This window comes from Castor canadensis, chromosome 8, assembly GCF_047511655.1.
Source record: "Castor canadensis chromosome 8, mCasCan1.hap1v2, whole genome shotgun sequence".
In the NCBI taxonomy this organism is placed as follows: domain Eukaryota; kingdom Metazoa; phylum Chordata; class Mammalia; order Rodentia; family Castoridae; genus Castor; species Castor canadensis.
The window spans coordinates 86,733,833-86,860,197 of NC_133393.1; the positions used below are offsets into that span (position 1 = coordinate 86,733,833).

The 126,365-nt window shown below is 45.2% G+C and overlaps 5 protein-coding genes across 15 annotated transcripts; 4 read left to right on the plus strand and 1 right to left on the minus strand.

Moving 5' to 3' along the window:
* Window positions 1-6,706: 6,706 nt before the first annotated feature.
* Racgap1 (Rac GTPase activating protein 1) lies at window positions 6,707-34,628 on the minus strand. 8 transcript variants are annotated; one of them, XM_074083342.1, is made up of 18 exons: window positions 34,482-34,628; window positions 25,860-25,948; window positions 19,646-19,848; window positions 18,389-18,525; window positions 17,408-17,477; window positions 15,756-15,809; window positions 14,785-14,865; window positions 14,249-14,375; window positions 13,680-13,810; window positions 13,220-13,384; window positions 12,553-12,648; window positions 12,268-12,466; window positions 10,288-10,393; window positions 9,985-10,117; window positions 9,724-9,859; window positions 8,896-8,976; window positions 8,274-8,382; window positions 6,707-7,862 (listed from the first exon to the last, which is right to left on the minus strand). In XM_074083342.1, the coding sequence occupies exons 2-18, from the start codon at window positions 25,942-25,944 to the stop codon at window positions 7,787-7,789; spliced, it is 1,989 nt and encodes a 662-aa protein (XP_073939443.1). In that variant the 5' UTR covers window positions 25,945-25,948; window positions 34,482-34,628; the 3' UTR covers window positions 6,707-7,786. The 8 variants fall into 8 exon arrangements, with proteins under 8 accessions (XP_073939443.1, XP_073939442.1, XP_073939444.1 ...); XM_074083341.1 differs by having other exon boundaries at window positions 25,860-25,944; window positions 34,449-34,617; XM_074083343.1 differs by having other exon boundaries at window positions 34,403-34,617.
* Window positions 34,629-55,279: 20,651 nt separating this feature from the next.
* Asic1 (acid sensing ion channel subunit 1) lies at window positions 55,280-79,844 on the plus strand. 2 transcript variants are annotated; one of them, XM_074083347.1, is made up of 12 exons: window positions 55,280-55,960; window positions 56,783-57,160; window positions 57,763-57,958; window positions 74,964-75,114; window positions 75,742-75,869; window positions 76,146-76,296; window positions 76,583-76,639; window positions 77,084-77,237; window positions 77,699-77,790; window positions 78,270-78,349; window positions 78,424-78,528; window positions 78,674-79,844. In XM_074083347.1, the coding sequence occupies exons 2-12, from the start codon at window positions 56,799-56,801 to the stop codon at window positions 78,776-78,778; spliced, it is 1,581 nt and encodes a 526-aa protein (XP_073939448.1). In that variant the 5' UTR covers window positions 55,280-55,960; window positions 56,783-56,798; the 3' UTR covers window positions 78,779-79,844. The 2 variants fall into 2 exon arrangements, with proteins under 2 accessions (XP_073939448.1, XP_073939449.1); XM_074083348.1 differs by lacking the exons at window positions 55,280-55,960; window positions 56,783-57,160; window positions 57,763-57,958 and adding an exon at window positions 71,541-72,356.
* Window positions 79,845-81,434: 1,590 nt separating this feature from the next.
* Window positions 81,435-93,425, plus strand: Smarcd1 (SWI/SNF related BAF chromatin remodeling complex subunit D1). 2 transcript variants are annotated; one of them, XM_020177951.2, is made up of 13 exons: window positions 81,435-81,830; window positions 82,426-82,613; window positions 82,947-82,989; window positions 83,084-83,206; window positions 83,675-83,797; window positions 84,878-84,994; window positions 86,226-86,327; window positions 86,599-86,760; window positions 86,850-86,947; window positions 88,277-88,412; window positions 90,144-90,266; window positions 91,486-91,587; window positions 91,698-93,425. In XM_020177951.2, exons 1-13 carry the CDS (start codon window positions 81,654-81,656, stop codon window positions 91,749-91,751), a joined length of 1,548 nt encoding a protein of 515 aa, XP_020033540.1. In that variant the 5' UTR covers window positions 81,435-81,653; the 3' UTR covers window positions 91,752-93,425. The 2 variants fall into 2 exon arrangements, with proteins under 2 accessions (XP_020033540.1, XP_073939450.1); XM_074083349.1 differs by lacking the exon at window positions 81,435-81,830 and adding an exon at window positions 81,937-82,099.
* Window positions 93,426-97,974: 4,549 nt separating this feature from the next.
* On the plus strand, window positions 97,975-106,230 carry Gpd1 (glycerol-3-phosphate dehydrogenase 1). 2 transcript variants are annotated; one of them, XM_020177950.2, is made up of 8 exons: window positions 97,975-98,132; window positions 98,641-98,818; window positions 99,663-99,803; window positions 100,481-100,619; window positions 100,980-101,092; window positions 101,722-101,955; window positions 102,937-103,043; window positions 104,457-106,230. In XM_020177950.2, exons 1-8 carry the CDS (start codon window positions 98,092-98,094, stop codon window positions 104,551-104,553), a joined length of 1,050 nt encoding a protein of 349 aa, XP_020033539.1. In that variant the 5' UTR covers window positions 97,975-98,091; the 3' UTR covers window positions 104,554-106,230. The 2 variants fall into 2 exon arrangements, with proteins under 2 accessions (XP_020033539.1, XP_073939452.1); XM_074083351.1 differs by lacking the exon at window positions 98,641-98,818 and having other exon boundaries at window positions 98,022-98,132.
* A 788-nt stretch (window positions 106,231-107,018) lies between these two features.
* Cox14 (cytochrome c oxidase assembly factor COX14) lies at window positions 107,019-112,906 on the plus strand. The gene is made up of 2 exons (XM_020177949.2): window positions 107,019-107,283; window positions 112,507-112,906. The coding sequence occupies exon 2, from the start codon at window positions 112,515-112,517 to the stop codon at window positions 112,686-112,688; it is 174 nt and encodes a 57-aa protein (XP_020033538.1). The 5' UTR covers window positions 107,019-107,283; window positions 112,507-112,514; the 3' UTR covers window positions 112,689-112,906.
* Window positions 112,907-126,365: the final 13,459 nt, after the last annotated feature.

Sequence of the window (126,365 nt, forward strand, 5' to 3'; positions counted from 1 at the left end):
CCACTCCGCCAGCCCTTTTTTGTGATGGGATTCTTTGAGATAGGGTCTCAAAAACTATTTGCCTGGAATGTCTTTGAACTGCAATCCTCCTGATCTCTGCCTCCTGAGTAGCTAGGATAGTAGGCACAAGCCATCGGTGCCCAGCAACAATATATTTTTAAAGCACACTGTATAACCAATGAAATGATCACACTCCTTTAAATTTTAGCTCTTTAACTCAGGACCTAATAAGAGGAATGAAAGGCCTCAAGTCATCTCCTTCCTCTCAGAGGGATGGCTACCAGTGCCCTCTTATGCTCTCAACTCAATCCTTTGCTATACCAGCTTTTAGGTATCCAGGCTATCCTCACAGGGAACACCCCTTCTCCCTCAGTGCCAGGGAGCACTGAGGAACCCCACTGAAGAGAACCCCACTTTTTTCAGAGGCAAAACAAAACATAAACCATATGAAGCTGAGACAATTTTAAGGAGATAATAGTCTGACACTCCAACACCATTATCCAACCACTTCCCACCCCACTGGGTTATCTTCCCCAAAGCCTCCAGAGCAGTGTCACGAGAAGATGCAGAGATTAGTCATTTCCTCCTAATCGAGCTAAGACAGCTCCGTTAAGCTGCCGACTGCAGGCAGTTCCTGTTAAAGCAAAGCAGCTGGAAAGGGCTTAGCCCTTTAATGCCAGCAGCTGTATCTCCACAGTGTGGTTGCTCTACTGACAGGCTGGACACTGTCCAGAAGCATCAGGCATTTAGCCCCAGTCAATGTATATTAACCCAGGAGAACAGAGCCGCCAGCTCCCTGGGAGGAGGGGAGGTGGTTCATTTAAGCACCTTCACCCCAGGCTTTGGCTCCCAACCAGGAGAAAAAAATCCCAGTCTCTTTGCAACTCTCCAGCTACTAAAATCTGGACACACTGTATCACCTCACAGGCAGAAAGTTTTCCCTGTGATAGGTGCAACTCTATTTTAAAAGCTTACCTAAGGCCAGAGCCAACTGTTAGTTTTGACAACAAAAAGACTTTGGGCCATTAAACTACCCAGACTCATTCTCCTTTAAGCTGATTTAACCTTTGAGGTCAAAAGTATTTTTCTGATCCCAGATATGCATACATGTGGACACACCAGACTACCTCTTCTTGGAGAACACTGGGCCCCAGGGTTGATGAGGGAGAAAGCTGAACAACCCTCAGAAAGCCCTGGCACAGAGCAGGCTGCTGAAGAGCGATCACTTGAAGGCTTCTTACTCAAAGCCAGATGGTGAACATGAGACAGGGTGAGAGCTAATGCCACTCAGGGGGAAAGCCAATAAACTAATCCGCTGACACATTCCTCAAAGCAGGCTGATGACTTGGCTCAGAGACTTGTCTGTCCTTGGCTTTGAGCTTCATAGCACACAGGCCACTCATGGGTGACCTGAGAACAGGCTACCACCAGGAGCAACTTCAAGTGTTCACACCAGCTCATCCTCCTTCCACACAGGTTCTCCATTCTGCCAAGCAATATCCCCAACCACCAGGAAACTGTCCCAAATTCGTCCCCAACAGTCTAGGCTTCCCTGCTCTGTCTCCTTGTTCTTCTACTAAGAGCATGATTCTACAACCACATACAGTTCTCAGTGGAATCTTGGCTCTAGCTTAGGTGTGACTTACAAAAGTTTCTTACAAAAATGATACAGTAGCACAAATCTATAATCTCAGCACTGTAGAGTCTGAGGTGAGAGGATCAAGAGTTCAAGACCAGCCTGGGCAATACAGTGAGACCCTGTCTTTAAAAAAAAAAAAGAAAATTCACAATAATGGGGAGAACTCCTAAAATGTAAATGATCATCTCTTTCTTCAGCTTTGCTCATTTTATATTTATTCACTTTGCAGAACAAGACTCTGCCTTGCATGGGATACAAATAACAATGGACATAAGAAATGGCCACCTGATAACACTGAATACCTTATAATACATTATTAACAGGTCCCACAATGCTGAAGAAGTCTGAAACAGCAAGCACCATGGCTGACCTCCAGACTAAGAGTTGCAATCTCAGATAAAGTATATATTAGTTTGTGGAGTTTGGGCCAAATCACCTCTCTGGATTTGCCAACTAGGACAGTATTACCTGTCTTGCCAATCTCATAGGAACGTGGTAAAATTAAGTAGGTGATAGATAGCACTCTGAAAATGATAGTATTACATTTCCTAGAGATTTTAAGAAGAATCTTACTTTTATCTTCAGTGATGACTGGAGAAAACAGTAACTAGCAAGTGCCTTATTAGAAGTCCAAATATTCATTTATATGTATCTGAGCCTAACATACAGATAGAGCCCAAATATGTGAGATATGAGAGTAAGACTGTATAAAAATCAATGAAGCATGGAAGAGGTATGGAGGAGAAGGTAAATAAAAGGAAAAAGTCCTGCTTCCAACTATGAGTCTACCAAAAGCAGCCTCCTTTTCCTGTCCCACATGACTGCAGAGGACAAAGCTCTCACACACTACAAGGTTATTTCTGGTGACGTCAAGCTGTTTTCCACCTGACTACGTGAACAGAAACCATCAACAAATACAGTTCTGAGAACCAGTGTCTAATAAATTACACAAATTAGGGAGTTCCTGGCCTGGCGCCTTCATTTATTTACAAAACATGCCAGCTACAGGAAGCACATTAAAAAAAATTACTAAGTTCTTGGGTTAAGTGGCCATTCTCCAAATTCTGTTTACATTAAAAGCACAATGCTAATATGCCCCAACTTTGCATGCTTTAAAGTTTTTCCACACCAGTGGTTGAAACCTGAGTCATCACCAAGACCCTATCAAATATCAAAGCACATCTATTAAAAACCTACTGTGTGAGCTGTGCTGACTTGAACACTGAACTCTATGCTACCCTCATTTCTCAAAACTGGACTTCTACAAGAGCTCTTTCCTGTTCATATTGAGAGGCCATGGAAAGGTAATGCACATTTAAGAAAACCACTCAGCATACCAAGAAGAGCAGTGCATCCCCTAGATGTTTTCCAATGGGAAGTCATATGCCGTTTTGCATATCATAATTTGTTGGATATAGGTACAGTGAAACCTGTGGTTTCACTTTCTGCAATTTTAGTTACCTATAGTCAGCTAGGATCCAAAAGTATCAAATGGAATAGTCCACAAATAAGCAATTCTTTTTTTTTTCTTTTATTATTCATATGTGCATACAAGGCTTGGGTCATTTCTCCCCCCTGCCCCCACCCCCTCCCTTACCACCCACTCCGCCCCCTCCCTCTCCCCCCCACCCCCTCAATACCCAGCAGAAACTATTTTGCCCTTATTTCTAATTTTGTTGTAGAGAGAGTATAAGCAATAATAGGAAGGAACAAGGGTTTTTGCTGGTTGAGATAAGGATAGCTATACAGGGAATTGACTCACATTGATTTCCTGTGCATGTGTTACCTTCTAGGTTAATTCTTTTTGATCTAACCTTTTCTCTAGTTCCTGGTCCCCTTTTCCTATTGGCCTCAGTTGCTTTTAAGGTATCTTAAGCAATTCTTAAGATTTAAGTTGTGTACTACTCTTAGTAAGTGTGGTGACTTCTTATGGCATTCTGCTGTCCTCCTGGGACGTGAAACATTACTTTGCCCAGTATATTCATCACACTGTATATGCTGCCCTCAGTTGTTAGAATGACTATCAGGGCATCACAATGCTCGTGTTCAAGTGACCCTCATTTTACTGAATAATGGTCACTATATGCAAAAGTAGTGATGTTGGTGATTTGGATCTGTCAAAGCCATAAAGTGCATCAAGTGAAAAGGTAAAAGTTCTTGACTTAATAAGGAAAAAACTGTATGATGAGGCTAAGACCTACAGTAAGAACAAATGTTTATCTATGAAATTGTGAAGGAAAAAAAAATCAAGCTAGTTTTACATCACACCTCAAATTGCAAAAGTGTTTAGTTAGAAGGCATTCAACTTATGGGCAGAAGATGTGAATAGAAAAACATGTTCTGACTGACAGCAATGGGTTGTACCAGAAGCACCGAGCCTATATGAAAACTTCACCAGGGTTCACCTGAAACCTTGGCGCCAAGTCCTTTACTGTAAGGAGGGGACGGTCACACAGATTGAGGAACAGGTTTGGACTGAAAAGTATAAAAATTATACCGTGTCTGCTGCTGAAGAAGCTGCTGCCACATTTCTGGTAGAGTTGACATTGACTAAGGAGAAAGGACACCATAGGAGAAAGGGCACCATCCACAGCAAACCTTCAATTTTGATGAAACCAAGCTTTTGTAGAAGATGCCCAATAGAACCTACACCAAGCCAGGTGCAGTGGCTCGCTCCTGTAAATCTAGCTACTAGAGATCATGGGCCAATTCTAGACCTTATCTGAAAAAGAACAACAGCAAAATGAGCTGGAGGTGTGGCTCAAATGGTTAAGAGTTCCAGCATAGTAAGGGTGAGGCCCTGAGTTCAAACCCCAGTACTGAATAAAAAAAAAAAAGGAACCTATACCAATAAAAATGTAAAGGACTCACCAGGGCATAAAATGTGGAAGAACAGATTAACTCTGTGACTATGTGGCAATGCTGCAGGCCACATGATAAAGTCACAAGTACTATATAGAATCCACACACTCTCACAAACAAACTCTATTTTGAGAGACTTCATTCATGTAACTTTTACTACAGTATATTGTCCTAATTATTATCTTATTATTGCCAATCCCCAATTACTATGCCTAATTTATAAATTAAAATTTAACATACACATAGAAAAAACATGGTGCACTGATAGTATATATAGGGCTCAGTACTATCTATGGTTTCAGGCACTACTGGGGGTCTTGAACGTATCCTTTGACAACAAAAAGGACTACTGTATATGTATCTATCATTTGAAGCTTGAGATGGGCAGATAGGCCTTACCATAACAAAACAAAAAGCAGCAAGTTTTTCTCTGCTACCTGTACTCAGCTTTCCATGTCATTTTGTGCTACCCAATAATTTAAGCATGAATTTAAGAATGCAAGACCCTTTTCATTGCCAAAAATGACAATTTCTTCTTTAATAAGTAAACTGCATACTCTAAAGTTTTCTGATTGAAACTCAGATGTCTTCTTGCCTTCTGTCTCTACAAGCAACAAATTTGCCATCTTAAGGAGAAATTGTTAAGCATACAGTCACAAGTGCAAATTGTTGCTGCTGAATCAAACCATGTAAAGCTTGTCGAGTTTAAAAAACAAAAATATTTAATTCAGAGCAGGATGCAGAGGTATATGCCTATAATCCCAGCACTCAGGAGACTAGGCAGGACATCATGAGTTTGAGGACTACACAGCAAGTTCCAGGCCAGCCTGAGCTACACAGTGAGACCTTATCTTTCTTTTGAGAGATAAACAAAAACAAAACAAACCCATCAAACTCAGGATCCTTACACAGATTAAGAATAGACGTAAATACCATGATTTAAAGATTCCCATTAGGGCTGGCTCGAGGCTCAAGTGGTATAGTGCCTGCCTATCCAGCACAAGGCTGAGTTCAAACCTAACCTCAATGCAGGGGAAAAAAAAATTAAAAAATAAAGATTCCCATTAGCAAGTGAAATAATAAAATTAAACTGCATCAAAGATGAAGAGGCAGCATCAAAAAGCGTTAAGAGCAAGAAACAGAAGGCCAGCCACTCCAAAGCACTGGACCCTTTCTACGGATCTCACAACAAGGAAACATAATTTAATTAGGAATCCCTCAATAGCCAAGCTGTTCCACATGAAGTACTGTTAAGTTGAAAGTGGGTATATATTCCCCTTTGCTAATATCAGAAATATTTTCATGGCTAAAGGGTTCCTGGTTTAGTCTAAAAACCTGGCTGCCGACATCTGACACATAGGACCATTTCCTTTTTCGTTTATGGACCATCAATTCCTGCATAGGGTAGTCTTGCCTTCACTAATGTTACACAATCCATTTACTTCCTCTACATTAGTGACTTCAAATGCACTTTGGGGAGATGCTACAGTACAGCAAATATGGAGCCAGGCCAACTCAAGGTTTGCAAAGACACAAGGAAAGAAGTAACATCTAGGATAAAGTTAAAAAAAAAAAAAAAAAGCTTAGCAGTCATGTGTGTGAATGGGGGAGGGTTGGGGAGATGGGACCCATCCTCTGTCAATTTGCTGAGGCAGATGGGTCCTGCTGAGAGAGCTGCCCCCTCCTGGGAAAAAAAGCCAGTCGATTGCCTCCTCTCTCCACAGTTACATATTAAGCCTGCAACTGTTTACGTTCAATCTCAAATACATTCTGCTCACCAGCTTCAGAGTTCCAAGTGCAGGTGCCCTCAGTTAATCATCCCAGCTCACTCCGGAGTCACTTCCAGCAGTTAAGGATGTTCCAGGCAGCCAGCCAGTGGTCATTTTTTTTTTTTTTTTTTTTTTGATCTGTACCATTCTGGTCCCTAGAGGCTAGTTTTAAAAGTTTGATTTTTGCTGAAAGTACTTTCTTCAAACAAGACAATTAACAGTTATAGGACAAATCTAGGACTTCAGTTTGAACCAAAAAAAAGAGAGAGAGACTGAATGAAAAACGAGGAGACTCAAACTCCTGAGGGTGGCAAGGTTGAGGTGAGTCCAGAATGCAAAATGGAAATGAAAACAGATTCAAAACATTGTGAGGAAAGATATTTTCTATAAAGTGTTAAAATTATTGTCCAGAACAACAAAAAAAATCAACTGCACATTTTGAAAAAGCTATTTACTTTTTTCCAAATAGTATGCCAAATATGTGTCTTACAGACAAGGGTTAATATGAGTCAGAAACATTCTATAGAAGAAAATCATTTTTGTAGACATTGGAAATAGTTCTAATAAGAGAAAAAGCTCACATTTATCTAGATGTGGCTATGTTTCATGGGAAAATTCAGGATCCAAAGTGCAAAGACAAAACTAACTGTGGCTTTTCTTCCCACATGAAATATTGACAATCTTCCCTTACAGCCTACTCTTAATTGTTAGCTGGGATGCCAAATAGACAGCAAACTGATCTTTAAAAATAGGACTCCAACGGACAAGGGGTGAGAGGGTCAGCCATCAGAATGAATTCAACTTTAGAAGAACAAACTGGCTTTGACCCTGATCACCCAAAGATCAGACAGTATGATAGATAAGTACAAGTTGAAGTATCACATTTACAAGGTTGTGGCACTTTATACTATTAAAACCTAATCAAGCCAAATTAAAGCGAACCATATTCCCATCACTAGTTCTGTCCACTAGTTCTATCCCATTTTAATGCAGGCTCCACATTACAGATCAATTCATCGAGGGGAAGGGGCACTGTAAGTTCTGAGAAGGAGCCATCCTAACATCCTCTGACCAATCCTTTCTTTACTCTGTCCTCCCACTCCACCAAGACAAGTTCTTACCAAAGACGTAATGTTTTATCACTGTCTCATGGAAATTAGTTCTAAGCAACACCAGAGAAAAGTCATTCCATGAGTATCATTTGGCTTTAGGCCAAAGGGATGCCCCTTGCCCCAAAGAGAATCACAACAAATTCTATATTATTCCTTTTACCCCTGTAAAGACCTCCCATCTAAAAACTCCCAACAGCAACTAGCACAAAGTGCTGATATTATATTACCAGAGGAGAAAAGGAGATATATATAGTTTTAATAAAACCCTCATGCACAATTAAACGTGATTAAAAGCCTAGAGAATGCTAAAAGTAGTAATGAGTACAGGAGGCTGCAGAGCAGAGAGTACAGGTGTGCTTTTCTTGCAGTCAGTAAATGCCGGGAAGTAACAGGCAGATGTGACTTCATTTGAGGATTGGAGAAGCAAAAAAGTTGCCTTGTCGTCCTAGGTTGGTGGCAGACTTGCTTTTGCTCCCAAATCTGTAAGAAAAAAAAAAAGAGAGAGAGAGAGAGAGAGAGAGAAATAAACAACTATAATATTATCTGGTATTATCAACAAAAAATAGAAAACCTAGGCAACTATTTTATAAGGTATTCTTGGCCACCCAAAATCAAAGACAGAAATAATAAAGAACTTCAGGCCCTGGCTGCTATGTACCCCAGGCTGGCCTACAACTCGTGATTCTCTTGTCTCAGGCTCCCAACTGCTGGGATTATAGCTGTGAACTACTACACCCAGCCAGATCCTTCTTAAGAAGGGGTCTTACAGCTCCAAGTTTCCTTTAAAGTCTAGTTTCTAGTTTAAAATCTACTTCAATTTTTCTTTCAGTAAGTTTCAATATGCTAGAAAAGGAGTCATTTTTCTTTACTGAGAGGGTCAATTCTACACACCTGGGAGTGTTCTTGGTGAGGGTAGAGCGGACTCTCTGCGACAGGGAGCTTGATGAAGGAGTCTTGAGAAGCTGGTGCTCAGGAGTGGTCACAGGCCCCAGTAAACTCACTTCAAAGTTCAGACATATTTTTAAAAGGGGGTGGGGGGGGAAGAAAGCATCTTTGAAGATGGCCAGTTTTAAGCTGACTACCTTCTGAAGTACGTAAGAATTAAGGTTAGACACTTGGCAAAATCTCACAGATCATTTTTGTCATCATTTCATAACATACTGATGTACCTTTTGAACAATGCAGGCCAACTACTTGATGAATAGCTGACATCCACTTCCGCATTTAGACCATTCTCAAACTCTAAACTTCATATACCTAACATCTGAACATTTTATCTTTATGTATACTAGAAAAAAACAAAATTCTTCCTTAAAAAGAAATTTCTACCATATTTATACAAAACTGTTGGTGGCAACATAACTAGGCAAAAAACTTTAAGAGATCAAATTGGCACTGTCATCCCAGCTACTTGGGAGGCAGAAATCTGGGGCCTCAAGGTTCAAGGCCAGCCCAGGTAAAAAGATAGTGAGACTCCTATCTCAACAAATAAGCAAGGCATGGTGGTGCATACCTATGGTCCCAGCTAGGTGGGAGGCTGCAGATGAGGGGAACAAGGTCCAGGCTGGCCCAGGGCAAAAACTGGAGACCCTATCTAAAAAGAAAAAAAAACAAAAACAAAAAAACCTAAAAAGCAAAAAGGGATAGAGGTGTGGCTCAAGTGATAAGAGCCTACCTAGCAAGCACAAGGCCTGAGCTCAAACCCCAGCTCTGCCAAAAAAGAAAAAAAAAAAATCAAGTTAGTAAAACATACCAAGAAACATGTACAGCTTTAATAAAACCCTCATGATTGAGTTCTTTAATTCCTACTCAAGAATTTATCATTGGCGTATATACATATAGTGGTAGCTGTAGCATATTTGTAACCATAAAATATTGAAAAATAATGCCAATACCTAACAGAACATTTACATAAATTATCACTTACAACCTTAAAAATGATAAGGTTATATAGAAACAAAAAAATTGTCACAATATGCTAAGTGAAATAAGAACATATTATATCTAAACCATTATTTTCATCAACATTAAAAATATGCATCTATATAGGAAGAAAAAGCAATATGTGATTGAGACTCAAGTGATAAAGAGCTTGCCTAGCAAGCAGAATCCCTTTAGCTTGTTTCAGTTATTCCCCTCTCCAAAATAAAATACATGGAAAAGTGAAAAAAAATTAGAATGGTAGGACTGTACAAATTTTCCTTTAATGTTAGAATTTTCAAGATTAAATTTTTTATCAAAGAATATGAATTTCAAACAGCTATAGCAAAAACAGGGAAGAGGGCACATGACCAAAACTGAAGAGAATCAAGTCCCTGAAGGAGCACAACTTAGGCCTGACCTTTAATATCTGGTGTCTGTGGTGTTGAAAAGACATTTGAGTTTTCAATGACACGCAGGGGATCAATATTCTCTTGCTCCACCATCATGAACTGACTCCAGTATTCCAGGGGCAATGAAAGCAGGCGCTCTACCACCTAAAAGGCACCAAACATGTCTGCAAGCTTCCAAAATTCACGGCTGATTTCTCATCATTTTCTCATGTTGTTACACTGCACAAGTTCACATATTTTATATATATAAAACACACACACATGCCTACCTTGGGTTGACGCTTGATGTCCTGTAACATTGTCACTGGGTCTGGATTGGGCACAGCATGGGCAACTATTGTAGGACCAAAGACTTTAGCCAGATTGGCAACATCCATTTTAGTGTTTGGACTCTGAGCCACTCTGAGCAAAAGAGTACTAAATTAGAAGACTTGCTCCTCTGCTTAAATGCAGACTAAAATAGAAATTCTACAAGAAAATAATTCACCTCTCATACTTCCTAACACCCAGCCCACATTATCTTCTCCTTGGAAAATTCCCTAACTCCCAGAACAAGTTTCTGCTGTACTCACCTCTGTAAGTGAATCATGAGGAAGGCTAATGTGTCCCTGTTGGCCTGGGGCAGTTCACTAACAGCCTGGTACATGGCAGCTATACTATTGTCTTCATCTGTGATTTCTGTAAATGAAAAGAAAGTACCAAGAGGCCTAGCCTTCTTTCCCTTGACAGCAGGCTTCCAAGTTATTGACCACAAAGTCTCATCTATACAGTAAGCTTCTGAAACTTCTGATTAAGATCATGACTTCATCAGACTCCAGTTTCATTAACAAGCAGGACACTGGCCAACAGCTCAATATTAAAGTCAGAACTTCTTAAAAATCACCTTTGCAGTTAGGGAAAGCATGGGGCAACCCATTTGCTAGGAAGACAGACATACAACTGCAGTAAAGACAATTATCAAGAAGGTACTTATTCATAAGATATGCTTAAGGGCCTACTATGTACCAGTTTTAAGTGTTGAAGATAAAGCAGATAAAAAAAGGTCCTTGCCTTAATCAAAAAGCAAATAAATATTAGGCATATATATATATATATATATATATATATATATATATATATATAGTTTGCTTGTTTTTTAAAGAAAATACAACAGCAAGAAGCTAGAAAGTAAAGGGAGCTGTTATTTTAGCCAAAGTGGTCAGGAAAGATATTCCTGAGAACAAGATAGCTGAAGAGCAACCTGAAAGAAATAAAGGAGCAAACCATATAGGAAGAGCAGTGGAGGCTGAGATAACAGTAGATGACAACGTGAGGAGTAAACTTGGTACATTCTAAGAAATACAAGAATTCCAGGATAATGAGAGCAAAAAGAGCAGGGAAGAGTGGTGAGCAAAATGGTGTTGGAGATGTAACAGGACCCAAATCACACAGGATCTCTTGAGCCATTTTAAAGACTGTAGATGTCATTCTGAAAGTGACATCTGGCACTGGAAGATAGACAAAAGGGACATCATCTAACTTAAAATTTTAAAAGGACCATTCTATAACCAGGTGCCAATGGCTCACACCTGTAATCCTAGCTACTTGGGAGGCTGAGATCGATAGGACTGCAGTTTAAGGCCAGCCTGCACAAACAGTTCTCAAGACCTTGTCTCCAAAATAACCAGAGCAAAATGGACTGGATGCATGGCTCAAGTGACAGAGTGTCTGCTTTACAAGCATGAATCCCTGAATTCAAACCCCAGTCCCATCAAAAAAAAAAAAAAAAAAGGATCACTCTAGCTCCTGTATCAAGATCATACTGCATACTTAGAGGGCGTAAATACAAACAGGACAAGCTTATCATGTTCCAGGGGGAAGAGTATGTCATGAAAGGTAATAGTACTTTTACTACTTGACAAGTATAAAATTTAAGATATATTTTATAAGACTGATGACAAGACTTAGGGTGGAAGAAAAATGAACCAAAGATACTTCTAATTTTGAAAGGACAACCTAAGGCTTAAGCCTGTAATCCTAGCTACTTGGTAGGTGGAGATCAGAAGGATTGCAGTTCAAGGCCAGCCCAGGCAAAAATTTCAAGAGACCTCAATTGCTAGGTGTGGTGGTATGTACCTGTCATCCCCAGCTATGTGAAGAAGCATAAATAGGAGAACTGAGGTCCAGGAAGCCCAGGCATAACACAAGATCCTAACCAAAATTAATCAACATAGTAAGGGCTAGAAGTGTGGTTCAAGTGGTAGAAGCGCCTCCTAGCAAGTGCAAGGCCCTGAGTTCAACCCTCAGTACTGCCCAGAAAAAAAAAAAAAAAAAAAACCCTACAACTTGACCAAAAAACAAGAGCAACAATAACAAATCCTGTTAATATCCTATACAGTTTAAAAAGGAAAAGAACAGACATGGGAGACACAGATGCAGCTATTCAACCAACAAACTAGTTGAGCATCTACTGTTTGAGGCATTATAATAGGCAAGGGATAAAACAGTAAAAAGTGTGAAAAAAATTCCAGTCCTGTTAGAACTCACATTCAAGTATTAAAATCTGCTCTTACCTGCTGCTTCCATAAAGGCTTTGTTTAGCCGAAAAGTCAGAAGGGGTTCTTTGAGGTTTCGGAGGAAATCTTTTAGAAGGCTACAGATGGCATGGATATCATCCACTTTGCTGAGCAGGGGTACAGTTTTCACTCTGAGGAATTTCTCTTTCAATTCTTTTACTGTCCGGTCACAGCCTGAGATCCTATATAAGCCTGTCTATTTTCAAAATGACACTTTTATTTAAGAACCTCCTGATTACTAACACAAATAACAGATTCACCCTGTCCTAGGTTGATTCTTACCTCAGTCAGTCCTCTCTGCTCAATTTCATTCACACAGTGGACAATAATGGAGGGGATCATTGGAGAAGTCTGGGACACAAAATCAGCCAGCATTCCCTGAAAAAGAGGGCTTTAAATTATTATTCATACCACTTAAGACTCACAGGAAGACTATGTGTAAAGAACCACTTCCAGAGTAACACACATGCTGGGACATGATGTCAACTTTTAAATTCCTATTCTCGGCTGGGCACCAGTAGCTCAGGCAGACTGAGATTGGGAAGTCTTGGGTTCAAGTCCCAGTATCAAAAAAAAAAGAATAGATGTGAATTAGTAATCATGGAAGTTAAGCAACAGGAACCAGATTAACTATACTAATCTGTCTGCCTGTGTAAATGTCTGAAATTTTCCAAAATAGGACAGGATGGGACCAGAGGAGAAAATGAAGAAGGAAGGGGAGAGAACAAGGGAAGTGAAGTAAAGAGAGGGGAGGGAAGAGGAGCTTGGTTTAGAAAGGTTATTGAATAGACACACCCCAACAAAACTCTGCTACAAGTTAATACTTAACTATTTCTATTCATTTTTAATGGAAGAAAATATATTTGGCATCAACAATTTTAGAATAAAACTGACATTAAGCCTATGAAAGGCTAAAAAGTCATACAATGATGGTTCCCATGAGTCATACCTCTCCAATCTTGACGGGTGTTCCTATCAGGGTAGGAATGCAGGGAAGGGGACAGCGGTCACGACATTCTGGATGAGAGACCACCCGACAATCTCGACACTTCAGAGACAGCTTGCCAAATTTTATCCGTTTCCCACATGGAACACAGGATTCGGGTTTAATAACCTGAGGATGAAACAGGACAGAAGAAACACAGTGATATGAATTATAAAAATATTATCAATCAACATAAATTGAGCACTTGGTATTGACAAACAACTTTTTAAGCCTTTTACATCTTTTTAAAATGTAATTCTCACAAAAATTCTATGAAGTGGATTTTATTCTCTTCATTTTAGGATAAGGAATGGTGGCTCAAGCCATGAGTTTGAGGACAGCCTGGGCAACATAGTGAGATCTGTCTCACAATAAATTAAACAAACAAATAAATGCATAAAGGAAACAGAGCCATCAGATTTACCGTCTTAGAGACAAAGTCATGCAGCCGCATCCCTCCGTTAGTCTGTGGAGTGCCTGAACTGTCTGTCTCAGTTCTTGCCTCCATTGGCCTGTTGCTCAAGGTAGAGTCACTGTTCCAAGGTTGTAAAGTACCTTAAAAACAACCAAATTCAAGATTTGTCTTAAGTATTTTGTTCCTTCTAAGTTTTAGTCCCATTTTTTAAAAAATATAACTGATAGATAAGCAATAATCTATAACCATAACCAACAGTGGCACAAACCAGACAAGTTATCCAAAGGTAAAACAAACATCTCTGTTCTTTGGTAGATAACAGTAAGAAACTATCCACTACAATACATTCCTGGTTTGAACTCAGGGCCTGATGCTTGCTAGGCAGCCACTCTACCTAGCTGCCACACTCCTAGTGCAACTAAATATATTGAATTTTACCAGTGGTTTTACACAGGCTAATTATTCTACAAGAGATAGGGCTTCGTTATGTGGCCCAGGCTGTCCTTGAACTCACAATCCTCCTGCTTTAGCTTCCCAATAACTGGGAATTACAGCTACCACACCCAACACTATACAACCTAACAGACCAGTTTTCCTTCGGCTCCTGGTCCAATATGGCACTGTCTCAATAGTAGACACAGCTTCAATGGGCCCACCATCATTGGGAACAGTCACTGTAGTTTTTGCAACTATGGATTCATTCCCCTGCAACAGAAAGAAGGATGAACATAAAGTGTCTTAAGTTTCTCTCCACTATGGGGTATTTTGGAGAGAGTGAAAAATTCTTGAGTCTTGATGACGACTTATGGCTCTAGCCCAAAATATTCTTAAGTTGAAATTTCATACTTAAAATATAAATATATATATACACATACATATATATAAAACAAGAGTACACATACAAGCAAAAAACAATCAAACCTACAGCTGAGAGTTGTTTACTTAACCATACTAATTCCATTCATATGGATAATAAGGATCGTATTACACAGAAAAATTCCCACCAAACATCTCTCAAAGTAACACTGCCATGTTGACTCAGGCATTTTACTGCGTAAGGCCACTAATCTCTGGTGCATTCAAGACCCCAGTTTCTCCTGGCCTGACTTAGTACCTGGTCTACTGTGGAGCCAATGGAACGAGTTTTCTTTATAGGCCCAGGGGGTCCATCAACGAACTGTCGGCTACTGGAGCGCTAGAAAGGAGGCAGAGACCAAAAACTTTAGTACCACATAGATCTGAAGCACAGAAGATAAAATTATTCCATCAGAAAACTGGATGCAAGTCCTAAGAACCAGAGCTACAGTAAATAACAATGTAGTTTTGCTTATTGCCTGTTTCCACATGAAAAATAAGTTGTACAAACACAAAAATGCCCGCTGTACTGTGGAAAAAGAGGACTGAGCTTTGGAGAAATTTAGATGACAGCACCAGAAAAAGTAGAACTGTAATCCTATCTGAGGACATGAAGTCTTTGGAAACACATCAAATATCCTAAACAAGAACACACAAATAGATCTCTATATCCTATTATACACACATTTCATCTGAAGCTTGTATTAGAGCACAGAAGTCCTGCATAAAAATTCATATGACAACTCACAATAAACTCAAGTATATCCTTTTCTACTCTATGAATGGAGATGTAGTCCAAACTAATGAAATAGAACAGAATTCTGTCTTGACTCACTACTTCAAGGATTATCAATATTGCCCTACAGCATGAATTTTCTTGTAATATGTGTTTAGCAATGGCTATATCAACATGTTGGGAATGCAGCATCAGGGCAAAATTTCCAAAGAAAACTTTTTGGGCTGGGGGCATGGCTAAGCAGTAGAAGGGAGGGAAAGGGAAGGGAGGAAAGAAAAAGAAAATTTTCTTATTTTTTGGTTATTTAAGATAGGGTCTTACTATGTTGCCTGAGCTACATAATAAGAGCTTGGTCTTAAACTTGCTATGTAGCCCAGGCTGGCTCCAAATTCATGATCATGGCCACCTGAGTGCTAGGACTATAGCTGTGAGTCACCATGCTAGGCAAGAAAACTCTTGTTACTTTATAGAGAAGCAAAATAAACCATACATACCCTCTTTTCTCTCTTCTTCAATCTGAAATTCTTCACCAAAGAAGAATCCCAGTCCTGTTGACAATTACACTACATTAATTTATTTCTTTCATTAGGTCTCCTGTAAACCCCATAGCAAATAAATTTATAGCAAACTTGCAAGCCTTCTTGAGTCAGACTATCTAACTTACAATTTGACTGGGAAGGTCTCCAGTGCTGTAGCTACAGAGATATAGTAAGTTAGTGGGCTTTCTTTAAAAAATTGAAGCTATTATAATAGAATCAGGAATCAATACTATAGAGACAAGAAAAGGTTAAAGAATCAACTTCTGTCATGATTATTTCCTGTGCCTGGTTCTTTATTTCTGATTATTGTTGTAATTAGTTTTAGAAGTTACAAAATGTTAGGTAATATACCAATCATGTTAGATGTGATTCTTGCCCTTAAGGGATTCCTACTGTCTAATCAGATGTTCTGTACCACACTGCCACTTAAAAAGTTCAAGATTAGGTTTTGTCTCTCAATCATCCCTCTTCCTTCAGCACTAAAAGAGGTTCATCAGTGACGAATTATTTGTCTTTTACTGTGGTCTAGTTTCAATTCATTTATTTTAATTATTTATATTCATTTTAGTATCTCTAACCCTGAAAACGCAGTATCTTGAAACAGTTGCATATAGAAAATTTAGCTCACCTAAATGAATTTAACTTTCCCAATTTATGGTGCTTTAGTTACAAAAGGTATTATAGCATAGGCCTGGCTCACAAATCAGCTAATAAGTTCTTGTTTTATTATATATCCCAGACCTACTCTATATCATTCCTTATTTAAAAAGGAGTTGCCTAATATTTATGTCATAAAATGGTCATTTTTTTCCCCTAGTCAAACATTGAATTTGCCAGAAAATTTTTAGCCATGTAATAAGTAATTGTAATTTGTTTTGCTATGTTAGAAAATCAACCACCAATAACTTCTTCTGACTTATTGTTTTGTTTGCTAGGAACAGCCAGCCAACAGAAAAGACAAATAAATCAATGAACTGCTAGTCTCCTGAATACCAAAGACTGAAATATCAGGACATGACTTTTTATGCAGAAACACCATCATGAGGTAAGAGAGGGTGCTGCCCCTATAAAAGTAAGGTAACAAAGAGGCTAGACATGTTAATCAAAGCATTATATACTGCCCAGAAATTCTCATCACATTCTTCTGGCTGAAGTCCCAGGACCTTCGTTTCCTTCTAATTGTGAGATATGGCTAAGCATTCCTCAAGAACCAAACTAATTCAGAAATGAGGCACAAATCTATTCACCCCAAAAGAAACAAATAAACCTTGCTTGAATATAGTCTTGGCTTTTTTTTTTTTAATTGCTAGCTGGGGCTTTAATAAGTCAAGATATACAATTAGTACATGCAGCTCACAGAGATCCTTAAAATAAACTCAACCTCATGCCAAATTCCAAATTCCATATTCTCACTTCCAGAAACTAAATAAACATATAAGTCAGTCTCTTATAGCTTGTGTAGATTTATATTTTAAATTGCTAGCTCAGAATCTATGTCAACTAATAAAACAGTAATAAAGGGTGGCCAGAGGAGTGAACAGAAGAGATACTCTTAAGGGAGCAGGGTTAAGAAAAGTAGAAAATTCTAGCAATCAAATGTTTATTACCAGAGATTCATCAGTCTTGTCAAAGCTGATATCTGATAAAATGGAACCAGATTCATCAATGGTTGACAATCTAAATGAACAAAATACAGTGTTAGACAGAGAAGACTGTGTTATGTAAAATCCCACTGGTCACGTAACATGAGCAAAATCATAGCATTATCTTCTCTATGGAGACAATTAAAGCTTATACCTTAGCTGTGGTGGGCTGTCTTTTATGGTTTTCTTGGGGAGTATGGATAAGAGCACAAGTGCAGCACAGTTGCTTTCCAGCAAAGGGCTTGTAACAGCACATGAAAGCTAACCAGGGCTGTGGGTGCTACTCCCTGCTGAGTTTGTACTACAGGCTACTAAAAATTCACAAGGCAGAGAAGTGAAGTTTAATTTGATCCCAATTGTGGCTGCTTTCTACAAAAGAGTATTAACCTAGCATTGGCTTTTAAGAAATTAAGCCCGTACATCTTCTTAGTTATAAAGATTCCCCATGAAACAACCAGGCAACAAAATAAATAGCTCTAAGAGTGCTGACCTTTCCCTACTTATTGTATTGGGGGTGTTAAATTCAAAGCCTAGCTGAGACTATTTTAAATAGCGATACTATGGAACCAAAATTATTGTCTGGTCTTGGCTCACAGCAGCCCTTCAAAGTTATGATAGGTCTCTAGAGAGTAAACAATGAAAGTATTGCTGAACTGCCACTTTCACCTTTAGGTTTCTTAGCAATGTGCAGGATTAGTTATTGATGTGCAATTTAGTACCAACATCAAAATTTTATCCATGGTAAAACAAAATCCTAAGCAGAGATAAAAAAGAAAAAGAAATAGGGAGGTCCCTTTGCCTTTATTCCTCACCACCCTTCCCCCAAAGTCGTTTTCTGCTTTCTTCAGCACACACTCCAGAAGCAGTATATCTAAGAGTTTAGATAACAGGAACTTCTGACAGCTGTGTTGCTCATGATCAGAACAACAGATGCAGTTCCCCCACCTTTTGTTCCCAGCATTGCCACTGGATGGTTGGCCTCTATTGAGAAAAGCCAGAGCTGATTTTTGTTCCTCACTTAGTTGAATGCTGCCAGATGTGTCACACATGAGCATCTCTCGAATCAGCTGAATCTGTCGTTCCTACAGACCAAAGCAGAGTAAAACATCATAACTAGCCAGAGGAGAAAGCTTCACCTCAAATTTATGGGACAAGCAAAAGACATTAAAATACAGCATTATGTAAATGGGCCTTCAGGAAGGCAGCTACACCAATAGCATATTAATTCACATCAAGCCCAGATTGTAGCTCTGATTTCTGACTAGTAAAATGAACTCTATCTAGAACAGAGTGGTGTTTCTGCTGTAAGACTTTTAGATCAAACTGCTAAACCTCTGAGAGGAGGTTAATGCAAAAGGAGAGTCCCAAAATAGATTTCACATAGCAAAAATACTTTACTGTCATTTTTATCAAGACAATTATTGGCTCCTTCTATGGATCAAAGCAGGTACCAACCTTTCTAAATGGTGGAGCAAAATGCTTTAAAATGGATACAAAGCTGTAACACACTGGAACCAGACAATTTGAGCTTACTGGGTCATCTAACACTGAACCAAGATGGGTTAGTCCCTCCTAGTAAAGGCTTTCCTTTGCACCATAACCAACCCTGGCACATCAAAATGACAGTGCTATATGTCAGTCACACTGCTCCACTGGTTCAATACATCTAGCCTTTACCCTGAATTAGCAGTGATGAAGGGAAGAGTTTGACTTGCCTTGCCTGTATCAATGACAAGGGAACAACTACCTATATAAGGACAAAGATATTCTGAGTAGCATTTATAATAAACAATGTGGGATGGACACTACAATGTCCCTGTCTTTCTTCCTTGTTTTAATTGGGTTTGAGTTTATGTTTATTTGTTTTTGTTTTGCAGTGCTTGGGACTGAACACCCAGGACCTTGCACATGCTAGGCAGGTACTCTACCACTGAACTACACCCCTAGCCCTTTCATTTTAATTATTTAAATTCTCATTTGAAATTGCCTATTAATAGTTTCAAGTCTAAAGGAGAAAATAAGTTTTAATTTCAAACTATGACAAGTAGGAAGTCAAAAGCTGCAATTTTGGCTCCAATCATGGGCAAGATGTCAAAGAACAGGTTGCTTTCAGTTCTTTGATTGAGGAAGAAGAAACTGGGTAAATTTGGCAAGTGGAAACATCAACTGATGCTTCCCTTCCCCCTACAAAAGAATACATACCAGCTTTTCACAGTCAGCCTCAGCTCGCTGTCTCCGTTTGATCTCTACATCCACTTGATTACGTGCATGCTTCAGCTTAACATCCAGAGCACTACGCTCAGTCTCTGCTTTCATCAAAAGATCCTTGTATTTCCCCAGTTCATGGTCTGTTCTCTGCCACTTCTTACGGAAATCCTCAAAGTCCTTCGCCAACTGGATGAATTCTGAGGAAAGGTGAAGATTTTAATTATTCAAGTATCAAACAGAGTATAAGTGCTCAAATAAATGAGCCCTATGGTTAGCTTTACTCCAAATACATAATTAAGGAACCAGATAAATTATGGGCAAATCCAGCTGAAAATAACTGGGAGCAGATCCTGGATACATCTGTCACTCTAGATGAGAGCTTTATGGAGAGCAATTCCTGATTCAACAGGCCAGGTACTTTTGGCTTACCAGTGGCATCTGCTATGGAATATGTAGCTCATTAGTCACCTGGCTCCAGATGTAACACCAACACTGAAAGCTCCTGAACAGAAGGCAATCAAAGGGGGATACCTCTGGGGCAGCTGTCATGCACCAGGACAGTTACAGCTATAAAACAAAAACAGCCTCCCTTATAGTCACACATTGCTGCACCATAGACATTGAACAGCAAATTCAAAGGTAACTGCTGTAATATGCTCCAGTAGATGTAGATTAATATTATAGATGTCTAAGCCTGCAATTCCATCCAGCTATATAATTATACAAATATTGATTTGAAAATAAAGAGCCAATTTGCTTTTGCTGTTTAACATTGCCCTGAAGGGTATGTAAACATTTCAGTTGGAAAAACAGGAGAGATCACACTAGCTCTTAGAAAGTCACTGATAACAGAATGGACTCTTCAAACATCTGCAAACACAGCATCACATTCGAGGCAGCACCTCAGAGCAAGATAACCCTGGTGGCACTCATTCTTACCATCTGCTATTGGTGAATACTGTTCTTTTACAAAGCATTTGCGAAAGTGTCTTACAATTTTCTAGTTAACCTCAATCTATCTCTAAGCCTCACTCTCCACCAACATCATGGAGGAATGTTCCCAGGTGTATATCTGCTGCTGGTCAAACTAACCCAGTTTACAGCTGAAAGTAGGCCACATTTACACAAAAGTAGGAGAGTCTCAAGTAGTAAGGACATTTTTCCTATTTGAATTTAACCTGAGTACAGAAACAATGTATGTCCTTTTAAGGCAATTTTAATGACTAAATTCCAAACTTATAAATTAGGTATCAATTCATTCTAAGGAAATAAGTCATGGGCTGGAGGCATGGCTGAAACAGAGAACAAAACCCTAGCAAGCACAAAACCCTGAATTCAAACTCCAGTATCACAAAAAAAAAAAAAAGGAAGAAACAAATAAATCAAGTCATAAGGACACTTTAGTTTTTTAGAAAATAAATTGTATCAAAATAGGACATTATGACATAGCTATTTTGGACAATGAAAATATCAAGGATCAAAAAATAAAGTATTATCACGCAAGGAATTTTAAACAATATACTGGCCTAGTTAAAAGTCTGGAATATATTACTTTTTTTTTCATTTAAAGAAAAAAAACAACATATTTTACAGATTTATTACTTCAATATTATAGATTCACAAGAAAAAATCTTAAACAGGAGTTTCTTACTTGGCCATATTCACTTGGGACAATTCATTAAGCAATTCACTTATGACTTGTAGCCTTTTGTAATGTATGATTTCAAAAAATAACAGGAAACACTTTTCAACTACACAGTCTAAATATTTTCTAGCTCCACAGTAGTCAATTACATGGCATTTCTAAACATATTTTTACATATACAACTGAGTATTTACTGAACTGAAAGCAAGTTGAGAATGGAAAAGATTTCCATTCAACCTGATTTTGCTTGTTTCTTTGTTCTTTAGGTATTTCTTTGTGAAATCTTACTAATTCTTCAATTCTTATTCATTGTTTTGTTTTGTTTTTCTTTTATTTATATGTGCATACAATGTTTGGATCATTTATCCCAATTCTTATTCACTGTTAACTGGCATACATTGTAGGTTTAACTGAACTAGATGAAGACAGAAACCAAACCAAACAAAATATGAGTTCGTTTCAAGAAAGGAATTCTCATTCTAATAATACAAAACATTAAATAACTGGTTCAGCTTTGTTTAAGTTAAACCCAAACCAGTACACCTGCACTGGTGAAGATATTGCTTTTATGTACAATTCTGCTATGAACAAAATTTGCTAAGACTGGATTAAAAGGTACTTTGGGGTTGTGGGGCATGGGTCAAGTGGTACAGCACCTGCCTGACAAGTACAAGACCCTGAGTTCAAATCCTAATACCATCCCAATTGCCCCCAGAAAAGTATCTGTGGTACTTTGGACTACAGGTAGGAAAAAAAGTTGATGCTAGAGATCATGGTATTTTTTGAACTGGTCGTAGTGGCACACGCCTGCAATCTAGTACTTTAAAGGCTGAAGCAGGAGGATTACAAGTTCAAGACTAGCCCAGGCTGGGCTACACAGCAAGACCCTGTCTCAAAACAAAAACATGTTTGTTTATTTGTTTTGTGGGGGAGGGTCCATTTGTGAATCACAATTCAGCTTGTTACCAGTCCTGCTCATGAAATACATTAAAAAGATTCATTAAATTACTTGCTTTAAAGAGCTATGTATATACTAAACTATGAAGTTTACCAAACAGAAGAAATTTCATTAAAATGAATTGAGGATATCGTTGATTCTTTAAAAAAAAAAAACAACAAGATTTGGTTTATAGCCAGCAAACTGATTTAAATGGTTCCAGAAAAATTCTGATCTTTTTTTTTCAATTCACCACCCTCTGGTGAACTGAAGGCCCCTATGGGGCCTTTGGAGAGGTTCTTCCCTATGTCTTTCTCATTACCCTCTGAGCTTCTTAGGGGCAAGAACCTGTATCTCCCTTTGCTCTTTTATCTCCAGTGTCTCGCACCCTTCCTAGTACATAGTAGGCACTTGAATATTTGTTAAGTGAATGAAGAGTTGCTGTTCAGATCAAAATTAAACTCCAGGTATCCAAGCCCACCTTACCAATCTAATCAAACACCATTCCCACCACCACACAAGAAAGAAGTTGCACCTTCTCTGGTTAAACCAGTCTGTCCCTGTTCCCACAACAGACCCATACTTATTTCTGCCTTCTCATTTGTGACCAAGCTAGCCACTGCAAGTGGAATGCCCTACCTATTCTTTTCATACCCATTTTTCAAGTCCCATGAGCTCTATGAATACTTTCCTAATCAGTTTGCTCCACATTAAATCCTTCTAGACATTCTAAATATTTATTTTGATTTGTGTACTACTGTTTGTATCACAAGAAAAAAAATCTTGTCTCTGAAACTAACACACCATAATCTTCTTGATAGCAAGTACCATGACACTTATGCTTTATAACTGATATCCAGTTATACACAGTGTAGCACAAATCTAGTATGCCATTAACACACAATAGGTACCTGCTAAATATTAGGTTACACCTATTCCTAATTTAAATACCAATATCAAAAACGTTCAGGCAGCTTATAACAAAATAAAAATAGAAGATAAAAGCCACATAAACTGGAGAAAACAAAGAAAACAAAATATTTAGGCTATTAGTCATTTTATTTGAATACTAGCTTTCATTCTCATCTTTATTAACCTTGGACTTAGCGTTTACAAAAACTAAACAAAAAGAGAGAGAGGAATGAAGTTGTGATGAAAGGCAAAATGAAAGGTAAGAATAAGGAGTCAAGGACTATGTGGACAAAAGGCAGGAGGGATGTTCCTAGGATCTAAGAAGATAGACACTAGGTAGTAATACAAAGGAGATTTTAGAGTTTAGAAAACACTGAGTAACTTTACTGTTTTCTAGGACAGAGACTGGGACAATGTTCTGGGACTGGGACACAACTCATGTGGTAGAGCACTTGCATAGAAAATAAGAGGCCCTGAGTTCAAACCCTAGTACTGCCAAAATAACAAAACAAAAACAAAAACAAAAACCACCAATGTTCTAAGTCAGAAATTTGGAAAGGGGGGACAATCCACCTCTATTATAAAATAGAAATCAATGGGAAGCTACAGATTTGGTTATACAACAAAGGATCTGTAAAAACAAATGTCCTGTTTGAGGGGCCGTTCTTTGTTTTTTGTTTTTGACAGCACTGGAGTTTGAACTCAGGGCCTCAGGCTTGCTAGGCAGGCACTCTACCACTTGAGCCACTCCACTAGCCCTGTTTTTTGTGTTGGGTATTTTCGAGATAGAGTCTTGCAAACTATTTCCCTGTGTTGGCGTTGAACCTCAATCCTCCTGATCTCTGCCTCCCAAGTAGCTAGGATTATAGGTATGAGCCACAGGTGCCCAGCTTTGGGAAAATGCTTCCCAAATCATTTTCACAGCTAGTATTTCCATGTATCCCCAAATCTTCACAGCAGTCCCACAAAGAAGATAAACATTTAAATTCCTATTTTAAAGATGAAGAAACAGAGAAACAAGTTAAAAACCAACACTAGTTACTGTGACTCTAAACCTCAGACTCTTCCCTTGGCCCCTACATCCTATCACTGTCTCCTCCTAGAGGTCTTATCGTTGCAATCTCTTCTACCCATTTTCCTTTGTTTCCATCGCACAAGCACCATTCCAGTTAAGAACGGAATCCCTCTTATTGCCTCTTTCCTAAACTATAGCAACCATTTCCTTCCTAGTCAGACCCCAGCCTCCCCTCTAATGCCATCTGCACCTCTGCCAGAGTAATCTTCTCAAAGCACAGTGCTGATTATGTCATTCCCCATTACTCTGATTCCCCTCAAACCCTCTTGCCTCCACTCAAGTTGTTGCCTGACCTAAAACACATTTCATCTCTGCCTGTTGGGATCCAACCCTACATCTAAGACTCAACTCAAACCCTACTTTCTTTCAAAAAGTCATGTAGTTGTGCCTTTCCCTCAAGCCAACATGCACTAGAGGCTTTGATAGGTCCTCATGAAATATTTGCTGAACGAACCTAAGTTTTAAAATCACTTATTCTGAGGGGACAGGGGAGGGGATGTGGGGGAAAAAATGGCCCAAACAATGTATGCACATATGAATAAAAATAAATAAATAAATAAATAAAATCACTTATTCTGGTAGCTACTCAGGAGGCAGAGATCAGAAGGATCATGGTTTGAAGCCAGCCAGGGAAATAGTTCTTGAGACCCTATCTCAAAGAAACCTTTCCCAAAAAAGGGCTAGTGCAGTGGCTCAAGTAGCCCTGAGTTCAAGCCCCAGTACTGCCTCCCCCCAAAAAAAGATCACTTATTCTACATCTTCCCCACTAAACTCCATAGTAATCCATCTTCTGAGATGATGTGACCTCAAAGAGAAGCCTGATTAGTATGCCATTGTGGTTACTGAGCTAGTACCAGATGACAGGGTCATGCAACAGCTATTAGAGAGAGAAAATAGAATACTGTTCTGAAAGGCCTGTAAGTGGGTAAGTGCTATTAAAAGCATCAATCAATTTTAAAAAATATTGAATGGCATAAGCAAGATGCCGTACTAGATACTATGGAAATAAAGAAAAGTTCAAGACACAGTTCTTGCATTACTTCTATGCAAGTGAGGCTGACTTGAGAGCAATACTTACTAAATTGATTATTACTGAAAAAGTCTGAAGTAGGAGAGGGATCCCTTGCTACCAGCCCCACTTCCCTTTCTTGCTAATTACTTCACAGATTGTACCCTTCTATCAGCAACTCCTTTTCTTCCCCAACTTTCCACCCTACCTAAATCCCTTATTACTATGTATAAAGTAGGTAAAAGTAGATGCGTAGTCCCGCCTTCAAAAAGAAATGCTTTATAGAACACAAAAAAGGCCAGAATAATGAAAAAGGCAACATCCTTAGAAATTCAAAATTTTCTAGTTCATGGTACAAACATGAAATTGGTAACCAGTGCCAACTATTCAATGGAAGAGAACCTTAACAATGAAAACAATTGGTAAAATCCATTTAAGAGCAGCTATAGAAAGAAATTTAGTGCCCTTTTAGAATGAGCGCCCACGAAGCTTTGACCATGTGTGAACATCACCTGCTTTTTAGGTGAAAGAAAAGCAACTTTTAAGATTGCTATGCACTTCAGTTTTGTAGAAAACTCAAATCTGAAATCTGTTTTTACTTTTTGCACAGACCAGCTCAGAATGACTTACGGAGTTCATTTCCTTCACTGAGAATCTCCACCCGGCGCACAAGCTGCTCAAACAGATTCCGCAAATTCAGCATTGTAGTATCCATCTTTCTGCCAAGAAACCAAATACACATTAGGGGTCCTGCCTTCTTCTGGTGACAAAAGATTCAGTAGCAATCCACTATAATCATCAGTGACCAACACCTGGGCTCTTTCACTTGTAAGTACCATTATAAGGCTCTCAAGTCAACAGATGATATTTCTTTTGTGTGATCCTTATTATAAAAACAAAGTTGGAATGTTTTAGACTCACTTGAAAACCAGAAAACCATTTCAGACCTCTGAAGATAAATCCCCTTCCCTGCCTTCTTCCTCTTACTCCCACCCAACTATCAGTCTGGTGCTGAGAAGAGGGCAATTAGTAATGAGCATGTCAGTTGATTACAAGGTAACCAACTACAAAACATGGTTTCTTCAAGTTAAACCTATTAATACAACACTTTTGCTACTTCAATCCTTCTGAACTTTGAAGACCTACAATGTAACTTAAAAGGTTTATCTTTAGTTTCATTTTTAGCTAATGTCCTGTTGCAACTGCCTTTTAAAATGCAGGACAGGGTCAGCACATTTCCTACCAATGGCACAGATGATGTCACACGAGTGATTAAGTGGGGAAACTGCCAGCTCAGCAGCACAAGAATTATTTCTGTAATGCAGGGTTCTGTGCTGGACCACGTGCAGGGACTATGTCTAATAAATTTATACTAAGTATAGGCAAAGGATTATGTTGTACCACATTCCAGCATCAGAGAGACAATACACCACCTTCAGTTAGAAGGGCACAGGAAAAAAATCACTTGTTAGTGATTTTCAGGCTTTATGCTTCCCTCCAAAGACCTGCTGCTATTACACTAAAAATACAGTCCTTACAGGCAGTTCCATACCAAATAGACTTTAACTGGGAACACCTTGAGGAAATAAGATCTTCATTTAGCAGTTAAGAAAGACACTCAGTGAATGTTATGAAAACTACCAAAAAAATGAAATAAACTCAAATTTCACATGAAAATAGAATGCCCTTAGAAATGCCATTAATAGTATTCCTTTCTCTACTATTCAACATTCTACTCCAAGTGGTTATTTCATAGATCTAAATAAAATTTTCAGAACTCTACTAGGAATGGTTAGTAATTTTGCAATGTTTGTAAGAATGTACCATAAGCTATGTTGGCAAGAAAGGAAAAAAACCACAAAGAACAAAAAAATATGAACACAAATATATTTTCTATTAAATGTTATAGAAATATTCACTTGTACTCATTGGACAATTGCTGTAATAGTGGGGGAAAAAAATCTTTCAGTTCCAAGCTTGGATGCAATGTATACCTAATTCAAGGCTGGAAACCAAGATCTTCAAATGGCAATGTATCTGTTCCAAGCTACATAATCATAGCAAGCTGCTAAGCAACCAGACCAACAAATTTATTACAAAGATCTTTCTCTAAACTAAGAGAAAAATCAAAAGAATAGCATTAAAACCGGTAGGAAGAGATCTCGAAGTCAGGAAGATACCCATGGATTTAACAAAAAGAAACACACTCAAGTGCCACAGGGCAGGACGTTCAATAGTTGATTCAAATGATGATTTCCTCTGACTCCAGTAAAAATGGAAGATCCTAATCAGTGATTTTAATGTGGGATATTGGTTTCTCAACATCATCTGTATATACTGAAACTTCTGTACAAGAGGATACTAAAAACTGGTTTTTAAAAAATTTTTTCCATGGGTTCCATAGTGGCTCAAGTGGTAGATCACCTGTCTAGCAAGCCCAGAAGCTCAAGGCCCTGAGTTCAAGCCCCAGTACTGAAAGGAAAACAACAACAAAAAAAAATTTCTGGAGTTTTTTGGCAACACTAGGGTTTGAACTCAGGACCTGGAACTTGCTAAGTAGGCGTTCTATACTACTTGGGCTATGCCCCCAGCCCTTTTGCACTGAGTATTTTTGAGATAGGTCTTGCTTTCTGCATGGCCAGACTTGATCCTCCTATTTATGCTCCCCCCTAAGATGGGATGAGAGGTGCAGGTCACCTGCACAAGATGGGGGTCTTGTGAACTTTTTACATGGCCACAATTTTTACAGTACAGATTTTTATGGTATCACAATCCTCAAAAGTAGCTAGGATCACAGGCTTGAGCCACCATCACAGTTTTTGTCTTAAATGACAATACCACCTTTTTTTTTTTTTTTTTTTTTTGTGGTACTGGGGTTTTTACTCAGGGTGTCTCCACTCTACCACTTGAGCCACACCTCCAACATCCAAGACCTGACTCTTAATCCTCTCTATGATTTGAATGCTTGTCTCTTCAAAATTCACCCTGAAATTTAACCTCAATGCAGTAGAATTAATAGATGATTGGGATATGAATGGGATTAATGCCCTAAGAAAGGGCTTAAAGGAACCTTTTGGGCCTTTCTGCCCTTCTGCCATGTGAGGAGACAGCAAGAAGGCACCTTAGAAGCAGAAAACAGACTCTTTCAAGGGAATGAAGCTGTTGGTGAAGAGGTTCAAGTGGTAGAGTGCCTGTGTAGCAAACACAAGGCCCTGAGTTCAAACTCCTGCACCACAAAAAAAAAAAAAGAGAGAGACTGAATCTGCTGGCATCTTTACCTTGGATTTCTCAGACTGTGAAAAATAAGTGTCTTTATTTATAAATTACCCAGTCTACAACATTTTATTATAGCAGAAGAAATAGATGGAGACATGCCCCTTAAAAAAATTCATTTTCTCAAGTTTGTTCCTTTTTTTCTTATTATTTACTTATTTATTGGGTGGTACTGGGTTTAAACTCACATCCTCACTCTTGCTGGGTGGATGCTCTACCACTTGAGCCACTCTGCCAGCCCAATTTTGTGTTGGGTATTTTCAAGATAGGGTCCCAAGAACTATTTGCCCAGGCTGGCTTTGAACCTCGATCCTCCTGATCTCTGCCTCCTGAGTAGGTAGAATTACAGGTGTGAGCCACTGGTGCTGGATTCTTAAGTTCCTTTAGTCCATTATTTTTATTTTCTTTATGTATAGTACTCCCTGAAATGAGGACTAGAGGTCAGCAGTCTCTTGAAGACACGAATCTGATTCCTGAAAAAAACTGAACACTCAGACAACCTACATGGGGACATCTCTTTACCACAGCAACAGATATACATATAACAAAGAGCAATCTACATTGTTCTCCTCCACTGATGCCTATTACAGTACCTAGAAAATTTAACTAAACTCCTAACACTGTTATTAACAAAGAGATAATCCTTAGCTCTGTCAGATCTTCATGGTCTCCATGTTTAGAGTTTCACAAATAATCTAATTATCAATTTTTATTCTTCCCTCAACACATGATATTCCTCTGTTGCAGGAAGACTACAAATTTGAGGACAGAAACCTTGTATCTGGCACTACTAGGTGACATACACATTCAGATTTAACATGATGCTTACAAACAAAATAAATACTTGATAAATGGAAGTCAAAGAATATACACACACACCCGTGATACTTCTGTTAAGAGAATTTCCAGCAAAGCCCAAAGTTTAAACCCAAGTACAACCAGCACAAAAAAAAAAAAAAAAAAAAAATTATTCCAGTTGGGTGCTGGTGGCATGCCTGTGATCCTAGCTTCTTGAGAGGCTGCAATCGGGAGAATCATGGTTTGAGGCCAGCCTGGGTGAATAGTTCATGAGACCCTCCCATCTCCAAGTAACCAGACAAAATGGACTGGAGGTATGGCTCCAGTGGTTGAGCACCTGCTTTGGAAGCTCAAAGTCCTGAGTTCAAACCCAGTACCACTAAAAAAAAAAAAAATCCAATCTCCTAATTATTATGTAATATAGAGCCAAACAAAAAACAACAATTAAAGAGGGATAGGAGCTAAGCACAATGGCTCACGCCTATAATCCTAGCTACTCAGGAGGCAGAGATCAGGAAGACCATGGTTCCAATCCAGCCCCAGGCAAATAGTTCACAAGACCCTATCTCAAAAAAACCTATCACAAAAAAAAAAAAAAAAAAAAAAAAGACTGGCAGAATGGCTCAAGTGACCAAGTGGTAAGTGTGCCTGCTTAGCAATCATGTGACCATGAGTTCAAACTCCCAGTGCCACCAAAAAAAAGAGAGAGAGAAGGGTAGGGCAGAAGTTTTTGGATTTAGCTTTTCTATCTGCCAGTAGCATAACCTTTAGTAAATTACTTAAATTCTGAGACCCATCTATAAAATGGAAACAATTATTTGTCCAACTTACTTCACAGAAAATTTTAAATTAATGTAGGTAAAAATTTTATAACACATAAATTGAACCTTATTATCAAAAAATACTGTTCATGTGAAAGTACCACTCTGAACACGCCTGATCTCATCTGAAAGTACAAAGTGGATTTTTTGTTTTGTTTTGTTTTGTATCTGATAGATCTTAATTATATCCTAGAACAATGATTACAAAATCTAGCAATTTTCCCTACATAGTCTAGGCTGTCACCCCATAGGATAAATTCAGAATTTCAGACTATTTTCTTAAACAGTACTATAAAGCTAGAAAGGAAAACAGTGTTTACTAGGTGACTTTGAAGTGATTTGGGCATTAAACTTACATTTCACATTTTTTTTTCTTTAAGTGAATTTGATTAACTTAACCTTTGTTTTACAGACAATGGACAACTAAAGTTCAAAGACCTTGAATGTTGAGCTTACAATGTTATGAAATTATCAGACCATATATATTGCAGACATTCTAAGACAACTCCCCCAAATTATAACGTGTCATACAAAGAATGATGCACATAGCCGGATGCCAGTAGCTACACCAAGAATCCTAGCAAATCAGGAGGCAGAGATCAGGAGGATCATGGTTCAAAAGCCAGCCCAGGGAAATAGTTCACCAGACCCTATCTCAAAAAAACCCATCACAAAAAAGTGCTGGTGGAGTGGCTCAAGGTGCAGGCCCAGAGTCAAACTCCAGTATTGGGAGGTGGGGGGGGGGGCGGGAGAGGGAGTCAAGGCAATAGAAAAATTTTACCAGGTCAAGGCTCTTAAAGCAAGCTGTTCTAGGTAAGGCTTATTGCTTCTGAAAAGACTTAGCTTTTCCTCTAATATAGGTTTACTTAGGGTAATAAAAAAAAATGCAGGAGCAAAATATAATACTTTTCTCTTTATATGATAGGGGACCATATATTTTTATTAATATTCTACAGAAGTGACTCTCAGCAATTATTTATAGGTGATGAAAATATCTTTCTGCAACACTGCTAACTCTTGATACCTTAGCCAAATTGTAACTCCAAAAAGCTAAAATTTACTCATCCCTATTCAATGTCAACTGAGGTTGGTATTAATTTTCTTGCTGGGTCACATTTTCACCCTCATGCTTATTTCCTTTCCCTTTATTATTTAGCTCCATAGCTAGGAGATACACTAATGTGAATGGAAAGGAAAACAGAGTCATATTGTAGTGCATTGCTTTGCAGCTGTAAAACAGCTGTCACTTTTCACAACAGAGGCTGCTGCCTTTTGGGAAAGCTGAAATGATCCCTGTGTGCAGCAAGGAAATCAGTTTGTGAAGCACTTTAAACAAAAGGTGCTAGAGGATCTCAGCTGTTATTGATGGGGGGCCCCAAAGGTGGAAAAGTCACTATGTTACAGATTCCCAATCTGTGAGTATCCCTAAGGGAGCAATTTGACAACACTAAGAAAGAGTCTCAGATTGCCTTGATTGCTTTGAGCCTCCAATTTAATTTCAATCACCCAACCAAGAGACAGACAGTCTTTCAGAATAACATACTATTACAGATCTTACTGCAGGGTAAAGTCTATCTTCTTCCTCCTCCTACAAACATTATTAAGAAACCTACACATCGGGTTTTTTAGATGCATCAAGGGTGTTAAATATTGTTAAGACAAAGCAATGGAAGACTACTTGAGTTTTTCAGCCAAGTGTTTTAATGAAAAACATTATCACAAACATTGGTAATCTAGAGACACCCAAGAAATTAACAATATAGGTTTCCCGCTGCCAAGGAAAACCATTCCCAAAGACAACCTCAATAACAAGATTCTTTTGCATGTCAGAACAATACTTTTCCCCAAATGTCCACACCAAAAGTCTCTATCCAACAGGCAGGAGAAGAAATACTATCTTAAGATCAAACGGTTTCTCTAATGTTTTGGTTTTGTTTGTTTTTACTGTTGTATTAACAGTGTTTGGGATTGAACCTGAGGGCCTTACACTTGGTAGGTGGTAGGCAAGCACTCTACCACTGAGCCACATCCCCAGCTCCCAGCTCCCCACCAAATGTTTATTTTGTTTTGTTTTTTCAATGGTACTAGGATTTGAACTCAGGGCCTACACCTTAAGCCACTCCACCGTCCCTTTATTTTTTTAAAGGGTTTTTTCAAGATAGGGTCTGGGGAACTATTTCCCAGAGCTAGCTTCCAACCAAGATCCTCCTGATCTCTGCCTCCTGATTAGCTAGGATTACAGGCTTAAGCCACTAGTGCCAGGACCACCAAATGTTCTTATGAATACATCAATTGCAGAAATAGTCCTTGACTCAACATTAATGAAAACCAAAATAAAGAGGAGTGAATTATGATTTTTTCATAAAATTATTACAAGTTCCACATACTAAATTCTTTTTTTTCCTGTGAATTATTTTCAGTCTTAAGTGTTACATTTTTCAAGTTCTAGAATGAGTATTACCAAATTACTAAAGCCTTTCCTAACCACCATTTCAGTACAAATTGATGTCTTTGGCAGATATAAAATCACTGTCTTATAGTGCTAATTTTTTTTTTCCTGAACTCAGGGCTTCTCACTTGGTAGGTGCACTTTACCACTTGAGCCATGTGCCAGCCCTATCCTAGTGTTAAATTTCTGCTGGAAAAAGAATTTTTTTTAATGGTGTAACTAAAGTATCATCACTCTAAACAATTGTATGTACCTCCATATTTAACTTTTGCTCTTTATACACTCATACATCATACAGTTGTCATCATAAATTATATACAAATTTGTGCTTTACTTTTTACTATCATGCTTCCATTAAATACAAAACATTTGATGGACAAAACATTTAACCATTCTCTTCTTTGGCTATTTAGATAATTTCTAGTTTTCCAGTTACCCCTTTGCCTGGAATCTCGTGGTCACTTCCCCACCTCTTTCCTATCTTTATTCACATGTCATTTCCTCAGTGAAGTCTTTACTAACCACCCCATTTAAAACTGCAGCCTTTTCTCCAATACTTCTCTGCTTTACTTTGCTCCAAAATGCACTTATCTCCATCTAATATTTACTTTGTTTATTGTCTGGCTCCCCAATGGTTTCAATTCTGAGAAAGGATGATTTTTATCCATTTTGTTCATGCTGAGCCCCTGGTGCCTACAACAGTGCCTGACACTTGGTAATTAATTAATAAATACTCACTGAATGAACATCCCTATGGACAGTATTTTTCTCCAAGTGACTGTGTTCCTGAGAATAGATTTCCAATTACTACATCAGGGTGTAAAACCCTTTTATGGCTCTTGTTTAATACTGCCAAAATATTTTCTAAAATAGCTGTACTAGCTGGGCCCGGTGGTGCATGTCTGTAATTCCCAGCTACTCTGGAGGTGGAGGCAGGAGGATCTGGAGCTGGAGGCTAGCCTGGGTTACATATCAGACCCTGCTTACCCCCACCCCCACCCCTAAGTGTACAGTACTCCCAACAGTGCCTACCAGATTCACTAGTTATCTTTTTTTAATTCTGTCACACCAAATAAACTGCACACTCCCTCAAGGTCAAATATGACTGTCTTCTACTCACACTTTTTCTCTTTTTTTTTTTTTAATGTGGTGGCACTGAGGTTTGAACTCAGGGCCTCACGCTTGCTAGGCAGGTGCTCTCCACTTGAGCCACTCCTCAGCCCTTTTACTCACACTTTGCACTTTAAAAAATACCTGTTGGAGGATAAAGCTATAGGAAGGCGCCTTCTCTAAACACCTTCCACAACTAAGAAAGTTTATTTACCCTACATATTAAAGAGAAAGATAATGACATTTCTTTATCTTTTTAGGCTTTATCTGCCAACCAACCCCACTTTTCTTGCACACGCCCTTCGTCTATCAAGGAGACAACTGTGAACGGAAATGTACGCGAAGGTGTAAAATGAGGTTAAGAATCGTCATGGAAAGGGCGCGATGTCATTGCCCGGCCGGCCTCAGCCAACAGAGACAGGGCTCCATTCCAGCTCGCCCGGCCTTAAACACGGGCTTTCACCTTAAAACGCCCGGTTATTCCGAAACGGAGGGGGGTGTGGGGGAGGGGAGACGGCCCCACCCACTCCCACACTCTGTATTTAAGTGAAAGCCCCTTGGGAGGCGGGGGGAGAAAATGGCTTGCCAAGCCACACCCCAAAACCCGACGCCATAAAAAACGAAGCCCCCGGCCCGGGAAGCCCTAGCGCAGGGACTCCCGCCGACGGCCTCCTCCCCCAACCCCGCGGCGGCGGAACCTTACCGCGGCTGCGGAACCTTACCACGGCCGACGCTCTCCCTCCCACCACAATCTAGCGCAGGACACACCTGGTCGCGCAGCACCCAGGCGCCGGGCCCCACCTGGACTGCCTTCCACTTCGCTGCGCGCCTCACCCAACGGCACAGCCGCACCGCGCCGCCAGCTCCGGTTTGAAATCCTGCACCAACCAATCACAGAGAAATTTATTCCTCCCACACACGCCCCCCACTCTGCGCTAGGACGCACGCGTCAGGGCCACCGGGCGGGGGCGGGGACTGAAGCCCGCATGCGCATTCCTCTGGAGCTGAGCCCAAGGTGGCCATTTTGACTAAGGTCAGTTTTTTTTTTTTTTTTTAAATTCTGGCGCCCTTTCCTGAACTCATTTTGGGTGCCATGTTGACTAAGGGCAAGTGGTGCTTCCTGAGTGTATATTATTCTTGGCCTTATTTTTTCCCCTCAGGCAGGGAACTAGGGCTCATGGAAGCTTTTAAGTGAATTCTATCCTGTCTCGTTGTAGGATAGGAAGAGTTCTAGAAGGAGATAGAATGGCAGTCATTTCAACCACATTTAATTGAGCTATATTATCCATTCATTCCTGTATTTATTCAGGCTTTCATTTAACACACATTAAAAGGTGTGCTATCTTCATAACAAGCAGTCTGCTAGGAATCAAGAAACAAAGACTATGTGATCTCAGCTGTCCTAGCAAGTGTGAGGCCCTGAGTACTCCAGTACCATCAAAAAAATTAAAACATTAAAAAAAAATTAGTAACAATGCGTATATACTTGAAAACTGCTAGGAGAGATTTTTGGGGATTTTGTCTGTTTTTCAGTGTAAGGGATGGAACCCAGGCTCCTCCCCCTCCCTGACCCCTCCCCTCCCTGCACCCCTCTCACCCCCAGATGAGCTCTCTACTGTTGCAGGAACTTATGAGCTGAGATAGGGGCGCTGAGGTAGATTAGTAGGAAATAACGTTTATTGTGCCCGGACAGACCCAGTAGCCTCCTGTCCAAAGGCTGAGCCCCAAGAACAAAGGGGTCTCACCTTATATACCCTTGTAAGCAGGTTACAGAAGCAAAAAGCAAAGCTCAACACACTTATGGCTGTATGTGACTTCATTGGCTGTTTCATTTTCCCAGTGCTATGTGACCTTTATGTTTCAATTTTTTAAGTTTTATCTCTCTGCTTTGCCATCCCTTCTCCCTATCTTGTCGTCGTCAGAACACAGTCTGTGTTTCTTTTCTACACCCCCCCTTTCCTGCTACACTACCACTGTGCTATGTCCCCAGTCCAAGAATAGACCTTAAGCATTCTCTCCACTAATGGGGCACCAGTGCCTCACACTTGTAACCTTAGGTACTTTGGGAGGCTGAGATCTCTGTTCAAGGTCAACCTAGGCAAAAAAAGTTTGTGAGACTCCATCTCAACAAGAATAAAGTGAATGTGTTGGCATGCACTGTCATCCTAGCTAAGGTGGGAAACCTAAATAGGAGAATCAAAGTTCAGACCAGTCTAAGCAAAAAACAAGACCCTATTTCCAAAATAGCTAGAGTAAAAAGGGCTGGAAGTATGATTCGAGTGATAGAGAACCTGGCTAGTAAGCTAGAAGCCCTGAGTTCAAACCCCAGTACTGCCAAAAAGAGTGTTCTCACCATGGGGAAAAAAAAAAGTATGTGAAATAATGGATATATTAATTAGCTGATTTAGCCATCCCAGTGTGAATATATATATATATATAGTGAAACATGTTATGTACCATAAATATATACACTTTTGTTAATTAAAAAATAAATTACGCATTTTATACCCAGAAAACCTGACTCAATTTTAACGAATAGCAATGAAAAACTGTTGTGTGGCAGGTTTACCACTTAGCCAGCTACATCATCTTATTGTTTAGTGCTAGGGATTGAACCCCAGGCCTCCCAAGAGTTCCACCACTGACCTATGTCCCTAACCCCTACATTATTACTTTTTAATTATTAGGTACTTCACTTCCTCCAACTATAAAATAGAGATAGAGATAATAATTACCATCCCTATCTCATAGGTTTATTCCCAGATTAATCCAGGTAGTATGTGTAATGTAATCTTTTGTAAACTGCAATACACATTGTTAGTATTATTAGGAAAAGGATTAAGAAAGAAAATATTAACTGTAAATATATTGTCCCATTTAATCCTACCAATAACCTTTCCTGTGTCAGGAGCATTTGTTGATTGCATTAGCCTGTGCTCCTTAGATACCCATAATGCAATGAAATAAATACCATACTAGAACAGAGACATGTGTAAAGTGCCTTAGGAGCACAGACAAGGAAGCAATTAATCCTATTTGGGGCACAGGAGTATTAGAAAATCCTAGACTGGTAGCTGAGCTGGGACTTGAAGTGTGAATAGAAATTTACCAGAGACAAGGGAATTCCTTGTCAGGAATTGCAAATTCCTGGCAATAGAAAGATCACATGACCTCTGAGGAATGAAGCAGAATATATTTAATAAATACACAAGTTTAGGACTGTGAAGGAACATTTGCTTCAACTGTCAGGTGACATTGGGGGTTCAATGGGTGTGATGCCGCTTGAGCAGCATGGACCTGAGAAGAGGAAGGAGAAACTAGCTAAGTAGATTGGGACCAGACCAGAAAGAGATTGACCTTTATCGTGTAATACACTCAATGTAAGATAGTGAGGCTTAGACTGACTTGACTGATTTAGAACACATGCTAAGATAGGGTTGAGGCTGTAGCTCAGTGGTAGAGTGAATGCCTATCATTCAAGAGACCCTGTGTTTAATCCCCAACACTGCAAAAAAAAAAAAAAATGGCTAAGATGGCATAGAAGACGGTAGGAGAGGAAAACATCGGAAAGTAGACTCTTGATTTCGGCCAGTGGCAGTGGAGCTAAGGAAGGCACAGGTAGAAAAGATGTTCATGAACTCAATGAGTGAAGTGAAAGGGACTTATTAAATGACTGGACTTAAGAGATAGGAAGAGAAGAGGGTGTGAAATGTAGCTTTCTCCTTTTCCCTCACACCCCAATTACTGAGTGCATCTCCTAGATTTCTCTTGTGTGTGCTCACTTATCTTCTAACTGCTGTTACCATCCTAGCCCAGTTCAGTAGTCAACTACCAATGAAACTGTATACTCTTCCCTTGCACTCTTTACACCTTGAGTGATCTTTTTGGGTTTTTTTCTCTTTTTTTGTTTATTTTTTTTTCTTTTGAGTGATCTTTTAAAAAATGCAATCATCCTCTTGCTTAAAACCACTAATGACTTCAGCTTCCCTCCTTAATAAAAACCAGAATCCCTTCTTAATATCAGACCACAAACTCTAAAGTTGATACAGGAAAGAGTAGGAAATACTCTGGAGTTAGTAGGTATAGGTAAGAACTTTCGCAATGGAACCCCAGCAGCACAGCAACTAAGAGATAGCATAGATAAATGGGACTTCATAAAACTAAAAAGCTTCTGTTCATCAAAAGAAATGGTCTCTAAACTGAAGAGAACACCCACAGAGTGGGAGAAAATATTTGCCAGCTATACATCAGACAAAGGACTGATAACCAGAATATATAGGGAACTTAAAAAACTAAATTCTCCCAAAACTAATGAACCAATAAAGAAATGGGCAAGTGAACTGAACAGAACTTTCTCAAAAGAAGAAATTCAAATGGCCAAAAAACACATGAAAAAATGCTCACCATCTCTAGAAATAAAGGAAATGCAAATTAAAACTACACTAAGATTCCACCTCACCCCTGTTAGAATAGCCATCATCAGCAACACCACCACCAACAGGTGTTGGCGAGGATGCGGGGGAAAAAGGAGCCCTCTTACACTGTTGGTGGGAATGTAAACTAGTACAACCACTCTGGAAAAAAATTTGGAGGCTACTTAAAAAGCTAGACATCGATCTACCATTTGATCCAGCAATACCACTCTTGGGGATACACCCAAAAGACTGTGACACAGGTTACTCCAGAGGCACCTGCACACCCATGTTTATTGTGGCACTATTCACAATAGCCAAGTTATGGAAACAGCCAAGATGCCCCACCACTGACGAATGGATTAAGAAAATGTGGTATCTATACACAATGGAATTTTATGCAGCCATGAAGAAGAACGAAATGTTATCATTCGCTGGTAAATGGATGGAATTGGAGAACATCATTCTGAGTGAGGTTAGCTGGCCCAAAAGACCAAAAATGTATGTTCTCCCTCATATGTGGACATTAGATCAAGGGCAAACACAACAAGGGGATTGGACTTTGAGCACATGATAAAAGCGAGAGCACACAAGGGAGGGGTGAGGATAGGTAAGGCACCTAAAAAACTAGCTAGCATTTGTTGCCCTTAACGCAGAGAAACTAAAGCAGATACCTTAAAGCAACTGAGGCCAATAGGAAAAGGGGACCAGGAACTAGAGAAAAGGTGAGATCAAAAAGAATTAACCTAGAAGGTAACACACACGCACAGGAAATTAATGTGAGTCGAATCCCTGTATAGCTATCCTTATGTCAACCAGCAAAAACCCTTGTTCCTTCCTATTATGTTTATACTCTCTCTACAACAAAATTAGAAATAAGGTCAAAATAATTTCTGCTGGGTATTGAGGGGGTAAGGGGGAGAGGAAGGGGGTGGACTGGGTGGTAAGGGAGGGGGTGGGGGCAGGGGGGAGAAATGACCCAAGCCTTGTATGCACATATGAATAAAAAAAAAAAAAAAAAAAAACAGAATCCTTACAAGGTTCTTGTAATCTGCCCTTGCTCACCCTGTAACTGTCCTTCCTGACTCACTGGTATTTACAAGTCCAAGTGCACCAAACTAGAATTCCCATGCAGAGCTTCACCCTTTATGTTCCATCTGCCTCAGACACTGTTCCTGACCCCCACTGCCTCTTCACCTGGGTAAGTTCTAATGGCCCTACTATGCAACTTGAGCTTTTACTGCATTCCTCAGGGAAGTCTCTAATGCCTGATCCGGTGCCTTTGCTATTCCCCCATCCTCCTTTCATATCATTTATTTTTCTTTCTGGTTCTTCTAGTCACTGTTATATGGCCTACCACATGCCAACGATGCCTTGCTCACCCATCTATAAGTAGAAATAGTAATAATATCTATTTCATTGGGTCATTCAGAGGAATAAATGAGATGTGTTTGTAAAACACTTGACAGCTCCTGGCACATAGTTAATGCTCAGTAAATATCCCTTTTTTTCCCTACTGCACTATAAACTTCTGGAGAACAAATGATGTATTTCTTTCATTTATTACTATATTCTCTAGCTTTTGCAGCTCCAAAGTCATTCAAGGGAGGGTGAGTTGAGTACCATGGGATTCCACTCACCACCCAATCTAGTGTCCCAAAGGATGATGGGCATTGGACACCAGTCTCTCCTACACCTTCCTCTACCCAACCCACCCTGGCTCCACTCAACCCCCTTTTCCTGAAGAACCAGCCTGACAAGAAGAAAGCAAAGGAAAGCTGTGTGTGCGTGTACGTGTGTTAGCGAGGCATCTTAAGGCTCCACCTGTACTAGGAAAAGCAAAAGATCCAGGGCCAAAAAGCCTTGAGTTCGATTCCCGGTTCTGCCAATTATGGCGGCGAGAGTTTTTGGCCTGGTAATTTAATCTCCGGCGTCTGGAAAGATCTGATCGCCGAATGGGTTCCAGTGCCAGGGAGGTAATGGCTGCGAAGGCTCTCCTGTGCGCTGGAACGCACAGTCGATGGAGCGTTATTACCGTGACGCGCCGAAGGCGGGCGCGGCTGGGGAGCAGGGCGTCGCCATCGGGCTCCACTACCGACCCTCCTGCACCGCGGCGGCGCGCCGGGAGCCGCTGATGGGATTCAGGCTAAGGACGAGCACGCGGGGACCGCGGAGCACGACTGCTCCCAAAGCCCCGCACGTATGCTCCCCTCCAGGGCGGGCCGCCGGCCCAGACAGGTGGCGACAGAGGGACTGTCTCGGTTGGTCCCTGAGCTGTGGCGGAGGACTGGCGCGGCGCTGGGAGACTCTCTGGCTGCTGTCAGTCTGGCCACCGCCCAGCATCTGTCTTCATTTTCCCGGTCCCACTGGGTTTCCGCCTTCCAAGTCCTTGTCATTGCTCTCGGTCTGTGGACCTCCATTCTTGGTCAAGTAAACCAAGATGGTCTGAGTACTTCTGCCTCTCAGGCAGTGCGCTGAACACTGGGACAGTGGGGTGAGGTGGGGGCCAAGGCCCGTGTGCAAACCGCGCAGAGTGCCGAGTGGGGGGCCTGGGTTCTGGGGTTCAGGGGATGAGAACACACTTCCAGCTGGTGATGAAGAACAGAGCCCACATGCAAGCAGAGGCCTTTAGGCCAAGACCTGAAGGATGGATAGAACACCAGTCTGCTGGGGATTGGGAAATGAAGCAAGCAGAAGTGACAAGGAAAATAGGGACCCCAAAGACCTTGTTTAGAGTTTTTGGGGGACAATGCTGGAGGAAGGGCTTTTGAGAGGACGGTTCGAGATAAATAAAATAATACATTAATTAATTAAATGTAATTCCCGAGGCACTAGTGAGTCATGGAAGGTTTACATCCTCTTTCTCTAAGAGAATCAGTAAAGCATACTGGCTAAGTACATGGGCTCTGGAGTTACAGGGGCCCTGGTTCAAGGTCTCCTTCCACCCCTATGACCAGTGTGATGGGCAACTTCTCTCTGCCTCCATTTCCTTAACTGTTAGTTAAGTGAGGATGATAGCAATAGTAAAGGACTGTTGGAGGATTACATGAAACAGCATTTACAAAACCCTTAGTTCCCAGAGTATTAGTTATTATTTTGTACCTCCTGGTCTTCCTTTGTCTGATAAGACTTTAGAAACAGAAACATAGCCAGGCATAGTGGCCCACACACTATAAAGGCAGATAAGAGGATTGTGGATTCAAGGCTATCCTCCTGAGCTACACAGTGAGAACTTGTGTCAAAAAAAAAAAAAAAGAAAAAGAAAAAGAAAAAAACACAGAGAAAGGAAAGACAGAGAGAGAGAAGAAAGGAGGAGGACGAGAAGGAGGAGGAGTCGGAGAAGGAGAAGGAGGAGGAGTCGGAGAAGGAGAAGGAGGAGGAGTCGGAGAAGGAGAAGGAGAAGAAGGAGAAAAAGAAGAAAAGGTACCTAACAAGGCAGGGATAGCCATCTCAATTGAGTAGCCTTCCCTGGAATCTCAGGAGTGCAGGAGATAGATGGAGACCCACCGAGTCAGGAAAACCTTTCTGAAGGTGGAGGTGGGGACAATTAGAGAAGGTAGTAGGTCATGCCCTATAGGAAGGTCCATCTAAAAAGTGAATAATTAGCTGGGGGTGGTGGTCCATGCCTGAAGTCCCAGTTACGGAGGAAGCTGAGACAGGAGATTCACTTGAGCTCAGGAGTTTGAGACCAGCCTGAGCAACATAGCAAGGCTCCAGTCCCCACCACCACCAAAAAAAGTGAACAGACCTTTGATTATAAAAGACCTTTGGTAACATGTAGGTTCTGCCCTGCCTGACCGTAGAAGGCAGCAACTCATGGCCAGAGGGGAGGCCAGGAGAAGCCAGGAGCCCTTCCACTCTCCTCCCTGCTCTGAACCCTGTGCAGAGCTCTGACCCAGCTCAGTCATTCCAGTCAGGAGTTTCTCCTGGGAGGGGCGGGAGAGCCTCAAAGAGAGAAGTTAGTGTGAGTGAGCTCACACCTATGTACATGCACATACACACACACCCCACAGAGGCTGAGGCCCTCCCCCACAGATAAACTGTTAGGATCCAGAAAACTTCCCAGCACAACCCGAAGGTATACCTAAAAGACAGACGCTCACTACAATGTGACAGAGACGCTGTGCTACCTTGGGAGAGACAGCACACACACACACACACACACACACACACACACACACACACACACGGTTGATTTTAGTAGAACAAATGAAGAAAGACCCAGGTTTCCAGTCCCCCAGCTTGTCCACACAGAGCATGGGACTCTGATGCTGCCTTCCTCCCTCCTACTCTGGGTTTGCCACCCTAAGCTATCCTGCCCCTGGCCAAGCCCCACTCATTTGCTCTTCCCCTCTCGTGCATCCCTAGCTGGCTCTGAGCTGCAAATTCGTTCCCACAATCACTCTGCCCTCCCCTGTCCCTCTGTCCCTTGCCTGGGCTCTGGGCACCATCCCTCACCCCTAGGTTGGGTGCTCCCAAGCTTGTTCCTTCCATCCTAATACATGTCTGACATTCCCTGGGACCTCTCTGAGATTTCCCAAGTGTTGCTCAGCAGAGAATACCAGAAGGAGAGGCTGCCAAAGGAGCAGTGACACACATATTGGCCAGGCTTCTCTGGGTAGCTGAGGACAGTAGAACAGGAAGGCAGCCAGCCCCTACACACACACACACACACACACACGCACACACACGCACACACCTGTCTGCTCTGCAGAGATCTACTCCCCTGGGGACCCAGGCCCATATCCTCACTGCACGCAAAGCCTCTCTCATCTGCTTCCACAGGAAGACTCTTGGTCACGGGGCTGGAGAGGGTTCTGGCTTTCCCCTGAGACCTTCGCATTCTAGGGAGCTTTCAGCCTTCTAAGAGACAAGGCCATTTCAAGTCTGAGATCACTGCAGCTGCCCCACCTACAGCCCAGCCCCTGTCCCTTCCTCCTATCCTTGTGTCTCCCTCCCACCCTTGTGAAGCCTTCAAGAGCTGAGAGGGAGGTCAGAATGGAGTCCATCCTAGCAAAATGAGAAAAGATTAGAGCAATACATTTGCTGTCAATGACAATAAGGCTGCCTGAGCAGGGGAGGAGGAATATTTGATTTTGGGCTCTCCAGGGGTCTTGATGTAGGAACACTGGCAGCCTTCGGCCCTGGGCCTGATGGAGTGGGGAGGGTTGGTCCCAGCCCCAGCCATCAGGGGACCCTGGTGTCCCAACCCTCCTATCTCCATATCGACCCTGTCCTCTGCAATCACCCGCAGGGTTCGGCTCCCTCCTTCTCCCAACCCATCATTTCTCCCTCCCCTCTGCCAAACTTGTTTCCTGCAGCAGTTTTTCTGCTCAGTGCAAGTTGATGGAGCAGAAAGAACGCTGCTCTAGGGGTTAGAGAGGAGGCTGGGGTTCTAACCTCCCAACTGCTTCTAAGCCCTAGCAAGTCACTGAGACTCTCTAAGCCATGGGGCAGTGTAGGTGAAGGAGAGAACATGGTATTTGGCAACCTGAGACCTAGTGTCAGCTAAGCCACTCACTGCCTCAGTCACTTAACCTGTCAGCTTGCATTTATTCATCTGCAAAAAGGGGATGAGTCAATGAGGTCTGTGTGCTAGGATGGTCCTGAGTATTGATGAAGCTGTGAGTATGAAAGCTGTAAATATTTATGAGGATTCAGGGCATGTGCCCAGCTGAAGGTTTCCCTATCCTCCAGAGGGTCCCTGGCAGTCCTAGGATCCCTGGTTCTGGCCCTGCCCTCCCACAGTGAAGAGGAGGACACAGTCTCTCTGGGGAAGGGGATATTGCAATTTGGCAATTTCTCCAGCAAACAGTTCTGAACTTGAGAGCAGCAGCTGTCAGCTCACCTCCAACCAATCCTGAAGGACTTTCTGGAGGGGAGGTTTTAGAGGCAGCTGGTCACTAATGTCTCCTTCCTAGTTTCTCTGGCCCTCATGTCCACATGTGAATGGTGCCCCCTGGTTATTTGGCCTGAACACAGAGTGAGACAACTTTTGCCCAAGCTCTAGTGACAGACAGGTGCTGAGGAAGGAGAGGGTGGAAGGGTTTAGTGGATAAAGTGAACATTTATAGTGTCAGATACCATGGAGTGTTTCTGTGTGTGATATCTGGTCTGAACAACAGTCTGAAAGGGAGGTATAATTGACACAGAGGTTGACTAGCTAGCCCATTTCACCAGCTGAAGGAACTGAGGCTGCTTGGCCAGATTCCATTATTTCACACTGCCTCCAGTGGAGCAGAGGGCCCAGGCTTCTGTCTCATGGCTGAGCTGGAAAACTGGGCAGATCTTTTTTTTTTTTTGGTGCTGGGGATGAAACCACAGGTCTCAAGCATGCTAGGCAGAGGCTCTACTACTAAGCCACACTCCCAACCCTTGGGCAGATCCTTAAATCTCCCTAAACCAAAGTTTTTACCTCTGTTAAAGAGGATGGTTCTAATGAACTAACTTAGCACAGGGAATGCTTTGGAAAGCATAGAACCATGTACCAAATTATAATGTACTATATCTCCACATGCTTCTTTTCTGGCTCCAGCCTTATTTCTCATTATTTCTCACTGTTTCCCTGTACAGCCTCCACTCTGGATAGATCTCCTCACTTCATTTTTCACCTGAAGCATCAGGGTGATTTGTGCTTTCCTCTGTCCCCTCTCCTATTCAGATCTCACTGATCCTTTAAAGCCTAGATTAAAGGACCTCTCCTTCATGAAGCCTTCCTTACAACTCTGACCCACAGTGGCAGTAAGCATAGACTTCCTTGACTTACCATCCACATTTTATGAATGTGTCCTGATCCCTCAACTATAGTCCCCAACTGATTTTCTGAGGGTGCAGACTATGTGTCTTACCTCTTTGTAATCTTAAGACTTGCATAGGGTCTGGAATACATTGGGTGCTAGAAAGACTTGCAGCTAATGATTATGGAAATGGTGATATTGATGATGTAAGTTTGAAGATGATGATGATGGTGGCAGTGAGGACAGCTGTATTTTATTTATTGCTGCATAACAAATTACCCTCCAAACCTTAGCACACACATTTATCATCTCAGTTTCTATAGGCCAGGCATTAGACATGGGTTAGCTGGATGCCTCTGGCTTAAGGTCTTACAAGGCTTCTACCAAGGTGATGGCAGGGGTTGCAGTCTCATCCATTGTCTTGACTGGAGGACTGTCTGCTCCCAAGTTTGCACACATGATTACTGGCAAAATTCAGTTTCCCTTAGTCTCTTGGACTGTGATGAGTATTGGCCTGAGGTCTCCCTCTGTTCCTTGCCATGTGGGCTTCTCCATGGGTAGTTGGCAACATAGCAGCTGACTTTCCTCAGTAAAAGTGAGAGAGTACTAAAAATGGAAGCCACAGCCTTTTTGTCTTCAAACTTTAAGTCACATCCCATCACCTCTGCTGAATTCCACTCACTAGGAATTCCTCATCATATTTTATCAGTCATTAAATACAAACCTTACTCAAAGGGATAGGATTACACAATAACATAAATACCAGGAGGCAAGGGTCACTGGGATTCATCTTAGAGGCTGCCTACCTACCACAATGGTGATGCTATTGACAATGACAGTAGATGTGGACAATTGGAGGTGGTGGTACTGATGGTGGTAATTGGATCACGGATGTAGGGTGTTTGAGAGTGAAAGTACTGGTGTCCATGTCAGAGTTGAAAAGTGCTTCCTCCACACTGGATCCAAGCAAAGAAATCCAGTGTGCTGGGCCAGATGTACAAGACCCAGTCTCCTCTACCACACTCCAGCCCATGCCAAGTCCAAGTCCATATCCATTCCCCTGAGTCTCCCCATCCATTACTTTCTCTGCCAATCACCCCTACCCTAGGCTGCTGCTCTCCTGTAGGCAATTAATGAGCTAAGTAATCGCCAATGGAGAGCAATTGCCACCAACAGTCAAAGGGAGGAGGGTGAGAGAGTGGTCAGAGACCCAGGGCAGACAGTTACAGGTCTGGGCTGTGGCTCTCTCAAGTTAGATAAAGCAACTTACTCTAGGCACCGGTGGTTCACACCTGTAATCCTAGCTACCCAGGAGGCAGAGATCAGGAGGGTCACAGTTTGAAGTCAGCTCAGGCAAATAGTTCGTGTGTGAAACTTTATCTCGAAAATATCCATCACAAGAAAGGCTAGTGGAGTGGCTCAAGATGAGGGCCCTGAGTTCAAGCCCCAGTACTGCAAAAACAAAAAACCAATTTACACTACCCTATACTGAATCTTCATGTCCTTAGTCTCCAGATGCCATACTCCTATAGACACAACCCACCCCATCATCTCTTCATCTTCTTTCCCTCAATTCTTCACATAGGCTTTGGGCCAGAGCTTTACTGAGACCAGGGAGGCCCATAATCTAGAGTCCCCATGCCTCCATGTCCTGCCTCCAATCTTCCCACTTCTGAATACCTTTTATTGCTTGAAATTCCCCCAGCATAACATCACCCTGCTCTTTTTCTTTGCTTCTCTTTCTTTCTTTTTTATTCTCTCTCTCTCTCTCTCTCTCTCTCTCTCTCTTTCTTTCTGCAGCAGTAGGGATTGAACTCAGGGCCTTGTATATGCTCGGCAGGCACTCTACCCCTTAAGCCACTCTGCCAAACTTGTTCTTTGATAAGCACAGAAAAGGCTCATCTTTGCTGAAGTCTCACCCTTGCAGTGACCACCACTAAGCCCCCGACTACCAGGGCTTTTAAGCTTAGCAAACCAAAATAAAGTCTAATTACATTGGAAAGGCTCTTCAGGCAGCCAGGTGATCTTGGATGTCATGGGGAATAAGTCTTCTTGTGGTTGGATCACCAGTTTGAGAGATAGGGGTGAAAGATACTAGACTGGGAGTCAGGAGACCAGCATTCTAATCCCAGCTTTCTCACTCACTAATCATGCTATTTCTGCTCCCTGGCCTCAGTATCCTTGTCTGTTAAATGGTGAAGGGGATGGATTACATTAGATGATCTCTAAAGACTGCCACCTCTTTTTTCTACAGTAGTAGGGATCAAATCCAGGATTTTTTTTTTTTTTGATTGGACTAGGGTTTGAACTTAGAATTTCATGCTTGCAAAGCAGGAGCTCTACTGCTTGAGCCACACCTCCAGTTCCCAAACTCAGGGTCTTTCAAATGCTAGCAAAGCACTCTACTACTGAGTTACATCCCCAGCCCTTGGTTTTTTTGAGACAGGGTCTCACTATGTCTCAAACTCTCATTCTGCCTCTGCCTCCCAAGTGCTGGGATTACAGGTCTGTATCACCATGTTTGGCTAAGACTTCTGTGATTCTGCTTCTCATGAAAAGGTTGGACATTGAACAGAAGGCAATAACTATGCTTTGAAGGCCATCCTGTTGAGATAGTAGTTTCTATTTGCAAAGAAGAGCCAAACCTGGTCACAGTGGGGAGCCTTCATTCTGCGCATCGTAGGAACCCAGTGCCACCCCCACCTTCCTTTCTAGCATCTGCCCAGGCCCCAGGTCACCAGCTTCCCTCTAACCAACCCCTCCACCTCCCCCCAACACCCATCATCACATGCCAATTCTCAGTCACCATCTGCCAATTCTCTCTAAAATATCACTTACCTCTTTTATTTCCCTTCTGTCTCCCAGCATACCCACACTGTCCCACCTACTTCAGACCCTCTCCACTTCTTTCCTCACTTCTGTAACCCACACATTACTGTTTCTTGCCTCCACCCCCTTGCTCTGTGACACCTCTCCTACTTTGACTCCCATCTCTGACCAATCTTCCACAGTTCCCATTAACTTTCAGCCTCCTTACCTAACTCCTCTATTTCTTAATTAGGGCAAACCCTTAAGGTTTTGGTCCTTGGTCATTTCATAATGGTAACATAATAACCAAAGCAAAATCAACCAGGATTTAATGTTGCTTAGAAGGCATAAAAGGGCTTCACATGTATTTTCACTTGATTCTATGAAGCATCTATTTATCTTCCACTTAACAGAAGTGAATTTTCTTCATGGAGTTTCTAAAAACTGTCCTTTCCTTTTTATTTCCATTGCCACTGCCCTAATTTAAATCCTTAATACCTCATCTTAGAAACTTGCTTCAGCGCCCTGGCTGACAATACTGTAGGTCTTAGTGGTTGATGAGAAGGAAAGAATGTAGTTCCAGTTAACCAAATGACCAGGGCTTTGGGCTTAATTCAACCAGACCAGGCCCCACTCAAAACAGTGGTTATACAGTGGGCTGTGCTGTAAAGATAAGGCACTCAGAACCAGAGTCATTTCGGGGGAAAGATTAGGGTCACACACACAAAAAAATCAGAACCTATTATTGGTCTGACTAGAAAGAGAACAATTCCTGAAGACATGGGTGAAGGGCTGCATAATGAATTCCAGAAAAATCTTCTTAATCGTCCCATCCCCCCAGGATTTGTACACCCACTCCAAATTCTCTCTTTAGTTCACTCAATCTGCAGACCCAGCCTGTGGAAGAAGACAAACCTCCACTCTCTAGTTTTCTTCCCAGGAAAATCCTATCCCTGGGAAGAAAAAAGAATAAGAATAAGGAAAGTAGTATTAGAACTATTGAGCAGAAAATTCTAAATTCATGACAATGTTTTTGGAATGGGTGGAGGATTTTTTTTTTGTAATCATTGTAATATTGGCTGTTTTCTCTACTTTTAATAATGCTTAAAGCTTTTAAGAGAAACTGATAGACTTATGAAGAGCTTGTTTTCATTTGCAATCAATGTTTAAATATTTGGAGAAATATTATTTGTTAATTTCAGATGTTTTTGATTTATTGGTTGTATAAGTAGTATGAGAATATTTAGGGAATATTCATAATTGAATAAAGATTAATAAATTGGACATCAAAATATAAGAAATAATGAGTCTTTTTTTCATGCCTGAAAGTACATAATGTCATTAAATAATTAATTGTTCTAAATGTCCCAGCTCTGATTTCTGAATCTTCAGTTGATTCCCATTATATTGCCAACAGCTCTGTGACTCAATTTCCTCCTCTACAAACTGGAGTGACATTACTATCTAAGGATTTAATGAGAATTCCTTCCATAGCACTTAGTGCAAAATCCAGCACATAAGTGCTCAATAAATGTTGGCTATCTTTACTTTCCCCCAGGTACCACTTTGAGCATGTCACCTCCTTGCTCAAAACCCTTCCATTGTGCTGAGTGTTCCCAGGCCAATTCTGACTTCCTCCACATGATGTCAGGAATTCTCATGTCCCTACTCCTGCATGCTTCCCCGTCTTGATCCTCACTACTAACCCTCGCCTACCAGATAGATGAAATTACTGTCTCTTTGCTTCATCCTGGTCCCTCATTATCATCACTAACATTTTTTTCAGCCTGTTCTTCCCTGAAATGCCTTGCCTCCCTCTCATGCCATTATTACTAACTCAAAATAATACCCATCTCTCAAAACCCATGTCAAATACCACATCCTCCAAGATGGTCCCTGGTTATCGCTCTTCCTCCTCTGAGCACTTTATTAGTACCTCTTTCCTGGCAAGCACTTCTTTCTTCAAATACCCAGGTGTCTGGTCATCCCTGTTGGGCCATAAGCTGCTTGCAGGCAGGCCCCACTTCTGATTGATCTTGGAAATCACAGGGTTGCTCTGCCCAGGGTCTGGCATGTAAGTGGTACTCAGCTAACAGATGGTGGATTCTTCTACCTCTGGGGTAGTTGTGTCATGTAAGCATAACTAGCAGTGACTTGAAGCTTCCCCAAGCCACCCTCACCCACCTATGTAGATCATGGGGGCACCAGAAATGGAGGAAGCCAGCAGTCAGCCGTGCCAGGCCCACAGGGCAGATGGCAAGAAGATGGCAGAGCCAGATTCCAGGGGTATGTGGAGCTGTATCTGTTCAGCTCATCAACAGTCCCCCAGACACCCCCAGACATTCAGCCCCTCTGTCAACGTTTTTTTAGACTATTCTGTGTCGCGTGCTGTGTGAGGCAATGCAGACACCAGGCTGGTGTCAGCTCCCAAACAGTTAGGCCCATGTGCCCAATGCTCCTGTATGTGCGCACACATGTGCCCACGTGCTCACCCCACCGGGCCTTGAGTCCTAGCCCCCGACAGCCAGCCGTCTGTGCGCCCAGGCTCAGAGGCTGCCTTCCACCCAGTTTCCAAACAGCTCCCCTTTCCGCGCCAGCGCCGCTGCCTCTCCCGTCTGTTTGCCCCTCGCCTCCTCCTCCCTCTGTTGGGGCTGCCGCCGATGATGAAATTTGGCTTGCAACACCCTCTTCCTCCCCTTCCTGCAGGCCTGGGAGAGGATTAAGCCTCTGGAGTCTGAAATCGGAAAGATCCCAGTTTCTGCTCTCCGGCACCTCCCCTCGCCCCCTCCCTCTCCCCGCCCATGCAAAACCAGAAAATTAATCTCCCCTTCTGCCTGTGATATGGCGGGCTGCATTACAAGCTGGGCGTCGAGATAAAGCGGAGAGCCGAGGGACTGCGGCCCAGCGCCGGGGCCCCGGGTGGGGCCGGCCGGAGAGATAAGGGCCTCCCAGCCCCATGAATTATTCACCGGCCCTGCCTCCACCGGCTCGGCGGCCGCCCTGGGCGCTGAGATTGCGCCTTCCACAGGGCTGGGGTAGGGTGGAAGGGGGCTCCTGGGGAAGAGCAGCTGACTGTAGAGGAGTTGGAGACCCAAGGGCCCTGAAGGGTGAACTGAAGGAAGAGAAGGAAGGTGTCCCTAAGCCTGAGGGACCCCAGACCCAGCCAGAACCCCCAAAGGAGCTCCTCATTTATGCAACCCATTAAATGCTACTGAACAGCTGTATTTGCCAAATTGAGGTTAGGTCTTGGCATCCTAGAGCTAGAAATCCAGTTCCTGCTTGAGGGTGGCTTGAATACAAAGCCTCTACTTGAGTGCTGGGTGAGTGAAGGACCTAAGTACAGTCTACCCAGATGTGCCTCATCCAACAGCCAAGACAACCCCTGCTCACTCCAGGGGACCTCACCTGAAGAAAGTGCAAGAGGAAGACCAAGGATGGACCTGCTCCCAAGGCAGCCAGAGTCCCTAAAACATAGAACACAGGGCAGGTGGTGCAGAGGGGACCTGGGAGTCAGTGCTAGAGTGTGGCAAGTGTAGAAGTTTCCTGGAGGAGGAAAAGCCTGCACTTTGCGCTCTGCTCTTACCCTCTCACTCTTTCTCAAAGACCCAGACTTCCCAGGCAGGGAAGAACCTTAGCAGTCTCTTCCCTATTTCAACATTTCTTCCATCTCTCCTTACCTACCTCTTCTGTCTCCATCTCAGTCTCTCTCCATTCCTCCCTCCCCTGCTGTGTTGTGCATTCATCTGCCTTGCCCTGATTTCTCCACCTGTCTTTTCTCTTCTCTCTCTCTCTCTCTCTCTCTGTAATGATCCCTTCCTTCTGAAGCTGTGACTTCAGAAAATGACATGTTGACATATAAATCAGGATATGTGATAGAAGAAAGGTGGCCATCTGCCAGCCCCCCCTTCCAGGGCAGGAGGGAAAAAAGTATCCAGCATGGTCCTGGATGCACAGACAGGAGCAGTAGCATGGGGACAGAGTTCCCCAGACATGCACTGAGACAAGAAAAGAGACCCTGAGATTCCCAGAGAGCCAGGAGTGAGGGTGCTGGGAGGGTAAGGGACAGAGATGGTTCCTTCAGAATTGGTTCCTTCAGAGTTGCAGAGGCAGACACTGGGTCTGGCAAGCAACCTTGAACCCGCTAACTCCTGCAGCAGATGTGGAGACACACGTTTGTGAACCAGCACACAAAACACATTTACTGAGACCCAAATTCAAGTTGGAGAGGAAAGGGTGATGAGAGGAGAGGGAGAAGGGGGGCAAGGATGGGAGGAGGAAGTGAGGAGGAGACAGGGTGAACCCTTGAAGGACAGAGAAGGCAGTGACTTGGGTAACAAAGGGGGAAAAGCTGAGTGAAAGATTTGAGACTTGAGGAGGAATGGGGAAGAAGAAAGGAGTCAGAGGAAGGAAAGCGCAGAGTAGGGAAGAAAGGGTGAGAGTAGTAGAGAAGTGTAGGAGGAGGATAAGAGGAGCATTTGGGCCAGAAAAAGACAGAAAGCAGGTGGAGAAAGTGAGGGTCATGGGAGGGTAACATGGAGCATGGGAGAGTGAAGGAGGGAGGTGTTGATGGGTCCCCAGCCCCTTCCCAAACGCCTGTTAATTAACTCCTTAATTGTCTCTGCATTTGCTGAGTTTGCAGATAAAGTGGATGCAGACAGATTGGGGCACGTGTGATTTCACGCACGGGGGAGCGAGAAGAGCTGCCTGGGAGTCCCAGGGGGCCTTGTCCCCCCTTTGCCCTCCCCTCCTCCCACTCCTCTCAGAGAGGCTGGAGGGTGCTTCTGCGCCTAGAGCAGATGGAGCCGTCTGCAAGGGAAGCGTTCATGGAGAATTTGCCCCCATCAGCCTTTCGGGGATGATCGTTATGCCTCTATTGATGGAGCACTGACTGTTTGCCAGGCACACATTGTTTCATCAGCATGGACAACAGCTGCATTTTATGATTTGTGGAGAAAAGCAACACTCAGATAGGCTAAGTTACTTGCCTAGGACCACACAGCACTGGAGTGAACAAATTGAGATTTGAACCCCCGTCAGCATAATACCAAAACCATGGGTGGGTGCTGCCCAGATACCTCTCTCGTAGAGGTAGATCATCTCCAGGCCTGTTTCCCTCTCAAGCCCCAGTACAGAAAGGATCTAAGATGTAGGAACTGCAGGGGCCAGAGATAATGAAGTGTGGACAAGAAGCTGGGAGGACACTGGAGGATCCAGAGGATGGACAAGAGGTGGGTGACCCTGAGAAGCAGGAAGGAGTGGTGGGACACTAGTCATAGTCCTTGGATCCCTCAAGTGTCATCTTTCAAAGGCCTTGGCATCACCAACTTCCTCTTTTCCTCATCCCTGGCCTCAAACCCCTGTCAGAATGACTTCCCCTCTGCTACTCTGTGCTGGCAGCCCTGGCCTGCCCCTCTATTTCACTCTTGACCTTTGTACTAGAATCACTTGTCAACAAGTTCATCTCTGCTTTGATACTAAGAGATTTTTGAGGACAAGGACTATGGTACCCCTTACATTGTCCTCAGGGCCCATCCTGGGATTTGACCCTCAATGGAGGTTTTCTGCAAAGTACAGAGCAGGGAGGGGGTGATTTGTGTGGGTAGAGAACCCATCTCTTCTGAAATGGAGAGGAAATGACAGCCTGAGGGATTTGGGCTGGGTATAACAAAGAACTTCCTAAGGCTGGGGCCTATGATACTAAGAAGTCTTGATTCAGACCCTCAGATACTAATAGGCAAGCTTTCTCAAAAGTGTCTGTATGTTACAGATCTAAGAAAGTTGGGAGATTAGGGTTCCAACTCAGAGACTCTGATTTAACTGATCTAAGATGGGACCATTGCATCATTATTTTGAAAAGCTCCCCTTGGTGATCCAAATGTGCAGCCTCAGTTAAAAACTACTGTCTTAAAGTCTGTCCTGATGTGCTGCACTGGTGGTTTTACCACTGGATCCAAATGTTAATGCTAGTAATAGTCATCATTTAGTTAGTGATGATGAATTTAGTTAGTGAATAAGTACAAGCTTAGTACTAAGTAGTAAGCATTTTCCATGCATTAGCTCATATAATCCTCAAGAAGCCCTGTGAAATTAATATTGTCTTCATCTTATAGATGAGGAAACTGAGGCTCAAAGAGGTCAAGGGATCTGCCCACACTAATGAATGGCAGACCAGGTCTGGGAGCTGAGATCGCCTGATTCATGCCTTTTATCATCCCCCAGACTCCTCCTGAGGCTGCTCATTGGCCTCAATCAGTCCTTGCCTGCCTCCACCTCACCTCATCACCTTCCTTCCACCCCCGCTGCTCCCTCGGTAACATCTCAGGTGATTGAAGCAATTTGCAGATATTAGAAGAGGCTCGTTGTGTCAGTCAGCCTGGGAGAGTGGGAAGGTGGGGAGAATTACAGATGCTCCAAGATGGTCCTCCCCTCCCCCTGAGGACATTTGGGATTCAAGAATCATACTAGGTCTAATGCTTCCTCAGGTCGGTGTTTGGGACCCTCCCAAGTGAATTCCCACTCCAAATGCCCCTTTGAGTGCAGTCTAAGTATTTGGGTGAGTGCTGCCACCCAGTGGCTGCCCAGAGACATGGCAGTCCGTCAGCACTGCCTGGTGCTGCTGGACAGCTCCCCAGTCCAAGACTTGAATGGAAGATCCCTTTCTTTTGGCTGCTTGTAGTACCCAGGACCCTAGTGAATGGATCCCATACGCCCTCTACGGACCTCCAGATTCCTTCAACTGCCTCCAACCCCTCACAACTTTTCATTCAACTTCCTTCCACTATGCCATCCCCTCCTTGTTACCGGCTCCTTTCTTCCAACTTAAAAGCCAGAATCATGTCCTAGAGACAAGCTTCTCACCCTCCTTTACTCAGAGCTGCATCAGCCTGTAAGTGGAGCAAAGGAGCCGCTAGAGATAGAATTCTGATCCCCACATCCCCCTCCTCCTCATCTGACACCATCAGACCTCAACAGCCTCAGTGCTAAGAGCCCCTAATGAGCATCAGCAAATTAACAACTTCCCCTTGATTGCTCCTTCTCTGTTAATTGGATAGGGAGGGCCCCCCAAGGCCTCTCAGAAAGGAGAGGGAGGGAGGAAAGGAGAGAGGTGAGAACTACAAGAGCAGCCCCCACCAGTGTCCAGACTTCTCTATTCCTGAGCATCTCTCCCTTTTCCCACCCTTCCTCATCCTGCACCCCTTTATTCCTTCTCCCCTTTCCTTATGTCTGAATTACCTTGACTTTTGGCTATTTCTCCTTCCTTTTTTTCTGCTCCTGCTTTAGAGAGTTGGCAGTGAGGGGCTTCAAATATGCCCCCCCCCCAGGGAAGCTGAGTGATATAGGAATGGGGTCTGAGTAGCCACGGTTGTGTTTGTTTACACATGTGCATGTGTGTATGTGTCATATGTATGTGGGGGCAGGGATATGAACAGGTGTGTCAGCCAGTGAGTGTTTGTCTTGTGGGTCAGGTCTCTAAGATGTGTGGGCGTTTGTGATGTGTGTGTATGGCTGTGAGTGGCATGGTGTGACTCTGCTCTGTATGTGTCCATCTCCACACAGGCAAGTGCTTAAATCAGTCAAGTGTAACTCGGGGCGTGTGTGTGTGTATGTGTGTGTGTATGCACTTGTGCGTGTGCCACCAGAGGAAGCAGTAGCAAGAGGCAGAAGCATCGATCCGAAGGAGACAGTGCGGGGAGGGGGACGCTGGGGGCAGACACCCTCCTTCCTGCGCGCACACACGCGCGCGCGCGCACACACACACACACACACACACACACACACATAGTCACACACACAAGCCATAGGGCCTCGCAGGCAGAGAGACGGCTCCGGGACTGGAGGGAGGCAGAGCTGCCGAGAGCGGCCGGGAGAAGGGGGAGAGCCAGCGGGGGGAGCCCTCGGTTCCGCTCCCCGGGCCGGGGGGCCCCGCGCGCACACCAGCCCAGAGACACCCTCGCAGACACTCGTAGGCGCGCACGCGCACCCTCTCTCCTCCTCCTCCCCTCCCGCCGCCTCCCGGCCGGACGATGGATCCCTGCAGATCCCGGGGCTGAGAGCACCGCGCACCGCGCACCGCGCACCGCGCCGAGCCCGGGGCGGACCGAGCCGAAGCGAGCTAGCGACCGAGCGCGCGCGGGCGAGCGGACAGATCTGAGCCAAGCCCGGCCGGGCGGGCCGCTCCCTGCAGGGCTCTGCGCGGCGTGCTGCGGCGGCCGCGGGCTCCGGCTTTGGGCCATGAGCCCCTCCGCGGCTCGGCGCTGAGCCCACGAACGGCCCCGCGCCCTAGGACCTGCTGCCGGCCGCCGGCTTCCTGAAGCCCCCTCAGGTGGGTTTCCGATTCCACCGCTTTTGGCCGCGGGGCTTCCCAGCTCCCCGAAGCCGTGACTCTCCTCCCCTCTAGCTTTCCCCAGCTGCTGGGGCGACTCGGTAGCTAGGGAGGGGGGCGGGGGCCGAACTGGGGATCTGACTGCGACGAGAAGCTGGACGGGGGGTGGGGGGTGCGTTTTGGGCGGGGACAACTGTCTGTCATAGGGAACCGCGCCCCCCCACCACACATCCACCTCAGGCAGGCTGCCACCACACACACACACACACACACACACACACAGCCTGCGCCTATGTGAAAACTGGAGACACCGCAGGTGAGGACCCAAGCTAGTCCCCTCCCCAGTTGTACCCACCTCCCTGGGGATTTTCTGGCCCAGGTTTAGCTGCTGGGGTGAGATCCCAGTCCTGGGGATACCCTTGATGAGGGTTCAGACAATCTGGGGGAGTTTTATCTCCACCATAGGGTAGACATTCCTGTCCCAGAGTGACCCTACATCTGGAGAGAACTCCTGTGCCTGCCTGTGTAAGCATGGGGACTTCCTTCCTTCAGCGATTATATCTGGGGTCTCCCCTGACCTGGGAAGCTTTTCTGACAAAGCATTCTCTTGGCCTGAGCCGACCCCTGAGCCTCTGTATTTGGAGAAGCCCTGTCCAGAATGTGTCTCTAGGCCATCAACCTCTGGGCTTGCACACCAGGGAAGTCTGCCTCCAAAGCAGAGACCTCTGCAGATAGGGATTCTGGATGGACACAGTTGGAGTGCCCTATGTACTCCCATCCCAGGACAATGACATACTCTTGTGTCTCCCCTCCTCCTCCTAGGATCCCCTGGGCAAGGATGGAACTGAAGGCTGAGGAGGAAGAGGTGGGTGGCGTCCAGCCAGTAAGCATCCAGGCTTTCGCCAGCAGCTCCACACTGCATGGCCTGGCCCACATCTTTTCCTACGAGCGGCTGTCTCTGAAGCGGGCCCTGTGGGCCCTTTGCTTCCTGGGCTCGCTGGCCGTGCTGCTGTGTGTGTGCACCGAGCGCGTGCAGTACTACTTCCACTACCATCACGTCACCAAGCTCGACGAAGTGGCTGCCTCCCAGCTCACCTTCCCTGCCGTCACTCTGTGCAACCTCAATGAATTCCGATTTAGCCAAGTCTCCAAGAATGACCTGTACCATGCTGGAGAGCTACTGGCTCTGCTTAACAACAGGTGGGCAGCTCCCACCTACCCCTCAGCCCAGCTCACTGGAGCACCAGTCAGGATACTTGCCTCCTTACCACATCAAGAGCCAGACAACTCTGCTCTCTAGCCCTCCCCACAGACCTTCCACTCACCATAGAGGAGTTGGGGTACTGCTGAGCATCCAGTGAAGGGCACCCAATCCCCGACCCTAGCATAGTCCCAAACAGCTCTACCCCCACCCAGCCTGAGCTGTGATACATGGGCACCCTCTCTGGAGTGACCTTGCCCTCCCTTCCTGCTACTATGTTCTGATCTCCTCACTTGAGGGATGGGACACGCCACCTTTAAAGGTTAGAAACTATGTTATAAAAGGCATAGCTCCTGCCTTACTTATGCTTTCTCTCACCCTTGTGCTGAGATGCCCAGCCCCCTGGGCAGCCACTACAGACCCTTCTGTCTCCTCAGACACCATGTGGCAGGTCCTCTGGACATGCCCAGCTCTCCTCCTTCCTTGCCTATCAATGACTAGACCTGATCCTCAGGACTGGCTGCTTCCCCCGTCCCCCGCAAGTATTATGTGGGCTCTGGTGGTCATGCTGATCCGTGTGCCACTCACCCCTGGGCTCCAGGTATGAGATACCAGACACTCAGATGGCTGATGAAAAGCAGCTGGAGATATTGCAGGACAAAGCCAACTTCCGCAGCTTCAAGCCCAAGCCCTTCAATATGCGTGAGTTCTATGATCGAGCAGGGCACGACATCCGAGATATGCTGCTCTCCTGCCACTTCCGAGGAGAGGTCTGCAGTGCTGAAGACTTCAAGGTGGTGAGTGAGTGCCCTGGTGTGTGTGTGGTGGTGTTAGACTGGCCCCCAAAGGAAGAAGAGACAGGGGGCAGGCCAGACCTCTCATGGTGCTTGCTGCTTGGGGAGAGGAAGTTGTTTATCCTGGGGTTTGCTTCTGGCCGGAGGGAACTTTGCTTAGCATATGGCACATTTGTAGTGTGTGAGGACCTGAGCCTCAGCCTTGCATCCATGATGGCAGGGAAGAGAGCCTACAGTGTACCACACATCTTACAGGCACACATGTGACCTGGCATGGTGGTCCAATCTTCAATCTGGGTCACAGGTGTCAGAGTTGGGATTGGTGGTGGGTAAGCTACAGCCTTGTTACTCAGAGGAAGTCTGTTGCCTGGGAGCTTAAAAGAAATGCAGGACTTTGCACCCCACTTCCTAGACCTACTGAATCAGAATCTGGATTCTGATAAGATCCAAGATCTGAGGGTGAAGGCTAGGGGTGTGGCTCAAGTGGTAAAGCACTTGCCTACCAAGCACAAGGCCCTGAGTTAAAACTCCAGTACTGCCCCCCCAAAAGATCTCGAGTGATATGAGTACATATTAAAGTTTGAGGAGCACCGTGAAGCATGGGAAGTAGGAAACATCCTGTTAGATAGCCAGACGTGTGGCACTTCCTTGTAATCCTAATACTCAGGAGGCTAAGGCAGTGGGACCGTGAATATGAGGCCAGCCTGGGCTACAGGGTTGTGACCCTGTCTCAAAAAAAAGGCTGAACAGGTCTCTATGGCATCCCTACCACATACACACACTTGTGTACACACACACTCTGTCTGGTTAGATTCCCCCTTGCCAGCAAGAGTCACAGAGCCAAGATCAGAGGTGCTCAGGATGTACTGAACTGGAGGCTCCCTTTGCTTCTGAAAATTACCCCCCCCACTGGCACTGTACCCCACAGATGTGGCTGCCTTAGGTTAGCATCATAGGTGCTGGGGAACTGACTTTGGTTTCTAATGTGCTAGGTTGTCTTGGACAAGTCACACAGATTCTTTAAAGTTAAGAACCACAACAGAGCTGGTTGTGGTGTTGTGGTTCACAACTGTAATCCCTGCACTAGGGTGGGGAGTTTGAGGTAGGAGTATTGTGAGTTTGAGGTCAGCCTGGGCTACATAGGGAAACACACACACACACACACACACACACACACACACACACACACACACACAAACACACAGAGGCTGGAAAGAGACCAAAGGACCTGGAACCATATGTGAAATACAATAACCACAAATGGGAAGGAGATGCTTATAACTCTTCAGAATACTTGCTTGGCTCTCTGAATCTCCCCCCTTTTTTTTGTGGTACTGGGGTTTGAACTCAGGGCCTACACCTTGAGCCACTCTACCAGCCCTTTTTTGTGATGGGTTTTTTTGAGATAGGGTCTTGCAAACTGTTTGCCTGGGGTTGTCTTCAATCCTCCTGATCTCTGCCACTTAGGTAGCTAGGATTACAGGAGTGAGCCACCGAAGCCCAGTTTCTCTGAATCCCTTTGACAAATAACCATATTATCTCTACTTTACAAATACACAGACTGAGACACAGAGAGGTAGACTAATTTGCCCCAGCTCACTGGCTGGTTAATGACAGTTTCAGCATTAGAACTCAAGTTCCAATGCATTGTGCTCTTTTTTTTTTTTTTTTTGGATGAGACTGAGGTTTGAATTCAGGGTTTCATTCTTGCAAAGTGCTCTATTGCTTGAGCCATACCTCCAGCCCATTTTGGTCTGGTTATTTTGGAAATGGGGTCTTACGAACTATTTGCCTGGGCTGACCTCGCACCACAATCCTCCTGATTTCAGCCTGTAGCTAGAATTACGGGCATGAGCCACTGTGGCTCCTAGTTCAGTGTGCTCTTTTCATTAGTATTGCTGACTCAGGAATTCCTGTGTCCACTTTCACTCCTGACATTGCTCTTTTAACATCCAGGATCCCATGAACCCCTGCTCTCAGGTCTACTGCCAATTCTCCACTCTCAGAGTCTTCCTTTTCTCTCAGTCCATTTTCTCCCCCACTTGCTCGCTTCCTCCTAGCATTAGGGGAGCATGAACTGCGTTTGTTTGTGTAGAAAGGTTACAGCCATGCCAGGCTTAATGTTTATGGTTTAAGACCTCCCAATCTTTTTAAGTCCTGCTTTGCAGACCAGTTTCACGGCCCTTTGTCAATCCTACTGGACAAAGTTTGCATGACCACACTCCTTGCTGAGCCACATTGACAGGGAGCTTAGCCTAGATGCAAGAATCATTTCCCTCTCTCTTTTTCACTTTCACTACAGGAAAGCCCTGAATTCCCCAGAATTAGAGTTCCCACACTCATAAACTATGTTCCCAAGAGAAGTAGAACTGTAGGTAAAGGTAGAGGTGCAAGCCAGAGTTTTCCCCTCTCCCAAACACCCAACACACAAGCAGAAGAGACCACCAGGAAAGAGAGAAAAACCTATTGGTTTGGGCAGTTTATAGTGCTGGATGCAGGAGGGAGTGCTTGGTTCAACCTGAGAAGGTGCTAAGTATAAAGTAAGTCCACAGAAAGTGTTCAATTGAGCCTCCATTTGTCCATCATGTCTAAAAAGACTCCAAATGGTGATGCTAATACATGTTTGGGTCACAATAATAGGGATACTGAAATGTGATTGGTCCATGTTTCTGAGGGGACAATTCTAAGCTGCCAGATGGAGATATGATTGGTTCACAGAGTTCTGCAGCAATCTTGGTGGGGGTACAGACACACAAGTTAGCATCCTGCAGGCCCAATGGTGGTGCTTCTTCATTCTTGGGGAGATTAGAGTTTTTCTGTTTCTCAGCCATGTCAAGGACCTGATCCTGAATCTGGCTGCAGGGTTGACCCCACTGCCAGCCCCTTTCCATGTTAAGAGCCATACCACTTTTCCCTGTAGGGGTATTCCTGCACCAATGGGAGTTCTGAATATCTGTCTCATGTCTTCTTGGTGGAAAAGGACCTTGTGGGTTTCTGAGGACTCACACAACCTTTGCCTGGTGCTCCACCTTCTCCTCTCTTTCATCTCAAAATTAACATTTGCTTCACTGTCCTCTCATTTTCTGTTAGGCCCAGAGGTTTGTTGGGGCTGTGGATCTAGCCACTAGTCAAATGTGGCAGAAACATGTTTGTAGTGTCAGGGCTTAGGAAAGTCCAACTTGACATCTTCTGCAATCTGAAGAACAAAGGGTCTCTTCCTTCTTTCCATCTTTCCTTTCTCTCCCTCCCTTACTTCCCTCCCTCACTTTCTTCTTTCCTTCCTTTTTTTGACAAGGCTACCCAGCCCAGGCTGACTTCAAACTCATTATCCTCATGCCTCAGTCTCTCAAATGCTGGAATTACATACATGTGCCAACACACCCAGCCAGCAGGAGCAGAGGGTCTTAACTGAGGCTTCAAGTCTTTGCTCAAAGTGTTAGCAAAACATGGTGTTCAGGGGCACATGTGGACTCTTGTGTGGATGTTCCAAGGGCACCTCTCATCTAAACAATAAGAACCCTGTTCCAAGAGGCATAGGAACCCTGTTCAGGGAGGCATAAGAAAGGGTCTGCTCCAGTCCCCAAAGACCCCATCTCCCCTGACAAGGATCTTCATTAACAGGCATTCTCCAGATGTGCTTCTGAATCCAACCGAACCATAGGGAACAGATTGGTGGTCAGAGAGTGTTAGGCCAGGGTCCATCTTCCCAGGTGTGAAGTCAGCTTGGGATAGTGTGGAGGTAAATGTGGAGATTCTGAGCTAAATCTGGAAGATAGTGGTTTGTAAATCTTTTGGGACTGAAGGGGCAGTGGAGGGGAGTATCCCCATTTGGGTAAGCCTCAGTAACTCCCTCCTGAGCTACCAAAAGAACAATGAAAGCCCAACCACAAGGCCCCCTCTTTCCTGGCTACCTCCTTTCCTTCCCAGTGGGGTGCTAGGTTACCAGGGCAACAGGGTCTGAGGCTCCTCTTTCCTGTCCCACCTTAAGGCCAGGGTAGGCGGGGCAGGGGTTCTGTGGAGGGGGGCTGGGGGCGCAGCTGTCTGCTGGTGTCTGGGTGAGGGCTGGAGAGTGAGCACAGTTGCAGCTGGTGCCAGCCTCCAGCTGCACCTTATCTGTCCCTGGCAGTGGGAGCAGTGATGTGGCTGGAATGCTGAGCAGCACCAAGGAGAGGGGGCTAGCAGATGGCTGCCCAGTCTGCCCTCTGTACCCACCTCCAGCTGAGACCTGGAGCTTTTGCCTGGAGGAGAGAGAAGCAGGAATTAGTGTCTAGACCCTGGAAGAGAAGGAAGAGGAGGGCAGACAGGGAAATTCTGGGGCCAGGGTGTGGTAGGGATAATAATCTCTCTCAAGAAGGGTAGAATTGGGGAACCCACAGGATTCCCCAGAACCCTGTGTTGGAGACAGGAATCGCCCACTAGAGAGGTGGAGTGAAGAGGGCTGTCTTGAAGGTTCTGGAGGAGGACAGGAATTTTCCAGAACACCTAGGGTGAGGAGATGCTAACTAACATGAGAGGCATTGTGGGTGAGTGATTCTGGAACCCAGATGTATGGAGAGAGGTCATCTTAATGCAATCAGAGCCCAGGGATGGCAGGGCCCAGGGCTCTGTCCCTTCACTGATACCTCTTCCCCCTACCCCATTCCACAGAAGCACAGAACAAGAGTCCTTTGGGATAGCTTGACTTCGTTACCTGGACCTGTTTCCTCCAGCTAGGAAGGGAGCGTAGGAGCTTGCAGAGGTGAAAAGCAGCTGTCTAGATTGCCATGCAGGGAGGAAGAAGGGTCCAGGACAGTTTTCCTAGGGTTGAGTGCGGAGGGGAAGCAGGCACAGTTTGCAGAGTGTTAGAAGAGGCTCAAGTGGGGCTGGGGGCGTGGCGCAAGTAAATGAGTACCTGTTTAGAGGAGGCTCAAGTAGAGGAGAGGCTCCATGCACCCTAGGGGTTCATGGGTAACATGTCCACCTACCTTGCCCTTCCTTTTTCACCCTTCTCCCTAGGAAATGGCAGAACTGAGCTGGGGAGTCTGGAGAGGAGTTGGGTGGAACCAGTTCCAGGAATCCAAGGTTCCTGGGCTGGTGTCTCCGTCTCTGTCTCTCTGACTCTCTGTCTGCCTCTCTCTCCTCTCTCCTCCACAGATAGACCTAAAAGTCATTTGGGCAACTTAGTTTCTACTCTCATCCCCCCTCCCCCTTCCCCACCCCAGCCAGTTCTCCCAGACTGCTATCAGCTAAGAGGCTACTCTAAGCTAATTGATCTTCTGGCTGTTGCCTAAAGTAATAGGGAATTGATGTAAGTAACTAAGTGCCTCTGGGGGCAGAGCTGGAAGTGGAGGGCGGAGAGGAGGAGCGCTCCCTCCATGTCCATCCAGCAGCCAATGGACAACTCACTCAGAGGTGTGCCCCCTGCTCCCCCAGTGTGTCCCAGAGGCAGAGAGAAGACCTGCAGAGAGGTTGGGCACCTTCTGTTGTGGGTGGCAGTTGCTTCTATGGGTGCTTCCACTTTGCAGAAAGCAATGGAATTCCCAGGGGATGACGAGAGAGACTGAAGATTAGGAATGAGGAGCTGAGATTAAGCTAGTATCAAGCTGCATGGAACTCATTGTCCTATCAGACAGAACCACTTCTAAGTGCCAGGGGCTGGAGTGTGGCTGTGAAAAGCAGACTCTACCCTTGCCCTCAGGGAACTTAGAGACATTCAGGTGGGATCCTCCCACCTGGCAACTGCAAAATGCCAGTGTTATAGAATGCACCAGTGTCTCCCCAGCAGATGAAGCAGCCAGTCATCTCCAGCAAGGGCCATTTTCCTGTCTTTGTCCAGGCACAGGCTTTCCCTCATTTGATTGTCTGATTTGGAGCTCCAGAAGCCCCTACCCTTTGGATGAGAACCACCCAATCAGGACCATTGGTGGGCATTGGGTGGGGGATGAGCAGAACAAGGAAGGAGGAGGGGATTGGTACCTGACTGGGTTGGAGGATAGGGCTGGGAATCAGGGCAGAGTTCTACCTGATTCCATTTCTCAGCTTCTAGACCCAATGTCCTGTGAAGAGAGAGGGTTCTGGAGGGGGTTGTTAATGGGTTCTTTGTCAAGAGGCAGCCCCTCTTTCAGTCTCTGGAAGAAAGAGCCTCTGGGGCACTTTGGCCAAGCACGTGCTAGCCTAAGTGCACAATGGATGTGCTTCTCCAACTTACCTGGACACAGACAGGCATAGGACATCTTCCTCATGGGATATTTAAAAATGAACATGAAGCTACTGTGTTCCCTTAAGAAACTCTAAGAACAGAGACTGCCATCCCAGTCTCTCCAAGGCCACTTCAGAGGGAAAGGAAGGGCCTTTCCCTTACAGATCTGAGATCTGTGTGTTCTCATCCACCCCTCTCATCTGCAGGCTCTCAATGTGGCTGACAGTCCTCCGGCCTAGGAGGTTGGGCTTTGCTGCTTAGTGTTGTGTGTCTCTAATTGGTGTGTAGCATCAGCGTGCCAGGCTAAGAACATCCCTAGGGAAAGACTGCTGCAGTGGCCTTGACCATGGACAGCAGCCAATTCAGCCGTCTCATAATATACTCATGGCATGTGTGTCCCTAGGGAACAAACACACATGTGCACCTCCATGTGCAAGCTGGGGAAGAGCATGGGTGCAGGGTGTGAAATGGATCTAGGTGAACATGCATGGGGCACATGCAGCTCCTGGAATGTGGCTGTGGGACAGAGCTTTTGTGTGGACAAAGCTACAGGATCATCTCTTTCAGCTTTGCTTTGAAATTTTCAAATTCCATTTACTTTCACTTACGTGGGCCTCATAATTCTAGAAAGTAGGTGAGGAAACTGAGGTTCATAGGTATTATGTGACTTGTCTAAGGTCACACAGCCAGTAAATGACAAAGAAGGGCCCTGACCTCAGATTTTTTAAGTCCGGGTCTCTGTGTGTGGCTTCAGGAACAGAGTGTATGTGGTGGGCCAGGCTGCTCCCGGCACCCCAAATGCATGTGCTCTGTGGAGAAGCAAGAAGGGAAAGAAAGAGTGCAGAGGAGAAGACCCTAGGAATCCCACCCCTGGTTGAGCATGCCAAGTTTTTTAACTCCTTTGCCTTTTTATTGCATAATCTGGCCATGTCCCAACCTTGGATGACCCCACCACTGGCTTTCCCCAGGGGACACCAGAGGAGCCAAACTCTAGGAGAAGAAGACACACACCAAGGCAGTGTGGTATTGCATTGTGCTCATGATCATCATCCTCATCTGGGCCTGCAGTGCTGCTTGGCAACCCCACTGTGTTGTCCTGGTCAACTTGCTCTCCCCAGTCATGACTGCAAACTTCTCCACTCTTCCCAAATAGCTGCCTTTCCTGGCTTCTCTCTCACTCTCAGCAGACGACCTTGCTTCCCACTTCACTGAGAAAATAGAAGCCTCAGATAAGATCTCCTTCCTCCTCTGGGTACCAGCACCTAGAAGGGAACATCCATCTTATCTAAGCTAAAATCTCAACCTACCCTTGCCATCTGATTCCCTTCTGCCTTTTCAGGAATTTTATTCTACTGATTCCGCCTCTCCCTCCTCTACAGGCAGTCTCTCCTCCTCAAGTGGAGTGGTCCCATCAACACTAATACATACTTAAGATGCTTCCATTTAAAATACATACCTAAGCCAGGTGCTGTGCTGTACCTGTAGACCCAGCTACTTGAGAGGCTGAGACAGGATAATCATTTGAGCACAGGAGTTTGAAGCTAGCCTAGGCAACACAGTGACACTCCATCCCAAATAAATAAATAAATAAAACAGCTACTTTTTTTTATTATTATTCATATGTGCATACAAGGCTTGGGTCATTCCTCCCCCCTGCCCCCACCCCCTCCCTTACCCCCCATTCCACCCCCTCCCTCTCCCCCCCACCCCCTCAATACCCAGCAGAAATTATTTTGCCCTTATTTCTAATTTTGTTGTAGAGAAAGTATAAGCAATAATAGGAAGGAAGAAGAGTTTTTGCTGGTTGAGATAAGGATAGCTATACAGGGAGTTGACTCATATTAATTTCCTGTGCGTGGGTGTTACCTTCTAGGTTAATTCTTTTTGATCTCACCTTTTCTCTAGTTCCTGGTCCCCTTTTCCTATTGGCCTCAGTTGCTTTTAAGGTATCTGCTTTAGTTTCTCTGCGTTAAGGGCAACAAATGCTAGCTAATTTTTTAGGTGTCTTACCTATCCTCACCCCTCCCTTGTGTGCTCTTGCTTTTATCATGTGCTCATAGTCCAATCCCCTTGTTGTGTTTGCCCTTGATCTAATGTCCACATATGAGGGAGAACATACGATATTTGGTCTTTTGGGCCAGGCTAACCTCACTCAGAATGATGTTCTGCAATTCCATCCATTTACCAGCGAATGATAACATTTCGTTCTTCTTCATGGCTGCATAAAATTCCATTGTGTATAGATACCACATTTTCTTAATCCATTCGTCAGTGGTGGGACATCTTGGCTAAAACAGCTACTATTCGTTGAGTGTTTACTATGAATCAGGCTCTGGGCTAAGATAAAAATCAAAACACATAATAATCTGTCAACTTCACAGCCCCTTCAGCTCCCACACTATCTGTCTGCCTCCCTTCATGAAGCTCTTAAAAGTGACATGTACAGTTCACAGTCCCCATTTCCTTACCTCCAATTTACTCTCTGATCCACTTCAGGCTGTCTTTCCCTCCTCATCTCACCACTCCTTTTAAATGGCTCTAGCTAAGTGCACTAGTGACCTTCATGTTGCCAAATCCAGCACTGATGTGTTACCCTTGATCTTCAATAGCATTCAAAACAGTTGACCCCCCACACACACCTCCTGTTTGAACTACTCCCTTTTCTGATCACTAACTCCTGGCTTGCCTCCTATGTCTAGCCACTCTTCTGTCTGTCAGTTCATTCTCTTCTTTTTGGCCATTAAATACTGTCTCTACTCAAGGCTCAGTCCTAAGTTTTGTTCTTCTTTTAAATCATAAGGGTACAATGTAACAGCACAGCTTGAAGAATTTTTACATTGGTATATCTTACAATGTAATATCTGTATATTCATTGGTATGTATTTATATTGATAGAAAACGTTTCCAGCACTCCAAAAAGTTCCTTCAGGCCCTTTCCTAGACAAATCTACCCCTGCCCAGGGCCTGCCAGTGTTTTATCAATATAAATAAGTTTCAGCATAGATAAGTTTCTTGAACTTTCTAGAGTATATGTATCCTCCACCTAATATCTATTCTTTTTCTTTTTTTCCAGCACTGGGTTTGACGTCAGGGTCTCATGCATGCTAGGCAGGCGCTGTACCACTTGAGCCACTCCACCAGCCCCAATACCTATTATTTTATGTCTGTCTGCTTTTGCTCATGATTTTGCCTTTGAGATTTTGTCATGTTGTCATGCGTAGCAGTAGTTAGTTATTTTTCAGTGCTGTGTAGTATCTCATTGTAGGAATATACTACAACTTATTTACCCACTCTACTGTTGCTAGACATTTGAGTTGTGGCCAGTGTCTAGCTATTATAAATGAAGTTACTGTGAACATTCTCGTTCATGTTTGTTGATTGACATATGCACTCATCTCTCTTGACTATCTAACTGGGAGCTATGGTTATGTCAGAAGGTAGTATTCTATTTAGCTTTAGTGGATACTGCCAAACCAGGCCTTTTCTTTCTTTTTTTTTAAACTTTATATTCTATTCTTGGGCAATCTCATCTTCACTCATGACTTTAATTACATTTACACACTGACAACTGCCAAATTTATGTCTCAGGCCAGCTCTCTCCTAGCGTCAGCCCCAATGGCCAATTTTCCACTTAACATCTCTACTTGGATATCCTCGAGCCTCCTCAGAACCAACATGTGCAAAATCAAACTCTTCCTCTCACCTCTCAAGTGTTTTGCCTGTGTGCTTGATCTAGGGAGCCACCCACCATTCATCCAGTGAGGCAAACCAGAAATCCTCCTTCACACTAGTTGCTTCACCTCCCTTGCTAGAAACTACCAAGTCTTACAAGATCTGCCAGCTTTGCCTCCCAACATCTCCACTGTTCCACACCATTCCACTACTCCTCATCCCACCCAGACCACTGCAGTGGCTTCCTTACAAGCCTTCTGGCAGCCTCTATAGCTCCTCCACTCTGCAGCCAGAGTGTTTTTCAAAACACAGCTTTGATTGCTTGACATCCTTCCACAGGAGGGTCTTCCATTGTTGTTGGACCAAAATCTTTATCTTCAAATCCCTGAGTAGTCTGGACCCTGCCTGCCTTCATCTACCTTTCTTTTTCTTTTCTTTTTTTTTTTTTTTTTTTTGGTGATACTGGAGTTTGAAGTCAGGGTCTCATGCTTGATAGGCAGGTGCTCACCACTTGAGCCACACCTCTTGCCTTCATCTACCTTTCCAGCTACAGCTGCCTCTTCTCAGCTTTCCCCTTTCAGAACCTTTGCACACACTCTGTTCTCTTTCTGAGAACAGGTGCACTCACACCTGCCTCTTTGGGTTGTGCAAGGATCCCATATCAGTTGAAAACCACCAAACATTGCACAAATGCGAGGGGAGCTGGAATTCAGAAAGAGACACAAAGAAAGTCAAAACCACTCAGTTGCCACACCCAACTGAAAAGAAGCACTGATGGGGAGTGACAGGAGAAATGAGCACATCCTTGAGGAGGGCTCAGAATTGAGCGTGGCTCTGTGTTTTGGTGTGCTTGATCACTTTCCCAGAGCCCCCCTGCAGTCTGTATATACACCTTGGCACAATTTTCACCTCTCCAATACTGGAAAACTATGGATCTGTCCACTTGAATGAGATGAAAGTGAGGATATAGGGGATGAAGGAGGAAGTGCCTGTGTGTGTGTGTGAGTGTGTGTATGTGCGTGTGTGTGTGTGTGTGTGTGTGTGTGTGTGTGTGTGTAGGTATGTGTGTATGTTTATGTAGAGGATGCAACAGAGGTAGAGGTCTTGGTGTTGTGGGGAGAGAACTTGCTCTTCTTTGAAGCTGCTCTGTGTCTTCATAGTTTTCCTTCTGGTGGGGACTCCAAGCTGGAAGTTCCTGCCTTTGTTTCCTCCTTCTGGGAGTCCAGTCTACATCCATTTTCAGTACGTCCAGAGGGGGAACAATGCCCTCTAGTGGGCAAGAAATGTATGGGCAGCTGCAGCCTCCCTAGCCCAAGCCTCAACCTTGGCCAGCTCCCCACAACCCCAGTATGGAACTTGCCTCTTAAACACTTCCTGAGGAGGTGCAGCACAGGAGGACGCTGCCCTCTGAAAGCTGAGATCTGGAGGCAGAAAACAGAAAAGCAACCATGAATTCAAATGGTAGATGCCTGAGGACAACGGCTAACGATGGTGGGTCTCTCTTGACCTCTGCAGTGATCTATCTCTGGTTGCCCTGGTGTTCTTGGTCTTTCTCACTTCCTCTTCCTCTGTGTGGTCTCCAGATCCTGATTTTTTTACTCTCACAGGCTCTGCCCTCAAGGAGCTACTGGTCACTCCTCACACCTGAAGGGCCTCCAGCAGAAATGGACTCTTTGGTCTATTCCATGGGTGGGCACTATGCCCTGTGGAGTCAAGGAAGACTTCACAGAGGAGGTAGCATGAGAATAGGGTCTTCAAAACTAAGCCACTTGTTGTAGCTTGTGCTAGTAGTTCCAGATGCTTGGCAGGAGGATAGCTTGAGCCCAAGAGTTCGGAGCCAGTCTGGGCAATGTATTGAGACCCTGCCCCTTAGAAAAGACAAGAAAAATAGCAGGACCCTCTAGATGGAGTCCAGGGACAACATGGAACTGCAGTGAACCTACTATGTTTAAGAAGGACCACGATGGCTGGATGCTTAGCTAGGGTGGAAGGGCTTTGTAGGTCTACCTGGAGGAGTGAATTTTACCAGGAGGCACTGGGGTTTGAGAGAAGGTCTTTAAGCAGGAGAATGAACAGAAACATATGGTGTGGACTAAAGGCAGGGAGATACTGCAGGGAGGTGGGGAGTCAGGGAGACCAGCTGTAGTTCAGGAAAAAGAGTTTAAGACCCATCTGAGGACAGTGGTGTAAGGTTGGAGAGGTACCAGACCTCAAAGCTCCCCTTCTGGGACTTTTGTGTCCCTGGCAGCAAAGCTGAAGCCAAAGGTTTCACAACAGTCAGTTCTCCTAGAATCTGGCACTCATCTTGCATCCCAACACACTCCAGGGTCTCTCATGCAAATGGGGAGGTTGGAAAGGGTATAGCCCAAGAGGTAGGTGGCTAAGGAATAGGAAGGCCCAGGTAGAATTGTCCATCCCCCAATGTCCCTCCTCTGGCCCTGCACAGGATGGGTTAATCTGCCATCCTCCCTTCCTCCCTCCTTCCCCTCCCATAGGTCACCTTCTTGGCCCTGGAGACTTGGCTGGTGGCTCAAGTTCCTCAACCAGTGGCCCTGGGTAATCAGAGCACACAGAAGGGTCAGGAGTTTGGGGGCAGGGAATATTACACTGGGGACAGAGAGCATCTCAGAAACTGAGGGACTAGGGGTATGCACGGCTGAGGGTTTGGGGGGAACCCCAGGTTGGTGCCCAACACTCTCTCCCTGACCCAGGACCTCTTTGTATTGATTACAATTTCTTCCACCCACTGGAGAATTCTTCAAACTCCTCTTCTGAACTGTGTGTGGAGGTGGGGGAGCAAGCTGGAATGGGTAGTGGTGATCTGTCAGCAAGCTTTTCAGCTGCAAGAGACAAGGTCCCTCCCCTAGTGCCGGGAACTGGCCAGAAATGAGTCTGTGGTCAGAGAGAGACCTCTGCTAATGGAACCTGGGCTGTCCCACAAGCCACAAAAGGGGGTGGGGGAGGGAAGAGATCTAAGAGCAGTCAGTACGGGGGAGGGATGCTGACCTGAGGTAGCTGACATGAGGTCAAGGGAGAAAGGGGTCAGAGGCTAGTTGGAAGGAACTTGGGGGTGAAGGGAGGGATTGTAGGGAAATTGAGGGTTCAGGGAGCAACTGAAAGTAAATTAGGGTCAGGACAGTGATTGGAAGGGAACTGAGGATCAAAGGCATAATAAAAGGTGAGCAGGGGTCTAAGGGAGGATTGGAAGAATTGGGGGCCAATAAAATAGTTAGGGGAACTTACAGGTCAAGGGGAATTAGAAAGGAATGAGAGGTCTGAGAGGCCCTACAGAGTGTGAGGGTCTTGGTTGTCCTATAGGAACACCTGGACCAGATGAGATAAGGGAGAGGGTCGGAATTTGGTGGGGAAACTGAGGGACATGCTGAGGAACAGCCTGGAGGCTGAGAGAGCATGCATTGCCTGTTATCTTGGAGGAGAGGCGGGACTATCGCCAGCTGAGGTCATCCAGGCAGTGGGAGCAAACGCCCCACCTCACCTGGATCGGGGTTACCAGAAGTCCCAAGCCCTAGACTTTTCCAAGGTTTCCACTTTGTCTTAAGCTCTCTGTGTGCTGCTGGAACCAGTGACAGGAAGGGGCTCCAACTCCCCTCCCCTCCAGCAGCCTCTTTCCCACTGCCATCAATTATTCATCAGCGCAGACGCCCGCCCTCCCTGCAGGGCAGGCTGGTCTTTCTCTCCACACCCCGCCCTAGTTCAGCCACACTGCCACAGAGACTCTGGTAAGGACGGACAGCCAACCGGGCAGTGGAGACCTGGCTGAAGGACTGGGTGGCCTGCCCTGTAGGACCCTACTTGAGAACACATCTCCTACCCCTCCCGCACCTTCCTCCTTCCTCCTGCCAATCCCCTGGTTTCAGGAAGCCCCCGGAGAAGATGCCCATCCAGATCTTCTGCTCTGTGTCATTCTCTTCTGGAGAGGAGGCCCCAAAGCCTGTGGGAGATGTTTGGGGTCCTCACCAGCAGCAGCATCAGGACAACTCTGAATCAGAAGAGGAGGAAGAAGAGAAGGAGAAGGAAGTGTCAAGGAAGGACGCCAAAGAGGGGGACTTACCTGTGGACTTGGTGGCCTTTGCCAATAGCTGCACCCTACATGGCGCCAGCCATGTCTTTGTGGAAGGGGGTCCAGGGCCAAAGCAGGCTCTGTGGGCAGTGGCCTTTATCCTAGCACTGGGTGCCTTCCTGTGCCAGGTAGGGGACCGTGTTGCCTATTACCTCAGCTACCCGCATGTGACTCTGCTAGATGAAGTGGCCACCACGGAGCTGGCCTTCCCAGCAGTCACCCTCTGCAACACCAACGCTGTGCGGCTGTCCCAACTCAGCTACCCTGACTTGCTCTACCTGGCCCCTATGCTGGGACTGGATGAGAGTGATGATCCTGGGGTGCCCCTTGCTCCTCCTGGGCCAGAGGCTTTTTCTGGGGAACCCTTTAATCTGCATCGTTTCTACAATCGCTCCTGCCACCGGCTGGAGGACATGCTGCTCTATTGCTCCTACTGCGGGGGGCCCTGTGGCCCTCACAACTTCTCAGTGGTGAGTGGGGCCCATGCCTAGCACAGCACCCCAAGAGTGTCTGCCATGGCTCTCCCTGACCATCACCTCCTGGGGCTGGGGCTGATGATTGGACCGCACCTGCGCCTGGACCAGCATTCACCCAGGGGTCCAGGGTCTGGAACTGGATTGATATTCCCAGATCCATGCCAGTACTTCTCTTCCTGTTAGAAACTTGAAATACTTCTTGCCTACTTGGTAATTAGCTGCTGCCTGGAGGCCTCTGGTGTCTTCCTGAATATCCTCCAGCCTCAGATGAGGCCTTTCCACAGACCTCCTCATGGCCCAGGAGGGCCCCAGGACCTTACTCTAGGAGGTCAGCCTTTGATCTGTTGTTGCATGACTATGCTTGTGCCTGGCCAGTTGTTAACTATTTGACTATCACCCTTAGAGTAATGGTGGGGCAAGAGCCAACTGATCCCTGGAGGTGCAGAAGGGGATGGTAGGGAAGTAGTGGAGGGGGGGAGACAGCCCCTACCTCCACTCCCCATCTCTTGTCAGCAACTTCCACATTCATTCCATCCTCACATGGTCTCCTGTGCTCTTTCCTTCAGGAGCCTATCATCTAACAGCTGTGTGTGTGTGTGTGTGTGTGTGTGTGTGTGTGTGTGTGTGTCTGCCTGCCTATCTGTTTCTGTCTGTTTGTAGGTGAATACAAGTCTCCTCTAAATCAAACTGCCTCCTCCCAGCTCTGACTAAGTGACAGGGACCTTCTTCCCAGAGGAAGTTCTCTTTGAGAGAGTCACCTTTCCTCTTGGCCTTCTTCCTCCCTGGAATTCTCTGCTTCCCTGCTGAGGGACCACATGCCACCCCACTAGCTCCCCAGTTCAGCTTCCAGTTCTGTCTGTTTTGACAGCCCCTCCAAGTTGCAGATGCCTGGCTTTGCCTCCCTATAACCCCCATTATGTAGTGCCCACTTCCTCCTTAGTGTAGGAACAGGTGGGTATCATTTCAGTCCATCTCACGGTTCATGGATGACTGCAGACATACAGGGACCTGGGCCTTAGGGAAGCCAGGAGATACAGGACCATGGTACAAAAGGCAACTTGTCTTCCTTCCACCAGAGGGTAGAGCAGACACTTTTCACATTGAAACCAGCAGATGGCAGCAGGGATACACTGCTCAGTCAATCCAGTGCTCTGAGTCCTGGGCAAAGCTGGGACTCAACCAGCTGGACTCACTCACATCCCAAGATGGAGGGTAGGCCAGAGTGTGTGTCTTGCCTGGGGCCTGTGACTGCATGCCACAAGACCTAATAGTGGGGCTGAAGAAATATGGAGCCCTCAAAGTTCTCCCTGAATCTCTGAATTTACATACAAAATCTGGGAGTGTTCTCAAATTTAATTTTCCCTTCTTAAGGGGATTGGAGAATGCTGTACTAGGAAGAAGGAAGGGACAAAAACTATTTCCTAGTAACCACCACTGGCCTGCTGCCCCAATCTGGCCTGACAATCTTGTCTCTCTCCTCTGGGCTGTGTCTGAACTCACCTTAGGACTCATTTTGTCACCATCCCGCAGTAGTAAAAGCACAACCATTCCATTTATGAGAACATTCAGAGAGGTGGTGGGGAAAAGGCCACTGAGAATTGGTTCACTCTTTTCTCCATAGCAGTGTAATCGAGGCTGTGTAAGGGCTGTGCTGGGACATGGTTGAGGGGAGAAGACTAGGGGACCACCCCTGTGGCCAAGATTTCTTCTGAGGCCCTCAGAACTCTGCCAGAGCATTGCCAATGTACAATGCCTTGTTGCTCAGTCCTCAGTGCTGAGAAAAGAAGTGCTGTGCCTGGGTAAGCACAGTGCTTGGCATGGCAACTGAGACTACTGTCAGGTTCTAGTGATAATGGGGCAATGATGGACATAAGGGGCTGATAGCTGGAGGAAACCAAAAAGCTCAGGTCTGAGAGGCTTAGGTTTGGGAGCAGGTCTTATAGAGAGCAGTATTTCTAATGCCTGGGGCAGGGGTGATATCCAGAAGAGAAGATCTATTTCAGAAGGACTCAGAGGTCTGGCAGTGATAGGATCTTGGTGATGGAGGTGCATATGTTAGGGTCCTGGCAAGAAAAAGATTGCCACTTGATAGTTCAATTGAAAAGACCTTAACAAAGGGACTGTTTACAGAACTATGGGCAGGATTAAGGAAACCAATAAGGAGAGCTGAGGCAGCTAGCAATAGTGGAAATTGTTATCACTTGTAGGCTGAAGACGCACAAAGGGAGCCCTCCTGGCAGGATTTATAGTCATGGAGGATCTAAGCAACAGCCAGCATTACAGAGAGCGGGGGTGAAGAAGTATCAGTACCCCAATCTCTCTCTCCTCCTGCCTTCCCTTACTTGTGGGTCCCATTGGCCAAACCCAGCCAGAAGCCCATCTGGATGATAAAAGAGCTCAGGCCATGTACCCTACGAAGGTTGACTTTCCAGGGCACATGGCAGGACAAAGAAGGGTAGAGAATAGGTGAGGGATGGGAACTAACAGAGAACAGGATATACTGGAAGAATCATTCCTGAAGGATGGTGTGATTCCAGCAGCTAGGTGGGGGCAGACAGTGCTGGAAGGACTCTCAGACTCTCTACTCTGCCCCTCCATCAGGTCTTCACACGGTATGGAAAGTGCTACACATTCAACTCAGGCAGAGATGGACGGCCTCGGCTGAAGACTATGAAGGGCGGGACTGGCAATGGGCTAGAGATCATGCTGGACATCCAGCAGGATGAGTACCTGCCTGTATGGGGGGAGACTGGTACGTACCCCACTCAGGGCCCCTTCCCATGGTTCCTGGCCTCTGCCTCCACTAGGGCTCCATTATGTGACCTGAGACAGGACTCAGGCTCCTCCCTTTCCCTCCCAGGATCTCACCATCTCTATCTCTGACTTTACCTGACTTCCACACTCACATTTCCCTGCCCACCCCTCCCTCCCTGCCAGCTCGGTTACTCTCCAAGGTAACCAGTCATCCTCTTCCATCAGCAGCCGCCACTCACTCTATAAATAACTCCCTCTCTTCTTGGGCTGCCTGCCTGTCTGGTCCCAGGGGGCCTTGGGGCAGAGAGAGATGGGGAAAAAGGAGAAAGGGAGGAGAAATGGAGAGTGTCTAAGATAGTGACACTCTGAGAGAAAGAATTTGAAATACCAAGACACAGAGCAGACACCAGGTAAGAAAAGAAGTGTATAGGATGCGGGGGTCATTGGAGCAGCATGGAGCTGGTAAATTCAGGAGGCTAGTGGTGGACTAGGATTCCATGGATAGCCTTCTCACCAAATCCCAGTGGATGCTGTGTTCATCCCCAGGAGAGGTCGGATGCCCCCAGCTCTGAAGGGGATTAGGGACTCAGAAGCCCTCCCAACCTACAAACCCTCATTCCCATAGATGAGACGTCCTTTGAAGCAGGCATCAAAGTACAGATCCACAGTCAGGATGAACCTCCTTTCATCGACCAGCTGGGCTTTGGCGTGGCACCAGGCTTCCAAACCTTTGTGTCCTGCCAGGAGCAGCGGGTGAGAGGGCCATGGAAGGCTGCTCTTGGGGTGGGGTGTTGAGGGGTCAAGATGGACTGGTAGGTGACCAATAATGGGGGAACAAGTGAGGTAGGGGATAGATGGTAATTGGGCTAATCAGAAGCATAAATGATCTAAGGAACAAGAATATTCTGCAGAGGCTGCAGAGGGCAAGGGGGCAGTGCTCCTGAATGGTGCATCTTGTCAGAGAAGTCCATCAAGGTGACTTGGGGAGAAGTCCCCACACTCCCCCCAGCTCCCTGGCTCTCCCAGCAGCTCATCTACCTGCCCCCGCCCTGGGGCACCTGCAAAGCTGTTACCATGGACTCGGATTTCTTCGACTCCTACAGCATCACCGCCTGCCGCATTGACTGTGAGACCCGTTACTTGGTGGAGAACTGCAACTGCCGTATGGTGCACATGCCAGGTCAGACCCCGAGGCTCCAAGCACAATTCTGGCTTACACTGCCCCTCACTTGCTTCCTACCCCAGTTCCATCTCGCCATTGTCTGACCTTGGTTCCTGCCTGTGCCCACAGGGATAAGTGGAAGAGTCTAAAAAGGGTGGATTATAGAGGTAGATCACTTCCAGGACAGATGGGGAGAGGATGGTCCTACTGTCTCATCCTCTCCCGGCTTCTGTCTTATGGCACCACTGCCATCAAGAGACCCCTTTAATCTCCATTCCGCATCACTGTCTTCTCTCCTCTCTAGGAGATGCCCCATACTGCACTCCAGAGCAGTACAAGGAATGTGCGGATCCTGCCCTGGGTGAGCAGCACTGGCCTGGGGCAGTCGCAGGAGGGAAGGAGTTGCTGCAGTCACACTCATAGGGTTTTAGACCAAGCTCCCAGAAGCTTCCAATAGCTGCTGCTAGACTGCGCCCTCACATGTATCTGACTTTAATGCTGAGAATAGCATCTTCAGAGGTTCTTATGAAAAATGAATGGGGGTCACCTGGGAGAGGCCTTCACCCTCTTTCATCAGCACCTCAGCTAGCTGATCCTCAGAGGCCCTGAGGGAATGAAATATAGGATTAAGAAATACCTTGGGAGACTGGGTGAGAATCAGCACAGGGTAGGCACAGGGCTGATGTGGTTCAGGAAAAGAGAAGGGGATCCAGAGTTCCTTTGGCCAGTGCCAGGATGTTCATGTTGGGAAAGTGTTGGCAGAAGGACACCACTCAACCAGCACCTCTCATCTTACTGAGCACAGACTTCCTGGTGGAGAAGGACCAGGAGTACTGTGTGTGTGAAATGCCCTGCAACCTGACCCGCTATGGCAAGGAGCTGTCCATGGTCAAGATCCCCAGCAAAGCCTCAGCCAAGTACCTAGCCAAGAAGTTCAACAAGTCTGAGCAGTACATAGGGTAAGGGTTCTACTGTGCATGGCAGAGCTCTTTGGCAGGGACTTGGAAGGTATGAGTGGGCTTTGATGAGGGGTGGACAGGCAAGGCAAAATTGAGATAACCTGGGGAATATTCAAGAGGCAACCGAAGAGTGTGGAGTGGGTATGGGGGAAGATAAAGCCAGAATAAGCAGTGGAACCCCTCTCCCCTTGCTCTTCCCTCCTCACTTTATCCTCTATCTGTCTCCATCCTCATTGCTGTAACTAGATCATCTCCCCACATGCCAGTATGCCCAGCATCTTTTCCTGTATGCCATTTCACTTAACCCTCACAACAACTCTAGAAGGCAAGCCTCACCATCAGCATCTCATTTTACGGATATGGAAACTGAGGTTCACAGAGGCTAACTTGCTAAGGTCACCTGGCTACTGAGAGGCAGAGATCTGACTTGAACCTAGTCTCCTCCCCCCACCCCTGTACAGGGAGAACATCCTGGTGCTGGACATTTTCTTCGAAGTCCTCAATTATGAGACCATTGAACAGAAGAAGGCCTATGAGATTGCAGGGCTCTTGGGTGAGCTTATGATGGCACCTGTCCCTTTCCATATCATGGGCATGGTGTGGCTCCCTACCACCCAAATCAGGGTGCTCACTCTGTCTCACTCCCAGGAGCCTTTTCCCAAACTCCACTGTGTGGCATGCAAAGTGGAAAAAAACAGGCCCCCTGTGGGCATGAGGGAGGAGTGGGGGTGGAGGTGGAGACTATTTCACATGCTCCTAAACCTGGCCCAGATACTAAAAGTGTTGGGGTATTTTGTAAACAATTCTTTTTTCCTCAATAATACATTTTCATTTTGGGAAAGTGGAAAGATGCAGAAAAGCATAGAGAAGAAAATACAAATACTGTCAGAATCTGGCTCTGCAATCCTTACAAAGGTTGCCAATCCCTCTGTGAACGTGCCTGGCCTGCCCCAGTCCCACTGATCCCAACCACCCCTATGGTGTCCTGAGCCTCCTGATCTCCCTGCCGCCTCACTCCCCTCTCCCCTGCAGGTGACATCGGGGGCCAAATGGGGCTATTCATTGGGGCCAGCATCCTCACCGTCCTGGAGCTCTTTGACTACGCCTATGAGGTAAGGGGGCGGGGGAGGGACGGGGCCAGAGAGGGGCGGGTTCCAGTCCGCCCACCCGCCCCGCCCCCTCCTAGGTAATTAAGCACAAGCTGTGCAGACGCGGGAAGTGCCAGAAGGAGGCAAAGAGAAGCAGCGCGGACAAGGGCGTGGCCCTCAGCCTGGACGATGTCAAAAGACACGTGAGGGCCCTCCAGCCCGTCCCTTCCTTCACCACCCTACGACCACCCCTTCTCCCCTGCACCTTCTCTCCTTTGCGTCCCCACCACCCCAGTGTGACCTGTGGTCCTTTCCGTAACCAGTCCCTGTCCTATGCCCTTTCCTTAGAACCCCTGCGAGAGCCTTCGGGGCCATCCGGCCGGGATGACGTATGCTGCCAACATCCTACCTCACCATCCGGCCCGAGGCACGTTTGAGGACTTTACCTGCTGAGCCCCTCAGGCCACTGTACCAAAGGCCTAGGTGGGGAGGGCGGGAGAGTAAGGGGCCCTCAGATGCCCCCCCACATCTGCCCTGGGGGCTCATCTGCACTCCTCGGCAGTCCTTTCCTCTTGTCTGTGTGAGGAAAGAGTCTTACCATAGAGTCCTCTCTCCCTGCCTCTACCCCATTATTTTAATTTTAACAAAACTAAACTAATCTGAAAAAAAAAAAACAGAGAGAGAATGGGGCAAGGGACCTCAGGCTGCTCCATGCTGCCTCCCCTAGCTCCCAGCCTGAATTCTGTCTGTCTGACTGTCTGTCATCTGAGTGTCCACCTACATTCTGCTGCCACCAGTCACCAAAGCCCCCTCCCAGTGAGGGGTGAAGGGAATCCCAGGGGTCTGGAATTTGGCCCCAAACCAGAGAATGTACCTTAAGGGGAGGGCTAGTGAGGGGGCTTCCCCAGCCTTAAGAGACCCTCTCAGTACAGTGGCTCCCCCCAAGCCCAAGTCTCCAGGCAGGAACTAAATCCTCATCTCACTCCCTCACACCATGTGGATTCTCTAGAGGGTGGGGGAGTCCCCTGAAGAAGTGGAGACAGAGACAAGATGTGGCCCTGGTGCTGTAGGCCACATCTTCTTAATACCTACAAGTTCACCCCACCCTAAAGCTGCTGGAGAGAAATCCCAAGAAGCAGCCCCCTCTATATCCCATAAAAGACCTGGCTGGTTATCTTCCAGCTCAGGGAGAGGGGCACTGGTGCCTGACCTCACTGGCTTCTCTCCCAGAGGCCCTGGCAGGGGGCCGCATCCATAAATTTTCTTATGGAACTCTCCCAAATCCTCTTCCCCAACTTCATTTGCTTCTTTCAACAACCTCATCTGCATTTTCTATTTCTATATGATACAAACTCTATATTGCTATATCTCTGTATATACTTTCCTCTAACCTTGTCTGTCTCCACCCCATCCCCTCTTGTCTCTAAGAGCCATCCTCCCACCCCAAGTTCCCCCTTCTGTGTTTCTTCCCCGTCCCTGGTCTCTGAATGCCTTCGCCTGTATAAAGAGTTGGATTCTCCCCTGGTGTCTGTACTGTGTACACACATCCCTTTGAGAAGCACAAGGAGACGACACGCGCATTGTAACCTTCGCACTGTCTCGGTGGCGACATAAAGGAAGCTGTGAATAACAAGCTCTGCCTCTTTCTGGCCTCACCCTCTCCCTTCAACCCGGGCACCCTCTGCCCTTCCTGCAGCCTTAACATTCCCTTCCTCTGCTCCAACTATCCCAATGCCCTTTGTCTGGCTGACTGTGGCCTCCTCAGGGACGGGGTTGCTACAGAGGTAGCCCCACCTAGGAGATGGAAAGCTGTGCTGGACACTAAACTAAGAGTGTTAAAAACAGAAGGGAGCCAGGGATTGGTGACTCCTGCAGCTGGGGCAGAAGGTGCCCACAGGCAGAAGTTGACATCCTCAGTCAGTGGCCTTTCCCTCCTTCTGGGTGCCCAGCCCCCCTTCCTCACCTGATGTCTAAGCCCACCATTCATATTTTCTGGTGAGGCAGGGTTTGGTCATAGGAGGAAAGAGGCAGACCTGGGGGGGGTGGTGGGAGTTGAAAGCTCTGCTGTTCTATCCCTCCCTACCTTAGTGAGAGACAAGTGAGGGAGAGGGCCTGCCCCACCCCCTCCACCAGGCATTCCTTCCAGGCCAGAGCCCCAACCCCTTCCCAGGCCTTCTCAGCCCAGCTGTCTCTTGGTCTACATTCCCAGAACAGGACCTGTGCATTGGCCTGGAGCTAAAGAGTGAGATTATAGGAACTCTTGGGAACTAATGGGAACTTTTAATTCCCAAGAGTTCCTTAGAGATCACCTCTTCCCAAAGGGAAGCAGGAGGAAGGCCTAAAAGTGTGCACTAAATGGGGGACAGCAGGCAGAGCTCTGGGTGACGCATGCCTCTGGTCTAATAAACTGGGTTTCAACCATCTCCTCTTCAGTGTTGTTCTTTTTATTTGAAGAGTTTTTAGCTATTCCTACTACAGCTGAGCTTGGCTTGGAGCCACACAATCAGAGCAGGAGTACCAAGATTTGAGCAGGGAAACAGACACTGGTCCTCCAAGGGTGGGACAGGCTGATCATCACACCAGGAATGGTTTGAATCACTGGGCAGGGAAAGAAGGAAAAGATCAAGGGTAACAAAGTTCCCAAAGAGAAGTCCCAACACCAAGGATTCTTTGGAGAGGGGCAGGATCAAAATTCAAGATAAACTGGAACTTAAAATCTGGAAGCAGGATAGGTTAAAGGTGTGAAAGGAAGTTGAAATTCTCGCGTGAGGCAGTTATTGAGGCAGTTATTGAGTAGAATCGGTCCCGGGCTACGAACCAGGAGTCCTGGCTTTACTGCTAACTTGCTGGTTCATCATGTACCTCCTTTGAGTTCATCTTTCCCATTTGTAAAATGAAATAAACAGTGCATTCTCCTCTTCGGCTACCCGGAGTTATAGCAGCAAGAGAATGAAACGAAAAGCAATCTCAGCTCTTTGAACAGGTAAATGCGCCGCGCAAAGGTGAAGCTGTCACTCCAGCCCCTCTTCCTCAGGGTTGTGGGGGGCGGGTCTTCCTCCCGTCGGCCTGGGGGCGCCCGCTCACGCGGCCTCTCTATCCCACAGCTCTTCTCGATGGTGCTCCCTCCCGGACCGTGAAGGCAGGAGGGAGTGGTCAGCACGCCTTTTCCGCTAGTCGTCTCCTCTAGCCCACAATCTCGCTGCCCTAAGCCTCCCGCGCCTGCCCACCCGGCGGGCTCACAAACAGGCAGGCGCTCGGGGGGCGCGCGGGGGGCGGGGGGAGTTCCGGTTCCGGTTCTTTGTGCAGCTGCCTCGGCGGCTCCGGGAAGATGGCGGCCCGGGCGGGTTTCCAGTCTGTAGCTCCGAGCGGCGGGGCCGGAGCCTCAGGAGGGGCGGGCGCGGCAGCTGCTCTGGGCCCGGGCGGAACTCCCGGCCCTCCTGTGCGAATGGGCCCGGCGCCGGGTCAAGGGCTGTACCGATCCCCGATGCCCGGGGCGGCCTATCCGGTGAGTGGGGCAGGAGGAGGGGCGCGCGGGCCGGGGGCGGGGCCGAGAGGAGGCCTGGGAGTGACAGGGGTGGGAGAGAAGTAGGAGGGGTTCGGGCCCTGGATAGGGGTGGGGGAGGCAGTTAGCATCCCCACCTGCTTCCTGAGGCATTGTTTCCGTGGGGAGGAGTCGAGCGAATGAAGTGGGGCCTGAGATGGCCATGGAGTGCAAAGGGGCATGGGCAGCTCCGGTGCTCAGAGGAACACCCCAAGATGTAGCTGCAAACTGAGGTTAGCTTCAGAGGAGATGGTAGCTGGCAGAGTGAAAGCGGGACTAGAGATGTCCGATGATTCAGATCCAACGTGGACTGGGGAGAATTTGAGTATAATATGGCTCTCGTGTAGTTTTGGGGACATTTTCTGTAGAATCACTATTGGGGTCAGAGGATGGTCCAGTTACCTATATGTCAGAGAGGCAAAGGGCTCTTGGCTCATTGACCTCCACCTCACCCTCCAGCCTTGTTCTATTGGAAGAACTCAGGCTTCCCCCACTTTTCCTTTCTTGGTGGTGTTGGCTTGGGAAGCCATGACATCTCTGGGTTCTCTCCCCTTTGTAGAGACCAGGTATGCTGCCAGGCAGCCGAATGACACCTCAGGGACCTTCCATGGGACCTCCTGGCTATGGGGGGAACCCTTCAGTCCGACCTGGCCTGGCCCAGTCAGGGATGGACCAGTCCCGCAAGAGACCTGCGCCTCAACAGATCCAGCAGGTCCAGCAGCAGGCGGTCCAAAATCGAAACCACAAGTAAGATGACCTGGAGTAGAGGAAGGGAGGGAATGGGGAGGCCTGTGAGGACTCAGGTGGTGGATATACCTGAACCAAGAAGTAGTGGTGCTGTATCAGCAGATGGTGCTATGACACCCACCCTCGAGAATGCCTTATTATGTTGGTGATGGGGTACTGGTGGTGGTAATGATGGTGGAAATGGAGTTGGTGGTGGTAATGGGGGAAGGAGTTTCTTTAATTTGAGAGAAGCTTTGCAGGCCTTCATTTTACTATAAATGGAGGTGCTGACAGCTTATCTTCATGTTCTGACTAGTTCTATCCCAACCTGATAACAGTATTTATTCTGAACAGTGCAAAGAAAAAGAAGATGGCTGACAAAATTCTACCTCAAAGGGTGAGTCCCGGCTATAGGCCTTCTTGAAGGTGTGATAAGTTTGAGAATAGAGATGATGAGCTCAAACTCCCAATCATATCGTTCTCTTCCTAAGATTCGTGAACTGGTACCAGAATCCCAGGCCTATATGGATCTCTTGGCTTTTGAAAGGAAACTGGACCAGACTATCATGAGGAAACGGCTAGATATTCAGGAGGCCTTGAAACGTCCCATCAAGGTAACACAGGAAAACACTAGGCAGAGAGCCAAAAGAGAGGACTTGGGAATCTTCCCCAGGCTTAGGATGAGAAATCGAGGGTACAGCACAGTTCTCCCTGGCATTTAAATTGCATCTCTCCCTTCTGCCTACAACCAAGAATTACATTAGGAGCATAAGAACAGAATAGCAAGGGGTGGGGCTTTTGATGTTTCTTCACCAGAAATATACCCTATCCACGTTTTTGCTATAACTGCTCTGCTACCTTGGGAACCTGGCACCTTTCATGACTTTGTCCACCTGGCAAGCCCAATGTATATACTTGTACTCAGGCCAATGGCCTGTACTCTTCTAAATGGAATCTTTATCCATCCACCTGAAAGACTAGATAAATAGTAAGCCAGTCTGTTAGGAGTGATTTTGGGAATTGGGGAGACCCTTGTCTTCAATATCAACACACTGAAGCTATCCTGTCTCTGCCTTCCTCAGCAAAAACGGAAGCTTCGAATTTTCATTTCTAACACTTTCAATCCGGCTAAGTCAGATGCCGAAGATGGGGAAGGGACAGTGGCTTCCTGGGAGCTTCGGGTAGAAGGACGGCTCCTGGAGGATGTAAGTTCAAGGTCCACTGTGGTTGGTGTGCACAGTGGGAGCTGCTGGGACTAAGCAATTTTGTCTGGTCTGCAGGAAGCCTAACTGAGTCTCACAGCTCCTGCTGGAAGCATCAGGGAGAGGGACACTCTGTTCTCTGCACAGAAAGACAATGATCTTTTGTATCTGCTCCCATGGCTTTGGCCCTCACTGGTGTCATATCAAAAACCTTATTGTCCTGGGATCTGATATGTTGTTTACCTTACTCCTGGTGCTACTGGCCATTGAATTTAGCAATATCTGCAGATTAGTTAGGTTTTTTGTTGTTGGTTGGTTGTTTATTTTAAGTGAGTCCTTGATTCCCATTGTGGCATTTCTGTCTTCCCAGTTTTCACTGGAGATGTCCCGCAATTTAAGAGGGATCGATTTCTTCAGTAGGTTCTTTGTTACTTCATGGGGAGTATTAACTGACAGGTGATAGCCCCCAAACTTCCCACTCCAGCAGCTCTTTGAGGAAGCTCACCTTTCTCTCCTTCCCTTGTACTTTCTTGCTGTATTTTTAGCTGCTTGCAGGCAAGCAAATTTGAATGCATTTTTGCAGGAGAACCAGGACTCAGTGTCAGAGTCTCCTTCTCTATATAGGTCCAGTCCATCTGCTGGTCATGTCATTCTGTCCAAATAAAGCTGTTTTTGTTCTGACTGCTTACTGCCTGTGATTCATTTCTCCTCTACAGTCAGATTTTTCTCTGTTCAAATGCACTTTGTTATGTGCAATGGTTTGGCTTAACTTGCCTCCTTTCTCCTAGGGAAATGAGATACATAAGTCAATGACCCTGTCCTTGTTACTTCAGGGTTCTATTGCCACTGTGATTGGTTTAATATCCATACATGTCTATCTTGCCATCTCTAAAGAGAAACCCAGAAGACTTTTTTTTTTTTTTTCAGTTTTTTCCTGTTGCTGTTGTGGGGTCCTTTTTTTTTTTTGCTGCACTGGGGTTTGAACTCAGGGCCTCACACTTGTTAGGTAGGTGCTCTTATGGCTTGAGCCACCCACTAGCTTTTCTGGTCTTTTCTAACATGACCTTTCTCTCTCTCTTCTAGTCAGCCTTGTCCAAATATGATGCCACGAAACAAAAGAGGAAATTCTCTTCCTTTTTTAAGTCCTTGGTGATCGAATTGGACAAAGACCTATATGGGCCAGATAACCATTTGGTAGAAGTAAGTAGTTCTGCATTCTAGGCTTTAACTCTGTGGCTGGAGGATGATGGACCTGGGAGCCAAACTTGAATATCTAGGGGGAGGGGGAGGTATAAAATAAAGGGTTACCCCAGGTATGCCAGTCCACCATTGCAATTTGTACATTGACCTCTAGGTGACACTAGAGTTCTTGCAATATGGCTTGTACCCCTTTTTAATGTTATTATCCTGACCACTGCCCTCACTTTCAAGGAAAATTCTTATGGAGGCCTCTTGTACATACCAGGCCATCTCTGCATCTTGCTTGTTAATAATGGTGAGTTGTAGTTACCCGCACACCATTCATAAATTTTCCTGATAGCAGTTGCTGTAGTTAAAGGGGCTGACTAATAGGGTGTTAGTACTTGCCTAGGTTACTTTTATAGGTATGAGACTTTGTTTTGGTTCCTGTTCCCTTAGTTACACGTTCCAAATCACCAGAAATCCTTCATTATAATGCCTGATTGTGCAGTGTTTTGAAGACCACGTTCGCAGCAGTGTTCTTTGCGATATAGACCCAGGATGATAGTCCAGTGTTCCACATGAACTTAACCTGCTCCTTTCTTTGCCAGTGTAGCTGCAGCCCCTTAACCTCAACCACTAAGAGACATGGGAAGGTCTTTACCATCTAATAAGGGAAGTAAGTCATAGAATCAATAGAAATTTGTAAATATATTTAATCTGATTTTATAGAAGTAGAGTATAGTAGCTAAGAATGTGGACTGTAGAGTCAGACACACCAGAGCTCTACCACTTACTATTTGACCTAGGCAAGTTACTTCATTCTTCTAGGCACTAGTTTTCTCATCTGTAAAATAGGTATAATCGTGCCTATTTTAAATGGATGTTTGGGAATTAAATGATAAGCCAGGTAAATGTCTTAGAATACTTTTGTACATAGTAAGTACACAGTAAATGCTAGCTACATTATGTTTATGTTCCCATATGTATTTTCCATTTTGTGGGTAAAATTATCACTGGAAATTCAGGCTAATTTAAATGTGATCCCAAACACTCAGAATTAAAAGGCTAATCTGCTTACACACAGATGAAAATACCAAAGCTGTGTGCAGTCTTTAGAGATGCCACATGGTATTGCTCTTCTCCAGTAGCCTCAGTAATCAAAGTTGAACGCTAAGTCATTACAGAAGCTCTTCCCTCCCACCCCAGCTCTTCCTCTGGGAGAGCCTCCCTGACATCTTCCTCTCTGTAGTGGCACAGGACCGCCACTACCCAGGAGACTGATGGCTTCCAGGTGAAGCGGCCAGGAGACGTGAATGTACGATGTACTGTTCTACTGATGCTGGATTACCAGGTATACTGTGGAAGTGTGAGGGGGTCCAGCTTTCACAGCTGTATCCCATCAGCAGTCCAACTTTTAAGGGTTTAAGTCAGTTGTGAATAACTCGTGACTTTAGTACAGGAATAGTTCTTAGTCATCTCCAAGTGCCTCCTGCTGTTTTCCTATCCCAGAGAAAGTACTATATTAATGTTTGCTGACTAGATTGATTGTGTAGCCATACTGATTACCCCAAAATGCACACAGCTTACTGGCTTTACCCCTTATACTTTTTGGTTCTCTGTAGCCTCCCCAGTTTAAATTAGACCCTCGCCTGGCTCGGCTCCTGGGCATCCACACCCAGACCCGTCCAGTGATCATCCAAGCACTATGGCAGTATATTAAGACACATAAGCTCCAGGACCCTCATGAGCGGGAATTTGTCATCTGTGACAAGTACCTCCAGCAGGTATGTAAGGACCCATTTTTTTGCTAGAATCCACAAGAGCACTAATTATACTCAAAATGCCAATTTGTAGCTGCTTCTCTTTATCACAGATCTTTGAATCTCAACGTATGAAGTTTTCAGAGATCCCTCAACGGCTGCATGCCTTGCTCATGCCACCAGAACCCATTATCATTAACCATGTCATTAGGTAAGCTTGTGTATGGGAGGTATGTACCAGTTCGCACAGACAGTTGTTAGACTTGCAGGAATTTTGCAAGCAGGTTGTATGACACAGCTGTTATTTAAAATTTAACTATACTAAAAGTGAGGGTAATATATACTCAAAACTTAACCATTTCCTAGTGATTACATTTTGTTAGTATTTGTGCTCTCAAGGCTACTTTTCTGTCTGCATGGTAGAAGTACCACTACATAACGATGTGCTGTTGTACAGCTCTTCCCAACTCCCTGATTAGTGACAGAAGTTGGTGGCTGGAAATCAGCAAACACTGCACACATCAGGGCTTCCCTCACCCTTTGGAGGATCCATTAAGCCTTTACCAGCTCATCATTGTGGGAGGGGAGGGGTCAGCAGCTGTCTTTTTCTTTGGATAGTAAGGCTTCCAGTCTTAGACTCCGGCTGCATTGCTTTTTTATTCAGAAGATCAAATAGGGAGTGAAGAAAGGTACTTCCTCCTCAAAGCATCATATCACTATAGCTGGGTATATCTTTGCCCTCCTTTCATTGTGCCATGTCAAGTCCCTAGGCCCTGTAATAACTCTTCCAGCCTATACATGGGGTCCTCAGAAGCCAGTCTGTCTTGGATTCCTATGCTTAAAGTTAGACCACTTCTTATTTTTAGGTGTGTGCGTGTGTGTGTGTTTTATTTGGGCAATTTATTTTAAAAGGGAGAGATACAAGATTCTCTAGTAGTGGTTTCCTGTGGGAGGAAAAGAAGTTCTTTTTCACTATATACCTTTTGTGCTATTTGAATGTTTACCATTGGTAAATTGTTTTTTTGTTTTTTGTTTTTTTTTTTAAAAAAACCCAAAAACTTTATCCAGGCTCCAGTGGCTTGCGCCCATAATCCTAGCTACTTAGGAAACCGAGATTGGGAGAATTGTGGTTCAAGGCCAGCGTAGGCAAATAGTTCATGAGAACCCATCTCCAAATAACCAGAGAAAAATGGACTGGAGGTGTGGCTCAAGTGGTAGAGTGCCTGCTTTACAAGTACAAAGCCCTAAGTTCAAATCCTGTTCTCACAAAAAAAAAAAAAAAACCTTTATCAAGGTAGAATTTGTGTTTGTATATAATAAATTACACCCACTTAAAATATAGTCTGAAGACTTTGGGTAGATGCATACACTATGCAGCTACCATTGCAGTGAAGGTTCAGAGTAGTTCTGTTGCACCCAAGAGTACATGGCCCTTTTTCAGTCAACTCTCTTCCCATTCGTCTCTGGACCATCTTTTTGGCCCTGTGTAATTAGGCCTCAGGACAAGCTTTTTACCAGATCCCTTTGGTTTTCTCCCCAGTGTTGACCCAAATGACCAGAAAAAGACAGCTTGTTACGATATTGATGTGGAAGTGGATGATACCTTGAAGACCCAGATGAATTCTTTTCTTCTGTCCACTGCCAGCCAACAAGAGATTGCTACTTTAGACAACAAGGTAGGGATCTCTGTCTGGATAATTTGGGTGCTACCAGTTCTACCTCTATCCCAGCTTCCCATCTTCTTGACTTCCTTTTTGATTCCTGGTGCATTTTTTTTTTTTTTCTGGTGGTCTGGAGTCATACTTGCTAGGCAGACTCTCTACTACTTGAGCCACTCTACCAGCCCTTTTTGTATTGGGTATTTTCAAGAACTATTTCCCCAGGCTGGCTTTGAACTGCTGGCTTTGAACCACAATCCTCTTGATTTCTGCCTTCTAGAGTAATTAGGATTATAGGAGTGAGCCACCAGTGTCTGGTGATAACTAGTTTTAATTCAGAGTGTATTGATAATATATGTCAGGCAGTATGCTTGGTGCTGATTGGAGCCAGATTCACATGAGTTCTAATTTTGGCTGTACCTTCTAAGAGCGTTGAGCCTCAGTTTCTGGTCTGTGAAACAGGGGCCATAATACCTATCTATTTTTATAAGGCTGGCATGTCTGAGGATGAAATGCGATATTGTGTTTAAGGACATGAAACTGTGTCTAGCACTTAACAGCAAATGGTAATTCTTGCTATTGTTATTGCTACAACCATCATCACCCTTAATGTTCGTTATCAGGCATAGTCCCTGCAGGCAAAGCTGGAAGTGCTCTGCAAACACAAAGGAGGGGAGAGTAGACACCTCAACAAGATCTTGATGGGCAAAATGGGAGTTAATAAAAGGGGAGAAATGATAGTGGTACTGAGGGTATAGAAGGCAATGGACATTCCAGAAAAAAGATGCAACAGGGTATGTAACAGTCTCAAGAGGAATGACAGGCTGGTGTTTCCAAGAAGTATAAGCTATTGGATATGCTAGATAGAGCACAGGGTACCAGAGGTGAGATGTTTGGGGAAAAGGAAGGTATTTGGAGAAGCAGGAGCCTAATCATGAAGCCTTTTTTTTTTTGGAGATACTGGGGTTTAAACTCAGCCTCATGCTTGCTAGGGAGGTGCTCTACCACTTAAACCACACCCCCAGCCCTAATTATAAAGATTTGATGCTGGAAAACAAGTTCCTACTTCATCCTGCAGACCAAGTTAGGAAGCTTCGTGGAGACCTAGAATAATTGCTGGTGGAAAGGTAGAGAGTGAGTTGTAAGGAAGGTGGATATGGAGGCAGGAAGCCCAGTTAGGAGGCCCATAGTAATCTGTATGAAATATGTTGAGGCCCTAAACTTCAGGCACAGACAGGGAGGGAGGAAAAAAGCAGTCTGAGAAGTTTCAAAGTAGAATTAAGGGATTTGGACACTGTATGGATGGGAGGGAGAAGAAAGCATCATGATGATTCCCAGGCTTCTGGATAGAGATTAGTATCCATTAAAATTTGGAAGAGGAGGAACAGGCATTAGGGAAAAAAACAATGAATTCAGTTTTAGAGATGTTAAGTTTAAAGTGTCTTCATGTGTCAAGAAAGAGTTGGGTTGGTTGGGGTTTAAAGGGATCATGACCCTGTCAGTGGTCATGGATTAAGCATTCACTGTGTAGTAGATACATTGAGGAGGCTAAAAGGACAACTTCCCATGCATGGGATAGTCAGAAACAGAAACAAGAGCACATCACCTGCTGAAAGAATGCTGAGGGCTGGAGCAGTGGAAGCTTTGTGTCTGTATTGGGAAAAGCACACAGAGATGGCAAGTACTGTCTGCCATTTAGCTTTGTGTTTCCCTAGCTTGAAAATGGTATGTGTATCCATTTCCTTTCAGATCCATGAGACAATAGAAACTATCAATCAGCTGAAGACCCAGCGGGAGTTCATGCTGAGCTTTGCCAGAGACCCTCAGGGGTTCATCAATGACTGGCTTCAGTCCCAGTGCCGGGACCTCAAGGTAAAGAATCTAAGAAAGGTCTAAAGGGACTCAGTCAATGAGGTCCACATCTGCTTTACTTCTGAACAGCTGGTAGAAGAGTTGAAGGGGGAAGTGAGGGATCAGATTTTTCTTCAGCAGATCCCAGGGTCCATTTTACACTTGCATAGGGAAATGGAGGCAGAACCATCGAGCACTGAGTTAGTACTCACCCAGTGCTGTCACTGCTTCGGTTGTCAGGGATAGAAAAAGGAAGATCTGGTCTCTGCTGTCAAAGCAATATGCCACTCCACCAACCCTATTTTGGGATTTTTTTTTTTTTTTTTTTTTGAGGTAGGGTCTTGTGAACTATTTGCCCAGACTGGCTTCAAACCACAATCCTCGTGATCTCTGCCTCCTGAATAGCTAGCAACATGCATTCTATTTGGAGAAACTGGGTTGCTATGACTACAAAGTGGTAAACCATAAGACATTATCAGAATTGACTGGAATCAATAAGGCAATTCAGAGGAAAAGGGAGATCAGTGAGGCTAAAATCACTGGGGAAAGACTTCATGAACAACTTAGGATTTAAAGATATTTCCCAGAGAGAAGTACATCCTAAAGGCACAGAAGGTGTAAAATGTGCCCTGAGTAGATGCTGTGATTACAGTTACAAAGGTTGAGCAGAGGAGTTAAGAGCCTTGTTTAGGGTGCTGGAAAGGGCCCCGGACAAGGCAATAATATGATAACCAGGGTGGCTTTGGGTATTGTTAGTTTGTTGAGGCTGCAGTAGCAAATGAACATGAACTGGGTGGCTTAGGCAACAGAAATTTGTCTCACAATTGTGGAGGCTGGAAGTCCAAAATCCAGGTGTCAGCAGAATTGGTTCCTTCTAAGGGCTGTGAGGGAGAATCAATCCCATGCTTTTCTGCTAGCTTCTTATGGCCTCGGGTATTCCTTGTCTTGTACTTGGCATTCTCTGTGTATCTTTACATCATGTTGCTTCTGTATGTGTCTGTCTCTGTGTCCAAATTTCCCCTCTTCATAAGGATACCAGTCATATTGGATTAGGGCCCACCCTAATGACCTCATCTTAACTTGATCATCTGCAGAGACCCTATTTCCAAATAAGGTCACATTTACAGGTACTGAGGGATTAGGATTTCAGCATCTTTTGGGGGGGATACAATTCGACCAATAACAGTTATAAAGGCAGGAAAACAAAGTCTGTTCTCCCTCTGCACTGCTTCTCCCTCAGACCATGACCGATGTGGTGGGTAACCCAGAGGAGGAGCGCCGAGCTGAGTTCTACTTCCAGCCTTGGGCTCAGGAAGCTGTGTGCCGATACTTCTACTCCAAGGTAGGTGCAGTGTCTAGGGCACACCAGGGTCTGTGCCACTAATGGGGGTCAGTGGTATTAGATAATAGCTTGTATTCTTCTCATCTTCCATTCATCTATTTTCTCCCCAGGTGCAGCAGAGACGACAAGAATTAGAGCAAGCCCTGGGAATCCGGAATACATAGGGCTTTTATAGCCCTGATTTGGCTGCACCGATTCTTTATTTGGGCCCTGTGCTGCCTGCCTCATAGCACCTGCCTTGGTCTTGCTTGGGGCCTTTTTGGGGATGCTGTTGGTTCAAGGACAACACCAGAATGAAGAGGGTCTCACATTTCTGTCTCACAGACACCTGTTATCCTCTTCTCTCACCCCATCCCTTCCCACTCCCAGCTTCCTTTTACCCCACAAAGTTCCCATGTGCCTCTACCTTCCTTGGTCTACATAGGACCTCTAGTTAGTGTTAGAGAACCCATAATGGTAATCAGTGCTCTGAATGGATTGGGACTAAGGCCAGGTGGTCTGCAGGGAGACCAACTACACTGATCCTGCCCTTCAGAGACCCAGGAGTTGGGAGCTGTAGCCCCTCCTCCAAGACTCACTCAGGCCTAGGGGTGCTCTATAAGCTAGTTGATCTTGGCCCTCCTGATAACAGAATCCAATTTCCTTCCTTCTCTCCACAGATTTCAAGCAAACTCTCCCTTTACTTGTTGCCCTCTAGCACTAAAGGAACCCTGGCTCTTGGGCTCCTCTGAGTCCCTGCCTTCAGGACTGGCCTGCTGTTTCAGTGCTTCTGACTCCTTAGGAGTCCACATCAGTATTGGAGTTTGTTCTTGAACTGTTGCTCCCTCTCAAACACTCCCATGGCTGCCCTTTGTAGGATTGCCTCACATTTGCCATAACCCACGGCATTTGAGTAGGGAATCTTGCCTTTCCCTGTCAGGGCCCCACGGATCTAATCTGGAGTACTGTTATTGCCAGCAGAGGCTGTTCTTTCCTGCTGCTCATAGGAGTGACTCATTCATTCACTCCGCCCTGCCCCCTCCCTTAATGGAGAAGCAGGCCTAAAATCAAACGGGTAAAGCCCTGGGCCATCCCTGTCTTCCTGTCCATTGTTTGCCCAGTTGACACCCCTGGTGACTTCTAGGGCACTGAGGAGTGAAAGCGCCTAAGGCTGGAGAATAGCTCTGAGATGGGTTTGTGACTCCCCTCTCCCTGCATCACAGGATTGTGACTCCCTAGCCCCTGCCCTCAAAAGCTTCAGACCCCTCAGGTAGCAGCAGGACCTTGTGATCTTGGCCCCTTGGAACTAAGATGGCTTTGCATCTTTCCAGGAGAGCTTCAGATTCTTCCAGGTTGTATCACCCCCGAGTTAGCATATCCCAGGCTCGCAGACAACACAGTAGGGTGGGAGACAGCTGGGCACAAGAGGGGGATTCTGTTCAGCATGGGCTCTCAACCCACAGAACTGACAAAGCCCCTGCTTCCCCACCCCTCCTCAGGCTCCTGCGAGCACATCCCCTACCCCTTGTCCCTGCCTGGTCTACACTGCAGACAGCAGTTTTCTCCCCATCTTCCCCTTCCTGCCACATACCCACCCTCCCTCAAAAGGTTCTCGCCACAATGACAGTGGACACCCCTGAGGTAGCTGAGAGCCCAGGTCTGGCTCCTGGCTAGAACTACGAGGAAGCTCAGCACTCTACAGTGTCCCTGTTGGTGATAACTGTTTATTAACTGAATTATTATGGGTTTTTTTTCATGGACCAAAATTTTTTTTGTACTGTTCCCTTATCAGTGTCACCCAGTTTTAATAAAAGAATCTTCTGAAGGGCGAGTCCCCTGCCTCCTGTGGAAGAGCTCCTCTCAAGCTTCTCCTTAGCACCGTCAGCCCTGCTCATAGTGTCTTGTCTTGACTGGATATTGAGCATTTTCTGTGTGCCAGCCATGGTGCCGGGCACTGGGGATCCAGGGGAAACGAGCCTTCTCTGTTGAGGACTCAGAGTCATCCCTTAGAGGTTGGTTACCCCAGAGTCCAAGCAGGCTGGGTGCTGCTTGGGATCATTGGGTTTCACTGCTGGATCATTGGAGTCCTGCCCTAGTTTCCCTGTCCATCAGGTACTGATGAGTCAGTGACACTACCAGCTTTGAACTCCCCAGGCTACTTGCTTCCTGGAGTAAGCTGTACTCAGGTGCCTGTGGTCCTTTAGGCTTCATGAACCAGAGCCTTCTCTAGAGTTTTACTTTTCCCCACCTGTGGCCAAGGCCTGGACAACAGCAGGCATTTGTGTTTCCTACACCAAACAACCAACCTACTGATTTTATGCTGTTAAGTTCCACTCAAGGTCTGAGATGTCAGGCTTTGCTTTTGCTTTTAGTAGCTAGGCAAGGTACTATACCACTTGAGCTGTGTCCCCAGCCCTTTGTTTGTTTTGTTTTTTTTTATTGTATTGGGACATCTCACAATGTAACTCAGGCTGACCTTGAACTGGAGATCCTCTTGCCTCTGCCTCCTGAGTGCTAGGCCACGTTCATTAAGATGCCTGTTCTTCAGAATAGAGGACCCAGATATGAAGCCACACAACTATAAGCAACTTATCTTTGACAAAGGAGCTAAAAATATACGATGGAGAAATAGCAGCCTCTTCAACAAAAACTGCTGGGAAAAACTGGTTAGCAGTCTGCAAAAAACTGAAACTAGATCCATGTATATCACCGTATACCAAGATTAACTCAAAATGGATCAAGGATCTTAATATCAGACCACAAACTCTTAAGTTGATACAAGAAAGAGTAGGAAATACTCTGGTGTTAGTAGGTATAGGTAAGAACTTTCTCAATGAAACCCCAGCAGCACAGCAACTAAGAGATAGCATAGATAAATGGGACCTCATAAAACTAAAAAGCTTCTGTTCATCAAAAGAAATGGTCTCTAAACTGAAGAGAACACCCACAGAGTGAGAGAAAATATTTGCCAACTATACATCAGACAAAGGACTGATAACCAGAATATACAGGGAACTTAAAAAACTAAATTCTCCCAAAACTAATGAACCAATAAAGAAATGGGCACGTGAACTAAACAGAACTTTCTCAAAAGAAGAAATTCAAATGGCCAGAAAGCACATGAAAAAATGCTCACCATCTAGCAATAAAGGAAATGCAAATTAAAACCACACTAAGATTCCACCTCACCCCTGTTAGAATAGCCATCATTAGCAACACCACCAACAACAGGTGTTGGCGAGGATGCGGGGAAAAAGGAACCCTCTTACACTGTTGGTGGGAATGTAGACTAGTACAACCACTCTGGAAAAAAATTTGGAGGCTACTTAAAAAGCTGGACATCGATCTACCATTTGATCCAGCAATACCACTCTTGGGGATATACCCAAAAGACTGTTACTCCAGAGGCACCTGCACACCCATGTTTATTACAGCACTATTCACAATAGCCAAGTTATGGAAACAGCCAAGATGCCCCAGCACTGACAAATGGATTAAGAAAATGTGGTATGTCTACACAATTGAATTCTATGCAGCCATGAAGAAGAACGAAATGTTATCATTTGCTGGTAAATGGATGGAATTGGAGAACGTCATTCTGAGTGAGGTTAGCCTGGCTCAAAAAACCAAAAATCGTATGTTCTCCCTCATATGTGGACATTAGATCAAGGGCAAACACAACAATAGGATTGGACTATGAGCACATGATAAAAGCGAGAGCACACAAGGGAGGGGTGAGGATAGGTAAGACACCTAAAAAACTAGCTAGCATTTGTTGCCCTTAACGCAGAGAAACTAAAGCAGATACCTTAAAGCAACTGAGGCCAATAGGAAAAGGGGACCAGGTACTAGAGAAAAGGTTAGATCAAAAAGAATTAACCTAGAAGGTAACACCCACGCACAGGAAATCAATGTGAGTCAATGCCCTGTATAGCTATCCTTATCTCAACCAGCAAAAACCCTTGTTCCTTCCTATTATGGCTTATACTCTCTCTACAACAAAATTAGAAATAAGGGCAAAATAGTTTCTGCTGGGTATTGAGGGGGGGGGAGAGGGAGGAGGTGGAGTGGGTGGTAAGGGAGGGGGTTGGGGCAGGGGGGAGAAATGACCCAAGCCTTGTATGCACATATGAATAATAAAAGAAAAATAAAAAAAAAGAAATTTAAATATATCTCATTTTGCTGAAAAAAAAAAAAAGATGCCTGTTCTTAAGATCAGTGTTGAAGGGCTGTGCTTTCTTAATACATAAATAGAGACCCTGTTAGGAGGTTGGAAGACTGCTTAAGGAGTGATTAACTCCTCTTAGCAAAAAACATGAAATTCTGCTGCAGTTCTGCCTGCACCCAGCTGGTGGCTCACTACTTTCCTCCCCGCCATTTGTCCAATGAGTGTGTAGAACATAGGATGAGTACAACCACATTCCAATGCCATAGTTAAAAATTTACCCTTTCCCTGCATGAATGGGAACAATCCAACATTTCCGTGCATAGTCAAACCTGCCAAAGACGCAACCACTTTTCCCAAACTGGAACTTCATGATGGTGGGTGGGATGCAGTTCAGACAAATAAGGAAAGCCAAAGGTGAGGGGAAAGGGTAATAACTTGGGAGTGGAAAAAATTGACCTCAAGGACACTGAAATGTCATCTGTTTTTACCTGGGCTAATTACATGTGTAGTGAATGGCTGATGAATCATTAATTTCAAGCAAATAATCAGCTTGCTCTTGGGGAAAGCTTTAGTGGTATAAACAACTTCCTGTAACAACACCCTCTTTTCCTATGTTGAACAAATGCTTTGTCTCTACACTACCTTAAAGGATTGGAAAGGCAGAATGAGAGAGGAAAGCAGGCAAAAATGAGATCATTTCATGCATAAATGTCCATTCTTTGGTGTCCCCATCATAACGTGCTAGAGACAATGACACCCATTCTCTTCCATCCCCCATAATCAGTGCTCCCAGCTGGCAGCTTGGCAGTGGCGCCTTCATCTTGGTGCCAGTGTAATAAAGGAGTGGTCTGTGGGAGGCCAGCCTAGATTGGGCCTAACTGTTCTACATAATACAACCAACTATTGATTTCATGTCTCTTCCCCTTATGGGGACTCCCTGGCCATGAGAGAATATGGTGGGCTTTTCTTGGGTGGTCTCTGGAACTTAGAAAACCATCCCTCCAATCTTAACCTCCTACCCACTTATTCTTACCCACTGGTTGCATCCAGACTCCCCTCCAGCCCAGTGCTGATTACTGTTGCTGACCAGTGGCAGTTTGGGGGGTTGGCAACACCCACTCAGTCATGTGCCAAGCCAGGAAGTCAACACATGAGCACATAGTGTTGTGTGCCCTCTAGGCCAAGGTGCAGGCGGCTGAAGGGTGAAGAACCTCTGCTCTACTCTCCAGAGCAGACTGGAGACAGGAGCTCCTCCCTTAGTCAAACAGATGGCTGTGGGCGATGTATAATCTGAACTGTTGGATGTGTTTCTGCGCTCTTCCCCAAAGTCACACGTCTGCTTACTCTCATTTATGGCACTGGGGACCACAAAGCTTCAGTGAACACAGTACCCCTAAGTTGTGGAAATGGCTGTGTCAGGTCCTGCCTCTCTTTCCCTTTCAGGCCTTTATAAATAGCCATTAACTTAAGAGGCCCCTGTGTAGTAGGTAGAAACCCCAGAGAAGGAACTGAAGGGAGCGCCAAACATCTCTAGGACAGTACACGTTGGCCACTGCCTCTTCTGTCCTCCCTTAAGCCAAGAAGAACTGCGGGCCATGTGGCATCAGAGCCCTCTACTTTTGACCTTTCCCACCTTCCTCCTAAAAGACATTCAGGTGATGATTATCTGAGGTGAAGTGGTCCATTAATGAATCCCAAGATGGGTGGGTGAGCAAGATGACCTTGTCCTGGGAAGCTTGAGTCTCATTTTTGGGCTGAGTTGGCCCCACGGCAGGCCCTTACCTCATATGTGGCTTTATCCTTCAACTTTGGCCCATGTCCACTAACCTTCCTCACCCACAGCCCTGCAGTGGAGCCAGTGTGGGGCTGCTAGAGGACAAAACTAGAGCAGCTTTGGAGGACCCGGGAAGGTACATGCTGGGGCAGGGGATGGAGAATTCCTACCTTCAAAAAGAAAACATGACCATATCTGATACTAGGGCTAAATACAGTTTATTTCAGTGCTGGGGATAGAAGGGAGTGGAGACCAGTCACTTGTCCTTATCTGGCTATTTCTTGGCAGACCCCAAAATAAGATGATGGCAAGGGGCAGATGGGAAACTAGGCTGGGATCTAGGGAAGAAGCTTCCCAGTATTGTTAGCTGCAAGCCCAGGAGGAAAAGCTGGCCTGGCCTCTGTCCCATTTCTGTTCCCCACCTGTCTCTACCCTTTTCTCCCCTTTCCCTGGCTCTGCCAGACTCTATCTCCCTGGGCACCAGCCTCCTGGCCACCCCTGGAGGCGGGGCTTAGCAGCACCCACGTGTGTGGGAGTTAAATGCTCAGAGTCAGCACCAGCGCTTGGGCAGAGAAGGAGCACCATGGCTGGCAAGAAAGTCTGCATTGTGGGTTCCGGCAACTGGTAAGCAGCTCTGACAAGATCCACGGTGGAAGGGTGGCTTTCCCCAAGGCTCAATGGGGGGGCTGGGAGGACAGGAGGCAGAGAGTGGATAGGAAGTACCCTCAGAGTCCTGCCAGACCCCTGCTTCTGTCTTCAGTGCTTACACGCACAGGACAGACGGTACCCAGATCTCCCTGGCCAGCCGTTGCCAGCCTGGACAGCTGCACCTGTTTGCAATAGGAGGCGGACAGAGTTCTTGCTCCCTTCCCTGCCTGAAAAGCCACGGAGGTTTGGAGGTGGGATCAGAAGGCTCGCCCTCCTCTAGCAACAAAGTGTGGGGTAGATTTAGTTTCCTCTCTGTTGCCAGGTCATGGGGACACACTTGTCATAGGGACAGAAGTGATGAGAAAGGTGGGAAATAATCTAGCCAGCTGTGTGAGGCCCAGCAGTGGGGGCACTGCCCCAATCCCCCGCCCTTCCCTGCCTCACACCCTAATCCTCCACTTTGCTGTGCTCCCTCTCCCACCAGGGGCTCAGCCATTGCCAAGATTGTAGGTGGCAATGCAGCCCAGCTGGCACGCTTTGACCCACGGGTGACCATGTGGGTATTTGAGGAAGACATCGGGGGCAGAAAGCTGACAGAGATTATCAACACACAGCATGAGAATGTAAAATACCTGCCTGGGCACAAGCTGCCCCACAATGTGGTAAGCCCCAGCTCCCTTCAAGGGAGGGAGGGAGAAAAGCAGAGAGGAAGTACAGCATACTCGCTCTCACATCTCACTTAGAGGTGCCTTCTGCTCAGAGGGGACCAGCTGGTCTTGGGAAGTGTCTCAGAAAGGCTTCTCTGGGCAGTCCCATGAAGCCCCCAAACTGCTCCCTTGGGCATTTTCTAGGATTGAGGAGATCCTGAATGTACCTTCCCTGACAGGTTCCCAGGTGGAGAAAGAGAGGGGCGAGAGGTCCAGGTTGGTCTCCATGGCAAGCAAAGTCTGGTTCTCAAGCTCCCAGACTTGGGGTCTAATAGTGCCTGCCCCATGCTCTAATCCTGTTACTCATTCACTGAGTAATTAGCAGATTTGGAGGCTGCTCCTTGGACTTTTGATCTTTGATCAAATTCATGTGGCTCTCTCCTCACCTGGAAAGGGGGAGCAGGGTAGATAGCAAAAAGGCTGGAGCTCTCCCTTCCTTGTTGGAGCCACTAAGACCCAGTGTGATAAAATCTAATTTGATGTCTTGCTCCTGCCAGGCCCAGGCTGCCTTTGGCCTCCCTTGTTGTCGCACAGCCAAGGGCTAGATGAGTGAGTGTGGAGATGAGGGTTCCAGGAGTCCTCAAGGACCCAGGACAGCTGGAGTGGAGAGGGCATGGTGGCTGGGGACAGGGAACAGGAGGTCTTTGTCTTTCAAGTTCAGTCTCCCAGATTCAAGCCCAAACCACCCTGCTTGCCCCCTCTCCCCATGCCTCACTCTCTGGATCCTAGATCTCCTGAACAGGGCTCCTTGGGGATTAGGAGAGGTCTGCAAGGTCAATGAGCACCTGTCACCCCACAGGTGGCTATCCCAGATGTGGTCCAGGCTGCAGCGGATGCTGACATCCTGATTTTTGTGGTGCCCCATCAGTTCATTGGCAAGATCTGTGACCAGCTCAAGGGCCACCTAAAGGCTAACACCATCGGCATATCTCTAATTAAGGTGCCCGGGACACCGTCATGTGGATTGGGGGGTGGGGTGGTTCAGCTAACTTTTATGGGGCTCAGGGTGGGTAAAGCAAACAGAACAGAAAATGGCAGAAATTGGTCAAATGTTCCAGAAAGAAGAGAGGAATTGGTTTCGGAGAGGATCAAGAAAGTAGTCAGGAGCTGGGGTTGTAGGTCAGGGGTATAGGCTTGCCGAATTTACGTAAGATCCTGAATTTGATTCCTAGCACCACATTTAAAAAAAAAAAAGTCAGATAATGTTGGTGGGGATGGCTGGGGGTGGGGGGAGTAATGAGAGGCAGATGCCTCAGGGGAGTTCAAGAAGTGTAAAAGGGATATTGAGGGACAGTTGAAGTGGGCTGGCTTGGGAGTAGGAACAGGTAGCTGGTTTGGAGAAGTGCCCAGCTAGAAGTTGGCTGAGATGCTGGGAGGGCGATATGCTGCTTTGGAGAGGTAGGTTGGTTGCAAGTACATGGAAGGAGAGTTTGCCAATGGAATGGTTTGTCACTACTGTCTACCCGCCTTGCGGCAAGCTTAGGCTGGGTTGGAGTGGAGCAGGGCATCTGAGGTGGGACACTAATAAACAGTGGATTGGAAGGGGCAGAATTTCTGGGTGGGAAGCCCTCAGTTGGGCTTAAAGGGCAGCTGGCCTGAGCTCCATCCTGTGCCCAGGGGGTAGACGAGGGCCCCAATGGGCTGAAGCTCATCTCTGAAGTGATTGGGGAACGCCTTGGCATCCCCATGAGCGTGCTGATGGGGGCCAACATTGCCAACGAGGTGGCTGATGAGAAGTTCTGTGAGACCACCATTGGTGAGAGCTCCCTGCATACACCATGCAGCTCTAGTTGCTTCCCTTCCCCAAACTCTCCTCCCCTCAGCCCCACTTAGCCATCTCCTGCCACAAGGTAGAGAAAGAAGTATCAGAAGTGAGGGAGGGTTGGGACGCCCCCAGGGACCTGCAGGTCCTGCTTAGGGCAAGTGTGGGAAGAACAGTTGAGCGTGCCCCCCCTTGCTGGGTGTAGGGCATTGCACCTGTAGTCCCAACTATTTCTGGGACTGAGATAGGATCGCTTTAGCCCAGGAATTCCAGGCCAGCCTGCGCAACATGGTGAGAACTATCTCAAAAAAAAAAAAAGTCTGCCATCAAAACCTTGCCTTCTCCCCACCTTAGGCTGCAAGGACCTGGCCCAGGGACAGCTTCTGAAAGAACTGATGCAGACACTCAATTTCCGTATCACAGTGGTGCAAGAGGTGGACACAGTGGAGATCTGCGGGGCCTTAAAGGTGAGAGAGGCACAGAGGCGGCTATAGTAGGGTGAAGGTCCCAAAGGAAGGCCTGGCTTAGCAATACAAGGTCACTGGGTCTCACTCTTGGATAGCTGTTCCCCTTCCTCAAGTGCTATACACATGGGAAGATTAGCAGAAGCAAGGACAGGGTCACTCAAGTCTGTCCATTCTTTACCATCAGGCAGGGGGCCTTTCCCCCTCCAGGCAGGTAGAGCCTGTTGTGGCACTTCCCTAGCCCTGGCTCCAGAGGGTGGTCCAGGAAAAAAAGGAGGTGTCCAGGCTAATGGAAGACAAGACATTCAGGCTATCCAGAAAGGTTGATAGCTAGACAACTGTGAACATGATGACTACAGAACAGAATTGGAATGGACGTGGATGGGAAGGCCAGCTGGAAAGAAAAGTGGTTCTCAGAAAGTGTCCTCAAGAATGGAGTATGGAGTGGAGCTTAAGGAAGGGGGTGCAGTGAATGGGAAAACCAGAAGGTGGAAATAGTTTAGGAGTTCATACACTATACTGCACTTAGTGGGTGTATTATGGCTATCTGAAGAACATGAAGTAGGTGATGTGGTCCCCAAGAGGGGTCACCACAGGGGAACTTTCTCACCCATGCCTTCTGCTCTCCAAAGAATATAGTGGCCGTGGGGGCTGGCTTCTGTGATGGGCTGGGCTTTGGCGACAACACCAAGGCAGCAGTGATCCGGCTGGGCCTCATGGAGATGATCGCCTTTGCCAAGCTCTTCTGCAGTGGCCCTGTGTCCTCTGCCACCTTCTTGGAGAGCTGTGGTGTTGCTGACCTGATTACTACCTGCTATGGAGGGCGGAACCGCAAGGTGGCTGAGGCCTTTGCTCGCACTGGAAAGGTGAGCCCTGCATGGAGAACAGAGCCTGAGCCCACAGGTATCCAGGTGAAGGTGCTTAGTAAGAGGTGGCTCTTCCCTTCCCTTTCTGCAAATGTAAACACTTATTGGGCAGAGGAGAGGGGCTTGGTCTTTCTTGGCAGCTGCCTTCCTCACTGCAGCCAGCATGTTGCTGAGCTCTTCCTGCTTCCTCTTGGTGGGGATATGTCCCCAGCCTTTTCTTGATGAACTTGAGAGCCTATTTGTCCTTGAAGACTGTCAGCAGCCCCATGGTGAGGTGTTCTTACAAAGTGGCACGCCTCCCACATCATATCCTGTACAAACTTGGTACACTGAGGTGCCTGCAGCGGTGACTGTGCCTTGGCTTGCTCAGGCTCTTGGTCACCATGGGGTGGTATAGAGCCATGGCTGTTGCAGGAAGTTGAAGTACTGGGACTTCAACTCAGGGCCTACACCTTGAATCACTCCACCAGCCCTTTTTTGTGAAGGGTTTTTTCGAGGTAGGGTCTCATGGAACTGTTTACCCAGGCTGGCTTCGAACCACGATCCTCCTGATCTCTCTTCCTGAGTAGGTAGGATTACAGGCATGAGCCACCTGTGCCCAGCAGGAGGTGGCTCTTGAGCACACATGTGAAGATTGTTGTGAGCCAGGTGTGGTGACACATGCCTGTAAATGCCAGCACTAGAGAGGCTGAAGCAGGATAGCAAGTTTGAGGGCAGCCTGAGCTACATAGCCAGACCTTGTCTCAAAAACAAAACAAACAAAAGCTGTGTGAGCAGGGACTAGGGATGCCGCTCACTGGTAGAGCACTTGCCAATCATGCACAAGGCCTTGGGGTCCGTCATGGGTTGGGGGGACTGTTGTGAGCAATCTTACCCCTTCTTTCTCCCCAAAGCCCCATTTCCCATCTGAGCCCCCAGATTTCCAGCTCATGGAACAACCCTGTCTCCCTCTTCCACCCTCACGTTCTGTTTCCTTCACAGTCCATTGAGCAGCTAGAAAAAGAGATGCTGAATGGGCAGAAGCTGCAGGGGCCCCAAACAGCCCGGGAGCTGCACAGCATCCTCCAGCACAAGGGCCTGGTGGACAAGTGAGTGTATGCCACAACCCCAGACCTGGGAGTCACAGACCAATTTCCTGAACCCCTTTCACCATCTTCTTGAGCCCTGTACAACCTGAAAAGTGGGCTCATGTTTAGAGCATGGATAGTCTGAAGTGCCCCCTGTCCTCAGCCAATTCATGGTCTTGAGCTCATTTGGTCTTTACATTACTTGGACCCTTCCCTGTGCCCCTCCCCCCTGCATAGCCTTAGCTTTATGTCTTTTCCTCCCTGCTCCCTGCTCTGTGGACTGGAGCTCTGGGGCAGGAATAAGCTCATCTGACTATCCTGCTGCCTTTGTTCATCTTCCCAAGACCAACCCTTCTGTCCCCAAACCCTGTCCTGAGTGCTGAGAAGGATGGGTGGTGCTTAAGATGTTCCTTTCCAGGGAGCATAGATAATGGGGTAACTGGGCTGAGCAGAGCAGAGCTCTGTTGGCCTGGGAAAGAATCCTAGAAGAGAGTATGAAACAGGTTCAGAAGAGCAGCTCATGACTGCAGTAAAGGGAGCAGCCTGACGAGGATGGCAAGAAGGAAACACATTTTTTGACTCCTTCATATAATGCATGGTCACATATACAATCATATCTTCTTTACTTTGTCGTACTGGACCCATTTTTATTGAGGCTCAGCATTTTTTTTTTTTTATCGAACTGAGCACACTTTTTTTTTTTTCATTTTTCTTTTATTATTCATATGTGCATACAAGGCTTGGTTCATTTCTCCCCCCTGCCCCAACCCCCTCCCTTACCACCCACTCCGCCCCCTCCCGCTCCCCCCCCTCAATACCCAGCAGAAACTATTTTGCCCTTATCTCTAATTTTGTTGTAGAGAGAGTATAAGCAATAATAGGAAGGAACAAGGGGTTTTGCTGGTTGAGATAAGGATAGCTATACAGGGCATTGACTCACATTGATTTCCTGTGCGTGGGTGTTACCTTCTAGGTTAATTCTTTTTGATCTAACCTTTTCTCTAGTACCTGTTCCCCTTTTCCTATTGGCCTCAGTTGCTTTAGCATTTTTTTTATTATTATTATTTTTTAAAAAGCCCAGGCTGACCTCAAACTTGTGATCCTCCTGCCTCATCCTCTTTGCCTCATTGTTTACCGGTGTGTGCCACCACGACCCACCGGCAAAGGCTCAGCATTTAAATGGGTTGTTCAATTGGAAAACAACAACAGCAACAACACACCCTTAAAGACAAAGACTCATGTAGGCAAGTCAGTGTGACAGGAAGCAGGGCAGTTAGCAACCTGACCCTAAAACCCAGGGCTACAGAATTCAGATTCCTAGCAGGTGGAAATTGAGCTCTAAAGTGGGAGGGTAGGGGGTAGAAGGAATGAGGAGTGGGTAGTAGAGAGTGGGCTGAGGGTGGGAAGCTAAGCTGAGCCTCCTTCTCATTCTAGGTTCCCGCTGTTCACAGCTGTGTACAAGATATGCTATGAGGGCCAGCCAGTGGGTGAATTCATCTGCTGCCTGCAGAATCATCCAGAACACATGTGAGTGGGGCCAAGGGCCCAGGAAGGCAGTTCCTTTACTCTAGTAGAGACAAGCAGAGCTTGGGACCTGGTCACCATGACATCTTCAGGACTCCCCACTGAGCAATCTGTTCATTGAAGGACACTGGAGGACAGAAGGCTGGGGGGCTCAGCTACAAACCTGGGGTACTGAACTACAGGAAGCTGGCAGCCTCTTGCAGAAATGAGACTGCCTTGTCTCTCTCCAGATGTGGAGATTTCTCACAGTCCTATGGAAGGCATAGACTCAAGTCCCAGTGCTACCTGCTCTAGGGGTGGGGTGGGTGGAGGGATAAAAGGGCACTAGAGCAAAGGCTGCCCGTTGCTGCTTCACACAGACCAGGAACCTGTCCCCAAGCCTGACTAAGTGGCTAAAGAAGTACCTTAGCCACAGGAAGGATAAGGCAAGGGCTGCCAGGGAAGGGTCTGGGTGTTTCAGCTGACATTGGCCCCAGAGACCCCTTGGCTGATCTATGCCAGGTGGCTCACAGCCTCAGTGATCTCAGTGTCTTGTTAGGAAAATACAAAGATCTCAAACAACTCCCTTCTAGCTTCTCCTAGCAACATTTGGGTCCTCAGAAATCTCTGGTCATCCCCTTTCCCCTCCTCTCCAGGCTGACCTGGCGCAAGAGTTGCTCCATGTTGGCATCACTGACCCTACGGCTTGCCATTCTCCCTAGGGACTTCCTGGTTCCCAGATCTCTGCCAGCTCCTCCCCACCCTGTGTGACCTTTCCTTTTCCTGCCCCGCCAGCACCCTTTTTGGGGAGCAGGAACTTAATCTGCTGACAGAGCTCCACCTTTTCATAGCAGGCTCAGATCCCTGGGCTCCCTATGACCTTTGTATTTGCCCTAGTCAGTAGCTCTAGCTGTGGGGGGAGGTGTCAGCTGGGTCTCTTCTGCTGTTTATCACCTCAGAGGATGGCCCTGACTCTACCCCTTCCCTCTCTCCAACTCTGCACCTCTTTCTCTGCTGCCCTCGAGCAGCCAGGAGAGCTAACCAGCAGCTGGTATCTGCAGACCTGGGGCCAGAGTGGCCTAAAGGCTGAGCAGGTTCCCACACTGGTGGGTCTTGACATTGCCAGATCAGCTCTCTTTCCTTGAATGAGGGCCTCTCATGAGGGACTAACTACATCAACACTTTAGGAACTGAGAAATTCAAGGAGGAGGAAGAAAATAAAGACAGCCCTGCCCCCTGGGGTAAGGAGAGGAAGGGAGTAGGAAGGGAGAGAAGTGTGCTTTGCATAGGCTTTGCTTCAGAACTGGGTAGTGGCAGGGGAATGTCACAAGTCAGCAGCCTGGGACCCTAGCTATAAATAGTCCCTGACGGCTGAGAGGCCCCTGCATCCAGCAGGGATCTCCATTTCTTGTGTGGCAGCACCTGGCACACTGGCTCTGGCCAATGTTGTGTTAACCCTTCCTTACTCCCCAGCAAGCCAGGGTGCTGGGTTGCTCTTGGCTCCTAGCCCTTAAGAGTTTAGTCTCACTAGTGAAGGGCAGCACTGAGGTTCAGAGAGGAGGGGCACAGTCACCTAGGAGGTTGGAGGGGAAACAGAGACAGCTTCCGACACCTTTACCTACTTCTGTTCGGTCCACAGACAACTGAATCTAAGGCCTTCTTGTCGGGCCACTTGTCCACCCAATAAAGCGTGTTTTTTCCAAAACTGGACGATTTGGTGGAGTTCTATGCATGTAGGCGTGTGCGTGCTGTCATATATCACTGTGTGTATGTTTTTGCTTTTTTTTTTTTTTTTTTTTTGCGGTACTGGGGCTTGAATTTAGGTCCTTCACTTTGAGTCACTCCACCAGCCCTATTTTTGTTAAGGGTTTTTTGAGATAGGGTGTCGCGGAACTGTTTGCCCAGGCTGGCTTCGAACCTCGATCCTCCTGATCTCTGCCTCCTGTGAACAGTTAGGACTACAGGCGTGAGTCACTGGCGCCCGACCCGGCGCCTCTTTAGAAGCTTTATCATGGCGCCTGCAAACGGGGAGTCAAGCATGAGTCAGAAAAGCTAAGGGTTACTCTTCGTGCGCACTCCATGAAGGGTTACCCTTCATGGCCTCGCAGTGCCCGTCCTGTCCCTACCTGAGCTCAGCCCACAGCCACACCACTCAGGAACCTGGCTACTCCGGGCTGTAGCGAGCGCGCGCTCCGCCTCCCGAAGGTTGATTCAGAGAGAACCTACCTAGCTACCGGAAACGTCACCGCGCCCATAGGCTGCTGATTGGCTGATTCTGACTGAGCCTCCTATAAGTTCCGATTTCCAAGTTTGGGTCACCAAAGACGCGCAGTTCATGGGGCAGAACCACAACCCCCAGAATTCAACGGGCCTCTCGGCGAGAAAGTCTCGTCTGAAGATGCGTAACACTGATGACTTACCCGGAAGCCGGAAGTTCAAAGCCGGCCACCAGCCGGAGCAGCAGCCCGCGCAAATTCCCGCCTTAGTGGGCGGGGTTAGGCGGGGTTTTGCGGAGACAGGCGTGGGTTTGCTCGCTGGCGTTGGGAGCAAATGCTAGAGGTCACTCCGACTAGGTAGGCGGAACGAAGGGCAGCTTTCGGCACCAATAGCTGAGGCGTTCGGGGTTGTTCCTGGACTGCTACCTGCACGTGTTGGTGCAGGGTGTGGCTTTCGGCCACGCTAGGGGGTTGTGCAGGTGGTGGCAACAAGACACGGCCTCCGGAAGCCTCGGTTAGAACGAAGGAGCTGCAGCATCCAGGTACGCCTTGGCTGTGGCCCAGCAGGGGCCGCGGGGCCGCGGAGTGCGCGCCCACCCGGGTGGGCCCTGGCTCCCTGCATCTGCCCACCTTCTGGCTGCGGTGTCCTTGAGATCGTGCGTGTCCGCTGCGCAGCTTCCTGCCCAACCCCCTTGCAGCTTTGCTCTATCGCAGCGCTGTCTTGTCAACTCTAGACTCCTGCCTGCAACTCCAAATGCCAGTCAAATGCCCTTCTTCCTTACAGTCCTAGTGTAAATCCTTCCCACCTTTCCGAAACGACAGCTCTATACCCGTACACTTTTGTACCAGGCCTTCTCGAGCCCCACCCTGTCTCTGAACTTCCACTGAGCCTCTTCTCAGTGGTCTCGTTATGTAGCCCAGGCTGGCCTTGAACTTTCATTCCTCTTGCCTCTGCTTCCTGAGTGCTGGGATTACAGCCATATGCCACCATGCTTTATTTTATTTTTTGCAGTGTTGGGGATCAACCCCTTGCACTTGCTAGGCATGTACTCTTATCACTGAGCTATGTGGCTGAGCTACGTGGCCAGCCCTATTTCATTTTTCATTGACACATCATTGTGCATATTTGTGGGTTACAACATGATGTTTTGATACACATGTGTAATGATCAAATAAAGGGTAACTGGTTTATCTATCCCTTAAACATTTATCCTTTTTTTTTTTTTCCTCATACTGCTGGGGATTGAACACAGGGCCTCAAGCATGCTAAACACATGCCCTACCACTGAGCTACACCCCCAGCCCTATCATTTCTTTATGGTAGGGGGGAGGAACAGGGAGAGAAGGAAGGAGAGAGAGAGGGAGAAGGAGAGAGAGAGAGAAAGAGAAAAAGAGAAAGAGAGAAAGAGAAATGGATGTCCCTCAGATGAGAAAGTTGTGCTAAACTCAGAAATTTCATTGCCAAGGTTAATCCTTCTACCTGGCCTTCTAATTTCATTTTCTCCTAGGCCATCTTGGGTTGGTTCTGTTGGTTCTACCTCACTTCTTTAATTCTCAATTTAGTCACCACCTTCTTCCTCTTTAAAACACATTCACATCTGCCTTCTTAATTAGTAAAACAAAACTGGAATCTTCAGTGAGTGTGATGGCACATACAGGACAGGGCTGTCCCAGAGCAAGAATGAAAGTCCGTATCTGAAAAATAACTAAAGCAAAAAAGAGCTGGGGCCATAGCTCAAGTGGTAGAGCCAGGCACAAGGCCTTGAGTTCAAAATCAAAAAAGGAAGGAAGGAAGAAAAGGAGGGAGGGAGAGAGGGAAAGGAAAAGAGAAAGAGAAAAGAAAAGAAATAAGAGACCTGACATGATGGTGCACCATGCATTTAGGAGGCTGAGGCAGGAGGATCTTGAGTTCAAGGCCAGCCTGGACTATACAGCAAGACCCTGTCTATGAATGAGTAAACTAATGAATAGAAGAAAGACAAAAGAAAGTAAATAGGAACAGCCTAAGATGGATTAGAGCAGAGAAGGAAGTGAGGTTCTAAATACAGGGTCAAATCTGGTAGTAGATCTTGTGTCACTCTTCTAAACAAGCTGGACCATCCTGTTCCTTTGTTGGCTGGTGATGCTTCCAGCTTTTCCCTCTAGCCCTCAAAGAGGGCATCCTATAACTGATTAGCTTCTGGCCAGGGGATGGAGGATGGCAGAAGAAAGATGAAGTGAAGGAGAGGTTGATGAAGGTTGTCTCTGAGGTGCTTATTTGCTACCTTAGCGTGCTTGCTCTGTGCTTGTGTTTTCCTCAACATCTCAGGCGCAGCTTGAGCTTATTACAAACTTCACATAACCAGAACACAGCCCTTTCTCTTCTCGAACCTGTGCCACTTTTCCACAGCGATTTTTTTTTTTCATTTTTGTTAGGATACAGTCACTGTACAAGGGGGATTCATTGTGACAATCCTGAATACCCTTACATTGTACATTGGTTAGATTGCTCCTCCCAGCCCTGCCCTCCCAACCCCCTCCCACCCCACTACAAATTTTTATTTTTTGGCAATACTGGGGCTTGAACTCAGGGTCTCACACTTGCTAGGCAGGCACCCTTATCACTTGAGCCACTCCACCAGCCCTATTTTGTATAGGTTTTTCAAGACAGGGTCTCATGAACTATTTGCCTTGGGCTAGCTTCGAACTGTTATCTTCCTGATCTCTGCCTCCTGAGTAACTAGGATTACAGGTGTGAGCCACTAGTACCTGACCTGCCCCACTCAAAGCAATTGCAAGAGGTTATGTTGTTCTACTTTGTGTATGTATCTGAAGCCCATCAACCATATTCCCTCACTTTCATCTCCTCCATTCACTCTCCCTTCTCCCACAAGTACCCCCCACACATTGTACATATTTTATAGTCATTGTTAGTAATTTATAGTAATTCCAAGTTCAGTGTTCAAAAGGGTTTCTCAATGTATCCTTCTGTGAGTATCCTGTACTTTGGTCAGTTCAACCCCTTCCATTACTCTCCATTACCCCTTTCCTCCCATCCCCATTATGCAACAGCTTTCGGTACATACGGTTATATCCTTTACTGCACAAATGTAATGTATTTTGATATTGTTGACTATCATTCTCTTTTCCTTTCCTTCCTCCCCCAAGCCCTATAGAGTAGTTCCACTATTACAAACAAGTTCATATGTGATCCTGTTTGTTTTTGTGTATATGTTTATTTTTTGGTTCTACTTCCAAATGCAAGAGAAAACATGCAGCCTTTGTCTTTCTGTACCTGGCTTACTCTGCTTAACATGATGTCCTCCATTTGCATCCATTTACCTTGAAATCACATGGTTTCATTCTTCCTTATGGCTGAATAAAACTCCACAGTGTGTGTGTGTGTGTGTGTGTGTGTGTATGTATGTATCATTTTCTTAATTCATCATCAGTTGTAGGGCACCTGGGTTCTTTCAGTAGCTTGACTATTGTGAACAGTGCTGTGATAAACATTGGTGTGCAAGTATCTCTATTGTATCCTGACTTACATTCCTTTGGATATTTGTTCAGGAGTGGTGTCACTGGATCAGATGGCAGTTCTATTTTTAGCTTTTTGTGGAATCTCCATACTGCTTTCCATAATGGTTGTACTAATTTACATTCCCACCAACAGTGTATAAGGGTCCTGTTTCACGTCATCCTCGCCAAAAACATTTGTTATTGTTTTTGTGCTTGATGATAGCCATTCTAACTGGTATGAGATGAAATCTTAGTATAATTTTGATTTGCGTTTCTTTATAGCCAGGGAAGTCAAACACTTTTTCATGTACTTGTTGGCTGTTTGTACCTCTTCCTTTGAAAATTCCCTATTCAATTCATGTGCCCATTTCTTCATTGGGGTGTTGGTTCTGGAGGGTTGAGTTTTTGAGCTCCCTACAGATTCTGAATTAATTAGTCCCTTTATCAGATAAATAGCTGGCAAAGATTTTCTCCTATTCTGTGGGCTCTTAAATCCATTGACTGTTTCTTTTGCTGTGCAGAGACTTTTTAATTTGATGTCCTTAGCACATTCAAAGAAACTGCCTCAGCTCATCTTGGGGTCTACCTTAAGGCCTGCCTCAAAAGGCAGGGTTCAGCTTCTAGGACCTCAGGGCTTACTCTGAGAAGCACTCATGTATCTCTTACCCCAGCCCACTAATTTTGAGCTTATCTTCCTCCAGATTTTTGACCTTTGTTTCTTTCTTTTTGTGACAAGTGTCTAGCTATGTTGCTAAGACAGGTTCCTTAAATTCCTGGGATCAAGTGATCCTCCTGCCTTAGCCTCCTAGCAGCTGGGTCTACAGGGATGCACCACTGTACCCAGCCCAAATTCTGTGCTCTCAAGAAATCAGTCCTTATTAATTTCAGTTCCTTCAATAGAGAGGAATTTAATACATTCATAGTCCCAAATTGAGGAACATCTTGTTCTGGATGAGAGAGTCCCATATGAAACTTTCTCTATTTTCCTAGCTCAGAATAACTGGAGAACTGTTAAATTAGATAATTAGGCATGGTGGCGCATGCCTGTAATCTTAGCACTTTGGAGGCTAAGGCAAGAGGATTGTGAGTTGCTGGGCTGCACAGCAAAGTATAGGCCAGCCTGAGCTATGTAGCAAGACCCTGTCTTAAAAAAATCAAACAACAAAAAAGGAATTTATCTCATGTAAATATGAGTTAACACTTAATGGGCACTCAGAACACAGGAAGTTTCTTTGTTTTTTAGGGTTTTTTTCCCCATACTGGGATTTGAACTTGGCTTTTCACTTGCTAGAAGGCAGCTCTACCACTTAAGCCATGCCTTCAGCCCAGGAAGTTTCTTTTAAACCCTTGAAATGGTTTCTTAGTGTTCAGTTTGGAACTTAGAATTAATGCTGTAATAGAAGGTTAAGTGTAATTGAAATAAAAGTACCATTGGCACTATTTCAGGCTATGGTTTAAATATGCTTCAAGAGTAATTTGGGAGCCAAGTGTGGTTGTGCATACCTGTAATCCCAGCATTCAGGAGGGTGAGGCAGAAAGATTGAGAGTTTGAGGATAGCTTGGGTTGAAACCCTGCCTCAAAAAAGGGGGTTGGGGAAGGAAGGGGGAAATTGGAAGTAGAATGGAGGGGTGAACTTGTACAAAGTATACTGTGTGTATGTACTGTATGTATGAAATCCCCTCATGTTATTAATATATGCTAATTTAAAAATAAAGTAAAAAAATTTAAAGAGGAATTTAACTACTGAATAAGACTTTTTATGGAAAAGCGATTGGATAGTGCCTAAAGATTCTCATTTGATCCTCCTAGCAGAATAATTCATTGCAAATGTTTAATCTCTGGCTACCCACAAACCAGAAAAACTGATACATACTTCAAATGATGTACTAGTTAAGAACAATTCTGGGGGCTGGCAGAATGGCTCAAGTGGTAGAGTACCTGCCTAGCAAGCATGAGGCCCTGAGTTCAAACCCCAGTATTGCTAAAACACACACACACACATACACACACACAGAGCCAAGTGTTAGCTGTGATAGCATTCAGATGCCTCTGGTTCCAGCCTCTTGCTGTCTTACAGGCAGACTTTATTTGCCCTTTGGAATTGTAGAGCTCCCAAGTGAAGCCTTCTAGTATCCTTATAAGACTGCCTACCAGTGCAGTTCACTGTCACAGCAGGATGCAAAAGTTAGGCAGTGGCCCTAAACAGGACAACGGGCTGGGGAGTTGAGGCCTTATGCTGAGGTTTAAATCCAGTCTGTCTTTGTAGGGGACGACATGCCAACTGCCAAGCAGCTAGCTGACATTGGCTACAAGACCTTCTCTACCTCCATGATGCTCCTCACTGTGTATGGGGGCTACCTCTGCAGCGTCCGAGCCTACCGCTATTTCCAGCTGCGAAGTTCCCAGCGCCAGGCCGCTGAAGAACAGAAGACCTCAGGAGTCCTGTAGAACTCTGGGCGTTTCCTCTTGAGCAGGGAGGCCTGTGACATGCTGTGAAAAGACCACCTGTAATCATTTCCAAGTCAAGAAGGCGTAGGGCCTTGATGGTTTTCAAACCGTGCTGGGACAAAGCACCCATGGTTCCTTTGGTTACTTCCAGTTTGACAATTTGTGGAGATATGGAATAAATAGGAATGTGAGGATGAGGTATATCTACTGACATTAAATATTTCTGTGTCTTGGTGTTTTTGTTTACCCAAATAATGTATGGGCCACAGAAGTGAAGCCTTGACTGCCAGTTTTCTAGTCATATCATATCTTATCTTGAGCTTTTCCCACCAGTGAATTGGGGGATATGTTTTTTCCTGCTTTGGTGGTACTGGGATTTGAACTCAGGACTTTGTGCTTGCTAAGCAGGTGCTTCACACTTGGGAGCCATGCCCCCAGCCCTTTTTGCTTTGGTTATTTTTGAGATACAGTTTAGTGTTTATGCCTGGGCTGGTCTGTACTTTGGTCCTATCCTCCTATTTACACTTCCTGTGCATACCTCCACACCTGGCTTTTTCAGTCTTTTTTTGGGGGGTGGTACTGGGGTTTGATCTCAGGGCTTCACTCTGCTGCTCTGGAGGTATAACTTAGTGGTAGAGTGGTTAGACTCCTTAGCTAGTATGTGCAAGACCCTGCCTACATTTGATCTCCAGTACTGCAAACAATGAAACAAAGGAAAACAAAGTCCAGCCTTCCTGTTCCTCCACCCTTTACTACCATCTTCTGTTGGTGTGTTTACTGAAGATTGCTGCATCCGCTTTCTCATTTGTTATATGGTAAGGGTCATTATTCTCCCAGTTCCCAAGCCACCTTCAAGTAGTGGAAATAGTGGCTTTGCTACCCAAGTATAAAATTGAGTCTTTTTTTTTGGCAGTACTGGGGTTTGAACTTAGGGCCTACACCTTGAGCCACTCCAGCAGCCCTTTGTTTTGATAGGTTTTTTCAAGATAGGGGCTTGCAAACTATTTGCCTGGACTGGCTTTGAACCATGATTCTCCTGATTCTGTCTCCTGAGTGGCTAGGATTACAGGTGTGAGCCACCAGTGCCAGACAGTGAGTCCTTTTTAATGAATTTACATTCTCATTTCTACTGTTTCAGAATTTGGACACTCTGATTTCTTCTCTTTTCTTCCAATCTGTCAGCCTATTCTCTCAACTGTTTCCTTGTTCATTCAGCCTGTGCCCATAGCTGATCTTGAACTAGCTTGCCAGCAATTTTACCCTTACAACCCAGACCTTGCTCTTTTGGCTTCCTTCTCTTCCCTTAACTCACCCACAGTCTTGTCAGTCTATGAACTTGCTTGAGGCCCTCTGTTCCCATAGAAACAAATTATTGAAGATTATTGAAGTAGATACTTTTACACCATGTTGCCACTTCCTCAGACTTAAGTAAACTTCCTCCCAACTTTGCCATGTTGTTGAAATTCCTTGTTCCATCACGACCTACCTTGGGCCAAATCCACTGTTACCTTTATTCTCTGCTGCACTGAAGCCCTACTTTAGCCACCAGGAGACAGCGTTATTTTTTGTTGTCTCCCGCTCCTTTGACTTCTCCTCTTGATTTACTGTGGAACTTTTTATGCCCACTTTAAACACCTGATGTTCTTTTTTTTTTTTTTCTCCTTTTTTTTTTTTTTCTGAGGTACTGGGATTTACTTTTGTTTTTGTTTTATTTGCAGTACTGGGGTTTGAACTCAGGGCTTCATACTTGCAAAGCAGGCACTCTACCAATTGAGTCATACCTCCAGTCCTTAAACACCTGATGTTCTTTAAAAGTTTTATTCTTGGCTCATTGAATTCAGTAGATTTTCCCTAGATTATTCTAGGCACTCAATGATCTTAACACAGAAAGTAGTCAAGAGCTCAGGGTTGGTTTCCTGGCTTGGCCATTATAGCTCTGTTGCAATAGGCCAGTGACTTACTCATAAGTCTCAGTTCACTTGTCAAATGGGGGCAAAAAAAAAAAAAAATCACTCCTAATTTAAAAGATAACTTTGAGGACTGAGATAATTCATAGTAGGTATTTAATACTGTCTTGCATATAACACATAATAAATGTCAGCTATTAATGCCTTCTTCTAACCTCTAAATCTCAATCTTCTAGGTTGACTTTTGAGCTTCAGATATATCTAATTGCTTGATATATCCACTCAAATATCCTGTAGTCCTTTCAAACTTATGTTCATGACTAATAGCATTCCTCCTCATCTTTAGGAACTTTCATGGGTTTTCCCTTATTTTAATTGATGGAACTGCTATCTACCTCATCATTTAAATCAGAAATAGGAGAGCTTTACTAGATAATTCCCTGCACCCTGCTCCCAGACACATAATTGTTCATTTTTACCATTGAAACCTCTACTTAATCAGTTTTACTTTTACTATTTTTTTTTGCAGAAGCCTTTTATGGTTGTGATCTAATCCTGATCTCATTAAATTTGACACGTTGCTGTCAGAGATAATTTATTGGGAACAACTTTTGAGTGCGGCACCCCCTGTTTAAGATCCTCTCTGAATCTTAGTCGTAGACAGTAGGTTGAGGTCCTTGGCTACCAGGTTGTGTTCAGACTCCTTAGCATGCCACATAAGGTCCCAAGACCCACCTTATGCTCCCACCCATCCCTTATGTACCAGTAGTAACAACCTGCCTGGACAGTTACCCTCCCACCCACACTTTTTCTCTTCCATGCCTTGTTTCTGTTCCTTCTGAATAGGACATCCTTTCTGCCCCACCTCTATTTTCTGAAATTTCTCTGACCTTTCCCCCTGCTCGGCTAAATGTTTGTGGAAGATACTACTTTTCCTCTTAAGAATGTTTAAAAGTACAAGGAACTAAGACAGTTTTGAAAAGGAATAAAGATGTGATGGGCCTACCAGACATCAAGACATAGTAGAAAGCCAGTAGTCATCTTAATATTGTGACAGCGCAGGTGATGACAAATACACGTATGACATCATGAACAAAAATCAGATGAATGTGTATGTGGGAAACTTCAATCTATTAGAGGGTGTATCACAAACCCACGGGGGGAAAAATGAGGTTGTAACAATTGTGGATTCATAGGTGATTATAAAAGTCCAAACAAAGGTGGGTGCGCGTGGCTCACGCCTGTAATCCTAGCTACTCAAGAGGCAGACATCAGGAGAATCATGGTTCAAACCAGCCTAGGCAAATAGTTTTCAAGACTATCTTAAACCTTCACACAAAGGGGTGGTATAGTGGCTCAGGTGTAGATCTTGAGTTCAAATCCCACTACTGCAAAAAAAAAAAAAAAAGTCCAAATAATGGATGGGGAGGACACACCAAGCTCAGAATAGTAGTTGTTTTATTGAGCGTGAAGTCAAGTGGAGTAGGGAGGGAATGAGACCAGAGAAGAGATTAAAATGGTCTTCATTTTTTTTGGAAATGAGGAAACAGGACAAAATTCTTGGTATTGGAAATGTGGACACATACAGTAATCTTTTGGGAGCAGGGCTCTACTGCTTGAGCCACTCTCCCAGCCCCTTTTGCTTTGGTTGGTCATTTTTGAATTAGGGTCTTTTTGCCCCAGCAAGCCTGGACCAAGATCCTCCTATTTTTGCTTCCCACATTAGCTGGGATGACAGGTGCAGGCCACCACACCCATTTTTTTCCGCTGAGATGGAGTCTCTCTAACTTATTTTGACTGGCCTCCAACCATGATCCTCCTAATCTCTGCCTCCTGAATAGCTAAGATTATAGGCATGAAGCACTGAAGTCTGTTTGTTTGAATCAGGGGCTTATTTGTTTGAATCAGAGTCTGCTTCTAGCCCACACTGGCTCCAAATTCAAGATCCTGGTCTAGTCTTCCAGGTGCTGGGATTATAAGTATGTACCATCATGCCCAGCTGAGGGGAGAAAATATTTTTGATGGCTTCTTATTACTTGATACAGTGGTTCTCAGAAGAAGTGGCACCACACCCCAACAATGGAGAAAATATTTTGATGATCACAATAATTGAGAAGCACACTGGCCATTTGGTACATAGAGGCCAAAATGCTAGACCTCTTGCCTGGGATAGTCTTGGACAATTCTCAAATGTATTAAATATTTGGTAGGCAAAAAAAAATTATAATTAGATGAACCTATTACCTAACTGCCTTTTCCATATAAGCAAAATAGTATTCTTGTACAGTTCTGTAGATATGCAACTACTATACAAACAGATGGAAGATCACACAGTAGTTAGTTATGTCTTTGCAGTACCAGGGCTTGAACCTGGGGCCTCCAACATATGAGGCCGGTTGTTAGAACTGCTAAGCATTTTAGAAGATCATGTCATTAGTGGCAGAGTCAGCTTCTAACGTTTGAGCCTCTGAATTTGTCATCTGCATAGAGTAGTAAGGGAAGTTGTGTAAACACTTATAGAAAGTACGTATTAGGCTTTATAGATGAGAAACACTAGCTCCTGGTCAAAATCAGTGTCCTAGTTAGTTTGGGCTGCTTATAACAAGTTACCATAGTTGGTGGCTTAAACAACAAACATTTAGTACAGTTCTAGAGACAGAAAGTCCAAGACAGAGATACTAGCAGATCTGCTCTGTCATGGGGTCATTCTTCCTGGTTTGTAGATGGCCGTCAGGCTGTGTTCTCACATGGCAGAGAGGGAGCAAGCTCTTTTCATATCTCTTACATGAGGGGTCCACTCTCATGATATAATTACCTACCAACGGCCCCACCTCCTAATGCTATCCCACTGGGGTTAGGATTTCAACATTTGAAGGAAGGAACACACATTCAGTCCGTATCAGTTCCCTATGCTGAACAGAATTCAAGATCTGTTTCATGTTCTTTAGCAACATATTTCTTCCTCAGCATTTTTGATATTTAAACAGTATAGGACATTTTTCTTATTAATGGTAATACAAATCTGTAGTCTTTTTTTTTTTCTTTTCTTTTCTTTTTGAGACAGGGTCTTGCTATGTGGACAAGGTGACCTTGAACTTACTGTTTAGCCCAGACTGGCATTGACTCATGATTCTACTGCCTGTTTCCCAAGTGTCTACAGCCTTTCTTCACCAAAAAAAAAAATAAAGTATCTATATCCCCTGACCTAGCCATTTTAGTTCTAGGACTCTAGCCCTTAGAATAGTCACACAACTACATGATGTGTTTTTATAAGGATATTCTTTACACTATTATTTTAATAATTTTTTTGGTGGTACTAGGTTTTGAACTCAGGGTCTCACCTTGGTCAGCAGTGTACTACCACTTGTGCTACTCTGTCAGCCCTTAATAAAATTTTAAGTTAAAGAACTAGATAATAGTGTCCCCATAAGCTGAAATTTTAATCAGTCTAAAATTAGGAAAATATAATATATAGTGTGATCTCACTTGTTTTTGCTAAAAGAAACATTTTATACATGTGGTTATCTGATAAGTAGTTCTGGAAGACTATATACTAAACTGTTTATAGTGGCTGGAGTGAAGAGAGCTATCATATACTTTCTTAATTGATTTTTTTGTTGTTATGGTGAGACTACGGTTTGAACTCTTGGCTTCACAATTGCAAAGCAGGTACTCTACTGCTTGAGCCTCACCTCCAGTCCATAAAACTGTTTTTAAGGTTTTTTTTTTTCTTTTGAGATAGAGTCTCACTACATAGCTCAGGCTGGTCTTGAATTCTTTCTCTCTCTAAACCTCCCAAGGGCTGGGATTACAGGCATGTACCATCTCACCTGGATAGTTTTTGTATTAAGGTTTTTCTTTGCTCGTTTTTTTCTTTTTTTTTTTTGCCGTACTGGAGTTTGAACTCAGAGCTTACATCTTGAGCCATTCCACCAGACCTTTTTTGTTATGAGATTTTTTTGAAATAGGGTGTCGTGAATTATTTGCCCGGCTGACTTTGAACCATGATCCTCCTAATCTCTGCCTTCTGAGTAGTTAGGGTTACAGTTGTGAGCCACTGGCACCTGGGTTCTTTCTCCTTTTCTGTTCCCTTCTCTTTTCCTTTTCTTGTCTTTCTTTTTTTGAGACAGTCATGCTGTGTGGTCCAGACTGACCTTGAATTCACTATGTAGCCCAGGCTAGGATAGAGTGCTTGCCTGGTATGAATATAGCCCTGGGTTTGATTCCCATCAGTACAAATAGCCCAGGCTGGCTTCAAACTCCTCCTGCTTCAGCCTCTCAAGTGCTGGGATTGTAGGTGTGAGCCAGCATGCCTGGCTGGCTGTAAATTTCTTAAGGTCAGGGCTCAATACATGAATATATTTTCAGTGTAAAATATTTAGAAATACAGATGAATAGCTGTTTTCACTTACTCCCCTCCAATTCCATGCCCCTATTCAGAAATAACTAGTGTTAACCAGTTTGGGATATTCTACACTATTTTCAGCATGTTTACATGTACATAAGGAAATATATGTTGGATGAATTCTCCTTTCTTTGGTCTTGTCTACTAATCTGAGGCCCAAGACTCAGGAAGGAAGCACTCCAGAGCAAGGCTGGGGACGTCATGGCTCTCCCTACCCTGTATTACTCACAGTCAGCCTTGGTAAGGTTATAGCTTGTCCTCGGAACTCTTGTGGAGGGAGGGGACAGTGAAGAAAGGAGGTGAGGCAGACAACTAAAAGCCACAAGGAATTCAGACAATTACCCTCATACAGCAGAGCCATGTTGCAGCCAAACAAATTTTAGTATTGGTTTAGAAATGGCTTTTATAGAGCAGTCATCTGAGTAAAAGCAGATTCCAAATCTTTTTTGTACTAGGCCTAGGTCTTGTTGGCTAAACTCTTGGTGAGACCTGCCCTATGAGACCTTCCTGAACCAAAAGGAAAGCAGAACTAAATGCAGACAGCTAGAGTGAAGGTGACACAAATAACTTCACAATGTTTCATTCTCTTACCTCTGCAAATCTCCCAGGTACCAATTCACAGGCCCTTTGTGTATGAAGTCATTTCCTTTCCCTTCTAAGGTCTAGTTGTGCATCCTAGGATAATCTTCTCCATGACTGCATTTACAAGACTCAATCTTGCTTTCAACCTTTGAGGGCTGCCAGGAACTATCAGCTAAAATTTAGCTTGTCAACATGATACTGAAGTTTCTTCACAAACTGGCTCCAGGCAACTTTCCTGTTCTAATTACCTGCCACTTTGATCCAGCTCCAACAGATCAGAGTTCCCCCAAAGGCCATACATTTGCTTTAGCATTTTTAATGGTTTACTTATTTATTTGAACTCAGGGTTTTGTGAGGCAGGTACTCTACCACTTGAGCCATGTTCCCAGTCCAACTTTTTTTTTTTTAAATTGAAATTACGCCAGGCATGGTGGGACACATCTGTAATCCCAGCTACTTGGGTGGTAGAGTTAGGAGGGTTGGGGTCTGAGGCCAGTCTGGGCAAAAGTATGAGTACCTGAAAAGCAAACTAAAAGGTAAAAAGAGTTGGGTGCTGGTGGTTCATACCTGTAATACTAGCTACTTGGGTGGCTAAAATCAGGATGATGACAGTGCGAGGCTAGCTTGGGCAAATAGTTCATGAGCTCCCCAGCTCCAAAATAACCAGAGCAAAATGGACTGGATACTTGGCTCAAGTGGTAGAGTACCTGCTTTGCAAGCATGAAGCCCTGAGTTTAAACTTCAGTCCCACCAAAAAGTAAATAAATAAATAAAAAGTAAAAAGGACTAGGTATGTGGTCAAGTGGTAATTACCTGCCTAGCAAGCACAAGACCCCAAGTTCAATCTCCAATATAACCCCCTCCAAGGGAAATTATTCATTTATTCCAGACTTATTGGGAAGGCAATTCCTTAAAATTTATCTCTATCCTATTGGGTGTTTTTCTGGAGAAGCCAGACTAACATATTCATATTGACAGTCCATTCATTTTGATTACTGTGCAATATCCTACTAGTGAACAAACCCATTTATTCCATTCCCCTAGTTAAGGATCCTTGGGTTGTTCCCACATAAATAAATAGCAGCATAATCAGTAGCATTGTATGTATGTCTTCTTGGGCCCATGTGCTAGTTTCTCCAAGAGTAATTATTACTTATTTAGCTTAACTAGTTGTTAAGTTGCTTTTCCAAAGTAATCATGTCAATTTGACTCTCCCTATCCTTCCCTATTCTGTTGCTATGAAGTAGCTTCTATTAATTTTAATTTACACACAGATTCCCAGTAAGGTTGGGCGACTTTTTATTAGTTCTGGGTGTGGTACACACCACGGAGGTTGAGGCAGGAGGATCATGGTTTGGTACCAGCCTGAGCTACATAGTGAGATTCTGTCTCAAAAAAACAAAAGCAGTACTGGCAATGACTGAAGTGGTACAGCGCCTTCATAGCCAGCATGAGGCCCTGAGTTCAAACTCCAGTACTACCAACAAAACAAAACAAATACACATATGCCATTATTATATCTACCCTATGGGAGTTTCCCATTCACATACTGTGTTCCCTAACTCTGCCTCTTTTCTTTTTGTTGAGTTGTTATCTATTGTAAATTATTACTTATATATTCTGGCAGCATTTTGTTAGTTGTTAGGGGGCAGGGTAAGAGTTCCAAATTGTTTGCAACATCTGGTAGTCTCTCCAGAGAAATCCTGTGGATAACTGATCTGAAACCAATTTTTTTTTTCCTGGAGCTGGGAATTTAACCCAGGACCTGTCAAGAGCTCTACCACTTGAGCTATGCCCCCAGCTTTTTTTTTTTTTTAATTTTGTTTAGAAATAGGACATTACTAACTTTGTACTGACACAGACTTGTAAACTCATGATCCTCCTGCCTCCTGGCAGGTGTGTGCACTTAATGATCTTTGTGTGTATGTGTGTTTCTCATACATAACACAACATATTATGAAACAGGGTCACCTGTGCAGCCCAGGTGGCTTTGAACTCTTGATCTTCCTGCCAAAGGCTCCTGAAAGTGCTAGGATTACAGGTGAGTACACAATGTCCGGTTCTGAGACCTTTTTTTTTTTTTCCAGAAAAAAAAAGCTTGAGCTCAGGGCCTCAAGCTTGCTAGGCAAGCACTCTTACCATTTGAGTCATTCTGCCAGCCCTTTTTTGTGTTGGGTATTTTCAAGATAGGGTCTCACAAACAATTTGCCCCAGCTGATCAGAACCAGCAATCCTTCTGATCTCTCCCTCCTGAGTAGCTAGAATTACAGGCATAAGCCACTGGTGACTCACCATTGAAATAAAAATTGAGATAAATTTTTATTCAACTTCTTACCTGGGGATGAGATACAGCATGTGATCATGTGATAGTTCCTTTTCTTTCTTTTTTTTTTTTGGCAATACTGGGGTTTGAACTCAGGGCCTCACACTTGCTAGGGCAGGGGTTCTACCACTTGGGCCACTCCACCAGCCTGAGTATATTTCCTAGGTGACATGGGAAGTGTACAATTAGGTTCTCAAATTCCCATGAAGTACAGGATCAGGGGTTAGAATTGTGAAGAATCTGGCTATACAAAGTCCAGGTATTCAAACTTCCATGCTTTCTTCTTTTTCCAACTGGGTAAATTTCTAGTAAGTTTCCCCTCTTTTACTAAGGCTGTTGCTCTCAGGGTCCCAGGTTTAAATGGGGCTCTTAGTACCAGCTTCCTGCATGGAGCCAGTCTCTCGTCTCTTGCTGTATTTAAACCCAAATCCTCAAGTTACTTTCCCTTCTCCTTCTGGGGAATGTAGTATTTGAATCTATAGATTCTGCTAGTTTTCAATTCCTGCTCTAGTTTTTAATTCTTTTACATCTTTTGTGTCTCTTTCTGAGAAGCTCAGCTAGGCATTAAAAATAAATCAGCTGGGTATGGTGGTGTACAACTTGTCTCAACACTCAGGAGGCTGAGACAGGAGGATCATGAGTTTGAGACCAGCCTGAATGACATAGTAAGACCATTTTTTTTCTTGGTGGGATTGGGGATTTGAACTCAGGGCTTCGAGTTTACAAACCAGGTGCTCTATCACTTGACAAATGTCTCCACTCCATTGTACTCTATTTTGAAGATGGGGTCTTTTGGACTGATCTTGAACCTCAATCCTCCTGATCTCTACCTCCTGAGTAGCCAGGATTACAGATGTGAGCCATAGGTGCCTGGCTATATATTTTTTTCCTTATTCGAAGTGAGCCCTTTAAAAATACAAACCAGATCTTGTTCACCTTTGTGTCCTCAGTTCCTGTAACAGTTTCTAGCATATAGGTAGCTGTTACTGAACTGCATTATCTCACTGCTTGAATACTGGCTCTAAAGTCTTAAGAACTTGGTTTAAATTTAGAATACTATCATCTACTAACCCTACTTATGCCAAAAGGCCGGGGGGAGTACTGCCATCCACTAACTTGTATAAGCATTTTTAGGCTTAAGATATGAAAGTGCATGATAGATGATGGCAATCTAAGATGTTTGTGTTTTTTTAAAAAACTTCTGAAACTGGGTTTCCTCATGGAGGCAGACTGAGTTTTTAACAGATGGCTACAACAGTATTTCACAGTGATTTTGCTACTCTCCCATCAAGAGGTAGAGTCCATCGTGCCACTCTCTTGAATTTGGGCAATCTCTGTGACTTTTTGATCAATAAAATATGGTAGAATTGATGTGTGCCAGCTCTAGATGACCCTTTTAAATATCCCGGCAGCTTCTGCTTCCTGCCTCTTAGAAACCAGCCACCTAAGCAAAGCCCATGACTGAGCTCTCAGGGAAAAGCCAGCATCAACAGCCAGGCAAGTTAATCATCTTAGATGTGCAGGCCAACTGGGTCTTCAAATGACTCCATTCCCAGTTGCTATATGACTGCACTCACATGAGGTAACTCCAACTGAGTTCAATCAACCAACCCAATTATAAGAAATAACACATTGCCGGGTGCTGGTGGCTCATGCTTCTAATTCTAGCTACTCAGGAGGCAGAGATCAGGAAGATCTCAGTTTTGAAGCCAGCCTGGGGAAATAGTTCATGAGACCCTATCTCAAAAAAAAAAAGCCATCAGAAAAAAGGGTTGGTGGAGTGGTTGAAAGTATAGGCCCTGAGTTCAAATCCCAGTACCAAAAAAAAGTCCTTTTTTTAAACCAAAGAAATTTATTTGCATATAGTTTTTCTTTTTTTGTAATATTTTGGGAAACAATTTCCACAGATTTTGTCTACTTTCAAAAAAATGAAAAAACCCCAAGTATTTACAGAGCAGTCATATAGAAAATCAAATCTGGAAGATTTTCTGCTCTTGATGTACATTTTTAAACTCAATTTAAAGTTCAGTTCTTATTGTTGAGCATATTTCCCAACCTAGCTTCTGAGATATTAGATATTTGCTGTCCCTCCAAAAGCGAACTAAAGGATAGAAATAAACTGAGTGTGCAGGGAGAGAAATAAAGAAAATAAAGGGCTGAGGAGTGGCTCAAGTGGTACAGCACCTGCCTAGCAAGCCTGAGGCCGACTTCAAACTCTAGTACCAAGGGGAAAAAAAAAAAGATAGCCCAGGGATTGTAAGGTTTCTTATACTGACATCTGCTGTAAGTGATCAAACTGTGGATACTATATGAATCACTGGTTCCCTGAAAGTTTCTCCTGAAGATTCATGATATTGCTGCACTAGATTTTCAGATCTTGACCTAAAGACAGAAAATCCTTTCCAGCGGTTACTCACCTCAAGTCTGGTTTTGGCAATTATATCCTGCTTCAGTTTCCATCTACCTTTGAAAAACTTAAAGATACACTGAAATTGAATCTGAAATCTTCATGTACATCACAGCAGATTTTGACCAAGAAGCCCTAATGTGAAGCCAAAAGACAAGAGATGGATCAGGGTAAACTAAGAATACATAAGATACCAACAGCAGAAGACAGGTAGAAGTGACTGCATGTCCTTGCCATCTTTTCAAACAGGAGAATGAGTACACCTAGACAGGTGTCTGGACTTGGTTTATTCTGTCTCTTCTCCTCCACCCTGTGGAGAAATGCAGTGCTCCCTGGTTCTCAGGCAGGGTGAAGCAGGTTAGCCCTGGCTCCCTGTTAAGCAAGTCCAGATTCTGGATCAGTGTGTGGGTGTACTCATCAATTCAGGGGTTTATCCTTTATCCAGATTCTAACTTGGAATTCTTTGATCTGGGATGAAAACAGTGTATTGACCTTTCAGTTACTGTTTAAGAGTGGTTTGTCCACTCTTTCTGGGCTCACGTGTAGACAATGGGAATTTTGAGTGTGGGACAAAAGTGAACCAAACCTTTCAATGCAGTAGTATAACTTGTTCCACATGTGAGAGAATAATATGGCTGGGGGAGGAGGGATAAAGGAGAATAATGGAGAAGGTGTGTCAACTATGATATAGTGTAAGAACTTCTGTAATGTCACAGTGTACCACCAGTACAACAATACTACGAATATAAAAAAGAAAAAAAAGAGAAGGCATTATTCATAAGATTAAAATTATGGAAAAGGAAAAAAAAGTGGTTTGTTACATAGTGATAGATAATCACAACACAGATTTATGGAAGGGGATAATCATCTCTATTTTTACAGAAATGTTTTTGAAGTTCACTTACCAATAGATGTGAAATCACATTCTAAGCAGTAAAGCACTATAAAAAGTTTATTTTTCAATAAATGATAAGACCCTCTTTTCAACAGAGAAGAGCCTTCTCTTACAGCTATTTCTAGTTGTCTGATAGACATGCTGTGAGTCTGTATCCTACCTCTCCACTAATTTGGGTCCTTCCTTTCAGGCATGAAACCTTTCTAGGCCATCTATAATACTGGCCTACGACAGTCTTGCTATATGAATATCACTATTATCTTCTAGCTGTGTCCAATCTCTCATGCTAGCTCTCACCCCTGCTCCAACCACCTGCACACAGTTCCTTCTCAGAACAAGATCCTATTCCTGTAATTAATTGATCCTCATCTGAGGCAAACTATAATCAGTATGTGACTATGGCCAAATGTTTCTCAACATCTAGTCCTCATTACATACTTCATTATGTACTCAGTCTTCATACTGTACTCATTATAAGTACAGTATAGAATATAGTATAGCAGTTAAGAATAAAGACAATGGGTTTATTAGCTGTTTGACCTTTGGGCAGTTAACCTCTTTTTGCTTCATGTTATTAATATGTTCAATACAGTGCCTAGTATGTAGTAAGAGCTGTATGTTGGCTATTTTTTTTTAATTATTGTACCACTTGTTTGCATCTTTTGGGCCAACCAGCCCAGACTATCAACAAAGCAAATATTCAATTTCAAAAGGCAAAAATACCTATTTCATTTGACTTTAAACAACCTGTTACTCATATTTCACAATGACTAGTCTACTCAATAATCTGGAAAGATGCAGAACTAAATCTAAGACCTGTCTTTTAGTTTTTCTGATTAGCTCTAACCAAATGACTACTTAAAACTTAATTTTATCATGCCCCACAGTTAAGTCTTTTTAAAATCCAGTTTCTCAGGAAGGTAAATTTAGTATGGTAAATAGCCCTATGTCAGTGAACATCAATACCTATTTCTTTCAATTCTCATCCCCCCAACATAAAGCTGTCCATGTGTCTTTTCTTTTTTTTCTCTTTAAGACAGGGTCTTGCTAAGTTGCCCAGGCCGGCCTCGAATTTGTGATCCTCCTGCCTTAGCCTCCCCACATAGTTGGGATTACAGGTATACACCACAAGTCCCAGTGTTTCCATATGACTTTATA

Coding starts and splice junctions, on each gene's coding strand:
- Asic1 (XM_074083348.1), top strand. CDS start 71,700: ATGCCCATCCAGATCTTCTGCTCTGTGTCATTCTCTTCTGGAGAGGAG. Junction 75,115..75,741: donor GCCTGTATGGGGGGAGACTG/GTACGTACCCCA, acceptor TCATTCCCATAG/ATGAGACGTCCTTTGAAGCA. Junction 77,238..77,698: donor AAGTCTGAGCAGTACATAGG/GTAAGGGTTCTA, acceptor ACCCCTGTACAG/GGAGAACATCCTGGTGCTGG.
- Racgap1 (XM_074083342.1), bottom strand. CDS start 25,944: ATGGATACTACAATGCTGAATTTGCGGAATCTGTTTGAGCAGCTTGTG. Junction 10,118..10,287: donor CTCATGATTCACTTACAGAG/GTGAGTACAGCA, acceptor TCTTTTGCTCAG/AGTGGCTCAGAGTCCAAACA. Junction 8,383..8,895: donor CCACCTAGCTGGGACCATAG/GTATGCACCACC, acceptor TGAACTTTGAAG/TGAGTTTACTGGGGCCTGTG.
- Gpd1 (XM_020177950.2), top strand. CDS start 98,092: ATGGCTGGCAAGAAAGTCTGCATTGTGGGTTCCGGCAACTG. Junction 98,819..99,662: donor ACAAGCTGCCCCACAATGTG/GTAAGCCCCAGC, acceptor GTCACCCCACAG/GTGGCTATCCCAGATGTGGT. Junction 100,620..100,979: donor GTTCTGTGAGACCACCATTG/GTGAGAGCTCCC, acceptor TCCCCACCTTAG/GCTGCAAGGACCTGGCCCAG.
- Smarcd1 (XM_020177951.2), top strand. CDS start 81,654: ATGGCGGCCCGGGCGGGTTTCCAGTCTGTAGCTCCGAGCGGCGGGGCC. Junction 81,831..82,425: donor TGCCCGGGGCGGCCTATCCG/GTGAGTGGGGCA, acceptor TCCCCTTTGTAG/AGACCAGGTATGCTGCCAGG. Junction 83,798..84,877: donor AAGGACGGCTCCTGGAGGAT/GTAAGTTCAAGG, acceptor TCTCTCTTCTAG/TCAGCCTTGTCCAAATATGA.
- Cox14 (XM_020177949.2), top strand. CDS start 112,515: ATGCCAACTGCCAAGCAGCTAGCTGACATTGGCTACAAGACCTTCTCT.